Genomic DNA, 144,179 nt, shown 5'->3' on the forward strand with positions numbered 1-144,179 from the left:
TTGCTGCAATATTGCTAAAAGCGGCGTAAAACCAAAACTCACTCACTCACTGTCTATGCTAGCCCTCCTTTCCAAAAACCTGTATCTCTTACAATAGAAACATATCTTTACGTAGCTTTTCTGTTTTAATAATATGGTAGTTCTAATCTTTTCTGTGTTTATGTCTGATAGTAAAGGTGTATAAAACAAACATAAAGAAAGTACCTTGTTTGTGAAAAACTGTGTCTCAGTGATTGTTCCGTTGGTGTATCTGATGGTTATCCGCGCAACACACGTCGTTGCTTCTAGTGTAGGTTCAAGTTGTGCCACTGTGCATTTCTTAAAGGCAAGAAAACGTGGACTTGTAGCATCTTGTTGACAACAAGAATGTATGTATGCCAGTGGATGGTTGGTTGGTTGATTGTTGTTTAACGCCGCACTCAGCATTATTCCAGCTATAATATGACGGCTGTCTGTTAATAAATCGAGTCTAGACCAGACAACCCAGTGATTGACATCATGAGCATCGATCGGCGCAATTGGGATCGATGACATGCATCAACCAAGTCATCGTGCCTGACAACCCGATCCCGTTAGTCACGTCTTGCGACAAGCATAGTCACCTTTTACAGCAAGCGTGGGTTGCTGAAGGCCTATTCTACCCTGGAATCTTCACGGGTCTGGTGATGTATTCAAAAGGGATTACAAATGAGTATTGAAGCGTCTATAAATACTTATATCCAGAGGTATGTAGCTTTGAGAATGGTTGGGGAAGCAAACTGACATATTAACGTAAAACATTCTAAATGTATTTAAATCATTTGGTTTTCGCTTGCAACAGAAATAATTAAATAACACGATTGGGATACGGATAATGTTTCGCGATTTCTTTGCATTCATCTAGCAAGTGGTGTTTGTAGGGGCGGTCGGGTAGCCCAGTGGTTAAAGCTTTCGCTCGTCACGCCGAAGAACCGGATTTGATTCCCGGCATGGGTACAATGTGTGAAGCCCATTTCTGGTGATATTGCTGCAATATTGCTAAAAGCGGCGTAAAACCAAAACTCACTCACTCACTGTCTATGCTAGCCCTCCTTTCCAAAAACCTGTATCTCTTACAATAGAAACATATCTTTACGTAGCTTTTCTGTTTTAATAATATGGTAGTTCTAATCTTTTCTGTGTTTATGTCTGATAGTAAAGGTGTATAAAACAAACATAAAGAAAGTACCTTGTTTGTGAAAAAACTGTGTCTCAGTGATTGTTCCGTTGGTGTATCTGATGGTTATCCGCGCACCACACGTCGTTGCTTCTAGTGTAGGTTCAAGTTGTGCCACTGTGCATTTCTTAAAGGCAAGAAAACGTGGACTTGTAGCATCTTGTTGACAACAAGAATGTATGTATGCCAGTGGATGGTTGGTTGGTTGATTGTTGTTTAACGCCGCACTCAGCATTATTCCAGCTATAATATGACGGCTGTCTGTTAATAAATCGAGTCTAGACCAGACAACCCAGTGATTGACATCATGAGCATCGATCGGCGCAATTGGGATCGATGACATGCATCAACCAAGTCATCGTGCCTGACAACCCGATCCCGTTAGTCACGTCTTGCGACAAGCATAGTCACCTTTTACAGCAAGCGTGGGTTGCTGAAGGCCTATTCTACCCTGGAATCTTCACGGGTCTGGTGATGTATTCAAAAGGGATTACAAATGAGTATTGAAGCGTCTATAAATACTTATATCCAGAGGTATGTAGCTTTGAGAATGGTTGGGGAAGCAAACTGACATATTAACGTAAAACATTCTAAATGTTTTTAAATCATTTGGTTTTCGCTTGCAACAGAAATAATTAAATAACACGATTGGGATACGGATAATGTTTCGCGATTTCTTTGCATTCATCTAGCAAGTGGTGTTTGTAGGGGCGGTCGGGAAGCCCAGTGGTTAAAGCGTTCGCTTGTCACGCCGAAGAACCGGATTTGATTCCCGGCATGGGTACAATGTGTGAAGCCCATTTCTGGTGATATTGCTGCAATATTGCTAAAAGCGGCGTAAAACGAAAACTCGCTCACTCACTGTCTATGCTAGCCCTCCTTTCCAAAAACCTGTATCTCTTACAATAGAAACATATCTTTACGTAGCTTTTCTGTTTTAATAATATGGTAGTTCTAATCTTTTCTGTGTTTATGTCTGATAGTAAAGGTGTATAAAACAAACATAAAGAAAGTACCTTGTTTGTGAAAAAACTGTGTCTCAGTGATTGTTCCGTTGGTGTATCTGATGGTTATCCGCGCACCACACGTCGTTGCTTCTAGTGTAGGTTCAAGTTGTGCCACTGTGCATTTCTTAAAGGCAAGAAAGCGTGGACTTGTAGCATCTTGTTGACAACAAGAATGTATGTATGCCAGTGGATGGTTGGTTGGTTGATTGTTGTTTAACGCCGCACTCAGCATTATTCCAGCTATAATATGACGGCTGTCTGTTAATAATCGAGTCTGGACCAGACAAACCAGTGATTGACACCATGAGCATGCGTGTATGTTATCTCTTTGTCACACTGTGTGGCAGATGTGCGGGCCCACGTCCTTGCATTTAGACATAACATCCGTCATATCAGGCTGTCCAAGCTTTGAAACAAAGAGGAACACTATCACTGTGACTGGCTTCTACCGATAATAAATGTACAGTTGGTGGATTTGTTTGTTATTTAACGCTGTACTTAGCAATATTCCAGCTATATGATGGCGGTCTGTAAATAATCGACCACCCGCTCCGGTAAGTCGCCTCTTACGACAAGCATAATAGTCTTTTACGGCAAGCATGAGTTGCTGAAGACCTATTCTTCCCCGCATCTTCACGGGACAGATCCCATTGGGGTGTTATGTGTTATTGCGAGTGATGTACCACTTGCTATGTTGTCCTGAATTAGAAGCAGCAAACAAAGGGGGCTGTCTGTTTGGACTTGTGAGAAGAAATAATCAAACAGCTTTATATAACACAAATTGGGTGATTTCGAATGTTACCATTTCATCTATTAAACTTTCCTCTCTCATCTTTTGAATCATATATTGACATCAACCTGCATTGTTTTGTGTTGCAGTTTAGCTCCTGTAAAATTTAACCATTAACGAATTGTTTCCTGTTTCAAAGTTGAAAATCCAAGGTTAACCCGAACACTGGCAAGTCCAGGAATACATGTAAATTGTATTTAAGTAAATAACAAAAGAGCGGAAGATCCGGTTGGATCCCCGGGCGCGTCATACCAAAAAGACGTTAAATGATGGTATTTGTTAAAGCGGTTAAAACAAGGACTGGTCGGCTCGGAGACAGTATACGGTGTATGAGTGGGGTATTCATGTTAAACTGCGGCATGGTATCTCAGTGAGCTAGCACTATAAATTGGCATCAGTCCGGACTTGTACAAACAGCCATGCACGTCGCTACATAAGTTTATGACGCGACGTTATATAAGCCCCATTTCACCTCACCTCATTTAGTGAAATACAGATGATAGGGTTAAAAAAGGTAATTCAATGGGTCAAAATATGTGACAGCAACAATGTGTAATTGGCCCTATTACTTTAGACAGTGCACGCACGTGTCCAAAATTTGTCACAGTTGAATATCACGAGTCGGGAAACAGTGTTGGAAGTAGGCAGACAAATCGATTGTTTAACTTTGTATCGCGTCCGCAGTGGACAAGAAGACAAAAGGACAGCATTCCAAGGCTCAGCATGCAGATACAAAGTGATAATGAGCGGCCCTGCACAGGGCGCCGTAGGTCAACAACCAATTTCAAGGGTCGATTAATTAAAAACCAGGCCCTAAGATACCGAGCACAAACAGCCAAACAAACCGTTGTTCACTCGCGCCACGCCATCGGTGTTCACGTTACTGATCAGACCAAATTAGAATCGTCTGCATGCTGGGCGAGCGATTGCTGTACGATACTTTCTGGCCAGACGCCAACGGTGTTTAGGGGGTAGATAAAACTGGGGTATAAGCCGATGGTCTCATGAAAAGTTTTCGGATGAGACCAGATTCATTTTGGACTTCCTGGATAGGAGTGGAGGTGTCTGGAGGCGTCATAATGAATGCCATGCGAACATCAACTTAAAGGGACGAGGGCATCGACTGTTTGTTAATAGTAGCCGATTACCTCCGAGCGTACTCGTCTCCGCTTTTCTTATTCCGTTTCTGATCCAGTATAGGCTTAACACATGACCGGACTTTTCTAAACAAACAAACGCACTTATTCTGAAATAAGCATAAAAGGCCTAATATAATGCAAACCTTAAGTGCAGTATACATATTGCTTGCATAATTATATAGCTATATTACAGTGAGTGAGTTAGGTTTAACGCCGCTTTTAACAGTATTCAAGTTATATCACGGTGTGTTTGATTAATGTTGGAGGAAAGCCCGAAGTGATGCAGGTCTCAGACGTTTACCACCTCGGTGAAACCCTGGAGCAAGGGTATGGTGCTGACAAACCTCGAAACATAATCAGGGCGAACCGGGATTCGAACCCATAATCATAGCTTTCTGGCGTGTCCAAAGGACGCAACTCTACACAGCGAATCGCGGCGCCTTAGACGACTGGGCCACCCGTGCCCCTAGATATGTATATGTATGTATGTGTATATATGTAATGAACCTACGTTCACGTCTGGTGACATGAACATAATAAAAAAAGTAAATACGTAATCTTTTTTGTGACGGCAATAGGAGTATGGTACAGATGGGATCTTGTATTTCTTCTACATGCCTCCATATTTAATGAACAATTGTTGAATTACAAGAATTGCACAATGTTTCATGAAATTGTTTTGACTGTTTCAATTCACTTGGCAGGAAGTTCTCGCCATACTTCAATACGTAATTACATATGTGTTATATTCACTGACAGACACGAGCACATGTTGCAGTGATTGTATCCATATCCTGGTACACACATGCTAATGATTTTCACACCTGTATGCTTTATAACCCTCTCTGCACGAAGGTATACCTAACACTTGCAGAGATGAACCTATGCAGTATCTTCCTTGGGTTGGTGGTCCTTGCGGGTAAGTGGAAAATAACTTACGTACAATTATATGCAACGGTGCTGATTGAACATCGAGAGGGTCCCCCTAAACAGCAGGTTAGATACTTATATTCCATGAGGGGTATCCTTTGTTGATATGGAGATTGTATTTGTTAAAAAAATCAGTAGGTACCCCCTTCTTCTTAATACCTGTTGACACAAAGCGAAATGTTAATCAAATAAAACGGCTACATGCAAAATCAGTATGTATTCATTGGTCCTGCATTCAAAGATGACTAACAAATCACGAGTCTTCATACGGTTGGTGGTACTTTTGGGCAAGTTAAAATCGGTTAAATCTGCCAACAGCAGTGATCTTAGGAATTGTAACATTATGTAACCTGTACTCAATCACACATCCAGGTATATGTATAACCAATAAACGTGTTTCCCATAGGAACATATATTTCCGTAATGCTTACATAACCAAGAACCACTAACTGTAGGTGACTCAGAATTCTGTTCCCTTATTGGCCGTGGTATTTGACAACGAACACCTAAGCATTTGTTCGCTGATTCGATCCATGATGTCTTCAAATACACATCAACCCTGCACGTTTCAGTAGTTTTTCCACAATGGTAAAACGTACGATCAGCACCCATGAGAAAGCATTTGCTATTAACATTTACAGACGAGAGACTATTGTTTTCAGTTCCCGCAAGTACTTGTCAGTTAACACTATTTTCATTCACACGTCTCCATAATGTTACGTATGTACACGGCCCGTGAAGATCCGGGGTAGAATACGTCTTCAGCAACCCAAGCTTGCTGTAATAGGCGACTATGCTTGGCAACTATCGGGATCGGGTGGTCAGGCTCACTGACTTGATTGATGCATGTCATTGATCCCAATTGCGTGGATCGATGCTCATGATATCAATCACTGGATTGTCTGGTCCAGACTCGATTATTTAAAGACCGCCGTCATATTATAGCTGGAATATTGCTGAGTGCGGCGTTAAACAACAAACCAACCAACCAACGTATGTACACACGTATTCTACAATCTGCTGTGGCACAATGCTTACTCCAACACTTGATAACATCCGTAATAAGGAATGCAGTTGACTGGATCGTCACAGATTGTCACACATGTAAGATCATTTGGACGGGCAAGGGTGGGATGATGCAAGTCATGTTACGAAATTTTCATTTATTTTTTTAATTTCACTTAAAAGTTCATTTTAAGACAACATATGCTGACATGTGTTCACTAACAAAACAATGAACAACAGAGCAACGTTAAATCACATTTGTGTGAATTTGAAATGATTTACAAAATAGTTTGAGACAGTCCGATTGTCTGTGACATGAAATGGCTGGTGTCAGTCATATTTGAACCATGTAAGTTAGACATTCATTTAGATTTCGTTTTACATCTTTATCTACAAACTATTGAGTATTATTAAAGGTGTTGAGGTGAAATGGGGTTTATCGTCGCATCCAAGATTACTGCACTTATACAGCGACGTGCAGTTTGTGTGTGTGTGTGGCTGTTTGTACTAGTCCGGATTTATAGTGCTAGCACACTGAGATACCATGCCGCAGTTTAACATGAATACCCCACTCAGACACAGTATACTGACTCCGGGCCGACCAGTCCATGTTTCATCCCCTTAAAGCCGAGCGTCAGTGTAACAAGTACCATCGAACCACGAACCTTCCGTTCTCCGGGCGGACGTTGTATTATTAAAGTGAAATATGAATATGAAAATCGAGGGAAAGTCATCTCTATCGACGCACAGTATTGATTCTTCCTGTGACGCAAGCTACTGTGCTGAGGCGCGTGTAATATTTGCTGAACAAGATACCTATAGATTGATAGATGGCATAAAGATTCAAATAATGTAAGTGACCTACCATAACCAGAACAATATATATTCTTGTTGATATACAAATCTGTGTATGGATTCTCCAGATACCCGTGAAGATCCGGGGTAGAAAAGGCCATCAGTAACCCATGCTTGCCGTAAAAAGCGACAATGCTTGTCGTGAGAGGCTATTAACGGGATCGGGTGGTCAGGCTCGCTGACTTGGTTGATAGAGATAATTCACTTACATGGGAGAAATTATGAGCAATTCCCAATAAAACGTTTGTTATCTTCAATGAAAATATATTTTGTTTCAGCTGCGATCGGTAAACCAGTGTACCAGATTGCCTTTCAACTGGTCTGTCGCATCGTGTAACGCTTACCCGTGGACAAGTCCTTCGGAACAACAACATCTTCCTGAACGTTGGCAAGGCGTACAACAGGCATACGGGGAAGTTCAAATGTCCTCAGAGCGGGATCTACAGCTTTCAAATCCACGCTCTATCTCAACATAAAAAATGGCTATGGCTGGATCTCATGCACAACAACAATGTTGATGTGACTGTTCGTGCTTATTCCAATCATGACTATGGCCGTGCTGGCAACTGAAGAAGGGGGACCAGGTATCGGTACAATCCCATGGAGGAAATACATATTTGTTTGGAAGATCTAACGAGGTTTATGGGTCATTTTCTGGCTACCTTATCGCGCCATCGTTTGGGGATCAACAATGAATGTTGTCAGATAAGATAACAAGACGTGAAGGTGTAATAAAATACATGTAGTATAACACCATCCTTTGCATTTACTTGTTGTTTATGGAAAGGATAGAACCATCATACGCTCTAGCTGCCAGCATCTGTCTTTCATCTATTACTGGATGAGGTATGTAGGTAGGCCTTGGTCAGATCATAGTTATAATCAGAACTAGAGATTATAATGTATTGCAAACATCAACACATTAACGGTGGCGAGCAATACAATTCAAATCAAATAAATCAGGTTCAACATACATTTTGGCAAGATTTGACATATCGCTAGTCATGATGCTCGCGTTACTTAATTTCACTTAGACAAAAGGTACAGTCGTTGAAAAGCGACCAATACACTCAGATAATGAATCATGGCACTCACTCGTAAAACACCTTGGCAACACACTGTACTATGATCACGTACAGTTACAGGACCGCCTCCGTGGTCTAGTTGTAGAGTGCCCGCCCGGAGAGCGGAAGATCCGGGGTTCAATTCTCGGCCGCATCATAGCAAAAGACGTTAACAGGTGGTACTTGTTGGTACCCTGTCTGGCGCTCGGCATAAGGGGGCTAAAACAAGGATTGGTCGGCTCGGAGTCAGTATGCTGTGTCTTAATGGGGTATTCATGTTAAACTGCGGCATGGTATCTCAATGAGCTAGCACTATAAATCGGCATCAGTCCGGACTAGTACAAGCAGCCACACGCACACACACACGTGCATGCACGTCGCTATATAAGTGCAATGATCTTGGACGCGACGTTAAACCCAATTTCACCTCACCTCACACAGTTACAGTGACTCATGCCAACACGTGAACATTTAATTGATCATTAGATTGGACTATTTATACAAACTTAATCAAAGGTATTGTTTTGAAAATCTCTGGAATCGGATAGGTAAGTGAATATAGGTCTGGTCACAATATTTTAAATTTGGCAGAGGTTAGTATTACTCGGCAATCAGTTTGGAGCAATGTCATTTATAACTTCGTGATTGATTTAGATAGTATGATATTAATAGTATTGTCTCTTCCTCAAGTCTTTATGACGTTATTGACATCTGATTTAGGACTACTATATATTGAACAATGCGTCACATTTTTTGCACCTTTTGTCGCAAAACAAATTTTCAAAAACGTTTAGAAAGAAGAACCACAGGCAGACAAAGCAACCATGCTTCGTTCCCATGTTATTCCGTATACGGTAGTGTGTATTGGGTATTTCAGTTAGAAGCACTCTCATTGGATTGCCTGGACAGACCACCGCCATAGTGCTGAATTCGGCTTAAAAGAACAAACGAATAAAGCAATAAAGACATGTGCACAGCATGTGTGGTGATATCATGGGTTTGTCATATACACACTGACTATAGGTGTGCCTTACACATGTGCAGTGAAACGTGACTGATGCTATATCCAATTCTATGGACCTGTGAAGCCAATTACACATCATGCTATGTTATCAATTGCTCTGTAACATATGCTACAAACGTTCAAGTCAGCTCACGTTTAAAACTCGCCTGCTTCGACCAACGATCAGGTTTTACTCAGAGTGTAAGTCATGCATGATAACGTCGATGGGGGGATTATACACTTTCTCCCTGAAATTGTCAAGTATCAAATGATAGGTGCCATATGATTAAGAATGTCTTTATTCACGTTTTTAGTCCAAAGTTAATTGAACAAACGAACAAACACTCTCACCTCACACCAGTTACAAAGTTGGTTGTTGTTTTTTCAAACAGTTTTTATTCCATTTCAATAGTATACAGAGACCATATTAAGGAATCTATGACACAGCAGCATGTGATATTAACAAAAGTGTACATGGTGCGAGTCATTATTCTTAAACAGGGAATATATGGGTATAAACAAGTGTATAATGTATTCAGAATTGTAATTACAATATTTTATGCTGTGCTTCAATCGATCAATAGTGTCAGGAACTTGACTTGAAGACATGAAAACAGAATCAAATTAGATATAATTGTTTGCTATACCAAACAATTTTATTGTCCAAAGACAATACCAGTATGTCATGTGAAAGTAATATCAAGTTTCAGGCTTCTTTTTTATAAATGACTGAACTTGCATACAAATACCAAGAACACATAGACAATCACAAAATACATGTAAAAGATCTTAGCTATAATTGCAGTTGCAGAAGAGACACACATCATTATCAATCAATTTCATTTGAGTAATTCTTTTTTGTGTAAATAACTTTGTATATGAATTTATCCGGGAACTCTAACAATTTCACATATCTAATTTCTAAATTGGGTAAATACTTTATTCCATTACATTTTTTTATAGATTATATATTTTCAAATTTCTCACAACTGATGAATTTATCATAAAAAATCCGAGATCCTACATTCGCAATTCCAGGTAAAGTAAAGTGTTAAAGAACGACAGAAATACTCATGTCCATGAACAATATTTTATTCAATTACAAACAGGTTTTCAAAACTGGACACAAACAGTCAATATCAAAATCCCTTTTAATTAATATGGACACAACAAATATTTTATATTATGTTTTGCTCATCAAAAATGAGAATATCAACTTAAAACATGATATTTTATTAACTTAAAACGTTCATAAAATCGCCAGTTTAGATGTTTAAAGCCAAATTATTAATGTAGAATCGACGATTCATCATTGTTAAAAATCAGGTTTCAGTTTTCTCCAATACATATTTACACAGGTACAATCAGTATATTCATGAATGTCCATAGAGATATACATAAGTATAAGTGTGTAATCCACGTACCTGTGCTGGGGTCTTCAGTTGCCTCCTCCAAGGCATAGATGGTCCGACCCTGGCACTCAGGAACAAGAGCTTGGATGGCGGCAGCTGCATCAGCATCAACTTCCTCAGCAACCTCAGTCAAAGTAGTCTCATAATTTGATGTAATTTAATTTATATGTCTTTCTTATTAAATAATCGATGAAATGACTGGTTATATAATTGGAAACAAGATATCATTGAGCATATAACTTACCCCGTCTGGCATCGGGGTCAGGCCTTGTATGTAGCAGGACGTGGTGGCGGCTCCTATCTGGCCCTATCTAAGAGTATTAAATGTCACATGAAATTGGATAGAAAACAGGTGATGTATTGGTTGTTATTGGTTTGTTGTTTAACGCCGCACTCAGCAATAATCCAGCTACATGTATATGACGGCGGTCTGTAAATAAACGAGTCTGGACCAGACAATACAGTGAATAATATCATGATCATCGATCCACGCAATTGGGATCGATGACATGCATCAACCAAGTCAGCGAGCCTGACCACCCGATCCCGTTAGTCACGTCTTACGACAAGCAGAGCCACTTTTTACGGCAAGCATGAGGTTGCTGAAGACCTATTCTACCCCGGAATTTTCCCGGGTCTGGTGATGTATTCAAAAGGGGTTACAAATGAGTATTGAAGCGTTTATAAATACTTATATCCAGAGTTATGTAATTTTGAGAATTGTTGGGGAAGTAAACTGACATATTAACGTACAAAAACCTACATGTAAATGGATCTAAATCATTTGTTTTTCGCTTGCAACAGGAAGGTGTATAAAACAAATATAAAAGAGGTATCTTGTTTGTGAAAAACTGTGTCTCAATGAGTGTTCCGTTTGTGTATCTGATGGTTATCCGCGCACCACACGTCGTTGCTTCTGTTGTAGGTTGAAGTTGTGCCACTGTGCATTTCTAAAAGGCACGAAAACATGGACTTGTAGCATCTTGTTGACAACAAGAATGTGAGTATGCCAGAGGATGGTTGGTTGGTTGATTGTTGTTTAACGCCGCACTCAGTATTATTCCAGCTATAATATGACGGCTGTCTGTTAATAATCGAATCTGGACTAGACAATCCAGTGACTGACATCATGAGCATCGATCCACGCATTTGGGATCGATGACATGCATCAACGAAGCCAGCGTGTTTGACCACCCGATCCCGTTAGTCGCCTCTTACGACAAGCATAGTCGCCTTTTACGGCAGGAATGGGTTGCTGAAGACCTATTCTACCCCGGATCTTCACGGGTTAGCAGGATGTGTTGTAACATGACAGAATGTAAATAAATATCCGCCCCTTGTATTGTGCGTGTGTCTGCATGTCTGTCTGTTATCTCTTTGTCACGCTGTGTGGCAGGTGTACGGCCCCGCGTCATTGCATTTAGACATAACATCCGTCATATCAGGTTGTCTCGGCTTTGAAACAAAGAGGAACGCTGTGATGGGCTTCTGTCGATAACAAATGAACAGTTGGTTTGGTTGGTTTGTTGTTTAACGCCGCACTCAGTAATATTCCAACTATATGACGGCGGTCTGTAAATAATCGAGTCTGGACATCCATGGATTGACATCATGACCATCGATCCACGCAATTGGAATACGATGATATGCAACTATGCCCAATACACCTGACATGCGATACCTGGTCAATGTGTTTACCAACTAGACTGGTCACTAAACCAAACTTGTCTCAACCGCAGTTGTGGTCATACTCACCTTGACACTATTGACTTCGCAGTCGACGATGCAGGTTCATCAAAATGATATTAAGAACTGGTCGTCTAGCAAGAATACCTTCAGCGCGTAAACGGTTCCGCGCTGTCTGCGCTGATATCCTACACAATCCTGGTATTGCCGTAGTTGCAATTGTAAAGGCGTGGTGGTTCTTTCACGTAACTGACGTTGGTTGGTTGGTTTGCCGAACTCAGCACTATTCCAGCTGTATGACGGCGGTCTACAAAAATTGAATCTGGACCAGACAATCCAGTGATTGATATCATGAGCATCGATCCACGCAATTGTTTGTTTGTTTGTTGTTTTACGCCGCACTCAGCAATATTCCAGCTTTATGACGGCGGTCTGTAAATAATCGAGTCTGGACCAGATAATCCAGTGATTGACATCATGTGCATCGATCCACGCAATTGGGACCAATGACATGCATCAACCAAGTCAGCGAGCCTGACCACCTGATCCCGTTAGTCGCCTTTTACGACAAGCATAGTCACCTTTTAGGGCAAGCATGGGTTGCTGAAGACCTATTCTACCCCGGAATCTTCACGGGTCACGTAAGTGACGTAGCCGTATGAATTTGTACTATGCTCTTGAAGTGATACTTGGTCGACCGGATCTGGAAAGGTCATATGTTGTCCTGTGTGTCTGATAACGGTTCCACAATGGTCTTGTAATGCCGTTTGGTGCTGTGTGGAAAAACCTGACAACGGCCAAGCATCATTCTCCTGTTTGCAGTCGTTGATGCGTTTGGCTTCTGTCATTCGTGGCATGTTTTCGCCGTTCACTTGCTGTCATATTGTAAAGGCATGCAAATGAAAACCCAACGTTTTTATAGCCCAACAAGTGATATTGCACGTGCTTTTCATGTTGGTGTGTTTCGGCTTTCACGTGGTCGTGTTTTTGCGATTCTGCCATCTTCCCACCTAATTTCTGCTATAACCCATTAATTCCACTTAAATCAATGCCAAGTCATGCAAAAATGACCCAAACATTTTTGGTATTTATTTTGTGTGTATGTCAGCAACACTATGTCAGATATTTACGATTTTACTACTTTTGCGGGTGTTTTTGCAGAGTATATTTGCAGTAACATTTACACCATCAGATAGGAAATTTAATATTCCATATTTCAGTATAAAGTTATAGCCGGAGGTACATGTAAACAACATAATTCAGATCTTTTTAAAAATGTGGCGAGATTATTAGGAATTTCCGAAACTTATTTGTTCATTTCCATGGATTTGAAATTGAGATATTATTTTGATATTTGAAATTAATATATTGAATATTACATATTAATTGCCGTTTCCACCGATAGACGGAGGTAATAAGGATTAAATCAACACGATAGATGGACATAAGGTTTCAATGTCATAAATTACAGTTGCTGCAACACACAGTGTTCCTGTGTTTTAACTGCATTCAATACGTCAGCTGTGCGCGCCGTCGATATCATAAATCATAATTGTATGGTTGGGAAAAACAGTGGTTTGACAACAATTCACATGCCCAGATTAACTATAATTCTGTTCTTGATTATTTACTAGGTGTAACTTGTGTGAAATTATCTTAATGGTCTTTCACGGGAGAAGGAATTAAAATGTCTCATAATTGATCTCTTTGTTCAATTTAGAGCACATGATAGAAGAAGCAGCTTGCATATCAACTATTTTAATACCATATATTGCCGACTATGAAGAGTACAAATCCGAAAAACAACCCTTCTGTTTCAATTGTAAGATACCGTGTTATTTGAGATTCAGACACAAACATGTACCTACGATTTGTTTATTACTATTAAACTTTCTCTCTCACCTTTCCCTTTTGCAGCCAGACCTGTGAAGATCCGGGGTAGAATAGGTCTTCAGCAGCCCATAACAACGACTGACCACCATATTTCATGACACGTGATGCTAAACATTTCTCAAAAACTCGAATTCACAAACGGAAAACATCATTGATTTCAGTGTGCATATTTTGAGACACCGTAATACAATGTTGAATATACAGAGCATTAATAGAAACACCCACCCCACCCACCCCTCCCCCGATCAGCATGTGCGTGTTGCATGTCCTTCTGTTGTGCGATATCCACGTATACATTCTTTAAGAACATATTCAGAAAAAAAAAGTAAAATAGGTAAAAGATTGCAAAAAAGTCCCATTGTTTGAATCACTATCAAATAGTGATGACACCAGCTGTTGGAAGCTGTCCCCCCTGCCCTCGTCACAAACACATTCAAAGGCAAGTTAACTGTTAACCTGAACAAACACGGTAACAGTTGTGGTATGTCCACGTCTACAATGAAACATTTTGAAAGCTTTATCAGGGACTTGAAATGTGTAACCCTGCCAAAACAACGTTTGAGCGTGACGCTGCTTGAAACCTTCAAAGAAAGAGCATACTCAAACGTTTGATTGCTCGACGTAAAAGTTGTTTTTGGAAAGTTGACCTCGTCCCGCTTGTCGGTTTGATTTTTCGACCGCCTCCGTGGTATAGAGGTAGAGCGTTCGCCCGCAGAGCGGGAGTTCGATCCCCGGCCGCGTCATACCTAAGGACGTTAAAAGATGGTATTTGTTGTTACCCTGTCTGACGCTCGGCATTAAGGGGCTAAAACAAGGACTGGTCGGCTCGGAGTCAGTATACTGTGTCTTAATGGGGTATTCATGTTAAACTGCGGCATGGTTTCTCAGTGAGCTAGCACTATAATCGGCATCAGTCCGGTCTAGTACAAGCAGCCACACACACGTGCATGCACGTCGCTATATAAGTGCAATAATTTTGGACGCGACCTTAAACCCCATTTCACCTCACCTCACCTGTTTGATTTTTCACATATCTAAATATGAAACAGGTTAGGCGGTTGCATGGGTCTCTTTCTATTTCTAATGGTATATTTGACCATTGTTGAACGATATCAGATCAACAGTGTAGCTTAAATTAGATTTATAATAACATATAATAACGGGGGGATATAGCCATCAGTATGTCCGTCTGTCCGTCCGTCCGTCTCTCTGTCTGTCCGTCTGTAATCATTGTTTTTCCGGAACATATTTCCTAAATCGTACTACCTAGCTTCACAAAACTTGGTACATTTACCAATCAGGCTCAGTAGTCGTGCCTTTTGCTATTTAGAGATTTTTAGAATTTTTTATTTTTGTCGTTTCCATGGAAATGTTATACACTTAGGAAATTTGAGGGTACTGCACTTGTCCAGAGCATATTTTCTAAACCGTACAACCTAGCTTCGCAAAACTTGGTTCACATAACAATCAGGCTCAGTAGAAGTGCCTTTTGCTATTTAGAGATTTTTAGAATTTTATATTTTTGTCGTTTCCATGGAAATATGATGAACTCAGGAATTTTGAGGGTAGTGCTCTTGTCCGGAACATATCTCCCGAACCATACAACTTAGCTTCTCAAAAGTTCTTACACCTATCAAGCAGGTTATGTAGTGGTGCCTTTGCTATTAACATGGTTTAGAAGATATGCTCCAGATGAGGACATTATTCTAGGTTCATTAATTTTCAATTTAAATTGAAAAAAGAAAACCTTTTACATTCTCTTAATGCCTTTGTGTCATGAGAGCTATTCATATGCGAATCTGCGAAGTTATTGTTATTAAATTTCATGAGATCATCAGAAAGTGAGCTACATGAACCAATATTTAATAACCTTCATTATATTTCTGGTTTTGGCATCAAGGAAAAATATTTTCTTGCCAATCTAAATACATTTTAAGGTACACACAGTTTACCGACATGCCACGTCGGGGGGGGGGGGGGGGGGATATGTCATCTTCGGATGACTCTTGTTTTTATTTTGCCAATCCGAGCAGAAAGTCTCACTCTTAAGCCACTAGAAGAAGGGAAACATAATTAATGTCCATGGGGATGTCTACCTCTATCTGGCCTAAATGTCCAATGCCCAAATTTCAAAAATGTGTAATCTTTGAAGAAGTCAAGCATTTCAAATATCGTTTTCTCAGATGATATTTAATTTCATTTCTCACAAGTTTGCGGAGATACCTTAACTTGGATGGGATCAAACTAAATAAAAGCCAATATCACTTTCTGGTTGTGTTTGTAAGACCTTGGACAGAATGGTCATTAACAGATTAATATGGTAATTTAAAACAAATGATCTGATTACAAATTATGATTCAATGTGGTTTTAGAAATGATATCCGGGGTAGAATAGGTCTTCAGCAACCCATGCTTGCTGTAAAAGGCGACTAACGGGATCGGGTGGTCAGGCTCGCTGACTTGGTTGATGCATGTCATTGGTCCTAATTGTGTGGATCGATGCACATGATGTCAATCACTGGATTGTCTGGTCCAGACTCGATTATTTACAGACCGCCGCCACATAGCTGGAATATTGCTGAGTGCAATTCAACATTCAACGGGTTGTTCTTCTCTTTTGGGACCCGTGAAGATCCGGGGTAGAGTAGGTCTTCAGCAACCCATGCTTGCCGTAAAAGGCGACTATATGCTTGTCGTAGGAAGCGACTAACGGGATCGGGTGCTCAGGCTCGCTGACTTGGTTGATGCATGTCATCGATCCCAATTGCGTGGATCGATGCTCATGATATCAATCACTGGATTGTCTAGTCCAGACTCGATTATTTACAGACCGCCGTCATATAGCTGGAATATTGCTGAATGCGTCGTGAAACAACCAACCAACCAACCAATCTTCTCTTTTGGTCCATTTGTTGGTATATGCTTCGACAGCATCCATAATGATTTTATATTTGTGATCCCAATTGTTAGAAGGCTGCTCACGATATTTTGGTGAGAAATAAATCAGTATACATGCGCAGGTGATAAGCAGGCTGTTTCTGAAAAGGTGTTTACGTAAGCTTGTTTGAGGTGGTCCAATCAGGTTTGTTGCTTGGAAAAATATCATAAATTTAGTTAACCACTAAGCATATGATTGGTGATTTCAGAAAAGGGTGTGTAGGTATGTTTTGATCGTTGAGTATATAAACGACATCAGAGCTCAGGTGGACATAAACGCGGGTTAGCAAGCTGATTCAACGACAACAGGCTAAGAAGAGATCCTCCAGAGTCTAACGCCATAATGACCAAGGTAGGCTTCATGAAATCATTTTCACGTTCAGGCATGTTCTCAAAACATGTAGATTAAACCGAAATATTTTTACTATGTATGTATGTATGTATGTGTGTGTGTGTGTGTGTGTGTGTGTGTGTGTGTGTGTGTGTGTGTGTGTGTGTGTGTGTGTGTGTGTGTGTGTGTGTGTGTGTATGTATGTATGTATGTATGTATGAACAAACACCAGCCCCAGAGAAGTTCCTCCATGATTGGGGGGCACGGGTGGCCCTGGCGTGTAAGGCGCCGCGATTCGCATTGCAGAGTTGCGTCCCTAGGGCACGCCAGCAACCTATGATTGTGGGTTTGAATCCCGATTCGATTATGTTTCTAGGTTTGTCAGCACCATACCCGTGTTCGTGGGTTTCACCGAAGTGATCAACGTCTGAGACCTGCATCACTCCAGGCTTTCGTCCCACATTAAGCTGACACGCCGTGATATAACTGTAATACTGTTAAAGCGGCGTTAAACCCAACTCACTCACTCCTCCAAAATTGCGTTGAGGATGGTTAACGTTTGGGACAGGGATTTTGTGGTACATTGCTGGAGCCAGCAATTTTTCTGTTTGTACAGATTTTTATGGAGCTTTGAATTCTAGTACAAAAGAAATATGGACATGTCAAATTAAAAGTACCGATGCGTGGTTTTGAACATATTCTTTAAACGTTTGCCTTTCTTATAAGTTGCAAAACCTCTGTACTTTTGCGTATCAGACTCAATGCAAAGTAAGCATTGTTTTCAGTTCCAGCCACATAAGTAAATGCGCTAGCGGGTTTAACGCCGCTTTTAACAGTATTCCAGTTATATCGCGGCGTGTCAGCTTAATGTGGGAGGAAAGCCCGAAGTGATGCAGGTCTCAGACATTTACCACTTCGCTGAAACCCACGAACACGGGTATGGTGCTGACAAACCTAGACACATAATCGGGGCCAACCGGGATTCGAACCCCCAATCATAGGTTTCTGGCGCGCCAAAGGGACGCAACTCTGCATAGCGAATCGCGGCGCCTTAGACGACTGGGCCACCCGTGGCTCCCGTTGTAGTCAAGAGAGTAGCAGGACAGAGACATGGATCGCGGATTATGCCTTCGTCAGCAGTCCTGTAATACAAGAGACCAATGATGTTACCATTTTTCAATTTTTTTCTCGTTTCCCTTTTTTTTGCAGATTCTGATGCTGTCTGTTTTTGTTGCAATTTTCTTCCGTGCATGTATGTGTGACCCCGGTGGGCAAAACGTAAGTATAATTTATTATGTTTTGTTGTGAGATTCATATTTCGACGACTTATGCTCTCGTTCATATCTGTAGACTGCATTGATATTTTTATCGTGTTGACAAAAAAATTATTCTTTAAATATTTCGCAACTAGATTTAAACCGGATTTGTGATAGTCTAGTAATTATACTGTCCATCATTGACATGCTTGTCAACGTGATGCTTCAGGTGAATGTTTTCTGCCTTTTAGGAGTGCACTGTGGTACAACTTGAAGAGACAATAGAAGCGACGACATGCGGTGGAACCACAACCATCAGATACACCAACGGAACACTCATTGAGACACAGTTTTTCACAAACAAGGTATATTCTGTACAGCTTGTCAAATAACAGAGACAAGTGTAGCAGTAACTTACAGAAACAGACAAAAATCTTCATCAATTCTGTTTATCTTTATAATATTATGTTTCTGTTGCAATTGACACAAGTTTTTGGAAATTAGGGGGTACGCTTCCCATACTACATGTCAGATGAATGCAAAACAATGAATGCAGTTTTAACATTTTTATCCATGTCCGGGGCCGACTATTGATAATCTGTGGTGGGCGACGGGAGGGTGATTTAGGCCTGGAATTTTAACGGAAAAAATAAATTGTTCCAGAAGATGCTTGAAAAAATAATTCTATTCTAAAAGAAATTGCATCGTTTCATTGTGAATTTACCCAAATCATATTTAGGCTCATAGCTTTGATTAAAATAATAATTATAATTAATAATAATAACCATAAAAAATCCGCTTTGTTACCAGCTGGTCGGTAAGGCCCATACTTGGCGCAAACACACACAGACACACAGACACAAACACACAAACATACCACTGGATTTACATCGTATCCCAATTGCGTAGATCGATGGTCATGATGTCAATCACTTGATTGCCTGGACCAGACTCGATTATTTACAGACCGCCGTCATATTAGTGGAATATTACTTTGTGCGGCCAAACAAACAAACGAACAAACCAACATTTACTGATTTTGCAAAACTCATATCCTTTCCCTGCTGAATAAGGCACCGGTTTCCTTATCTAATATAACCTTTAATACTCTTAGACGATGACTGTGACCCAGGTAGGAGAAGACACCACCTCCTGCTACGTGCAACCCCTGACCCCGATGCCGAAAGAGGTAAGTTAAATACTCAATGACATCCTGTTTCCATTAATATAACCAGTCACTTGTCGTAAGAGTCGACTAACGGGATCGGGTGGTCAGGCTCGCTGGCTTGGTTGATGCATGTAATCGATCTCAATTGCGTGGATCGAAACTCATGATGTCAATCACTGGATTGTCTGGTCCAGACTCGATTATATACAGACCGCCGTCATAAAGCTGGAATATTGCTGAGTGCGGCGTTAAACAACAAACAAACCATCCAACCTCTTACGACAAGCCTAGTCGCCTTTTACGGCAAACATTTAATAAGAAATATATAATATTAAATGATGTTAAATTATCTTTTTAATATTAGATTGATTATGCTGAGATATCTTTGACTGAGTTTGCTGAGGAAGTTGATGCTGATGAAGCTGCCGCCATCCAAGCTCTAGTTCCTGAGTGCCAGGGTCGGACCATCTATGCCTTGGAGGAGGCAACTGAAGACCCCAGCACAGGTACGTGGATTACACACTTATACTTATGTATATCTCTATGGACATTCATGAATATACTGATTGTACCTGTGTAAATATGTATTGGAGAAAACTGAAACCTGATTTTTAACAATGATGAATCGTCGATTCTACATTAATAATTTGGCTTTAAACATCTAAACTGGCGATTTTATGAACGTTTTAAGTTAATAAAATATCATGTTTTAAGGTACGTGGATTACACACTTATAATTACTTATGTACATCTAATGCGGGTCCCCAGGAAGGGGTCGCCGTGTGTGTTTGTGTGTGTGTGTGTGTGTGTGTGTGTGTGTGTGTGTGTGTGTGTGTGTGTGTGTGTTGGGGGGGGGGGGGGGGGGGGGGGGGGAAGGGCAGGGCACATGGAAATAGCAGTCAGGAGCTCCACATTGTTTTCTTATTTCTTGAATATTAAATGTAAGCCTTGCATACACTTTGGCACTTAAAGGCACAGTATTCTTGAACAATTGAAACCCACTTTGATATACTTCTGCTACAAGGTTGGTTGGTTGGTTGTTTTACGCCGCACTCAGCAATTTTCCAACTATATGACAGCGGTCTGTAAATATTCGTCATGAGTATCGATCCACGCAATTGGGATCGATGACATGCATCAACCAAGTCAGCGAGCCTGACCACCCGATCCCGTTAGTCGCCTTTTACGATAAGCATAGTTGCCTTTTACGGCAAGCATGGGTTGCTGAAGACGTATTCTAACCCGAATCCTCAAGGGTCTGCTACAAGAACCTGTTCAGGGAAACATTATTGGCAAACACAACTAGTAAAATATGCGTGCTAAAACAGATGGAAATGGTTAATCTCAAAATAAGATTTCAATACCTCCGATTTCAGTGTTATTCATTCATGAATTTCGTTTGCAGGAAGAAGGAAGAGAGCTTGCACTCGGCGTCTCAAATGTACCGTGACGTATAGTCAGTCAAATGGGTGGTACCTTAAATGCACATGGGTAACCTCGTGTGACAAGTAATGTTGGTGATGACAAAGTCACATCACACACATCGACATCACGTCGAAGGTGGAATATCTTAAATATGATGAGCATGATATTATGCTCTAGGTGTGGTCCATTCAATAACAAAAATATAAAAATAGAACGAGACTGAAACACACTATTTCACACCTGCAAGTGATTATTATACAGTAAACTACGGTTATAACGAACACGCCTCTAACGAACTTACGGATATAACGAACTTACTTTTTGGTCCTGACTAGTTGCTGTAGTTATGCTGTATCTATGCTTATAACGAACTACGGTTATAACGAACTAAAATTAGTAGTCCCTTTGAGTTCGTTACAACCGTACTTTACTGTATATTTAAATTTGCATGTAGTTTGTATCCTTGTAAAATAACGAGCATATATATTGGACGTTTTAGGATTAGTTCAGTATTATGAAATTCAAAACATAATTATTTTGTTTAAAGTTTATGATATTGGCTTATATAACAATGTGAAATTAGAAGACTGCCTGTACTGGTATTGCAAATCTGATTATAACTGAATAAAATATTCACCATCGACTTTAAGTATTTCTGTCGTTCCTTCAAACCTTACATAAATGGTATTGCGATTGTTAAATCTACAAGTGTTCCATCTCAAGTGCATACTCACACAAGGGGCTGCTTTTTAAAACAAAAAACAAAGCCAAACACAAAAGGTGTTATGGGAGAGCCTGTGGTCTGGAACTTGCTTTGTAGAGTTGCGGCCCTTAGTTGTTCAAGGATTGTGAGTTATGAGTTGGAATCCCAAATTATGAGCCTTGTTAGATGTTGTGAACATCTCTTTCCTCCAATCTTAAGCTGACACGTTTTGATATGACACATCAAATGTGTCCAGGCTCACTCATCGGTTCGAATCAAGGAATTGTCCCTTTGTCCACACAACTCATGTCCAAGAGAAACAATACAGATACGACTGAACAAAAACAATAATACGTTGCATATGCAAGAGATATGTGTTCAAGAGAGTGTTGCCTTAACTTAAACACTCCTTCACAGCACAGACGTTTAAATGAACAGTGACACATGTACAAGGGCAACTGGGCAACATGGGAGCAGTTAAAATGCCACTATCCAATGGTGAACATCCGGGTTAGGCTTTGGCCCTCGTCACAAACACATTTAAAGGCAAGTTAATTGTCTTCAGCAACCAATTCTTGCCGTAAAAGATGACTATGCTTGTTAAAGGCGACTAACGGGATCGGGTGGTCAGGCTCGCTGACTTGGATGATGCATCTCATCGATCCCAATTGATTGATTTCGATTTTCGATCCCGATTTCGTAAAGCGTATTTGATTGGACTATGTATAGACTCGTTAGTCCTGCCAAAATATACCAGCCTAGTTCGGCAAGGATGGAAACTGGACTTTTCAGTCAGTTAACTCCCTTGCCCCGGGAAGGTGTACTCAGAAGGCGACCATGCTTGTCGTAAGAGACGACTAACAGGATCGGGTGGTCAGACTCGCTGACTTGGTTGATACATGTAAATCTTCAATCTTTATTTCACGTACTGAAGAGGCCACAGGCATCTAGTACAATTTGAAGAATATACAATTTTATACAATTTATGTACATATCTCACCAAATCACCTCACGTCATTCCACATTGCATCTCAACACAGTCACATATTTTCACACATACAGTACAATACCATACCCTGTAATTTCATAATTTCTATTTTACCATATCACAACTTAATATATTATACAACATATTCTATAACATCACATCATATTGTATCATTATTATAGTATTATTTCATATACCATTATCATAACATACCATACATACCATCGTACCATATATCACACCTATATTATTTCATATTTCAACATGTCATATCACACAACACATTAGCAATGTCATAGCTTGTCCCATCATATCTGATCATATCATACCATATAATGTCATGTCATTCCATGCCAATTTATATCATATCAATCAATATTTATTCAACACTGGAAGACCGCAAACCATATAATATGTACACTAAAAAAACACAGTATTTACACAATTTCTATAGTACACATAACATATTGCATCATATCTCCTCATGTATCATATCACACCACAACACTTATCATATCATATCACATCACATCATGTCATGTCACATCATATCATTTCATATACATATAACTATACTAAACCATTTGTAATACCACAATATCACATGACAGCCTAATAGTTTAATACCATTTCTAACTCTTTTGTTTGTAGTTTATTCAGATGGCAAATATCTATAAATATGTACTTAATGTATATACACAATAGTTTCCTAATACCAAGCAGCTAAGATTATTCTTTCATCAGGTTCTGTCGGTATAAAGAGGCATAATATATGTACATGGAAACATTTTGTAAGATACTTCTTTTTGTGTTTGACAGCAGTGTAACAAATTTAATAATATTTAATTTTATTATTACTTAATAAAAAGAGGTTATCACGCGAGTGTGTTTGGGGATGGTAAATATCCTGCATTAGGAATAAACATTGTATTTAGCGAGCCTTGGCGAGCTAAATACATAGTGTTTATTCCTAATACAGGATATTTACCATCCCCTAACACACAAGCGTGATAACCTCTTTATCATATAATGTCATTCTTTAATTCTGTGCTTCAAAATCGCTTTCCCTCTCTCACATACATAACCGAAACATTGCGAGTTTTTCTGGAATGCGCGCATTAATATTTATTACGTCACAGGGTAAGTGATGTGTCAGTCGGACAGTGACACTAGCCAATATAGTTCCAACTAAAATCTGTTTCTTATACAGTGGCGAAGCAACATATACGCAAAACAACAATTGTTTTTAATTGCCTTTCGCGGCAATCCATCTGTCTGTCCGCTAGAGTAACTGCCCTTTGTCAAAGGGAAGCTACTCTTACCCTAGTCTGTGAGACGTCACGGCCACGGTCAGTCGTTGTTGACAGTCGGTCTGTCCTGTCATAACGTTAAGAAGTGTAGTCAGATGTACACACAGCGACAAAACGAAACAAGGTAACAATTCAAACACATTTCGGACAAATCCAACTATTGTAATTTGTGGAGAAGGTTTCAAGCCGCAGAGGTCTACAAGCACAGATATGGCTACTGATCCCGCTTGGCTAGGCCTCGGGCCCTCGCAAAATTGTTTCGAAATTTATATCTCTAAAGTTGCCCAAACTCATAAAATGCCTTAGCTACGTCACAGTTAGAGACTGATTTTCAGTATATTAGACTGTTCTTTTGATAATGATAGCAATTATCCCTGTAGTTTATCCAGATTCCCGATGGTTAATTCTGACTCGATCGCCGAATGATGAGGGCGACGCCATGTTTGTTTATAAACAGTGAAAGTAGTCCTACTTGACCTTTGATATTTGCATCTCTATCCGCATATGACCCCAACGGATATCGTTTTTATCCGTTGGCTTTATCCTGCCGAGAAACCTACCCATTATATGATAAAATGCATTATTTTGGTAATCTTACATTATTCCAATTCAAGGGGTGTTCTCCCCATGCATTTGTGTTCCACGGTCAAAAGGAAGCTACTATTCCTGGTTTAATATTGCAAGGGAAGCAACTCTTCCTGGTTTAATAGTGCAAGGCACCTTATCAGTGTATTATTCAGGAATTGTTCTTCACATGCTCTAAACAAAGGGAAGTAACCCTTGTTGCAGCTGAATTTAGTTGCTACATCCTCTTTTCATCCACACAACCACACCGGTAACACGTTTTTCCCTCCCATCCTGCCCATTACTTCTCATTTCATACGTATATATCTGTATAACATTTCCTCAGTTGATAGTTAATCTAATTGCAAGTATTTGTATGTATCAGGAACATGTACTGCTGCTTGTTTTCCTTTACATTGTAGTTGTGGCAAGTTTTGGACAATTCAGTATATGTGAGGCAAGAGGTGTCCTGGCATAAACATGCGTCGAACAAGTCACAGGGGTTTGTATGTGCACAACAGGTAAAGATCCTGGACTAGCACATTCTACACATTACATCGCACGACAATTGGTTTGTATCATCTCGTAACACTTCTGGGCTGAGAGAAGTGATTTTGGTGTTTTGGGGGTCTTTGAGGCATACCCTCTAGGCTCTATTGTATAATAGTGGTTGTAGAGTCTTCAGCAGACCCCCTATGCGCTTTTCCCTGGGGGGTCCCATCATTTGGCTCCGTATGGTTTGTACCCTCGGAGCCGTGTTTGCTGTTCTGTCCGGGCACCTTCGGGTTGACTGTCAGACGTGTTTAGCGTTTCCCAGCCCAGGAGTGTTCTCCAGTCCTTGTACTTTTCTGTATATAAACCTGTGGCCTTACATCCAACTCAAGTCTTTGTGTTTTTTCTTGCAATGGTGCAGCATCTAATTCTGCTAAAGCATTATCCTAAAACAATAGGGTACCTGTAATAATAAGCTTGCAGGGCCCGGTTGTTCAGAACCCGGTTAACTCTTGACCAGCCGTTAAGTCAGTATTAACTCTCCGTTAAATTTAACCAAATGGTTATGTTGTTTCCCAAAGCATGGTTATCTTTAACGACTGGTTAAACACCTGTTAAAGTTAACACACCTCCCGACCTCCGTTAAATACTTAACACCTTGGTTATCTTTGAAACAAAATGGCGTTCATGGGTAGGCCTAGCGCCGCTTTCATGGTTCCAGAGGTTAATGTGAGACAACAGAAGCGATTCCGAGCTGTTAATTTTGCATTAATGAACTACACAGACAGTGAACTTCGTGATAGGTACAGATTTGGGAGGGAATCTATCAACTACATCGCCAATATACTGAGGGAAGATTTGGAGCGCCCTACACAACGTAGCCATGCTCTAAACGTCGATCAACAACTGATGATAGCTTTCCGTTTTTACGCAAGTGGTAGTTTCCTTCAAGTGATACGATGGGGGTGGACAAAAGTACAGTTTCACGTGTCATAGTAGATGTGACTGATGCCTTGGTTAAAAGAAAGAACGAATTCATAAAATGGCCAACACAAGAATGCTACATACGTCAGGTTCAAGATGGATTTTTCGCCCTTGGTGGTTTTCCGAGTATCCTAGGTTGCATTGATGGTACGCACATACGTATTCAGGCACCGACCAGAGATGAACCAGCTTACGTTAATCGGAAAGGATACCACAGTATCAACGTACAGGCAGTGTGTGACCACGAAGGTACGTCTTGTGAGATTAGAGTACTGTCCCTTTTTGCAATTAGAGTAGCTTCCCTTCCAAGGTCTATAAAATTCCACATTAAAAAGATTCGGAATTAGATAAATAATGAAAGGTTTGCGTAAATGCTCTCATTACTCTTAATAAATACAAATGGGATATTCTAGTCAGCTAACAAGGGATGTTTTTAAAGTTCTTTTCAGCTCTAAGCTGTATCAAGAGACTGCAATTTTAAGAAAATATAGCTGTAAGAAGTTTGTAATATATAATATAAACGCCTATAATAGAAAATCCATTAATCCATCACGAACATTGCTTATTTTTTTAAATTATTGTCTAATTTGTAGGTAAATTTACGAATGTGTGCGCTAATCGGCCGGGATCAACTCATGATAGCCACATATTTAGAACCTCTACTTTGTGTGAATACTTAGAGAGGTCGCACACTTCAATATCAGATGGCTTTCTTTTGGGAGACAGTGGATATCCTTGCAGGCCTTTTCTCCAAACCCCATGATACAATGACAGCTTGTGTGCTACAAGAGTTACAATAGAAAGAACATTTGGTCGATGGAAAAGACGGTTTAGTGTACTTCATTCTGAGGTAAATATGCATAGTATATTTGTGTACTTAATTTGATCAATGTTTTACTTTTCTACATCTAATCTTGATTTTTTTCATCACTTTAAGGTTTGGAGTCATGGTGTTGTGTGTTCCAATGCTTCACGTTTTACACCGACCACATAGCAGAAACAAATAATTTTCCAAGAATCCTAACTAACATAGCCAATTACAAGTAATTATATTACTAATTCAAAGAAGCAAACAAGTTGCTTCTAAAATGTAGATTTTAATGTGACATTCTGTATTCATGTATTTGACACAAACATTTCTTGTTTATTCAACAGATAAGGATGAGTCCACGCCGTGGGTGTCAGATTGTCCTTGCCTGTGCTGTCCTCCACAATGTATCCTTATTACTGAATGATCCATTACAAGATGACAACGACAACCCAGATGAACAGCCAACAGTGGACACATGGAGGAAGGCATGATGGACGAGGCATTAGAGATCATATTGCCAATTCCTTCTTCTCCAGCTAATAAACTACAAACAGAGGACACAAGAATTAAATATAGTGACAATGAAACTGCAGGTTTATTACATCATAGAAAGTAACAGTTGAGATGGACTGAAATTGTCAATATCATCACGTTGCAGTATTTGCTCAAGGAGTTGAATTTGTAGCTTAAGTTGTTTTTTTTCCATTTCCTGTTTTTCTAGCTCTCCTGATAGAACTCTTTCCTGTAATTGATAGACTCTTTCTGAAGAACTGAGTTTTGTACGTTCTTTTCTGTACTTGAGTTGCCTGGCTGGACGTCCGTCATCAAGTATTGGTGCTGCTTCACTGTGCTCTGTTTCTTGAGATTCTCTGACTTCAGGACTTTGTGATGTTCCGGTTGAGGTAGTAGCTGCTGGAGAAGGATCTGTTGTACCAGTTGGCAACCCAGGATCAGCCACTGATGAAAGTTCAGCACAACCTGGAGGAAAAAACAATTATCAATATAAATATATATGGTTTTGTCTGTGTTTCTATTAGGGATTACGGCTTAAGAATACTTATATACTCTTGTTTTAATCATTTATGATTCAGAGAAAGACAATATACTATAAATGTTATTGGCTATTAATGTGTTGACTAACATCAACAGAATATTCACTTCATTGCAAATTCAGGAGACCGAAATTATCTTGACTGTGTCTTTATGGCTCTGACTATTCGTTTCGTCTTAATGTGTGTAACTGAATTATTCATTTTGTTATATTTTCATTAAATTCATTTTACTACCGCTTCACAATAGTTTACCTTACTGACCTTGACCTCTACATATGGAGGAGCGGAAGCGTGCTCATAAATAATCTTTGCTCCCAGATAAATTTGTGATATATAAATGTGACCAAGTCAGGTTTGGCATAAGTTTTTGGAATAGCATTACTTTACGTATCCACTGTTACAGCAGATATCCCGCTCTTGCTAAAACAACAGGCTTTGGACTTACTGTTGATACTACAGAAGAGAAATTGCGTCACATTCCGTCGCCTGATGTTGTGTTCAACAATCTTATATTTGTTTCTACGGTTTACAGCATCGTGGACTGGGTTGATATAATAATAATACTCGTGAATCTCACGTGAATAGTAAAAGTTCATACAATGTTGGCTGCATTGTTCAGATATTGTAGAGATTGGAGGCAAACACATTCTTTCGAAAAAGTTCAAGGTCATGTCTAAATATAGAAAAGGGATATTCCGTGTCAACATAAAACAGACGACTTTCGAACGTATGAAAATGAGTAGGCGGCTTAGTAAAATTCCATAGATATACACTTATTTCAGCGCAGATAGACAGCTTTTATACAATATGTTAATATAATTTGTTGTTGAATTAGTAAATTCGCATTTTACTGTTCTGAATGATGAATTTCTACAATACAATTATTATTGCTGCTTCAAATTGTGTTGGTCATATTTTATCCTAGAAATATCGCTGGTAACGTTTATATATACATTTGGGGCGGGCCATGTGGACAGTTTATGAAAAAATATAATTAAGGCATCAAAAACTTCTGACCCCAGTATTTTCACTCCTACGTAAAAACATTCACATGAGTAAATTTCATGTGAAGTCCGTTCCTTTTACACATGTGTCTGTCCTTGGAGATTGAGGGGAAGACTATGTCAGCAGTGCGTCGTGTTTGTTGTCAGATCCGATAAAAGTGCTGTAAGGGGCTTAAACAAGGACTGGTCGGCTCGGGGTCAGTATACAGTGTCTGAGTGTGATATTCATGTTAAACTGCAGCATGGTGTCTCAGTGGGCTAGCACTATAAAAATCCAAAGTCCAGACTAGTAAAAGCAGCCACACACACACAAGCGCGCTCCAAAACCCACTCTCACACACATACACACACACGCACGCCCTCTCGCACACACACAATCAAGCACGCACGCACACTCACGACGCCGAACCTTGTTTCACGACATAATTAGGGCCGTAGGAGTTACCTCCCTTAGACCAGCATTTGCGAACGTACATCGTATTATGACAAGACGTGGTAGGGTGAAATACTTGTTTCTGTTACAATCCCTCTGAAAGTTGCTTTGCATGTGACGGTGAACATGTTAAGTTTTACGCCAAGTTTCGCAAAATGCCAGACATATCATGTAGATAGACTACAGAAATCGGCCTCAAACATTGTACTTATGTGGGGAAATCGAACCCAGTATGTCTAGCGTGAGCAGCGCAAGACTTAACCGCTAGACTACCCCGCAGTCTCAGTAAATTGTAAATGGGTTGCCTGAAGTGACCATCGCAGTGTTATAAACGTTTAACTGATAAAGTTGCGTTGCATGTGACGGTGAACATGTTAAGTTTTTACGCCAAGTTTCTCATTGTGCCGGACTTATCATGTAGAGAGACTACAGAAATCGGCCTCAAACATTGTACTTATGTGGGGAAATCGAGCCCAATTTTTCTAGCGTGAGCAGCGAAAGACTTAACCGCTAGACTACCCCGCAGACTCAGTAAATTGTAAATGGATTGCCTGAAGTGACCGCCGTAGTGGCATAAACTTTTAACTGATAATAATAAGTGTAGAAGCCTCACAAAGTCTAGCTCAGATCAGGTCATCTTGACAACGAACACCACGTGATTTTCAATTGACTGGTTTCCGGATCATGATATGCGTGGTATTTGCATTATCTACATCCAATATGACATTGCCTGGAGCCCAGTCTGAAACCCGCGGCCAAATGCTTTAGAGTACATCACAGGTAGGACACGGATGTGTGTTGTACGCAGGACGTCACGTGATAAGGTGGTTCGTGAAACTGCATCCGATCAGACTGTTAATGGACTGAGAAGACAGCTGAAGGTAACAGCGATCGTTATTCGTCTCTGAGTCGAGATGTCAGGTTCACTCCCTTTCTACAACGGCGGATGTATGCCCAGCATAGGCCTAGGCACGTGGAAGGTACAGACGTGTGCGTGCGTGCGTGCGTGCGTGCGTGCGTGCGTGCGTGTATGTGTGTGTGTGTGTGTGAAAGAGAGAGACTTGTATTGTGTGTCTTCTCGAACATTGGGGTGGATTAAGTTTTGGGGCGCGTGCGCGCGTGTGTGGAGGGGCGTGCGTGCGTGTGCGCGTCGATTTCCTCGAACAAGTGAATGTTATTAAAAAAATTGTTTCACAACTAAATGAAACGCGACAACAACTAATGCAATTAATTCCCGAATCTAAAACTCCATCATCAACTCGTACAAAGGGGGCAGTCCTAAGTTTTGTTGGTTCCTTATCAAAAACATTGTTTGGAACAGCCACAACAAATGATGTCAATATTCTGGCCCAACACAAAAATGTTTTCACCAAACAGGATATGACTGTTGCACATACTCTACAACAGCACTCAGAACATTTGTCCTCCTTTATGACGCTAGTTGATACCAGATTCAAACATGCTATCAAAGATGTGAAAGCAAATCATGATGCCATCCGTTTTACGGCCTGTGCTATGGAGCAAAATGTTAAATCCATTCAATCCACATTTGTTACATCAACTTCTCTCTTGATAGATCAGATACAGAAAGCATATGTTGTTGAACACCAGGAGGACTTTAAATTTGGTATTCTTGATCTCGCCCAGAATAAATTATCCCCCCTTCTTATACCTCCACAAATCTTGCAACAAACAATTCATCATCTTAGTACCCTTCTCTCTCAAAAGGGGGCACGGGTGGCCCAGTCCTCTACGGCGCTGCGATTAGCTGTGCAGAATTGCGTCCCTTGGGCAGGCCAAAAACCTTTGATTGTGGGTTCGAATCACGGTTCACCCCGATTATGTTTCTAGGTTTGCCAGCACCATACCCATGTTCGTGGGTTTCACAAAGTGGTAAACGTCTGAGACCTGCATCACTCCGGGCTTTCCTCACACATTAAGCTGACATGCCATGATATAACTGGAAAACTTTTAAAAGCGGCGTTAAACCCAACTCACTCAGTCTCTCTAAAAATATCATAGCTTTAGACTTTTGCAAACAACATCTGCCTTCTGCTACTCCAATGCCAAATTCATATTTGCTCGTGCAAAATCCCCCGTTTATATTTCTTAAAGTTTCCAATTTCCTCTTTCATTCACTACCTCCAGTTGTATAAAATTATCTCCCCGCCTCTTCCCATCAACATTACATCTCCTCATACAACTCAACTTTTGGATATGCCTGATTATCTTGCACTTTCTCCTGAAACTCAACATTATGTTAACTTGGATATTAACACTTTAGCATCATGCAATGGGGATGAAAATATTCTGCACTGTCCTTTTCATATAGCTCTTTAATCGTTTCCTGTCCTCTGGAAAATGACAAAATCGCAGTTAAAACGCTCTGTGATTTCCGTTACATAACTTCACCCATCTGTATCCGGTCAACATTGCTCTGCTTCAGCATTAAGTTGATTCATCTGTCCTTTACCATTCCAGGAGATACTAATTTGAAGACAAATGTCAACTTAATCATTCCAACTTTTAGCATATATTCACACGAATATTCAACTATTTTGGCTAACAACAAGAAAGCTCATCTTAGTTTGAAGCTCAATGCAGAAAGTGCAAAGTAAGATGAAACTATTTTCAAAACAATTGCAGAACATCTCATAGATGGCCAAATTCCCATTCAAACTTCCTGGCTTGACACTTGTGCTGTTATTGCTGTCACAGCTGCTGCTGTCTCAGGTGTCGCCATTAAACTGGTTAGTTGGATGTTCTTCAAAATCCGCAAAATCTCAGCAGCGCTTACGCTTGTAATCTGCGTTGGCCCTGTTAAAGCTGTGTTACCTCCTGCCCTTAATTATAATGATGACACTCCACCCAGTTCAGGTACAGCTAGCTGTGTCCTTACTGATCTTGCTGACTACCTTGTTTCTATTCTCCAAGGACTTATAATATTTGCTATTGCTTCCATCCTTCTTCTTCTTCTCTATCAACAGCGTTCAGGTCTCAGGAATGGTCTAGTTCTTGAACTCACATCAGGTTCTGAATGTGTGGCAATCCCAGTCTTATCTCTGACACTCTGTCCTTCTTACTGGGATATTCAATCACCCTCAACTGTGGAAAACCTCCACAGTGCTAGTTACTTCCTCCTCACCCTCTCTGTTGACTGGCCAGGCTTCACTGTAACTAACCAGCTTACTAAAACCTCCATCACTATTCCCAATACCATTAGGATTTCGTACTTCAATGCTCGTCAACTCCAAAAGATCTTCAAGCAACCTTTCAGCGCCTACCTCCTACTTGACCATAATAATTTGTATACGATTCTTGAACCACCTACCTCAGTGCAATCATTTTAGTTTGTGAGCAGCAATATTTGAGCAATGCATCATGTATCCTTTGTTTCAGCTAGTGTATTCATATTTCATGATTGATATTGTGTTGTTTTTTTTATTGATTGTCATATTTTGTACGTTCTCAAAGCTCCACAACGCCCAGGGGTATTGTCATAGTTGTAAAATTTGTCATTTTTTCCTCAATATTTATATAAAAGTTGACTGTGGTAATATTTTTTATTAGGTTTAATTTAGGTAAACGTAAAGCGCTGCATTTAGTCATTCTCCCATGTGAAGAGCGCAGCTATCTAGAAAATTGTATGACATCCTTTGAGCATGGTCAGTATTATCTATCTGCACGTGTCTCAGCCTCTATCGCAATGACCGCTTGCCACACGTTTGCTGATACGTCCAACTCATATCAATATTTTCGGACTACTCATCAATTATTATTCAACTTATGTGGATATCACTTGGTCAAACTTCTTAGGAAAGCCTTAATCCCTATTCTTGGCGCACAAACTCAATTTTTTTTATCAAGTTGAACATGCAGTAAATTCGTGACCATTCAAGGTATCTAGAGTATATATACTGACTAGCCCCGGGGTACCTCACTGTCGAGAAATCCCAAATAAAGGAGCTGGCCATAGACACTTTGTTTGTTTTCTATGACGGTAAGTCATGTTCACTTAACTATTTCTCGAAATATGTAATTGTTTTATAATTTTTACCGTATATGGAGCAATATTATCAGCTGTAAAAGTATTTAATCTTATGTTATTGACCATGTATAAGGGCAAATATATTAAGTGGGTTTTATCTCTTTAACGGACTTATCTGTCAAATGTACGTGCGTTGGGTTTAGACCAAACTATCTTTAAGTATTAACTCCACGGTATAGCATATATTGAATATCAAACATGTTCCGGGTCGGAAATAGAGGTGTTAACACTCGGGTGTCGTGGAAACGTCGTGTAAATGCAGACGAACTACCTCACTTTGTTAAGACTTTTTATATCACACGAGGTATGTACATTATCTTTTAATGTAAGGATTCTATGATGAACCATACATTGCATGTATTACTTGTTAAACAGAATCCAGACTGCTTTAAATAATTGCTTATAAGAGTTATTTGATGGAACTAACCTGGCAGAAAACGTTAATTTCTAAAGCTGATATATGATTATTTATATCCCACATATGTATGCTAATAGCACAACTACGCCAGAACTAAAGTCAGTAATAATATTCATGTAATCATTTAGTTCATCTGTTAGCGATGTACAAATAAAATAGGTAACTCTCTTGTACTTACATAGGTCTGAGCATAATGCATTTGTAACACAGCTTCAGCAAACATGTCTGCATAAAGAGCAATGCATAAAATGTACATATATCCATATATTATACCATTCAGTAATGAGAATGGACATTGGTAAATGGGCCCGTTAACTCGGTGTATGTGGATGCTATCAGATGTAGTTTGTTTGCTGCGGTAGTTTAGATAAACTATAGATATTGCCTTCAAGTATAACATATACCTGCATAAATAAATGAATGATATATGCTCAGATGTTACAGCCAACGCATGTTGTTATTTATATTTAAATCTGCGTACATTTGATACCGATATTGGGTTTAACCAGGTTTGTACGTAAATAAGATATACCTTATGGCAGTGCCATTTCGCAAGGCGTAATCATAATTAGGAGTGGCTGAAAATAAATGTCACATAAGATTATGTAAGCTTTGTTCATAGGTATCTTTGTAGACTGACTTTAATATTGTTATTTGTAACTGGTTGTTTTATCACTAAGCTCACGGCACGTTTGTTTATTATGAAACTTACACTCTTATGTATAATCCTTGTTTAATATCACACAATATTGCGATAACTGCTTCTTTTGTGAAAACTGTAAATGTTCTACATGACTTTGTACTTTATGTGTAACAATATTTCTTGTTATAAATATAAAGAGATTGTCGAGAAAAAAACCCAAAAGGAGCTGGCCAGAGACACTTTGTTTGGTTTCTTTGAAGGTGGTGCCCGATCCCGTGCTAATTCCCCAAGGCTAATTCTAGATATTGTGACGGTGTGAATACGAAAGTGTCAAACCATCATATACGTAAGACCACATGTAAACAGACATGGTACATATTTTTGCTCACGTGAGTGTTTTCACTCCTATGCAAAAAGCACTCACATGAGTTTACGCATATTTCTTCCCTTGGAGAATGAGGGGCAGATTATGTCATCAGATTGCAGATTGCATGCTTGTTGTCAGATCCGACTAAAGTGCCTGAGCTCGGCTTTAAGGGGCTAAAATAAGGACTAGTCGGATCGGAGTCAGTATACTGTGTCTGAGTGGGGTTTTCATGTTAAACTGCGGCATGGTACCTCAGTGTGCTAGCACTAAATATAAAACTGGCATAAGGCCAGACTAGTACAAGCAGCCACACACACACCCGCGCGCTCCCAAACCCACTCTCACACACATACACACACACACACACGCACGCCCTCACGCACACACGCAATCACGCACGCACGCACATACACTGCAACGCTGAACCTTGTTTCGCGACATAATTAGGGCCGTAGGAGTTACCTCCCTTAGACCAGCATTTGCGAACGTACACCGTATTATGACTAGGCGTGGTGGGGTGAAACACTTGTTTCTGTTACAATCCCTCTGAAAGTTGCGTTGCATGTGACGGTGAACATGTTAAGTTTTATGCCAAGTTTCTCATTGTGCCGGACTTATCATGTAGAGAGACTACAGAAATCGGCCTCAAACATTGTACTTATGTGGGGAAATCGAGCCCAATTTTTCTAGCGTGAGCAGCGAAAGACTTAACCGCTAGACTACCCCGCAGACTCAGTAAATTGTAAATGGATTGCCTGAAGTGACCGCCGTAGTGGCATAAACTTTTAACTGATAATAATAAGTGTAGAAGCCTCACAAAGTCTAGCTCAGATCAGGTCACCTTCACAACGAACACCACGTGGTTTACAATTGACTGGTTTCCGGATCGTGCTACGTGTAGTATTTGCATTATCTACATCCAATATGACATTGCCTGGATCCCAGTCTGAAACCGGCGGCTACATGCTTCAGAGTACATCACAGGTAGAACACGGATAAGGTGATTCGTGAAACTGCATCCGATCAGACTGTTAATGGACTGAGAAGACAGTTGTAGGTAACAGCGATCGTTATTCGTCTCTGAGTCGAGATGTCAGGTTCACTCCCCTTCGTCTCTTTCTACAACGGCGGATGTATGCCCAGCATAGGCCTTGGCACGTGGAAGGTACAGCTATATGTGTGTGTGTGCGTGTGTGTGTGAACATGTATGTGTAGTGTCTGTGTGTGTATTTGTGTGTTTGTGTAAGACTAGCGTGTCTTCTCGAAAGTTGGGGCGGATTTAGACTTGGGGCGCGTGTGCGTGTGCGTGTGCGTGTGCATGTGCGTGTGCGTGTGCGTGTGTGTATGTGGGCGCGCGTGCGTGTGTGTACGTGGCGGTCTCCTCGAACAAGTGTTGTGTTACTATATTGTAATCATTACGAGAGGAATAAGAAGGGGGAAAAATATACGTTCACAAAGAAATTTTCAAATATTGTAGTCGTTATTTTGGCTGAAGAAACCGTACCGTAATACCGTACTTATACTGTTAACAGTAATACTCCCAATGTAACCAATATAACCCGATAACCGTAACACTTCCAATGAGGTATGCTTAAAAAAGGGATAGGTGCGCATCCTGAAAACGATCAGCGCTGCTGTCAGTCGTGTATATTTTATGTTCAGACTGGGATGTACTGGTGTGGTAAATAGAACGGCGTAATAATGTTCTAGATACTGACCCCAACATTCTCATTCAGTGTCACGCTGGGTCACGTCCTTTATATATAAGTAAAACGGGATATTAATTTCATAATCCTCATGTGCGGCATTTGTCGGTCTTGATTAGTACTGTTAATCCTGCACCATGACTGGAATATTTTAATTTATGAAAACAAAAACAATCTAGATGTATATAAAAGCATGTCTAACCAGTCCAAGCCTGCTCCATATGACATCAGCATCAGGAAAATTATATCTTAAATTTTTTTTCAATGTATTGTGTAATAAAAGATGTCAAAGACAACATGCTAGTCTATAGTCCTGTGTGCTCCCATCTTCCCTTTAACGGGTAAAAAGGGCACTCTGCTCAACTGTCTGTCGCCTATGGGTCCAGTCTTCTAATAAGTGACGTGTGTGTAACATTATAACTGTGTGAGAATCGAGATGACAGCTGGTGGTTAAAGCATTCGCTCGTCAAGCCGTAAGCCCGGGTTCGATTCGTTACATGCGTACAATGTGTGAAAACCATTTCTGGTGTACCCCGCCGTGATGGTCCAAGAACAAAACTCACTCACTGTATGGTTAGGATACCTAAAGCATTTGAGGTTTAATTCCGGGTAAGAGGTGAATTTACTGTAAACGTTAAACAACTTATTCAGTCATTGTCTCGTTTATTGATATTAACGTTTTAAGTTTGTATTGTTAAAGACAGTGCATGTACTAGTATTCTTTAAAAGAGCGATGCCTACTGTGTATCTGGAGCTTTGTTTAATGCTGCCAATATGGCGACGCCCTAGCAATGGGCACGTGTTCTATATCGGTGGATTATCGGCTGTTCTGTAATTATGGATTAGTTTTCAGTTATGGATAAATCAGACTTGGAAGATGAGTTACAACATTTTCAATGAGTTTCTAAGTTGACAACATTAAACGGTACAATTCTTCTGTTTACCCTTTTGTTACTTGTGTTCATTTGTCTAGAAAATTCTCGACTGTCAACATTTTATCTGGTCTGGTAATTTCCCCCACATTTTCGGGAATTTTATACACTGCTTTAATCACAACTTTCTTGGACTCGAAGCCAAGCAACTTCCATTTGGTTGCCTGGTATATCCGCGTACTTGACGATAGGATGTCAGGCAAATATCACCAGGGAAAATGGAAGCTTGCCTTTTGAGGAAGACATGCCACTAAATTATTATTGAAACACGGTCATGACCACCTTTCATTAAATATAACTGTGGTTCAATCATATCAATAAATTAATCCTCTCGACGCTTACGTTTTTCAGTCCGAGAAAGGCAAGGTGACTGAAGCCGTCAAGGTTGCTATTGAAAGTGGGTACCGCCATATTGATTGTGCGTGGTGCTATGGCAACGAGGCGGAAGTAGGTCTTGGGATCAAGGCGAAGGTCGACGACGGTACAGTTACAAGAGAAGACCTATTTATTACCACCAAAGTAAGAAAGTAAATGATTTTGAAACTAAAATGTTTGATCACTGACATGAGTGAGTGAGTGAGTTGGGTTTAACGCTGCTTTTAACATGATTCCAGTTATATCACGGCGTGTCAGCTTAAAGTCGGGGGAAAGCCCGAAGTGATGCAGGTCTCAGACATTTACTGCTTCGGTGAAACCCACGAGCACGGGTATGGTGCTGACAAACCTAGAAACATAATCTGGGCGAAACGGGTTTCGAACCCACAATCATAGGTTTCTGGCGTGCCCAAGGGACGCAACTCTTTTCAGCGAATCGCGGCGCCTTAGACGACTGGGCCACCCGTGCCCCCCACAATACATTAAAAATGTAAACTAGTTCAGTTTCAGAAGACCATGGAAATAATTCCTGGGGCTAAATTTTGAACTGTATTAAATAAGCACCTTCATATTCTACGTTGTTACGACGCCAAATGACGTTATCAAACTCAAGATTTTAGATTAAACCTGAACATACGTGGGGATTCCAGTTGGAATTGCTCTCAAGCGACTGATGCTTGTCATAAGAGGCGACTTAATGGATCGGGTGATCAGGCTCGGTGACATGAGTGTTAAGGTAGCCCGTCGTTGCCAATAATGGCAATAATAATGACTCGACAATCAACAGGCTTCAGTCACATATTCCGAATGCGGCTTCAAACGGCAAAAAAAAATAAAAATAAACAAACAAACACAAAAACAAACGCACTAACAAACGAACAAACAAACAAACAAAAAACATCTAATTTATTTTGCATTCAACCTATTCGTTTCCCCTTCTAGCTATGGTGTACTCACCACGAGCCTGGACGTGTAGAGGCAGCCGTGCGTGATTCCCTGGACAAGCTGGACGTGTCCTACGTCGACCTGTACCTGATGCATGCTCCGTTTGCCTTCAAGGTACGTGTCCAATAGCCGAGCATACACTCGGCCAACCCGGACATTCAGTTCTGAACGATTACTTTAAAATTCCTCGGGAATACGAACTTCAGTGAATTTGTCCTTCTTACACATCGAGTGAGGAATGAGATGTCCCCCCCCCCCCCCCATCAGTCAATGAAACCTATTATTTCACGATACAAATGGAATGTTTTATTTATCATACTTTTTGTATAGTTGTCTACCGGAAGGTTATATTATTTCATTACAGATGTAAAACCTTGAAACGTAAATTCTCACTAACTCACATGCAGGGACGGTTCACCACCCCTTGTAACTGCGACTTAATAAGTAGTTCCGTGTTTTCAATATCTTAAAAAAAATAAAAAAGAGAAACAAATCTATTTTAGGGTCACGGAAATTCTCCGTCATGGCGCTTTGCGAAACAAACAGTCTCGATTGATGAGTTAAATGAAAAGTTTACAGTTTATAACGAAGCATTTTCAAGAGAATTACAAACGGCAAAAAGCGACAAATAACTCAATAATTGGCCATCTGTCATCATTTTGCCCTGTCAATGGGGAAGTAACGTAAAAAGGAAGTCCACAGTTGTGTTCGGGCTAGACATTTACGATAAGGGGAGACAATTTGTGGGGAGGTAATTCATGTATGACAATAGTTATCAAGTGTTAAGTTCACTGCTGTGAATTATAAAGTGCTATGTTCACTGCAATGAGATATCAAGTGTTATGTTCACTGAAATGAAAATATCACTTCTCTCAACTTTGAAAAAATCTTACACTCTGAAGTATACAGCAAAATTTTCACTTTGTTTAAACAGGAGTCCTATGAAATCTGTCCAAGAGACGCAGCCGGCAACCTGCTCATGTCTGACGTGGACTACGTGGACACGTGGAAGGTCGGGCATCTCCACTGCTCATTTTCTTGTCATTAATTAACATTTATGAATTTGTCATCAATCGACTGCATGTACATATGGTTGAACAGTCTTATTACGAACACGTTTAAATGTACTAAGAACATAAACGCGTCTTTTCAAATTCCCAATTGTTTTACTAAACATTATCAACAGAATTCACATGGGAAACGAATTCTGAAACACGAATTAAGAGCTTTAGCTCAAACTCTTTAGCAGTTGCATTCTAGCGCTACAATAGCTCTTTCTCAGAGTGACAAAGTTCTTCTGTAACAATAATACCAGGTTGTTCAAAAGAAATCGTTTTGCCACATATATACGTATCCATAAATATAGTTTACGAGTAGTTGGAGAATCCAAAATGGCGGATGACGATTTACGAGTCAGGGACTACAGATATCACGAACATATTGTATGGTTTACTGTATAAGGTTTGATTTTTCTTTAAAAGAAAACTTTCAAAGTCAAATGCGTATATAAAAACAAGACAAGTAGAATCTATGTGCATAATTATTTTGAAGCTAAGATCTTGAGTTCTCCTATATATGAAATTATCTTTTAATAAAACACAGTTGTTTGTCTGGCAACAGGCAATGGAGTCCTTGGTTGACAAAGGACTGGTTAAATACATCGGCGTGTCTAACTTTAACTTGGAACAAATGGAACGATTACTGAAAACGGACGGGCTTAAGCTGAAACCCGTAACAAATCAGGTAAATATGTTTATGTTTTAGATAACATGCCTTTGTCAACTTCTCTGAAACCTGCCAGATCAATGAGCTGAAATTTTGCATGCATGTTGTATGTTGCCGCCGATGGTGACACCTCAATTTCTTCACATATCATTACAACCATTATATAAGAAGGTAAATATTGGCATGTATGTTTTGTCCGATGCTGACACAAATTTAGTTCAAATGTCTTTAATAACCATGGTCAGTTTCGTTGGTTATAAAGGGGCACTTTGGGCCAAGTCGTCTAAGGCGCCGCGATTCGCTGTGCAGAGTTGCGTCCCTTGGGCACGCCAGAAACCTATGATTGTGGGTTCGAATCCCGGTTCGCCCCTATTATGTTTCTAGGTTTGTCAGCACCATACCCGTGCTTGTTGGTTTCACCGAAGTGGTAAACGTCTGAGACCTGCATCCCTTCGGGCTTTCCTCCCACATTAAGCTGACACGCCGTGATATAACTGGAATACTGTTAAAAGCGGCGTTAAACCCACCTCATTCACACTTACTCACGTTAGTTATAATGACATGCGGAAGGCAGGGTAACAACAAGAACCAATTTTCAACGTATTTTGTCATAACGTGGCGGGGATCAAACCATTGACCTTCCGCTCTGTCCAGTACACAAGGAAGGTGACCTTCTACAGCTGGATCGCTATATGGCTGAAATAATGCCGACGCAACGTTAAATTTTAACTCACTCACTCACTCACTCTCCAGTTAGAACAAGGCCGTGTTTTGATCGTTGGTTAAAACAGAGACTTTACCGAAATTCTGTTGTATGTGTTAACGAGTGATGGAGGAGTGAGTGAGTGAGTGAGTATGGTTTTACGCCGCTTTTAGCAATATTCCAGAAATATCACGGCGGGGGACACTAGAAATGGGCTTCTCAAATTGTACCCATGTCGGGAATCAAACCCGGGTCTTCGGCGTGACGAGCGAACGCTTTAACCACTAGGCTACCCGACCGCCCCGAGTGATGGAGGAACACAGGTGTTTTGACGATATGATTTATCCTACAAATGTTGTTGTTTTATCTATCTCATTAAAATCAGATCTTAGTTCTCGCTACCGCTAAACAAAGATCTGAGGACATCCCATTAAGGGTCACGTCAGAACGATCTTTCATCCGACCAATCAGAGCGTCGCTAACCAGATTATGAAAGTGACAGTTGGAATGTGATTTCTAATCATGCAACCTCGAAAACCTTGGTACGTGGTATTCCGAACGAATGTTCTTTTGTTCGGGTTTCGAATTTTTAATCGAAATTTGTCAAAATATGTTTCGAAGCTTCGTCGCCAGTTTGAACTAAGTGCCGTAAAGCACGAGAAAGCCGCCTTCTGATTGGCTAATGTCGACTTCTTGTCAGTCATTCAATTGGTCGGTCAAAAATCGCGGAATGTCGGTCTGACGTGAACCATAATGGGGAGTTCTCAGATCTCTGTTTAGCGGTAGCGAAAACTAAGATATGATTTTAATGAGATTGTTGTTTAATAAATTCCCAGATTGAGGTATCTCCGTATCTAACCAATGACAAACTAGTATCGTTCTGCAAGGAGAACGGAGTTACAGTCACCGCATACGCACCTCTTGGGTCCGCTGACAACCCTGCTTTACAGTAAGTCAGCACGTTCGTTAAGAATATATAATAATTTCCACATGTCAGCGTTCCAAAAGTGGGACCCTCCTTAACGTGACCGACATTCAACTGAAAGCGGATGCTTTCTAAAAAAATACTTTGTTCCACAAAAACAGTTTGGTCTTATATTAGGTAAAACGAAAAAAAATGTTTGTCATTCCATAACGAATTGACAATTATTAGGAAAGGTAGTCATTGATAAGTATCACTATTTAGATTCGACTCAATTTCTTCATTCAACGTACTGAGAAGGCCACAGGCCTATAGTACAATCATGATTACAGGAGCAATTGGTACAATCATATAATTTCCAAACTTGATTTTCTTTGTATAAAAGCATGATATATGTACATAGAAAGATTTCTTATGGTTTCAATGTTGCTAGTGGTCAGTAATAGTTTAAACTTAAATGTACAATGGTTTATATGAAAATATTTTGGTAAATATACTTTTCTTAGTTCATCATAATGCGGACATACTAGTAAAAAGTGATACTCGTTACTATTTACTTCAGGTCAATGAAAGATCGACCACTTATCGCCACGGAACCAACACTACAAGAACTAGGCAGAAAGTACGGTAAAACGGCAGCACAGGTAAATGTTTAAAAGGATTCAACATTTCGCATACTTATAATGTTTCAGAATTCACGGAAAATGAAGATTCCTAATACCACGTGATATTTATTCCATTTTATGCATCATCATTCGAGATGGAATTAAAACCAGAATCAGTGTGACGTGGTAATGATAGTCGGCAAAGAAACGTTCGGCATAAAAAAACTCCTCTTTTTAGCGGCTTCTTTCATTGCCTTGCTTATTTGGGCGGAAAAGTTGAAATGGATGTGTTGAAGGTCATGTTATGAAAGCTTATTTTTGGAAGAGGAGCAGTGAAGAATTACATCTTGTTACATGCCACGTTCATAATTTCACATTGCAGTTTGCCAAACACAAAATGCCCTCAAGGTCTCTTGAACTTACCACGAAACGTTACCAAACTGAAATTGGGACACGTTGGCTCCAAGCCCCAAAGCGTTCGCTCGTCACGCAGAAGACCCGGGTTCGATTTCCGACATGGGTACAATGTGTGGAGCCTATTTCTGGTGTCCCCCGCCGTGATATTGCTGGAATATTTCGAAAAGCGGCGTAAAACATACTCATTCACTCACTCATTCACTCCAAGCCCAATAGTGTTACAACTTAGTTGAAAATCAATCGCCAAAACACAACCAAAACAAAATGGTGAGTATTGCACGTGCTACAGAACCCAGGTCAGTGGAACTTAAGTTTGAAGTAAAACCTTGGCTGTACTTACAACATGTTAACCAACAAACATTTGGTATACAAGAAACGCTGTACTGATATTAATTATAAATTGTTATAGGCATTCTGTCTATCATGTTCATGTCTCGATGTGCCCAGAAATCTGATATTCCACCCCTTACGCGTTCCCCTTCTGTATGAGTTTAAGAACTTACCAGTCCACCCCGTTTTTGCAAAAGTAAATCCTCATTTCGTCAGGGTTACTGTTGGCCAAGTCGTCTAAGGCACCGCGATTCGCCGTGCAGAGTTACGTCCCCTGGGCTCACCAGAAACCTATGATTATTGGTTCGAATCCCGGTTCGCCCCGATTGTGGTTCCATTTTGTCAGCACCATACCCGTATTCGTGGGTTTCACCGAAGTGGTAAACGTCTGAGACCTGCATCAATTTGGGCTTTCTTCCCTCATAAAGCTGACACGCAGTGATATAAGTGGAATACTGATAAAAGCAGCGTTAAACCCAACTCACTCACTCACTCATTTCGTCAAAGTATGCTGAAACGAAGAAGGCTGTTGAACCGTGGCCTTGTCTGTTTGGCACATGTTACTTCTCAGTCGCCAAAACTTGCCTTTGTTCATTGGTGACAACCCAACATAATTATCACCGAATCACATGAAACGTAATAAAATTCGCATAAGTGTTACGAAGTGTAATATGTAAAATAATCGAACAAATCATAAAAAAACAACATTTATGAACTCCATTTATCCACACTACAGTTCACGTTTCTTCACCTTTATGGGTTGATATAGTCAAACCCGTTGTGTCGAAGTTGAAGGGTCCTACATGACTACTTCGAATTATCCGATGTTCGACACAACCGATAAGGATGATTAAAGCAGGATTACGCAGCAACCATGCCTTAACATTGAGACAACCGTAGGTTCGACACATCAAAGTTTGACATATCAATATTCGACACAACGGTGTTTGACCGTATCTACTTCCTCGACACAGGTGGCATTGCGCTGGGGGGTACAAAGGAACCTTTCCGTCATTCCCAAGAGCGTCACTCCATCTAGGATCAAGGAGAATATACAGGTATTCAAGAATAACGCTATGTTTCTTTTACCAAACAATGCGAACCACGAAGATCCGGGTTACAATAGGTCTTCAGCAACCCATGCTTGCCGTAAGAGACGACTATGCTTGTCGTAAGAGGCGACTAACGGGATCGGGTGGTCAGGCTCGCTGACTTGGTTGATGCATGTCATTGATCCCAATTGCGTGGATCGATTCTCATGATTTCAATCACTGGATTGTCTGTTCCAGACTCGATTTTTCACAGACGGCCGTCATATAGCTGGAAAATTGCTGAGTGCGGCGTTAAACAACCAACCAACCTTCATTGCCTTCATATACAGTAAACTACGTTTAAAACGAACTGGCAGATGTAACGAACTGTTCTTTTGGTCACGGCCATTTGCTGTATAAATGCTGTATATATGCTTATAACGAACTATGGTTATAACGAACAAACATTTGTGGTCCCTTTGAGGTCATTATAACCATAGTTTACTGTAGTTCAAGATTACTGAGTCATTGGTATAGTGGTGATGCGTTTAAACTGTTCGATTACATGCACGTCGCTATATGAGCAAATAATCTCGAACGCCGTTTAACCCCACTTCACCCCGCCTCACGTGCTAGATTACTAGATGAATGCGAATACAGTAAACTACAGTTATAACGAACACGCTTATAACGAACTGACCGATATAACGAACTTACTTTTTTGGTCCTGACTATTTGCTGTAGTTATGCTGTATATATGCTTATAACGAACTACGGTTATAACGAACTAAAATTAGCAGTCCCTTTAAGTTCGTAATAACCGTAGTTTACTGTAAAGCCAGTTCACAGGTACAAAATATAAGACACAGTTGCATCCTCGTTCACTCTACGGTTTTGGGTGACAACAATCCTGCAAACGTTGGGAACGGTTCCACTCATGTTTATCCATTGACATGACCACTCACCACCTCTCTGTTTACCAGCGGTGCCCTGTTCTTGTTAAAGAGGGCACGGGTGGCCCAGTCGTCTAAGGCGCCGCAATTCGCTGTGCAGAGTTGCGTCCCTTGGGCACGCCGGAAACGCATGATTGTGGGTTCGAATCCCGGTTCGCCCTGATAATGTTTCTAGGTTTGTAAGCACAATACCCGTGCTCGTTGGTTTCACCGAAGTGGTAGACGTCTAAGACCTGCATCGTTTCTGGATTTCCTCCCACATTAAGTTGACACGCGGTGATTAAGCTGGAATACTGTTAAAAGCGGCGTTATGCGCGACTCGCTCACTCACCGTTCTTGTCAAATATGCGTGCTGAGAAAGAATAGATCGTGTAAGGACACTTTCTGGTGAACTGTTAAAAAATACACAGCTTTCCATAGATGCAGCTTTTCTATCTATTCACAGATTCTTGACTTTGAACTGACTGAAGAGGATATGAAAGTTGTATCTGATCTCAACCGGGACTTTAGGGCGTGTTCCTTTCTCTTGTGAGTACATTCACAGTCTTTGTTCGAAAATGTTGTCCACAGATGTAATATTTTTATGTGCGATGAAAACAACATACACGCGCTTTTAAAATATAGATTCATTTGATAAACCTGGAACTGAGCTTTGATATCGTGTATGGAATAATGAGAGGTGGTGTTTTATTTTCCAGCGTACCCAAACACAAGTATCATCCTTTCAACAGTGCATGACAGAAAAGGAAACTCAGCATTTAACAAAGTGTAATATGTGCGACGCATTGATAGTTTACAGATAAAATATACTCTGTCAGTAGTTTGTTGTTTTAACACCGCATTCAGCAGGACTCTGTGTACAGTATGACTATATCAACGCGGGCTCTAAACTACCATCGTGGGCTCTATACTACCATCGGGGGATCTATACTACAATCACGGGCTCAAAACTACCATCGCGGGCTCTATACTACCATCGTGGGCTCTATATTACCATCACGGGCTCAAAACTACCATAACGGGCTCTATACTACCATCGCGGGCTCTATACTACCATCGCAGGCTCTATATTACCATTGCAGGCTCTTTATTACCATCGCGGACTCTATATTTCCATCGCGGGCTCTATACTACCATCGTGGGCTATATATTACCATCGCGGGCTCTATATTACCATCATGGAGTCTCTATTACCATCGCGGGCTCTATACTACCATCGCGGTCTCTATATTACCGTCGCGGGTTCTATATTACATGTACCATCGCAGGCTCTATACTACCATCACGGGCTCTATACTACCATCACGGGCTCTATATTACCATCATAGGCTCTGTACTACCATTGCGGGCTCTATACTACCATCGCTGTCTCTATATTACCATCGCTGGTTCTATATTACCATCACGGGCTCTATACTACCATCACAGGCTCTATACTACCACCGTGGGCTCTATATTACCATCACGGGCTCTATATTACCATCACGGGCTCTATATTCCCATCGCAGTCTCTATACTACCAACACGGGCTCTATATGACTATTACAGGCTCTATACTACCATCACTGGCTCTATACTACCATCACGGACTCTATACTACCATCACGGGCTCTATACTACCATTGCAGGCTCTAAACTACCATCACGGACTCTGAACTACAATCGCGGGCTCAAAACTACCATAACAGGCTATATACTAACAGTGCAGGCTCTAAACTACCATCACGTACTCTGAACTACAATCGCGGGCTCAAATCTACCATCACGGGCTCTATACTACCATCGTGGGCTCTATACTACCATCGCGGGCTCTAAACTACCATCGTGGGCTCTATACTACCACGCGGGATCTATACTACAATCACGGGCTCAAAACTACCATCGCGGGCTCTATACTACCATCGTGGGCTCTATATTACCATCACGGGCTCTATATTACCATCACAGGAAATATACTACCATCACACACTCTGAACTACAATCGCGGGCTCAAAACTACCATCGCGGGCTCTATACTAGCATCGGGGGCTCTAAACTACCACCGCGGGCTCTATACTACCATTGCAGGCTCTATATTACCATCACAGGCTCTATAAAACCATCACGGGCTCTAAACTACCATCGTTAGCTCAAAACTACCATCATGGGCTCTATACTACCATCATGAGCTCTTTACTACCATCGCAGGCTCTACACTACCATTGCAGGCTCTAAACTACCATTGTAGGCTCTAAACTACCATCGCGGGCTCTAAACTACCATCGTGGGCTCTATACTATCACCGCGGGCTCAGAACTGCCATCACAGGCTCTATACTACCATCGCGGGCTCTATATTACCATCACGGGCTCTATACTACCATCATGGGCTCTATACTACCATCACAGGCTCTTAACTACCATCGCCTTTTTCTGATTATACATTACTTTAAAAACAACACATCTGTGGTATTCTATTTTTTTATTCTCCTTTGATGATATATTTTCAAGTCAAAATATAATAATTATTAATGTATAACTTGTATTCCCGATGTGGCTGACATATTGCCGATTTGGCCTTTTAACTTAAAACTCACTCACTTTTAACTCACTCACTTATTATATACAACTAGGCAATTCCTGAATGTCCGCTGTAAATAATCGAGTCTGGACCAGACATTCCAGTGATTGACATAAGCATCGGGATACAATGACATGCATCAACCATGTCATCAAGTCTTGGTTGGTTGGTTGGTTGGTTTGTTGTTTAACGCCGCACTCAGCAATATTCAAGCTATATGACGGCGGTCTGTAAATAATCGAGTCTGGACCAGACAATCCAGTAATTAATTTCATGAGCATCGATCAACGCAATTGGGATCAATGACATGCATCAACCAAGTCAGCGAGCCTGACCACCCGATCCCGTTAGATTAATACAGACCGCCGTCATAAAGCTGGAATATTGCTGAGTGCGGCGTTAAACAAAAAACCCCAAAACAACAAACTTTTGACAGAAGAAACCGCTGGTCTGTAGCTCACACGACTATACGGGACCTTGGTGTTCTTGTTCTACAGTCCCAGCACCACAACAACAGAGAGAGAAACATTATTGAGAATTTAAGAGAGTCGATCAGTACTTCAGCAACACCTCAACGTGTCAGCACCATTGTGGGAAGAAAACACAAAGTGAAGCTTGCTGTGGACATTTTTTACAATTTCGGTGAAATTCACGTAAAACAAAAATCACAAAAATAACGATTCATGACTTCAAACCCATGATCAGGGGAACCTGACCACAGCTCTGACGTTTGGTCAGTCATTGAACACGTGTAAGTATAATACTTGAGCAAAATATGTCTACAATGTACCACATACAAGGAACGTTCATCTGGGATTCGAACCCATAACTCATGATCCTTGGGTCGCAAGAAAGTAAGTTGTGGCGTTTCAGACCACAGGGTCGCCCATGACATTTTTTATTTTTGCTTTTATTGTTTTACACTGCATCGCAGTTTGTGTAAGTATTTACTCTTAGATTAAACATTCGCGATGTCAGTAGTGTAAAGTATGAAGGAAAAACAAAAGGTGAGGTTGAAGAATTTGATTCATGTAGCGATTTGGTGTCAAATTTCCCTGAACCACAACCAAGCCAGATCTCCTGGTGTAGGATATGACCCCCACATCATGACACTACCGCCAACGAAATTGTCGAATTCACATACACAATGTGGGGCAAAACGCCCATTTCGATAACGATAAACACGATGCCTTCCATCTCGCCGGTGAAGAAGAAATCGCGATTCCTCGCTATGCAACACTCGCCTCCAGTTTCTCAAATTCCAATGCTGTAAGGTATGGCACCAACGCAAGCGTCGCTGTCGACGGAACTGATGCAAAACAGGGACGATAACTGGTCTTCTGGGTGGGATTCCAGCCTCGCGAGGATGGATCCTGATAGTCTGGTCCGCTATCCTCCTCTAGGGATGCGACCTGCAGTTTCCGTAGCTAAAAGCGGCTTAAAATCAAACTCACTCACTCATTTAATATTAGACATAATCGAACTTTCTCTTCAAATATATTTTCAATATATCACCAACAAAGTGCACATTCCAAAATGTGGGATTAATAAACCTTGTGATGTCGCATTATCAAATTATCCCAGGTAATAAGCTTTGAATTTGTGTTTTCGCATTGATAAATGTAACATTTGCAGAAAACAAAAGAAATTAGTTTTGTTAAACATTATTTTATTAAATGATAAGCAAAACAGTGAAAACAAAATGTTCCATCACTATTTCATGGATTTAAAATGTTAAATATGAGATCTCACCTTATTGTCTCACCTTAGTGTCTCACCTCTGTGTAGTTCCTTAGCGTGAACCATGGGTATTCGGATGACTTACAGTAAACTACGGTTATAAAGGACTCATAGGGAACACTAACTTTAGTTTGTTATAACCGTAGTTCGTTATAAGCATGTATACAGCATAACTATAGCAAATAGTCGGGATAAAAAAATAAGTTCGTTATATCCGTCAGTTCGTTATAAGCGTGTCGTCATAAACGTAGTTAAATGTATACTCAACACAAAAGTTCCTGTGACACCAATATTTTAGTGTATTTTTCAAACAAGTTAAGTATGGTTTTCAAGTCACAAAAACGCAACTGCTACAGAAAAGCATGCATTCCATGCAAAAGTTGACTTTTATGCAAACCCCGTGTATGTCACTACCCAAGAATGGGTATAAAAACATGTGCGTTAACGGGATTCCATATACATTGTTTAGCATCGTGCTCACAACAACAACTCAGAAAAACAACAAAATTACGCAATTATTCAACATTACGAAATGCCACGCCTCTCTGAAAATGAGCGTCTGCAAGCCATTGGTATGCTTGAAGCAGGATCTAGTCAACGTGATGTTGCAAGACAATTTAACGTCCACAGAAACACTATTTGGTGTTTATGGCAACGTTGGCAAGTGGAAGGCCGCGCGTAACCAATATTCGACAAGACAACTGGATTCGATCAAAACACCTACGAAATCGATTCCAGCCAGCAACACTGACTGCAAGAACCACCCCTGGCCTTCGACGAATATCTTCACAAACCGTACGTAGCCGCCTAAGATGTGCAGGGATTGTCGCCAGAAGACCCGCCAGACGTCCCATTTGGACAGGAAACCACCGTCAAGCACGTCTACAGTGGTGCAGACAGCGTGTACGCTGGACGGCCATGCAGTGGGGACAAGTTCTATTCACTGACGTGTCTTGTTTTCATCTCAGCCACAGCGATGGACGGATTCGAGTGTATCGATGTCGAGGTGAACGTTACGTCCATCATTGTGTCATGGAAGTAGATCGGTTCGGGGGCGGCAGCGTTATGGTATCGGGTGGGTTTACAGCAAGACAGAGGACCCGTTTGATAGTGGTAGAAGGAAATCTCAATGGACAGCTCTACCGCGACGAGATCATCGGCCCTGTTCTTCTACCGTTTTTGCGTCGTCATGTCCCAGGCATTACCTTTCAACATGACAACGCCCGGCCATTATTGCTCGACTTGGTCAGGATTCTCTTCAACAAAACAACGTGAATGTCATCGAAACCGAAATTGTTTCAGATTTGTTAAAAAACATTACTTTGCATAAAATCTTATTCAATGTCACAGGAACTTTTGTTGTTCAGTAAATATCGAATGTGTTACAAAATATTAGATGGATACTGATCATTGCTTGTATTGAAGGATCATGCACGAAGCGTAGGATGCTTTATCAGTACCAATATATAATAACGTGTACTGATCGACCATCTAATTGCTGAATTGCAGATACATCAAGAAAAAAATTAAATTCGGTCCAAAAATACAAACAGTACAAAAATACAACAGATGTTCACATTGTTGTATACAGAAATCGATCCGAAACAGATATTTCTCTCTAAAAAAGTACATAATACATGATGGCTAACATGACAATAAGAAAGGAAGAAGAACACAGCCTTGCCGAACCTCCAACTAGTGTTGTGTAGCAAGAGTCGAACGAAATCTCGTTCATGTTGATGAAACCACAGTTATATTCAGCTCGACACTTCTCGTCACAGGCATTCACTGTAGTGTCTCCATTAGCAAGGACGGTGTTGTATCTGATATACTTATCCAGAAGGGACTTGTCAGTCTTGAATGCCTTTATAATATTATCAACGGAGACTGCCGAGAGATCAGTCTGTCCATACTCCTCGCTGGCTTTGTATTCAATTTTCCAGTCTGATGCATTGTTTCTGTTGCTGTCCGTCAGGTTCATGTAATACTGGTGGATGTCAAGTGGGACTCCGGTTTGCTGGTTGTACTTGACAAGTCTAATGGCTGGGTTGTGAGGATCCCCGGATTTTTCTGGAATTTTGTAACGCCAGGGGGTGATTGATGGAGCCATGAACATAGGCACACCTGGACTCCCTGAAATATACCAAGAAAATCCACCTAGAGCGAACCATTATGCTATCTGCTTTATATAATCAATGGATGATATTGCCAATAGCTTGAAATATAATTCTTCTTTCATGGTTGCACGCGGATATGGAGCACCTGATAACATCGACCAGGATCAAATACCACCTTTTCTAAAACACCATTGAGCAGATCTCATACTTCACATTCTACGCTTTCGGTTTCAAATTCAAGAGTGTATGCCAAGAGGGATGACTTCAACTTTCCAATAGTCAACTTTCCCTTAATCACAAGGCTCAGCAATATTCAAGCAGTTCCAGCCTTTGGTGTCTACATTTCACAACTTTTTTAGATACAATACCAAGATTGCAAAGAGCATCATACGACTCTTGGTCAGAAGTTGTTTGATCACGGTTACATTCAAAAGTTTTATGGTATATATGTGGAGGTCATTTCCAAATTTGACGCATCAGTGACAAAATATATGTCCAATGCAATTCCCTATTTTATACCATATGTTCCTGTTTTTTTTTCTGGTGAACAGTTGACTTGTCTTTGATGTGTTTGTGACGGGTGCCATCACGAAGGATACGCTCACTTTTTCGCGAACACCTAGTATCATCACTATTTGATAGGGATTCATGAACACATGCTCATGATATAATCGGAATTGTACAATGGACTCTGCTTTTCGCAGAGGTTTCTATTGAATATGGAAAGGGTTTTGTCGCTTTTATATACATTTCAAAATATTAAGATTTTAGAGCACAGTTCACAACATTTTATGACTCCAAACGCGTAGAATTTGTGGATGTTGAGGACATATATAGTAGATGCCTGGAACCTGTCTCTTGTGCATCCCTCGGTTCGAAGCACCATGACCATAATATCCCTCCGTATTTATATCCCTCGATATTATAGAAGTATAATTCATTATCTTCGAAGATAGCAGTTAATAACCAATGACATTGGCAGCTTGCTACCCACCACCATTCTTCTGCAAGAGTTTGAATCCGTCGTAGTGGTCGTGACCGAAGAACATGCCCACGATGATGTCGGAGAATGTACGGCTGATATCGAGAAAGCGGGTATTGTAATGGGTGTAAAAACGCTTGACCTTCCCAGGAACATGGATGCCTGGAGGGACGTGGGCGGTCATCAACACCTTCAGCAAGGAAAGCAGTAAAGGAAGTGAGTGTGGTTTCTTCAACTACATTAATGTTCATTATTTGTGTTTAAATACCAAAATAACAAAACAGTGTTGGCACTATGAAGCTTAGTTTCAGAAGTCCGTTAGATTAAATAAGATGCGTCCATTTTAAACACGTTCACTGACAGTATTTAGATCAAATTAGATGATCACCTAGGATTTCTAAAATTCGAAAAATTACATATTATGTTAACAAACAGATTTATTTCACAAAAGGCTTTCAAACAAAGGCCCTAACTTCAACTTAATATTAATTTGAAATATACTGATTTGTTGTGTAACTACCTTGTCTCCAGCTGTCTTGGCGTTCCTGAGGACCTCCTCAAGCCAGGCGAACTGACCAGTAGGGTCGGTCATATCAGCGGTCAGTTTGTCCGAGGTGTAGTACAGGTTTGTGTTCAGTCCTATGATCCTCAGTCCTTGGGTTGTCTTCACAGTATAGTAGGCGCCTGACATGAGATGAATTATTCTGAAAATTATGAATTCTAACGTGGCTTATCGGTTTAATGTGAACGCCAAAAGTAACGTAGATTGAAGAGCAAGCCCCGACTGTGGTGCTGACAAACCAAGGACCATAATCATAATGATCGCTTGGTCACCGAATCATGACACAGCTAAGGGACGCAATTCTTCACAGAAGCAAACACGTGCAACCTGTGAAGTCATCAGATCCAAAGAGACAACAACTCCTTAGAGCACCAATACCCCACGAATTCTGTTGGGAGAACCATATTTAAACAGGGAAGCATATCACACAGATTCAAGATGGTACACAACAGCTGTAAACCCTGATGCATTTGATCACTATGTCTCTAACGTAATGTAGTGACTGTCTACCTTTACGGAAATTTTCAACTTGATTTTGGTCACCAATCCAGTCTTCCCAGAGGTCGGCAGTGGCGTTGTACAGGAAGTGTGATGTGTCAGGGAGCTGGTCGGAAGGGAACCAGTCGTTGTTCCCCATCGTGGCGTACACCTTGACCCCCGGGAACGCCGTCTTCAAGGCATTAGTGATATTTCTGAGGATGTCCATGACGTACGTCTCACTGGAGTATTCGTCCTCTATGTGGCCCACGTTATCTCTGTAACACAAGGTGGGGGTGAAGCGAAATTGGGTTTAAAGTCGCGTCCAAGATTATTGCACTCATACAGCGACGTGCATGTGTGTGTGTGTGTGTGTGTGTGTGTGTGTGTGTGTGTGTGTGTGTCTGCTTGTACTAGTCCGGACTAAAGCCGATTTTGTAGTGCTTGCCAAATGACATACATGCTGCAGTTTAACATGAATACCCCACGCAGACACAGTATGCTGATTCCGAACCGACCAGTCTTTGTTTTTTAACCCTTTAATGCCGAGCGCAAGGCAGCGTATCATCAACAACAAGTATCATTTTTTAACGTCTTTTGGTAGACAACGGAGACGGTCACACATAGTGGAATACAGGTAGATGGTACATGTCTGTTTTAACACATTTGTCAAATAAGAGAATCGCGTTTTCTTCAGGTGAAGGAACATGGTCCGGTGGTACCTTAGAGGAGCCATTTAAAGTGATAATTTTTGGTTTTGGGAAAGGACGAAGTCATTTCAAAGGGCCGAATTATTTATCCTGTTCAGACGCATTTATAACCAAGCTTGGATGCAAAAAACAGCCGTCCAATGAAATGAGTGAGAGAGATTATTTAGTATTTTAGAGATATGGGCAACAGAAGAGGTCTCGTCACTTCCAAAACATATGGTGCGGCAGCGAATTCATGTAGCTGCAGGGTATTTATCATTATGGAATTGGGAAACAAATTTAAGTGGTTTGTGTTAGAAGGCTTTTATAAAAAAAAATATTATTGGGACGAATTATCCGCTTGCATTATCATGATGGATGGATCAGTTGTCTAATGTGTTAACTCGTTTCTAACATAGATCTACCACGATCCGTTGTCGTGAGAAAGAACTCCATTTTCATATCATTGTGTTTCTTCTTTTGAAATCACTTTAGAGAGGTGGCCATAAGCTTCGAAAACGTCATGTTGTGTTGAGACTCCTATCTGTGCCAGAGGCGGTCGGGTAGCCTTGTGGTTAAAGCCTTCACTTGTAACGCCATTGACCGCTAATCGATAGTTCTATTTCTACATTCCTACATGTTGTCAAGCTTGGTTTGTCCGCACCAATAGGGTAAAAGTTTATAACCTACGTCATTAACGGCCAATTAATTTACCAATACGTATGGAATCGAACCTGATCTTCAACATGACAAGCAAAAGCCTTAACCACAAGGCTACTCAACCATCATCATGCTGACGAGGGGCGGTGGGGTAGCCTAGTGGTTAAAACGTTCGCTCCTCACGCCGAAGACCCGGGTTCGATTCTCGACATGGGTACAATGTGTGAAGCCCATTTTTGGTGTCCCCCGCCATGATATTGCTGGAATATTGCTAAAAGCAGTGTAAAACCATACTCACTCACTCACTCACTCACTCTTATCCGTACCTGACTCTCTTGTCGCGTTAGAATCAGAAACTCTCCGATGTTGTAAGCTTTCCACATTTCCCATGCACACCATGACATCCATGTACTATTAGAACGGCAAACATATTTTTGATTGAAGCCCTTTGAATGCATTATGTGTTTACCCAGTCCACAGGATGAAGTCGACGTTTCGATTGATGTTGACCATGGCGTTGATGCTGTCGTTTACGAGCCGCCAGGGGGCGTCACACCAGTAGTCGCCATAGATGCCCCGCACAGGAACTTGGTCACTGCAGGATCGCATTTCAGACCAGTACGTTGTGTCGTAATGGAGGTCTGTGATGTGCCAGAAGTAACCTTTTAGAAATAGAGATGCCATGTAACAACAACAACAACAACAACAATAATAATAATATTAATAATAAAAAGTCCAAATCTAATACGGCGCCAGGACCTGATGGTATTCGAAACCTGTTTTGGAAACTGTTTCCTTGTGTCCAAACACCATAACTTCACTGTTTTAAATCTCTTGTGGATACAGGGGATGTTCCGTCTTGGTTGTGCAAGGGTCGAACAATACTTCTCCCAAAGAAAGGTGATTTGACTGATCCCCCAAAACGTCCGCCCTATTACTTGTCTGAATACGGAATACAAAATATTTACAGGATGTCTTACAGATATTGTGTCATCATACTGTGCATCCAATGACATTATTTACATGGAGCAGAAAGGAGTTCAGAAAGGGATCCTTGAAGAGGCTAAATCTTACCACCGTAACCTCTCAATGTGTTGGATAGACTACAGAAAAGCTTATGATTCTGTACCTCACGGATGGATTTTGAAGTCACTGGAATGTATTGACCTCCCCGAGCGACTATAGCTACTTGTTTTACTCAAGTTTTTTTTATGAATTGCTGGTCAACTCAACTTGAGATGTATTCGCAGGGGCAGGTGGTGACTTCGGAACCCATTTCTATAAGAAGAGGAATCTTTCAGGGCGATTCTTTCAGTCCTTTGCTTTTTCTGTTTGTCATTAAATCCTTTTAGCTTTTTGCTTAGCAAAGAGGAAGGTTAGCATCCTGGACCTCCTCAGCACAGATCCCCAACACCCCTTTACTCACCTCCTTCACATGGATGACCTTGAACTTATTGCAAATAACTCACTCACAAAACAGATTCTGCTTGTCAAGTCAATTTCTAATGATATCGGCATGCCCTTTGGACTCCACAAATTCAACATTCTTCATTTGAACCGTGGCAAGGTAGAAGAGGGAGGATCAGTCAGTTTACTTGGAGGGGGAGTTATTGACCATCTCGTGGAAGGTCAGGCCTAAACGTAGTTAGGGGTGCAGATAAGAAACTCCAGAATGCCCATATCAAGGAAAAACTTCAGGCAGAGTACAAATGTAGACATAAGAAAATCTGGAAACCACAAATACTTATGCTTTGCCCATCCTTTCGTATTCTTTTGGTGTTGTTGATTGGACGAAACAAGAAATTAAGGGTATTGACACCCTCACACAAAGAATCATGTCAGACAATAGATCCCACCACCCTCGCTCTTCCCTCAATCGCTCATATTTACCAATCATTATGGGAGGTCGTGGTTTGATTAACGGTTGGGCTCTTCATGAGGTGAAGAGAAAGGTATTTGTTATCATGTCAAATAAATTTGTCTTCTCATAATTTTTTTTATTTTTATCAAGTTTGACCATATAAGAGCATCAAAAGTAATTTCAGGGATTATGTTTAAAAAACTTGATGTCAAGTCAAGGAATATGTATAATACCTGAAAATGTTAGGGATTATGTATATTCCCTGAGTGAATGAGACATTAACTATATATAAAATTTCAGGGACTATACATATTCCCTGATAATACATATTCCCTGTAACATATATATACAATAAATGTACTTGTAGCATAATGATCACGCCCCATAGGGAAGATTCGGTGTTAGAATATCTCTGCATCAACCTAGGCATGTTTAATTAGTGGTCAGGCTCCCTGAGTTGGTTAAAACTTCATCGTTCTCTGGCGGTGTGGTTCATTTACGAAATGAACGTCAGTTTGGATGGGTTCATTGAAGTGTGAACAATTTAAAAGTGCTGGTTAAACTATGTGAACCTCCAAGCTTGCGACTGGTGGGGATTGAACCGAGTGCTCTGAAACTTGTGTGTTTTGTGTTATTTTTCAACGTCAGGGTGTGTTATATTTTGAGTTTTGGATTTGTTGTGTGTGCTGTAATACTTTGCTTAGCTGGTGTTTCTTGTCACCTGAGATGGACCTACTGTATGACCTGATGCAAGCTTCATTTCTGTGCCCCGTCATTCCTCATGTGCCGCCGCTTCTTGGCCTAGAATGCACGGAGTAGGTCGGCCAACTCAGAAACCGTAATAGTAATTCCGTCTACGGATATTTTCTCGTCTCCGATGACCAATAGGTAAAACAGGTAGGCAATTTCTAGGAGTTTTATTAAATATAAGTTTCTTTCCTTACCTATTGATTGAAACACCAATCGAGAATTCGGGGAAACCCCGGAAATTAGTTCCGGCAAAAGTTTCACAAAACATTGTTCACATCGTGTGAACTTTTCAGTCCGTTCACAGGAGTGTAAACTCCAAATATCAGATCACGTGACTACCCATTCAGCCAACCAGCATGAAAGAAACAGTGGAAACTTTAAAGTAGGAAATTATTTTATCAATCACGGATGTGTCTGCCTCAGGCTCTATCAATGACAGACCACCGGGTACCATCATATAGTTGGAATAATTTCTCAGAGATGAGTTTAACATTTTCTGATAATATTTTAAGTTTTTAATGGCTGCCCATGTGGAATAAGAAAAGGTCCCAAGCTTTCTCCATGCTATTAGGAGGTCTTCGTATATGAATACTTGAATTGAACAATTGCTGCTGAACGCATTGTACGGAAAAACTATAAATAGTAGTGACGTAAGGTATTTGCCGAATGACCAGTTATTGTCAACACCCCTTACTCACCTCCTTTACATGGATGACTTTGAACTTATTGCCAATGAAGGATCCACACTAAAAACAGATTCTGTTTGTCCAGTCCTTTTCTAATGATATTGGCATGTCCTTTGGGCTCGACAAATGCAACATTCTTCATTTGAAACGTGGCACGGTAGTAGAGGGGGGATCAGTCAGTTTACTTGGGGGAAGAGTTATTGAGAATAAGAATAAGAAAAGGTCCCCAGCTTTCTCCATGCTATCAGGAGGGCTTAGTGTATGAACACTTTAATTGAACACTTCCTGCTGAACGCGTTGTACGGAAAAAAAACTATAAATAGTAGTGTCGAAAGGTATTCAAATAGATGACCAGGTATTGAATGTCAAATCGACCTTCACGTCGTCTCCAGTGATGTATAACGAAGAACCGTTACTTATATGTTTTTGAGGACGATTCACGAGCGTATCTTGTGATTATGGTGGACCAATAAGGTTTGAAGAGTAGTCTCCCTTTGACCCTTAACGGTTGTAACTTTGACATGACATGTGCGATAAAGATAACAGTAAAAAGGATTTCGGCATAAAAATTCGCTATGGTGTCTATATTTGCCGTATTCGGTGTCATATTCGGTAAGCAGAATATAATATTGGGCTCGATTTACGCATCACCAAATATTTCTTTTCTGCAAACCTAATATGACATCGTAAACGGCAAATAAAGACGCCATAACTAATAATATGCCGCAAATCTGAAGATTGAGATCGGTCATTGTATGATACGAGCAAGGATGTACGATATCAGGTCAGGATGACACACAGTATCTGGGGTGAAATTTGGAAAGGTAAGATTTGTTTGGTTGTTTGTTTGTTCTTTAAAGTCGCACACAGCAATATTCCAGCTATATGACGGCGGTCTGTAAATAATCGAGTATGGACCGGATAATCCAGTGGTTGACATCATGTGCATCGATCCATGGGATACCATGACATGCATCAACTAAGTCAGCAAGCCTGACGACCCGATCCCGTTAATCGCCTCTTACGACAAGCATAGTTGCCGTTTACAGCAAGCATGGGTTGCTGAAGACTTATTCTACCTAGGATCTTCACGGGTCGTGAAGGTAAGGTATATCACACATTACACTGTATGTCAACGTAGCTTGTCAATATTAACCGACAAAGATGGCTTAAGTCGTTTTGACATTGAACCTGTGAACCTGAAGTAAATACCAAAAGATAAATATTGACCAAAATGATTTAGGTAAACATGAAGACTCTCTAAATCTTACAAACATTACAGAAAAGATGTCGCTATATGCTTGAGCAAACACGGACGTGGGCGCGAAGAGTGGGGTCGACAACAACACGCCTTGAGAGACATTCCCACATAGGATCACCAACAGTTCGTGCCTTCCAGTGAAGATCCCGTAGAGAATGCTCTATCGTCTACGTGAGTGAGTTATAAAGTAGCGTCGCATCGGTAATATAATATGTCAGTCATAACGTGACGAGAACAGGTTATGCACGAATTTCATTAACTGTGCACAGTGAATCGGCGTCTATGCTAGATTTACTGTAACATCAGGGCTTACTACAATCATACAAATTGTGAATGGACGCAAATAATTGACATTTCGATATCTGTGGGACGCAAACATGTTTGGCTGTTAGAATATGTTTATCAGTAATATTTATCAACATTGAATATAGCATAGAATTTACAATGCTATGTTGTCAATGGTTGAACTATTTGAGGTCCCCATATATAATAATACCTGTTGTACAGCGTCCGCCCGGAGAGCGGAAGGTCCGGGGTTCGATCCCCGGCCGCGTCATACCAAAAGACGTTAAAAGATGGTACTTGTTGATACCCTGTCTGGCGCTCGGCATTAAGGGGGTTAAACAAGGACTGGTCGGCTCGGAGTCAGTATACTGTGTCTGAGTGGGGTATTCATGTTAAACTGCGGCATGGTATCTCAGTGAGCTAGCACTATAAATCGGCATCAGTCCGGACTAGTACAAGCAGCCACACAAACACATATTCGTACTTGCACGTCGCTATATAAGTGCACTAATCTTGGACGCGACGTTAAACCCAATTTCACCTCACCTCACCCATATATAATATACCTGAAGTTTCTGAGCCTGTGCACGATATGACATAATTAAATTTTCTTGTGAATCAAGTCAAGCTGCCTGCACAGGGGTTAGGACGCCGCACTCAGCAATATTCCAGCTATATGACTGCGGTCTGTAAATAATCGAGTCTGGACCAGACAAACCATCCAGTGATGGACATCATGAGCATCGATCAACGCAGTTGGGATACGATGACATGCATTAACCAACTCAGCGAGTCAGATCACCCGATCCCGTTAGTCGCCTCTTACGACAAGCATGGGTTGCTGAAGACCTATTCTACCCCGGCTCTTTTCGGGTCACACGGCTATGAACATTACGATTACACCATCTTTTGTGATAAAGTTTCCAGTTTTCTCGAAGCCGTAGCCGTAATGTACATGCCCTTGCACAAATACATGCATTATAACTCCAACACAGGCCAAGGGTTCTTAACCATCGTATGTCATGTTATCCTATGTAATGCCACCTTTGCCTGTGGTATTGTAGATATCTAACCACTTGGGAGGTTTTACTTTTTGCAAATCAGACCTGTATGCAACCTCACATATCGTATTAAGTTTTGTAATAACCACTGTTTTCCCACTGAGTCACCGGGGCAGGTGGTGAAAGAATGTTCAATTTTAGATGTCATTACTTAGTTTTGTCTCTGCTGCACGTGTTTCATCTCTCGCACGCTTTGATCGAATTCCTTTTATACCGCGACACACTGTATTGTTTCACTATAAGATATATCGATTGTTACTTCTATTTTGACATTTTTAATATTTGGTATATTAATTTTTTATTCAAAGAAATTCATTCAGTTCAGCTTGGTATTTTAAATATTTAACTTATGTTCTTTTTACTCCATTTTTGGTATTTTTGTTTTTTTCCTGGTTAAAAATCCGTGTCAGAATGCTCAGGGTGTCGTCCTGATTTTAAAGTTATTTCCTGTCATTCTTTTCGCATGTTCTCTCAAGACTGACATGTAAGTGTTCAAAAGGAAATCAAAGAAGATCTATAAGGAATCGCAAAGAATTTATTATGGGTTGGAAAATCCACAGTATTTGTAAGTTTTTATTTTGTCATTTATTTATTTCAAAATTTATTATTTTATCATAAAATATCAGTATTTATAAATGTAAACAAAGTATGTTTGTTTATTTTACAGGTACAAGGTATAATATTTGGGTATAAATTTAAGTTTAGAGGTGCATTCTCACTATTACTTTGATAATTTAAAGGTATATTTATTGTTTGTTAATTTGATTTATTTTTAATTATTTTGTTTTTTTGTTTTCATTTTTACTGAGTGTTATTGTTTATTTATTTTAGCTTGTACCGGTTTAACTGTGTACAGAAATAATTTATTTACCACCCACATCGATGTTTTCTTATTTGTTTATCATTTCTTGCATTTAGACGGTTTATAATTGAGTTAAAGCACTCATCCGCGACGCTTACTTATTACGTCCTCGACAACCACCTCGGAGTCGTGCTTTATCCCTGACATGTAAAGGACATGAATAGGACTAGCTTCAGATTCAGGTTTCACGACGATACAGGATGTGCATGTTTTTACAAGTTTGGAACAACATAAGGGGCCATTACTGTCACCACTGACAGATTGTGAAACTCTCAAATGCATCGAAATAAAAGTGACATGATTACAAAACAATGCAATAGTTTGCATCAATTATTATTTGACTTCAATGTTCCATCCATACAGTATGTTCACTCTCTTTTTTCTACACAATGATTTAGAGTACATATCCTTTTCCGATTGGTTTTGTTGTTGTTGTCGTTTAACGCGGCACTCCGCAACATACCAGCGTGATGACGAAGGCCTATAAATAACTATTATTAGGGACGACCCACGCCGTCGGGGTACGATGACCCGCTTTTAACCAAGTCACAGAGCCTGACCATCGAATCTGTTTTGTCGCCTCTTACCTACAGCATAGGTTGATGAGGTCCACAGAGCTCCTTTTCAGAATTTAAATAATGGTATGTACAAGATTCAAGACATGTTTGACGTGTCATCACTTTGCATACATTTTGACAGATTCATTATCTCACCTTCTTGTGCATATGCACATGTTAGATGCAGCAGAAATAGAGTGAACACTTTTACCCAGGTCACATACTGCATTTTCTTCGCGTTACCTGCTCAAACAACTGTGTTATTTCGTCTTCAGTTTGTCGTCTGCTCGGTCACGTGAAAGTCCGTCGCGTGCCGTGTGCAAAGTACATTCTGCTCGCGGCATGAGATACTCACAAAAAAACAAAGTTGTCTTCTCTTATTGCCTACAGTGCACTTTGTCTGCAGTGTTATCAAAACAACTTCATGGTTCAGGGCACACAACAGCAAAAGCTACATCCCTAAACCGTAATGAACTTATCCATGCAACAAGAAAGGAATAACTTTAGACTTGAAGTAGAATCGTGGTTTATTTCATATATATGAACATAATAAAGAGGGGATGAGAAATATTTGACACTTCTCACAATTTAAAATCCAACATTTGATCCCCAAATAATCTTATTACACTCATACACACATATATTACAATTGACATAAAAAACCTTACAATGAAAATATGAAATCCATGCCAACCCTTATAATACTTGTAATACTACTAATACCAGTCCAGTTTTAGCAGTCGCTCAGCAGCATCAGGGAACTGGAGCGGACTCACTAAACGGATCTGTAGAGGTTCCTTGAGCCTGACGATATGTTGCTCCAGTTCACGGTCATCTTCTTTCGTGGTGGGGGTCGGGCACCATTGAGGTACCACGCCAGCTTGATTCGTTCTGTTTTCTCCAGTCGTTGCAGGGTCCTGACCAAGGCAAAGATGTTGGGATGCGCACTTTGAACAGTTCTGTTAAGGTGAGCATGCCATCCTTCCAGGTGGTTGTTAGTGTGCGGTTCGACGTTGTCATGGTGATTCCATATGCCAGGGAGGAATTGTGCTGCATCATTAACCCAATTGGTCACTATAAAATCATTGAAGAGGATAGCTGGGGGAACATGTAGCATTTCATCCATGGCATCGACCCAGGTGTCGTGTACCGAACAGCGGCAGCAAGGGTAAAGTGGTGGCACGTCTCACCAAACGGTTCGGGTCTGGATCCTCCTAGTAGGCATGTGTCATGCCCAGTCGTTGTGTCATCTTGGAACCCACAAAGGGGATAAGAGTAAAATGTTCGATCCTTGTATATGAGGTCAAGCTGCTGAAGAAGTTGAAGTTGGTCATCTGAGGCAAAGCAGAGAATACGGTCATCACTTCCATCGTTGACACAGAGAAAGCTCTTGTTGTCTGCAGTAAAGTTTTTTGTCCAATGGATGGGAAGGTCAACTGCTGCAGGGGAATGCGGCAGGACTCGGATATTCTTCTGTCATCTCCTATACAAGCCAGGGCGCAAGGTCTGATGTGACTGGAGAACAGCAGCTTCTTCACGGGCCAATCTTGATACATCTTCATCACATATGCGAGGAACAGGCAGGGACTCAGTGTCCACACGCTGACGCAGGGTACTCAGAAATCTTGTTTGTTTGTCATTTTCTGGCGGATGAATGTGCGGAGACTCGTTCCTGACATATGCATGAACAGTGGTGCATTTACCAGGACAGCCAGAAGTAACACACTTATGCATATGCATTTAAGTCGTCAGTTGTTCAGTCTATACCTGAGTAAGACCTCTCTCCCAACTCGCTTTGATTCAACGAGCACGACACGCTGTGGGTTAGCCATCGTCAAACTACAGAACCATTCTTGTTGTTGTTGCCTTAATTAAGTGTTTAAGAGGTCGGCTTCTGCCTTAGCAATTTCGGCTGAACCTCTCCCTCTTTGGGACTCTTGTATGAGTAGGTTACACATATCTATTGCGAGTTTTGTTATTCATAGAATTTCTGTTTTTGTATTGATATTATTTCTATTTTCGAAAATTGATATAATTTTATTATTAGAGTCAGTTTGCTCCTCGCTAGTGCATCTCTTGGCTTTAGGAGATCTACGACATATAGCGGATCTAACTGCAATTCTTGTTTCAACCGAGCCCGGGCTGGGGCATGGTCTTGACATTCCAGCAACAAGCGAGCAATGATTTAAGTATGACTGCAAGATGGACAAACCTTGTCATGGCGCTTATTGTGAATGAGTCTGAGGCGTGAGATGGCTATTTCAACTTTCCTTTCATTTGAGTATGAGTATGGCTTTTGGTGGTTCTTGGGTTTAAATGTGTACAGCCATCTGCAGATCTTACTTGCGTCCCTCTGGGCTTGCCATCTCTGGGATATGGAAACTTTGATTTTGCTTTTTATCATTAGTTTTCATAAGGGAACAGGCTGTATTTCCGCTTTATGTTGCGCTAGCTTTGCCAGTGTGTCTGCTCTTTTCATATCCATTAATATATGTGTGAGAGGTGATCCAACACAGCTCCACCTGTTGTATATTCGTATAGAATATTATTGACTGTTTGGCCTGGAGTTTGAGTTTCTGTCGCTGATGGCTTAAAGTGCACGTAGCAAAGCTGATAGGGTGGCTGCCTTTGCTTTCGGTAGTTCCGGTATGACATTGAGTGCATGATGAGTTGCCTCCAATACAGCAGTGAATACTGGCTGACCATCGGGCAAGGCGAATATTCTTGGTGTTTGGAGCTGTGGATATTGATCCTGTAACCAGCACTGTTGTTGCTGGTATTCTAGTATCCATCCCAGATAGTTCAATTTTAGTGATAGCTACAGATCGTTGTAGGTTTTTTTTTTAGTGAATTCTGATGTTACAACATTGTCAGCTGTGGGAGTTTTTAAAGTCCACGAAGGTTGTAACCCTTTGTAATATCTTTCTGGTGGCTGAGTGTCATCATAATTGTGACTTTGGATGTGTTCACTTACTAATATCACAGGTGGCTTTAGTGATGGAGTTTTCCGTGCTAAGGCTTTAACTCGGGTGTTTTTGTCTCGCTATATTTTTTTCACCAAAGCTTTTGATGTTCGTCCGCAGAACGAAAATATTGCCTGCTCTTTTCTTAGTTTCAATTGGATTTCTCCTGTTTCTACTTGCAGTGCTTCTAGTTAAAAACCCGTTGCTGCACCTGTGGGCAGCATTAGGACTTTGTATTGTATTTTGTCTAGCGGCTCAAGACAGTATTTGATGCTGAGTGAAATGCCTCAAAACCATCAACCATTTTTGATCTGATAAGTGATTTGAAGAGGTCCAGCTGAGTGTCCCTGGTTGTGCCCCAAGATGTACCTGAAATTGCCCGTAATACATTCAGGTCTTTAATATATCCACTTTCCACATATTCTATATGTTTTGTCCAAGTGAGGTGTTGATCTAGGGTAACCCCTATAGATATTGCGGATTTTTCTGATTTGATTAGTTTGCCTTTTTTGTATAGACGGGATATCACAGGATCTTTTAACCTGCGTTTGAATAGAACTCTCATAGTATTTACACTTGAAAGGGTGAACCCCAATTTATTGCATCATTGATCTACTCCGCCCAGGGCTGACTGGAGTTTTTTCGGATTTGTGAAATATCTGTGGTTTGCCCATATTGCTACTTCAATGGCGAATTTTGTGGTAGGAGAGTTAATGTTTGTTTGGTTGGTTTGTTTGTTGTTAAACGCCACACTCAGCAATATTCTAGCTATATGACGGCGGTCTGTAAATAATTAAGTCTGAAACAGACAATCCAGTGATTGACATCATCAACATCAATCCACGCAATTGGGATCGATGACATGCATCAATCAAGTCAGCGAGCCTGTTGATGATGTCAATCACTGGTGTCTGTTTCAGACTTAATTATTTACAGGCGCCTCTTTTACAACAAGCATAGTCGCCTTTTACGGCAAGAATGGGTTCCTGAAGCCCTTTTCTATCCTGGATCTGCACGGGTTAGCAGGATGTGATGGATGAAATCGTCCAAGATAATTGCAGTTATTTAGCGACCTGCATGTACGTGTGTGTGGCTGCTTGTACTAGTCCGGACTGATGCCGATTTATAGTGCTAGCTCACTGAGATACCATGCCGCAGTTTAACATGAATACCCCACTCAGACACAGTATACTGACTCCAAGCTTAACAGTCCTTGTTTTAGCCCCTTAATGCCGAGCGCCAGACAGGGTAACAACAAGTACCATCTTTTAACGTCTTTTGGTATGACGCGCCCGGGGATCCAACCCCGGACCTTCCGCTCTCCAGGCGGACGGTCTTCCACTAGACCACTGAGGCGGTCGGTTAGCAGGATGCGTTGTAACACGATGACACGATCACGTTAACAGAATGTAAATAAATATCCACCCCTTCAACATTGTGCAGCGTGCCTGCATGCGTGTCTGTTATCTCTTTGTCACACTGTGTGGCAGGTGTACCGCCCCGCGTCCTTGCATTTAGACATTACATCCGTCATTTCAGGTTGTCCCGGCTTTGATGGGCTTCTACCGATAATATAAATATATACAGTTGGTTCGTTAGTTTGTTGTTTAACGCCGCAATATTCCAGCTATATTCAAGCTATATAACGGCGGTCTGTAAATAATCGAGTCTGGACCAGACAATCCAGTGAATAATATCATGAGCATCGATCCACACAATTGGGATCGATGACATGCATCAACCAAGTCAGCGAACCTGACCACCCTTTCCCGTTAGTCGCCTTTTACGACAAGCATAGTCACCTTTTACGGCAAGCATGGGTTGCTGAAGACCTATTCTACCCCTGAATCTTCACGGGTCCACGCAAATGGGATACGATGACATGCATCAACCAAGTCAGAGAGTCTGACCACCCGATCCGGTTAGTCGCCTCTTACGACAAGCATAGTTGCCTTTTACGCCAAGCATGGGTTGCTAAAGACCTGTATTCTACCCCGGATCTTCATGGGTCAGATCCCATTGGGGTGTTATTGCGAGTGATATCCCACTGGCTCTGTTGCCCTGAATTAGAAGCACCAAACAAACGGGCTGTCTGCTTGGACTTGTTAGAAGAAATAATCAAACAGCTTTATGTAACATAGATTGGGTGATTTCGAATGTTACCAATTCATCTATTAAACTTTCCTTTCTCATTGTTTTGTGTTGTAGTTCAGTTTACCTCCTGTAAATTTTAGTCATTTTAACGTAGTGTTACCTGTTTGCAAGTTGAAACGCCACGGTTAACCCGAAAACTGTCAAGTCCAGGAATACATGTTAATTGTAATTGAGTAAATATCAAATGAACATTGAGTAATTAAGACCGCCTCCGTGTTCTTGTGGTAGTGCGTCCCCCCGGAGAGCAGATGGTCCGGGGTTCGATCCCCGGAAGCGTCATCCTAAAAGACATTAAAAGATGGTACTTGTTGTTACCCTGTCTGACGCTCGGCATTAAGGGGCTAAAACAAGGACTGGTCGGCTCGGAGTCAGTATGCCGTGTCTGAGTGGGGTATATATGTCAAACTGCGGCACTATAAATCGGCATCAGTCCGGACTAGTACAAGCAGCCACACTCTCACGTGCATGCACGTCGCTAATATAAGTGCAATAATCCTGGACGCGACGTTAAACCCGATTTCACCTCACCTCGTTGAGTAATTAACAACACATATTGATATACACAGGATTGGGTAAAAAGGTAATTCAATCGGTCAAAATATGTGACAGCAACAATTGATAATAGGCCCTATTACTCTAGACAGTGCACTCACTATTGTCCAGAATTTTTCTCAGTTGAATATCACGAGTCAGGAAACAGTGTTGGAAGTAGGCAGACAAATTGACAGATTTGGTATGTGTCCGCAGTGGACATGAAGACAAAAGGAAAGCATTCCCAGGCTCAGCATGCAGATACAAAGTGTTAATGATTGGCCCTGCACAAAAAAAGCCAGGGTCGACTAATCAGAAACCAGGCCCTATCAAATCGTTGTGCACCCGTGCCAGGCCATCGGTGTTCACGTTGCTGACCAGACCAAATTAGAAATCGTATGCATGCTGGGCGAGCGCTTGTTGTACGACACTTTCTGGCCAGACGCTGAAGGTGTTTAGGGGGTAATAATCGGGGCGAACCGGGATTCGAACCCATAATCATAGGTTTCTGGCGTGCACGAGGGACACTACTCCACACAGCAAATCGCGGCGCCTTAGACGACTTGGTCATGATCACCCGTGCCCGTAAATATGTATATGTACATGTATGTACATGTATATATGTAATGAACCTACGTTCACGTCTGGTGACATGAACATAATAAAATAAGTAAATACGTAATTTTTGTGTGTGGCGGCAATAGGGGTATGGATACAGACGGGATCTTGTATTACTTCTACATGCCTCCATATTTCATGAACACATTGATTTACAAGAATTGCACAATGTTTCATGAATTTGTTTTGACTGTTTCAATTCACGTGGCAGTAAGTTCTCGCCATACTCCCATACGTAATTACATACGTATTCTATTCACTGACAGACACGAGCACATGTTGCAGTGATTGTATCTATATCCTGGTATACCCATGCTAATGACTTTCACACCTGTATGCTTTATAACCATCTCTGCACGAAGGTATACCTAACACTTTCAGAGATGAACCTATGCAGTATCTTCCTTGTGTTGGTGGTCCTTGCGGGTAAGTGGAAAATAACTTACCTACAATTATATGCAACGGTGCTGATTGAACATCGAGAGGGTCCCCCTAAACAGTAAGTAAGATACTTATATTCCATAAGGGGTATCCTTTGTTGATATGCGGATTGTATATGATAAAAAAATTAGTAGGTACTTTGACTTATAGTGTTACACTGTGCCCACCGCCTTCTTCTTAATACCTGTTAACACAAAGGAAAATGTTAATTAAATAAAACGGCTACATGCATAATCAGTATGTATTCATTGGTCCTGCATTCAAAGATGACTAACAAATCACGAGTCTTCATATGGTTTGTGATACTTTTGGGCAAGTTAAAATCGGTTAAATCTGCCAACAGCGGTGACCTTACTCATATGAATTGTAACATTATGTAAGCTGTACTCAAACACACACCAAGGTATATGTTTTCGTGTTTAACATAGGAAATTATATTTCCGTGATGCTTACATAATGAGGAACCACTTACTGTATGCCTACACGCAAAAATCAACCTGCGTATTTAACGACCCTTCTGTAGAATTGTATATCTGAAGGGTAGACTCAAAATTCTGTTCCCTTTGTAGCCGGGCGTGGTGTGATGTGTCCAGCCACTGGGCTGCTAGTCAAAACATGAGGCAGTTCTTGAAGATGATGATGATTTTATTCTTTTGTAGTAGATGGTGGGAGGGAAGCTGTAAACAAGAGTCCTCCCTCCATAAAGAGTTCATGCAGAATATGTTATAATTTAATTTAAGCCAAAAGGAAACAGATTAATTTATAAGGATATGTTGGGTAGCACATGGTTGAAGCACATGGTTGAAGACCATGTGCTCAATTAATGTAACACAAAATGTGTGAGCTGGCAAATATTTAGATATGACAAATTAAATAATAATGCAATTAAATATATTTTACTTTAATGAAAAGCTGTGATACCCTTTCTATGAATATAATTGTTTCTAAAGCAGGATGGAAAGAGATAAGAATATTGAAATGTTTCTCACCTGTAAACAAGAGTCCTCCCTCCATAAAGAGTTCATGCAGAATGCATGAGGAGGGCAGGTGAGAAAGGAAGTTTAAAGAAGTGGACCAAAGGGCCAATCAGAAGAAAGGTAGCATCTGACAGGTATTAAAAGGAAGTCAAGATGCTTCAGTCACACGTGTGCGAAATACGCATCAGTCGGAAAGCGCACGTTAAATCTCCAAAGTAAGTAAGTAAGTAAGCTTCAGTCACATAAAGTGGTGGACATGTCTAAAAATAGATAGGGGGAAGTCCAGGTGAAGCTGGAGAAATTACAGAGGCTGCAGAAGGGTATCAGGTTGGTGTTAGTTGGCTGACATTCAACTGCAGACAAGGACAACATATAATGAACATATAATGAACATATAATGAACACAGAATGAAGTGATGGTGATAATAGATGAACATGTATGTATATATGTATAGAATGAATCTAAGGGGGGTTATAAGTGGGTGGTACTTATGTGGCTATAACTCATTCAGAGTTAGCACCACCACCCGGCTACATACACCCCCACTTTGGGAAATGGCGACCTCGCCATTAAATAGCGGCAATGTATAATTACCTCCTCACACCCAGACACTTTGTTTTACAACAAACTGCCCATCTGTCATCCACTTTGGCTTTGTTCGGGTTCGTCCAACTCGCCGAGGTGGTAGCGGTGGAGTTGACGGTCCTGAGCCAGGGATAGAACTGGTTGGTGCAGTTGGTGCTGGTGTGGATGGTGAAACTACTGGTGACACACTTGCAAATGGCGGGCTGATTGGTGGCATTGCTGACACTGGGGATGATACCGACACTGGAGAAGGAGAACTCTCAATATCCATGTTGGTTGTTGAGATCTCCAGTGTTGTGTCAGTACTTGTGTCCTTAAGCTCGCCAGAAGATGGTGTTGAAGTAGTAGCAGTCGTCATCGTCGTCGTCGATGTCGATGGTGTGCGCCGTGGCCTGGGTATGGGCTGACCATTCGTACCAATGGGAAGGAGTAGATTACGGTGGAGTACACGACATTCTCTGGTTCCTTCCTTATGAACTTTAAACACAGGAATGTCGGCATGAGGTTGAGAATCAACCACGTAATACTCCTCTTCCCACCGGTTAGCCAGTTTTTGCTTCCCACGTATGTTGACGTTACGCACCAATACGACGTCACCAACCTTGATTGTGGCTCCGCGTGCCTTAAGATTATAGGCTTTGCGTTGTTTAGCCCGAGCCCTTTCAAGGTTTGCAGCTGCAAGCTCATATGCAGTGTGTAATTTGCGCTCTAGATCAGCAGCAAACTGTGTATAAGCTGGTGATGAAATATTGGCCAGTGATGTACCAAAAGCAGCGTCAACAGGCAGCCTAGGTTGTCTGCCAAACATGAGGAAGTAGGGAGTGAACCCCGTTGACTCATGGAGGGAACAGTTATAGGCATGAACTAAGTGAGAAAGGTGATCTTTCCACTTTGCCTTTTGCTGCTCCTCCAGAGTGCCGAGCATCCCTAAGAGCGTCCGATTAAACCGCTCACATAGACCATTACCCATTGGATGATACGGTGTGGTCCGCGTTTTGAGAATACCCAATATGCTGCACAGCTGTTTGATGATATCACTCTCAAAGTTCCGGCCTTGATCAGAGTGCAACTTCTCTGGAATGCCATAGTGAACAATGAAGTGATCAAACAGTACTTTGGCTGTAGTACGTGCCGTTTGGTTGCGAGTGGGAATGGCAACAGCATATTTGGTGAAATGGTCCGTAATGACCAGGATATTCTCATAACCACCAGAGGAGGGCTCCAAGCTGAGATAGTCCATGCACACCAACTCCATAGGTTGAGTGGTTTGGATGCTAACTAATGGTGCACGCTCAGTTTGGTTAGGAGCTTTACGAAGTATACACCTCTGGCAGCAGCGAATCCTTTTCTCCACATCCGTGATCATTCCCGGCCAGTAAAACCGTGTCCGGAGAAGAGCCACTGTCCTGTCCCTACCAAGATGTCCCATGCCGTCATGTAGATGGGTAATGACCTCATCTCTTTTAGACTGAGGAACAATCAATTGATAGTAGGGTACTACACCATCTGAAAGTTGTTGCCTGTGGAGAAGGCCATCTTTGACAGTGAGTGAGTCCCACTGCCTGAGAATGGATGCAGTGTCCCGGTCCATGGATTTGAGAGCCTCCTTGGTTGGACGCGTACCATTACGGATGAGTTCCAAAATCGAACAGATTGAGGAATCAGCTTGCTGATATGTTCTCATCCGTTGGCTAGCGACAACGTCAGAAGGTTCCATACCATCGACCGCCAACATACAATTCATCACCTCCTGATTGAGGGAGAGTGTCTCCACGGCACATGATGAGATGAGTTGCCCATTACAGAGAGCAGACACACTTTGAATGTCCATGGACTCACGCGGCAACCTGGACAAAGCATCTGCATCAACATTCCTTGCACCCGGAACATACTCAAGGGAGAAGTCATAAGTAGCAAGTTCTGCGAGCCAGCGATGCCCAGTTGCATCCAACTTAGCAGAAGTTAGGACATACGTGAGGGGATTATTGTCAGTCTTTACAGTGAATGAGTTGCCATACAAGTAATCATGAAACTTCTTGGTGACAGCCCATTTTAGAGCCAAAAACTCTAACTTATGAGCAGGGTAATTGCGCTCGGCTTTGCTGAGACTGCGACTTGCATAGGCAATCACTCGCCTTTGATTGTCTTGGGATTGGTACAGTACTGCACCCAAGCCATCCCCACTTGCATCGATGTGCAATTCAAAGGGCAGAGTGAAATCAGCAAAAGCCAAAACGGGAGCACAAGAAAGCCTGCTAATAAGCTCCCTGAAAGCTGACTGTTGAGCATCCCCCCATACAAATGGTTGGTTTGACTTGATCTTGCGCTTGGATCTCCCGCCATGACCAGCAAGCAAACTGGTTAGTGGCTTGGCAACTTTAGCGTAGTCTGGAACAAAACGTCTAAAGTAGCCGGAGAATCCAAGAAAACGACGAACATCTTCGACATTACGTGGAATTGGCCAGGTCTTCAATACTTCAATCTTCTCAGGGTCTGTTTTGATACCCTCCTCGGAGATTACGTGACCTAGGTACTTAACGGAGGTCTGCAAGAATTGGCATTTTGACGGCTTTAGCTTGAGCCCGTTCTTGCGCAATCTTTGAAAGATTGCTCGTAATCTCTCAAGATGCTCATCAAAGGTCTTAGAAAACACAATGATATCATCGAGATAAATGAGGCATTGGAGAAGATGAATGTCGCCCATACACCTCTCCATCAGGCGTTGGAAAGTAGCTGGAGCATTTGTCAGTCCAAAGGGCATAGAGTTACACTCGTAAAACCCAAGTGGGCCAACAGTAAAGGCAGTACGGGCCTTGTGCTCCTCATCCACTTCGACTTGCCAATATCCACTCTTAAGGTCAAGACAAGAGAAGTATTTTGCCCCGTGTAAAGCATCAAGAGTTTCCTCTATCCTTGGTAAAGCATATGAATCTCGAATTGTGCGACTGTTCAATTTTCTATAGTCAATACAGAAGCGCAGACTCGAGTCATGTTTGCGAACCAGGACAACAGGCGAGGCATATGGACTAGCAGATGGACGGATAACTTTAGCATCTAACATCTGCTTTATATGGTCCTTGACCTCTTGATACATAGAGGGCGGAATACGTCTATGTCTTTCCTTAAATGGAGTCTCATCTGTGAGTTCTATTCGATGGGTGACCAAGTCAGTATGTCCCATGTCCATATCAGACTTGCTAAACACATCGTCAAACTCATTCAGTAGAGAGCGCAATTGAGTTATTTCATCTGGAGTGTGATTATCACCAAGAGAGTCCAGTTCAAATAACTCTTTTGGTAGTTTGGTAGGTACAGAGCCAGTATTACTGACGCCATCCTCAGGGGATAAGCCGTCCAACACAGCAACTTGTTCCAAATGACAAAGTACTGTTTTGGCTGGAATTGTAACAGCCTTGGTGGACGGGTTAGCGACCTCAACCTTGACCCATGTTGTTGAGTGGGTAGACTGAAACCCAACAACACCAGTAACGAGGGTAAGTGAACCAGGAAGAACGGACTGTGTGGCACAAAACTCCATACCAATCTGTGGAGCACTACCCCTGCAAATACCTGTTATAATCTGGTTGCAAGACGGGGGTATGGTTATAGATTTAGTTGTCCGCACATTCTCAGTTCGGTTCAGGTCATTCCAACGCCTACTGAGCCACTGAATAGCCATGGTCCAAGGAGAAGAACTCCTAGATACCCTGTCACCAGGGTTGCTTTCACAAGCAGCACGCAGGACATTGGTCCCCAGGATAAGAGGTACCTGAGAGGTGAAGTCGGTAGTGGGCACCACAAGAATGAGTGCGGGTACCTCCACTACTTGACCCATGAAGTCAGGAGGTATAGCAATCCTAGCCTCAACGTACCCCAAATAGGGTAGCTTGGCTCCCCCAGCTCCATGCACCTCTAGTAATGAGCTGATTTGGTGGAGTGGCAAGTGAGGGAGGTAAGCTCTGTAGAAGTTTTCAGAGATAGTGGTGACCATTGAACCAGTATCTATCAAAACATCACAGGCATGCTCCTCTACCTTCACATGCGCAATGTTTGGGTGCCCAACTAAATTGGAAGGCACCTTTCGTTGAGCGCTTTGGTTAGAGTCCTCAGACCGCTCCATAACTGGGACTCTTAGAAGTTTAAAGCAGGGCAATGCTGGTGACCCCTTTTGAGCCCTGGCCTTCCACAATCAAAACAGAAAACTGATGATTGTTGTGGAGGGGGTTTATCACCGACCTGCTTTACTAAAGGTTTATTTGTCTGGGCACCTCTGAAGGGAGCTTGGCCTTGACTCCTGGTGGGTGGTTTGTAAGAGGAGGCTTGAGCAGACCTGAGCTCAAGAGAGTGAACTTTGTCCCCGATAGACTTTAGACTCTTATCAAGGTCTTTAAGCCTAGAGAGCACATCCTCCATCTCCCGACCACATGGTACAGGAGTGGTAACGGGACACTGATGTGCCTCCTTAGGGGTAAGCAGTTCCTCCTCCACCCGACGTACAGCAAGCAGCAGTTGGCTGTACTCGAGACCAGAGTCAAAGTGATGACGAGTTGCCTGCTTCAAAGCATCCTGGGACAACCCCATCCAGAAACGGCTTCGAAGCAAGGTCATGGCAGCATTTGGTGGGAGCATTCCTGAGACTTCGATCTTTGAGATCAAGTCACGAAGTCTACAACTCCAAGCTGCAGCAGACTCGTTTATTTCCTGGCGAGCTGTGTAAAAGCGCTCCATGAGCATCTCGCCCGGCATCACATTGCCAAAGACAATGTCCAACTGCTCTAAGGCAGAATCAAGGGTTGCCTCAGCAGGGAAACCACTGAGAAGATCTGCAGCAGAACCCTTGGCTGCTCTCCGCATGGCATTGAATATGGCGGTGTCAGAGTGAGCATTTTCACGTCGACACCCCAATATTTCAAGGCGCCACTGACTATATTTCACATCACACTTTGCCCTATCCCCTGAAAATGTTGACAACCGGGGACTTGGTGCATTGATAATTGGCATGTACGAGGTGTGTGATATGGGCATAGTGGAATGCGGAGTTGCCAGGAACTGACTAGGCTGAGCAGTTGGAGTGTACCCAGGGTATAGAATGGGCATGGGTACATGTCTGTTGGGCCAAGCCTCATTTGGTGCCCCAGTCGGACGTGTAATGACACGCGACTGCTGTGAGTAAGGGGTTGATGAACCCTGGGGTTGATTATAGCTAAAGAGTGACCCGTAGGGCCTAGGCAAAGATTTCGGCAATTCTATCCTAGGGCTATGGTCTTGTGGGGGTATTGTCCGCTGGGAAGGCTCCATGGGTGACCATATATCAGGCAACAAAGGAGACCCCAGAGGTGAATGTGTTAGCAGTGACGGTAGCCCAGGTGTATATGGTTGGGGAACAACCCTTTGGCTATCCACAGGAGGTGGAGGCACATGCGGCCGAAACAACGTATCTCCAGACCCAACATCAGCTACATAAGTGGTCTGAGGTGGATGTGGATTAGCGTCATCTGCTAGACGGTAGAGTAAACTAGTACGGACTAAGGGATCAAGCTGATGGATGAAATCCACAACCTGATCAACCTGTGATCTAACATCACTGTCCGACTGAGCCATGATGTGTATGATAATACAAGTATGACAAACCTCCAAAAAGGCAACAAGGATCCTGTACGTTGGGACCCAACAACAATATTATGAACCGAGGCGATCGCAAAGTGCAAAAACTCCTAAGTATTAGGAAACCAAGTGCAGGGCTCCTACAAAAGCAAGGATACAAGATGGACTATGGTGTGATATGGGTAGACTTACAACTGCGGGGAACTAACCACTACCCCAGGTAAGCAACAAAGTTCAATAGCAATGCAAGTAGCCGAACAACAATCAGGATGTAGTCACCTGAAGGACAACTTATGCATGTACTGAGGTCAGGTAAAATGAAACACTAGCCAGATGATCCCAATGAAAATGAAATAATCCAGCAAGCAAAGGCTACGGGGTGAGACTAACCTGGCAACAACTACAAAGTCATCCCAGATACAAGCAGTAACTGCAAGTACTACAGACCAGACAACCACTGGAAATAAGTCAAGATGCAGCAATAACTGAGTTGTACATACAGAAAGTAAATGTAACAGTAGATACTGACTGAACTCCACTGTCACATATGTAACTTACATATGAGGGGAAACTATACAAATATCTCACATCACAGATATACTGTTCCTTGAGATAATAGAGATGCAATTGAGGGAAATACTGAGGACCTAATCACTGATGGTGTTCAAATATTTCAAACAAAAGATCTAATATGACGGATGATAGTGATGAAGCCTATAATGGGATATGGTATATGATGAAATGAAGAAACAACACAAGACAAGACAAAATACTTATGGTAAACATGTTAGTGGTTTGCTGAAGAGATATGTCCACACGGAAGGAAAGACAGCAGGAACAGCATGGAAAAAGAAGTACTGAGGATAGAGTCTGACACAGGTAAAGTAAGAAGGGTATCAATGCAAATATCAAAAGTATTGACAGAAAATATATCAAGTAAAAAAAACAAACTTTGGATTTTGAAATTGAACTGTTTAAGTTAAATGTTAAATAATTTCAAATATAAATTTGGAATCAAAGTCAAATAATTACCAGCTACACGTAATATTAACCTGAAATTTTGATCAGTGGTGAAATTTTGAATAGATATGAACTCCAATTAATTTTTCAGAATAAACTTGTCAGTGAGATGAAAATGAATCTATACTATATATATATATAATTTAAATAAACACTGTAGACATAGAAATGTGGTAGAAATAGAATTTGTACTATAATATAATCAATACTCTGTAAAAGTCAATAGGATTATAAATTTCAAACAAATATAAACATGATAAACATATAATATATATCACAGGATAAATACAAAATATATAGGGTGGATCACAAATGTCTCGAAAGTCAGGCTCAAAAGTCAATGTCCTGAATTTGTGAAACACAAAAAATCAAAAGTCACAAGGTCCATACACTTCATAAAACATTGATGAATGAATTATTCATTCACATAAGTGTATATGATGTCCTTGGAAACTGCATGAACTCTTCTATGTTGAATTCCATCTAATGAATGATGAACTGCCTCTTCTCACTGTACAAGTGATGATGCTGATGAAACTAGCAGCCCCACGTTGGGCGCCATTTTGTAGCCGGGCGTGGTGTGATGTGTCCAGCCACTGGGCTGCTAGTCAAAACATGAGGCAGTTCTTGAAGATGATGATGATTTTATTCTTTTGTAGTAGATGGTGGGAGGGAAGCTGTAAACAAGAGTCCTCCCTCCATAAAGAGTTCATGCAGAATATGTTATAATTTAATTTAAGCCAAAAGGAAACAGATTAATTTATAAGGATATGTTGGGTAGCACATGGTTGAAGCACATGGTTGAAGACCATGTGCTCAATTAATGTAACACAAAATGTGTGAGCTGGCAAATATTTAGATATGACAAATTAAATAATAATGCAATTAAATATATTTTACTTTAATGAAAAGCTGTGATACCCTTTCTATGAATATAATTGTTTCTAAAGCAGGATGGAAAGAGATAAGAATATTGAAATGTTTCTCACCTGTAAACAAGAGTCCTCCCTCCATAAAGAGTTCATGCAGAATGCATGAGGAGGGCAGGTGAGAAAGGAAGTTTAAAGAAGTGGACCAAAGGGCCAATCAGAAGAAAGGTAGCATCTGACAGGTATTAAAAGGAAGTCAAGATGCTTCAGTCACACGTGTGCGAAATACGCATCAGTCGGAAAGCGCACGTTAAATCTCCAAAGTAAGTAAGTAAGTAAGCTTCAGTCACATAAAGTGGTGGACATGTCTAAAAATAGATAGGGGGAAGTCCAGGTGAAGCTGGAGAAATTACAGAGGCTGCAGAAGGGTATCAGGTTGGTGTTAGTTGGCTGACATTCAACTGCAGACAAGGACAACATATAATGAACATATAATGAACATATAATGAACACAGAATGAAGTGATGGTGATAATAGATGAACATGTATGTATATATGTATAGAATGAATCTAAGGGGGGTTATAAGTGGGTGGTACTTATGTGGCTATAACTCATTCAGAGTTAGCACCACCACCCGGCTACACCTTCTTGGCCGTGATTTTTTTTAACGAAAACATAAGCATGTGCTTGTTGATTGGATCCATAATTTCCTCAAATACACATCAACCCTGCACGTTTGAGTAGTTTTTCCACAATGCTAAAACGTACTATAACATCCGTATATAAGGAATGCAGTTGACTTGGTCGTCACCGGTTGTCACACATGTAAGATCATTTCGATGGGCAAGGGTAGGTTGATGCACGTGTCACTAGCAAAACAATGAAAAACAGAGCATCGCTAAATCACATTTGTATGAATTTGAAATAATTTACAAAATAGTTTGAGACAGTCCCATTGTCTGTGACAAGAAATGGCGGGTGTCGCTCATATTTGATCCATGTAAGTTATTAGCTCAAAATTCGATTAGATTTCGTTTTACATCGTTAGTTAGAAACTATTGAAGATTATTAAAGGTGGTGAGCTGAAATGGGGTACAACAAGTACCATCGAACCTAGAACCTTCCGTTCTCCGGGCGGACGTTGTATCATTAAAGTGAAATATGAATATGAAAATCGTGGGAAAGTCATCTCCACCGACGCATTATCGACCCTATTGATTTTTCCTGTGACGCCAGCTACTGTGCCGAGGCGCAGGTAATGTTTGTTGAACAAGATGGACAGTACTAAAGAGAAGGGCTGTTTCATCCAAAATGTTAAAATATGCTCAGTCCAATAATGTGTTAATTATTTTTGTTAGACCTGTTTGAATGTAGCAGTGGTGTTCGTCAAGTTTGTGTTCTCAGCCACTATATATTTTAAAGGGGATGTGCATTCTCCAAATATTAAAAGGGTTATTACTATATTAAGCATATTTTGCTACCATGTTTCAATTCTAAAATCTTGTTTAAGATTTTGGGCTGATGATGTATATAAAAAACTTGTGGCATTGCATACAGATTTCCGCAGTGGATACTCAAACAATAATAATATATTTAATCTGTTATTCAGCGGTTTTAATGAAAAAAGCGATTCATTGATTTTTCTAAAGCATTTGGTTTCATTACTTGAACAATATAGTGGACAGTACTAAAGAGAAGTGCTGTTTCATCCAAAATGGTAAAATGTGCTCAGTCTATTTATTCTGAAGTCCAATGATGTGTAAATTATCTTTGTTAGACGTGTGTGAATGTAGCACTGGTGTTCGTCAAGTTTGTGTACTCAGCCACTATTTATTTTCGATGTTCATTAGTGAGACAGCACAGGAAATCGAATCATCTTGTAGTTTTTGCATTCACTCATATCAAGACATAGTGCATTTGTTCTCTTTATTGTTCACTTGTGGTGGTGTTCTTATTTATGATAGAAAATATGGTGTCTTAGGAAAATATTTGCTATTTACTTGTAAAAGACAATAGGTGTATTTTTTAAGAAAGGGGGTATCCTGGCATAAGTGAAAAGTGGTATTACCGGAAGCTGTTGGAATGTACTTGGGAGTTACTTTTAATGAAAGTTTGTTTCGGGGCCATATATATGCAAGCACATTGGCTTAGAAGATATTGTTCTATGTTTTAAGATAACTATTAAAGCCAATAAATTTGAAGCCAATCCTGATGACCTGTTTTTGCTGATAATCGATACTAAAGTTGCACAAGTTCTACTTTGTGGTCGGGAAGCCTAGTAGCTAAAGCTTTCGCTCGTCACGAAGACCAAGGTTCGATTTCCGATATGTGAAGCCCATTTTCTGGTGTCCCCCGCCGTGATATTGCTGGAATATTGGTAAAAGCGGCGTAAAACCAAACTCACTCACTCACTCTACTTTGTGAATCTGATATACGAGTGATATACAAGTTTTAAATATTAAAATCTGTACAGATAAAGGCATGTAAGAGGCTTTGGATGTAAAGAAATCTAATGTACTAGGCGAACGTGGTCCCTTCTCCCTTTACATGTTATATATTGGTTTAAGTTATTAGCACTGCGAGATGCAAATAATTATAATCGAGTCAGAGAAACCAGTGGCTGATACCACGAGCAACGCCCCACACCTTTAGCGTATGATGGATACATGAACCAAGTGGCAGAGCTAGAGCCATTTCATTGTCGTTTCATATGACCCTAAAACTTGATTTTATCTTCTGTAATATAAAACTCTTAACTGGCATCCTGAAACGCTCATTCAACAATAAGAATTCATCCCATTAAGTGGAAATCAACATATTATGATATAAACATTCGATATGCTTAAAGTTCTAGTATCTGCACAAATATCATACATTGATCATTTACAAAGCTGATTCATCAGATATGGCGCGATTTTAGTGAAGTTTATTAATTTTTTAATTATTTTTCCAAAAGCTATGAAATCGATACTAATTATTGTCAGGATAAAAGAAGATCGACAAGGTTTTTGTAAATGTTATACTTTTTCTTCAATTTTGGTTTGAAATTCTCGAAAATCGGAATATAAATATTATCTATCCAAGTTGAATGCGCACCTAAACGCAGGGGATATAGATAATTCATTTACCCGGGACAAATTATGAGTAATTCCCAATAAATCGTTGGTTATTTTCAATAAAAATATATTTTGTTTCAGCTGCGATGGGTAAACCAGTGTACAAGATTGCCTTTTCAACTGGTCTGTCGCATGATGTATTGATTACCCGTGGACAAGTCCTTCGGAACAACAACATATTCCTGAACGTCGGCAAGGCGTACGACAGACATACGGGGAGGTTCAAATGTCCCCAGAGCGGGATCTACAGCTTCCAAGTCCACGCTTTAACTCAAAAGAAAAAATCCCTGTGGCTGGAGCTCATGCACAACAACAATCTTGTTGTGAGTGTTCATGCTCATTCCAGTGATGAAAATGACGGTGCAAGCAACTCCGCTATACTACAACTGAAGAAGGGGGACCAGGTATGGGTACAATCCCAAGGAGCAAATTCATATTTGTTTGGAAGATCTAACGAGGTTTTTACGTCATTTTCTGGCTACCTTATTGCGCCATCGTTCGGAGATCAACAATGAATGTTGTCAGATAAGATTACAAGGCGTGAAGGTGTAATAAAATGCATGTAGTATAACACCATCCTTTGCATTTACTTGTTGTTTATGGAAAGGATAGAACCACCATACGCTCTAGCTGCCAGCATTTGTCTTTCATCTATTACTCGATGAGGTAGGCCTTGGTCAGGTCATAGGTATAATCAGAACTAGAGATTATAATGTTGGGAGTATTGCAAAAAATCAACATGTTGTCGGTGGTGAGCAATACGAAATTCAAATCAGGTTCAAAATACATTTTGGCCAGATTGGACAGATCGCTAGTTATGATTCTCATTCAGACAAAAGATGCACTCGTTGAAAAGCAACCAATACGCTCCGATAATCAATCAAGACACTAACTCGTAAAACACCTTGTCCATGCTAATTATACTAAGTAAAACTCAAGTTATCCTGTTATTCACTATAAAAATTCAGACATTGTCATTCCACAGAAAGGTTGTGACCTTGCACCAAGTAGCCAACGTACAGGACCGCCTCGGTGGTCTTGTGGCACAGTGTCCTATATATTAAACAATGCGTCACCTTTCCTCGCAATGTAAAATTCCAAAATCGTTTAGCAAGAAGAACCACAAGCAGACAAAGCCAACATGCTTCGTTGCCATGTTATTTCGTATACGGTAGTGTGTATTGCGAATTTCAGTTAGAAGCACTCTCATTGGATTGCCTGGTCGAGGCCTAGAGATCACCGTCATACAGCTGACTTCGGCTAAAAAGAACAACCAATCAAAGCAATAAAGACATGCGTGAGTGAGTATGGTTTTACCCCGCTTTTAGCAATATTCCAGCAATATCACGTTGGGGGACACCAGAAAAGGGCTTCACACATTGTACCCATGTCGGGAATCGAACCCGGGTCTTCAGCGTGACAAGCGAATGCTTTAACCACCAGGCCACCCGACAGCCCCTTATAATATGCAGCATGTGTGGTGATATCATGGGTGTGCCATATACACACTGACTATAGGCGTGCCTTACACATGTGCAGTGTGGAACGTGACTGAAGCTATCTCCTATTCTATGGACCTGTGAAGCCAATTACACGTCATGCTATGTTATCAATTTTCTGTAACATATGCCACAAAACTCAGCTCAAGTTTAAAACTCGCGTGCTTCGACCAACGATCAGTTTTTACTCAGAGTGTAAGTCATGCATGATAACGTCGATGCGGGGATTATACACTTTCTACCTGAAATTGTCAAGTATCAAATGATGGGTGCCATATGATTAAGAATGTCGTTACTCACGTTTTTAGTTCAAAGTTAATTGAACAAACGAACAAACACTCTCGCCTCACAACAGTTACAAAGATGGTTGTTGTTTTTTCAAACAGTTTTTATTCCATTTCAATAGTATACAGAGACCATATTAAGGAATCTATGACACAACAGCATGTGATATTAACAAAATTGTACATGGTAGGAGTCATTATTCTAAAACAGGGAACATATGGGTATAAACAAGTGTATAATGTATTCGGAATTGTAATTACAATTTTTTATGTTATGCTTCAATCGATCAATGGTACCCCTGAACGTGACTTGAAGACATGAAAACAAAATCAAATTAGATAAAATTGATTGCTATGGTTTCAAACGTAGCTGTTAAAAATAAAATAATAAACGATGAGTAGAATTTAAATCTAAAAAACAAATATGATGTGATTCTTGATCAAACAGAGTATGTTTACTAAATACATCCATTTTTGAGAAATAAATATTGAGTATTATTGTTACAAGCAATATATTTTCTGTTTTACAAATGTCCTTGACAACCGTGGCAAAAAGGTCTCAAATGTTAACTTTTTCTGTTTAATGCCTGGGACATAAGTAAATCTTTTACCTGCTAGGAGAATATGGTTCACAACAGTGTTACCAGTATTAAGTCCAGAGACAATACTAGTGTGTCTCGTGATATCAAGTTTAAGGCTTCCTTTTTTCTAAATGACTGAACTTGCATACAAAAAAACATGAACAGATTCACAGTCACAAAATACATATAAAAGATCTTAGCTATAAGTACAGTTGCAAAAGGAACACACATCATTATTTTAGGATAATGCTTTAGCAGAAGTAGATGCTGCACCATTGCAAGAAAAAACAAAGACTTGAGTTGGATGTAAGGACGCAGGTTTATATACAGAAAAGTACAAGGACTGGAGAACACTCCTGGGCTGGGAAACGCTAAACACGTCTGACTGTCAACGCGAAGGTGCCCGGACAGAACAGCAAACGCGGCTCCGCGGGTACAAACCATACGGAGCCAAATGATGGGACCCCCCAGGGAAAAGCGCATAGGGGGTCTGCTGTAGGCTCTAGAACCACCATTATACAATAGGGCCAAGCGGGTATGCCTCAAAGACCCCCAAAACACCAAAATCACTACTCCCAGCCCAAAAGTGTTACGCGAGGATACAAACCAATTATCCTGCGATGTAATGTGTAGAATGTGCTAGTCCAGGATCTTCACCTGTTGTGCACATAAATGACTGAACTTGCATACAAAACCATGAACAGATTCACAGTTACAAAATACATATAATTACAGTTGCAAAAGGAACACAGATCATTATCCATCAATTTTATATAAGTTATATTTTGTGTGTGTAAATAACGTTGTATATGAATTTATCCGAAAACTCTAACAATTTCACATATCTAATTTCTAAATTGGGTAAATACTTTATTCCATTGGATTTTTTTTATAGATATATATTTTCCCATTTATCAAGATTTTTATCAAATGTGTTTGAACTGATGAATTTATTATAAAAAATCCGAGATCCTTTTGTACGACAGAATAGATTTAAATAAACAATGTTGAAACATGTACATTTGTTGAATAAAATATAATCTTTATCATTAATTATTTCTCCCCATTGTCACGTTATGTTATTTAAAAGATGTTGATAATCTAGTATTGTTCCGTTTACGTTAAATCTTCTTTTTAGTTCTTCAAACGAAAGAAAACATTTTGTAACCTACAGAATATACCACTGCATCGCATAACCTACAGATTATACCACTGCATCGCGTAACCTACAGAATATACGACTGCATCGCGTAACCTACAGAATATACAACTGCATCTTGTAACCTACAGAATATACCACTGCATCGCGTAACCTACAGATTATGCCACTGCATCGCATAACCTACAGAATATACCACTGCATCGTGTAACCTGCAGAATATACCACAGCATCGTGTAACCTACAGCATGGTTAGTATGCTTACTGGATCTGAAGATGTGGATAGAATACTATATATACCCAATATCCTGCATTTACTTTCAGCTTACAAAAAGAAACGCAATACGGATATTTTTGGCCATCAAAGCAAAATTAGAGGACCAAGAGGCACAAAATGAAAAGGTTAAATGTGTTATAGTGTCAGTGACAAATTTCCCGGACCAAAATGATCACAACAAGGACTTGCAAACCATTAGTGAGGTGAGGTGAGGTGAAATTGGGTTTAACGTCGCGTCCAAGATTATTGCACTTATATAGCGACGTGCATGCACGTGTATGTGTGTGTGTGGCTGCTTGTACTAGTCCGGACTGATGCCGATTTATAGTGCTAGCACACTGAGATACCATGCCGCAGTTTAACATGAATACCCCACTCAGACACAGTATACTGACTCCGAGCCGACCAGTCCTTGTTTTAGCCCCTTAATACCGAGCGCCAGACAGGGTAACAACAAGTACAATCTTTTAACGTCTTTTTGTATGACGCGGCCCGGGATCCAACCCTGGACCTTCCGCTCTCCGGGCGGACGCTCAACCACGCAAACCATTAGTCGGGAAACACGTATGATTCGGAAAAAACGCACCCGGTGCATTGACAAAAGGGCCATGGAGCTGCACGTACTGCACGTGAAGCAGCACCATGAACGGTTTTAAAGTGCAGAGTTTTTGATTGCCCCGCATCTGCGTCATTCGAACAGTGACAGTTCAACAACATGCCAAGACTAACAGAAATGCAAAGAAACAACGTCATAGGCCGCTTGCAGACAGGGGAATCCCGATCAGCTGTAGCCACCATCATCACAAGGCAATGGGATCGGTTTCACCAGTATGTGTCAACATTAAATTTGATCGGCCAAGATCGGGAAGACCAAGAGTAACCATCCCCGCCCAAGATCGTTACATCCGACTGCGCCACCTTCATGAAAGGACGACCACAGCCATCTCAACCACAGCCCAAATACCCAGACTGCGCAGAATCTCTGACCAGACCGTACGAAGCCGTTTAAGACCGGCAGGTCTACGAGGAAGAAGTTCTGTTAGACGCGTCATATTCAGTCGACAATATTGAGTCATCAACAACGACTGCATTGGTATTGTCGACACAGGATATGGCCTCAACTGCGATGGAGAGATGTCTTGTTCAGCGACGAATCAATTTTTCCCCCCTCCGTCGAGGGGATGGAAGAGCACGGATCTTCAGACGTCGGGGAGAACATTACGCCGGAAACTGCGTACAGAAAGTGGACAGGCTTGGTGGGGGTAGCCTTATGATGTGGGCGGCTATCTCACATCATGGCAAGACCGGTTTGGTCCATATCCAGGGCAACGAAACATCAACGACTTACGAGATAGGGAGGTCAGGCTGGCGAACTTGGTTCATACATGTCATTGTATTCCCTTTACGCGGATCGATGGTCATGTTGTCAATTACTGGATTGTCTGGTTCAGACACGATTGTTTACAGACTTCCGTCATATAGCTGGAATATTGCTGAGTGCGGCGTTAAACAAACAAACAAACAAACAAACAAACAAACAAACAAATATATCAACAGGAAATGAAAAATGTTGGTGTCATTTGTTGGAATTCCACAAGGAATTACTTGAGGCTTTGACGTCGGGCGCTCCGATAACGCTGGCTTCACTTCCAGGTTCAGGGGCCGCCTCAGAACACTTTTCGTCTTGAAGATCTGTTGTGAGTTATAATGACCAAAATAGGTGGGCCTTTGAAAGTCGTAATTATCATAGACAAAATAGGTGTTTCAATAGGTGTCTTTTTTTCTCTGTTAGACACTGATCTTCGGTACCTGAGACTATCATTTTGATGATGGTGATGTTATAACGGAGAAACTACTTCCAAGAAGGTTTGAAAAAGGACTATAAAGGTTTGTTGTGTTTGACAGTTTTACACGTGAGCAGTCAAACGAGTCATCATTTCGGCGGGAAACAGCCACTTCTGTCAAGCGTTTTCTGGCTACTCTCAGTTATTGCCAGACGCCGGTAGTTGCGAGGTGGTGAGTGTTTCTGTTCAAGGACAATATTCACAGTGATGTCTTCCCCCATGACAAGACCCACTAACAAAGTGTTGTCGAGGCAAAGGTGCGATCAGTGGCGCAGGATAGGATTTAGGGAACTGAAACTGGATCTAAGATTGAAAATTGTGCAAATTGTCTGAGAGTTACTTCCCTTGATACATATTTTTCTACATTTTGTGCATACTTATTTACGACCAGTGTTATTTTACTTAGTGCATGGTGTCTGCAAAAGGGACAAGTTTTCTCAGAAACAACTTAAGTAAAATGTTTTATGTCAGCAAACCTGACCACCATCCCTTTAGTCGCATTTTACAACAAGGATAGTCGGCTTTTACGGCAAGCATGGGTTCCTGAAGACCTATTCTACCCCGGAATCTACGAGGTTCTAAAGAACGACAGAAATACTCATGTCCATGAACAATATTTTATTCAATTACAAACAGGTTTTCAAAACTCGATACAAAAAGTCGATATCAACGTCCATTCCAATTAATATGGACACAACAAATAGTGTGTAGGTTAAAAAACTGAACTTATATCTAAAATACCAGTAAATATGAATAGATGTTTTGTTTCACGGAAAAACAAACTGCTACACAAATGCAATGTTTCTCAAAATAATTACTGAAAAGTGTCAAATGGTGTAATCTGGACTAATTTGTACCATAGGGCTCTTAAATGTAGATCAGCCTAAAGAATCATACAATATCTATCATGAATTTGATAACTACAAGAGGGTCGATGTGTGATGTTGCTTTTTGTCATCACATTCAGATGACGCAGTTTAACTCAAGTGCACAGTAGGTGTTCCACCCTAGTCCCTCGACATATCGCAGTCTAACATAGGTTTTCCAACCGCACTCTTCTTTCTTCCTGCAAAGAAAAGTCATAAATGCATAAAACTTAAATCGGAGGTATTCGGACATATATTAACCATGTCTTTGTTTGTTTGTTTGTTTGTTTGTTGTTTAGCGCCACACTCAGGAGCAGTTCAGCTCTTTGATGGCTGTCTGTAAAAAATCGAGTCTGGACCAAACAATCCAGTGACTGATATGAGCGTCGATCTATGCAATGGGGATGCGATGGCATGCATCAACTTCGTCAGCGAGCCTGACCACCCGATCTCGTTAGTCGCCTCTTACAACAAGCATTGAGTCTTTTTACGGGGACCCGATGAATAAAATTTGTACCCGTTACCCAGCATTGTTTGTCGTAAGAGGCGAGTAAATTGGATCGAGTTGTTCGTCTTGTATGATAGCATGGTGTCATACCCTAACGGCATGGGAGTGTGCCAACTGATTTGTGTTATTTGTTTGTTTGTCTATTTCTCAACTTCGCGCTCAGCAATATTCCAGCTAAATGACGGCGGTCTGCCAATAATCTGGACCTGACGATCCAGTGATTGATATCATGAGCATCGATCCATGCAATTGGAATGCGATGGCATGCATCAACCAAGTCAGCGAGCCTGATTACACGATCTCGTCAGTTGCCTGTTCAGGCTCTCCAGCCTGAATTGTTGAAAATTGAATCTAACCAGGATCTTCACGGGTATTAATTTGATGATCAAAACAGTAATTCATAAATGAGTCTATCTTATATTGTTTACACGATGATAAAACGTTCACCGTAGTACTAAACAACATACTATAGACCCATTTGTAATTCCTGTTTTGCTCATCAAAAATGAGTATATCAACTTAAAACATGATATTTTAATAATTTAAAACGTTCATAAAATCGCCAGTTAAGATGTTAAAAGAAATATTGTTAATGTAGAATCGGCGATTCATCATTGTTAAAAATCAGGTTTCAGGTTTCTCCAATACACATTTACACAGGTACAATCAGTATATTCATGAATGTCCATAGAGATGCACGTAAGTATAAGTGTGTAATCCACGTACCTGTGCTGGGGTCTTCAGTTGCCTCCTCCAAGGCATAGATGGTCCGACCCTGGCACTCAGGAACAAGAGTTTGGATGGCGGCAGCCGTATCAGCATCAGCTTCCTCAGCAACCTCAGTCAAAGTGGTCTCAGCATAATCAATCTAATATTAAAAAAAGATAATTTGATTAATTTAATATATCTATCTGTCTTATTAAATGATCGATGAAATGACTGGTTATATAATTGGAAACAAGATATCCTTGAGCATATTGGATAGAAAAACAGGTGATGTATTTGTTGTTGTTGGTTTGTTGTTTAACGCCGCACTCAGCAATATTCCAGCTATATGACGGCGGTTTGTAAATAATCGAGTGTGAACCAGACAACCCAGTGAAAAATATCATGATCATCGATCCACGCAATTGGGATCGATGACATGCATCAACCAAGTCAGCGAGCCTGACCACCTGATCACGTTAGTCACGTGTTGCGACAAGCATAGTCACCTATAGCATGGGTTGCTGAAGACCTATTCTACCCCTGAATCTTCACGGGTCTGGTGATGTGTTCAAAAGGGATTACGAATGAGTATTGAAGCGTCTATAAATACTTATATCCAGAGGTATGTAGCTTTGAGAATGGTTGGGAAAGCAAACTGACATATTAACGTACAACATACTAAATGTATCTAAATCATTTGGTTTTCGCTTGCAAATATAAATAAAGTACCTTGTTTGTGAAAAACCTGTGTCTCAGTGAGTGTTCCGTTGGTGTATCTGATGGTTATCCGCGCACCACACGTCGTTGCTTCTATTGTAGGTTCAAGTTGAGCCACTGTGCTTTGAGAATGGTGTGGGAAGTAAACTGACATATAATGTAAAAATACTAAATGTATCTTAATCATTTGGTTTTCGCTTGCAACAGAAATAATTAAATAACACGATTGGGAAACGCATTTTCGCGATTTCTTTGCATTCATCTAGCAAGTTCGGTTTTTAGGGGCGGTCGGGTAGCCCAGCGGTTAAAGCTTTCGCTATTCACGCCGAAGAACCGGATTTGATTCCCGGCATGGGTACAGTGTGTAAAGCCCATTTCTGGTGATATTGCTGCAATATTGCTAAAAGCGGCGTAAAACCAAAACTCACTCACTCACTGTCTATGCTAACCCTCCTTTCCAAAAACCTGTATCTCTTACAATAGAAACATATCTTTACGTAGCTTTTCTGTTTTAATAATATGGTAGTTCTAATCTTTTCTGTGTTTATGTCTGATAGTAAAGGTGTATAAAACAAACATAAAGAAAGTACCTTGTTTGTGAAAAACTGTGTCTCAGTGAGTGTTCCGTTGGTGTATCTGATGGTTATCCGCGCACCACACGTCGTTTCTTCTAGTGTAGGTTCAAGTTGTGTCACTGTGCATTTCTAAAAGGCAAGAAAACGTGGACTTGTAGCATCTTGTTGACAACAAGAATGAATGTATGCCAGTGGATTTTTGGTTGGTTGATTGTTGTTTAACGCCGCACTCAACATTATTCCAGCTATAATATGACGGCTGTCTGTTAATAAATCGAGTCTGGACCAGACAACCCAGTAATTGACATCATGAGCATCGATCGGCGCAATTGGGATCGATGACATGCATCAACCAAGTCATCGTGCTTGACAACCCGATCCCGTTAGTCACGTCTTGCGACAAGCATAGTCACCTTTTACAGCAAGCGTGGGTTGCTGAAGACCTATTCTACCCCGGAATCTTCACAGGTCTGGTGATGTATTCAAAAGGGATTACGAATGAGTATTGAAGCGTCTATAAATACGTATATCCAGAGGTATGTAGCTTTGAGAATGGTTGGGGAAACAAACTGACATATTAACATACAAAAAACTAAATGTATCTAAATCATTTGGTTTTCGCTTGCAAATATAAATAAAGTACATTGTTTGTGAAAAACTGTGTCTCAGTGAGTGTTCCGTTGGTGTATCTGATAGTTATCTGCGCACCACACGTCGTTGCTTCTAGTGTAGGTTCAAGTTGTGCCACTGTGCATTTCTAATAGGCAAGAAAGCGTGGGCTTGTAGCATCTTGTTGACAACAAGAATGTATGTATGCCAGAGGATGGTTGGTTGGTTGATTGTTGTTTAACGCCGCACTCAGCATTATTCCAGCTATAATATGACGGCTGTCTGTGAATAATCGAGTCTGGACCAGACAAACCAGTAATTGACATCATAAGCATGCGTGTATGTTATCTCTTTGTCACACTGTGTGGCAGATGCACGGTCCCACGTCCTTGCATTTAGACATAACATCCGTCATATCAGCTTTGAAACAAAGAGGAACACTATCACTGTGATGGGCTACTACCGATAATAAATGTACGGTTGGTTGGTTGGTTTGTTGTTTAACGCCGCACTCAGCAAAATTCCAGCTATATGACGGCGGTCTGTAAATAATCGGGTCTGGACCAGATAATCCAGTGATTGACATCATGAGCATCGATCCACGCAATTGGGATCGATGAGAAGCATCAACAAGGTCATCGTGCTTGACCACCCGATCCCGTTGGTCGCCTCCTACGTCAAGCATAGTCGCCTTTTACGGCAAGAATGGGTTGCTGAAGACCGGATCTTCACGGGTTAGCAGGATGTGTTGTAACATGATGACAGAATGTAAATAAATATCCGCCCCTTCAACATTGTGCGGTGTGCCTGCATGCGTGTCTGTAACCTCTTTGTCACACTGTGTGGCAGGTGTGCGGGCCCCCGTCCTTGCATTTAGACATAACATCCGTCATATCGGACTGTCCCAGCTTTGAAACAAAGAGGAACACTATCACTGTGATGGGCTTCCACCGATAATAAATGTACAGTTGGTGGATTTGTTTGTTATTTAACGCCGTACTTAGCAATATTCCAGCTATATGACGGCGGTCTGTAAATAATCGGGTCTTGACCAGATAATCCAGTGATTAATATCATGAGCATCGATCCACGCAATTGGGACCGATGACATGCATGAACCAAGTCAGCGAGCCTGACCACCCGATCCCGTTAGTCGCCTCTTACTACAAGCATAATCGCCTTTTACGGCGGGCATGGGTTGCTGAAGACCTATTCTACCAGGGATCTGATCCCATTGGGGTATTATGTGTTATTGCGAGTGATGTCCGGAATTAGAAGCACCAAACAAAGGGGGCTGTCTGTGTGGACTTGTGAGAAGAAATGATGAAACAGCTTTATCTAACACAATTTCGGTGATTTCGAATGTTACCATTTCATCTATTAAACTTTCTTCTCTCAACTTTTGAAACATATATTGACATCGACCTGCATTGTTTTGTATTGCAGTTTAGCTCCTGTAAAATTTAACCATTAACGTATTGTTTCCTGTTTCCAAGTTGAAAAGCCAAGGTTAACCCGAACAGTGGCAAGTCCAGGAATACATGTAAATTGTAATTAAGTAAATAACAAAAGAGCGGAAGATCCGGTTGGATCCCCGGCCGCGTCATACCAAAAAGACGTTTAAAGATGGTATTTGTTGTTACCCTGTCTGGCGCTCGGCATAAAGGGGCTAAAACAAGGACTGGTCGGCTCGGAGGCAGTATACTGTGTATGTGTGTGGTATTCATGTTAAACTGCGGCATGGTATCTCAGTGAGCTGGCACTATAAATTGGCATCAGTCCGGACTTGTACAAGCAGCCATGAACGTCGCTACATAAGTTTATAACGCGACGTTAAACCCTATTTCACCTCACCTCATTGAGTAATTAACATAATATATTATATTAATATAACACATATTGAAATACACAGGATTGGGTTACAAAAAAGTTAATTCAATGGGTCAAAATATGTGACAGCAATTTTTAAAAGTCCCAATTACTTTAGACAGAGCACTCACGATTGTCCAGAATTTGCCACAGTCGAATGACACCAGTCAGGAAACAGTGTCGGAAGTAGGCAGACAAATCGATGTTTGAACTTTGTATGCGTCCGCACTGGACATGTACAAGATGACAAAATGATAGCATTCCCAGGCTCAGCATGCAGATTCAAAGTGTTAATGATCAGCCCTGCACAGGGCACCGGAGGTCAACAACAAATTTCCAGGGTCGATTAATCAGAAACCAGGCCCTAAGATATCGAGCACAAACAGCCAATCAAATCGTTGTCCACTCCATTCCAGTTATATCACGGCGTGTTTGATTAATGTTGGAGGAAAGCCCGAAGTGATGCAGGTCTCAGACGTTTACCACTTCGGTGAAACCCTCGAGCACGGCTATGGTGCTGACAAACATCGAAACAAAATCGGGGCGAACCGGGATTCGAACCCCCAATCATAGCTTTCTTTCGGCTCCTTAGACGACTGGGCCACCCGTGTCCCCTAGATATATATAATTTATGTATGTATATGTATATATGTAATGAACCTACGTTCACGTCTGGTGACATGAACATAATAAAAAAAGTAAATACGTAATCTTTTGTGTGTGACGGCAATAGGATTATGGCTACAGACGGGATCTTGTACTACTTCTGCATGCCTCCATATTTAATGAACAATTATTGAATTACAAGAATTGCACAATGTTTCATGAATTTGTTTTGACTGTTTCAATTCACGTTGCAGTAAGTTCTCGCCACACTTCAATACGTAATTACATGTGTTATATTCACTGACAGACACGAGCACATGTTGCAGTGATTGTATCTATATCCTGGTACACCCATGCTAATGGCTTTCACACCTGTATGCTTTATAACCCTCTCTGTACGAAGGTATACCTAACACTTTCAGAGATGAACCTATGCAGTATCTTCCTAGGGTTGGTGGTCCTTGCGGGTAAGTGGAAAATAACTTATGTACAATTATATGCAACGGTGCTGATTGAACATCGAGAGGGTCCCCCTAAACAGTAAATTAGATACTTATATTCCATAAGGGATATCCTTTGTTGATATGCGGATTGTATATGTTAAAAAAATTAGCAGGTACTTTGTCTTACAGAGTTACACTGTGTCCACCGCCTTCTTCTTAATACCTGTTAACACAAAGGGAAATGTTAATTAAATAAAACGGCTACATGTCTAATCAGTATGTATTCATTGGTCCTGCATTCAAAGATGTCTAACAAATCACGAGTCTTCATATGGTTTGTGATACTTTTGGGCAAGTTAAAATCGGTTAAATCTGCCAACAGCAGTGACCTTAGGAATTGTAACATTATGTAAGCTGTACTCAATCAAACATCCAGATATATGTATAGCCCATAAACGTGTTTCCCATAGGAAAATATATTTCCGTAATGCTAACTAAATCATGAACCACTTACTGTATGCCTACACGCAAAAAACCGACCTGCGTATTAAACGACCCTACAGTAGAATTTTATATCTTACGGGTAGAATCAAAATTATGTTCCCTTATTGTCCGTGGTATTTTTCAACGGTAACATAAGCATGTGTTTGTTGATTGGATCCATTATGTTCTCAAATACACATCAACCCTGCACGTTTCAGTAGTTTATCCAGGATGGTAAAACATACGATAAGCACCCAGAAAATAGCATTTGCTATTAAAATTTACAGACGAGAGACCGTAGGTTTCAGTTTCCCGCAAGTACTTGTAAATTAACTCTATTTTCAATCACACGTCTCCATAATGTTACGTATGTACACGGCCCGTGAAGATCAGGGATAGAATAGGTCTTCAGCAACCCAAGCTTGCTGTAAAAGGCGACTATGCTTGTCGTAAAAGGCGACTAACGGCATCGGGTGGTCAGGCTCGCTGACTTTGTTGATGCATGTCATCGATCTCAATTGCGTGGATCGATGATCATGATGTCAATTACTGGATTGTCTGGTCCAGACTCAATTATTTACAGACCGCGGTCATATAGCTGGAATATTGCTGAGTGCGGCGTTATACAACAAACCAACCAACCAACGTATATACACACTTATTCTGCAATCTCCTGTAGCACAATGCTTACTCCAACACTTGATAACAGCTGTAATAAGGAATGCAGTTGACTGGGTCATCACCGGATGTCACACATGTAAGATCATTTGGACGGGCAAGGATGGGATGATGCAAGTCATGAAACTTTCATTTAATTTTTTAATTTGACTTAAAAAATCATTTTAAGACAACATATGCTGACATGTTTTCACTTACAAAATAATGAACAACAGAGAAACGCTAAATCACATTTTTGTGAATTTGAAATAATTTACAAAATAGTTTGAGACAGTCCCATTGTCTGTGACATGAAATGGCGGGTGTCCCTCATATTTGATCCATGTAAGTTATCAGCTCAAAATTCGATTAGATTTCGTTGTACATCTTTAGATACAAACTATTGTGTATTATCAAAGATGGTGAGCTGAAATGGGGTACAACAAGTACCATCAAACCACGAACCTTCCGCTCTCCGGGCGGACGCTGTATCATTAAAGTGAAATATGAATATGAAAATCGAGGGAAAGTCATCCCTACCGACGCACTATCGACACTATTGATTTTTCCTGTTACACCAGCTACTGTGCCGAGGCGCGGGTAATGTTTGTAGAACGAGATGGACAGTACTAGAGTGAAGGGCTGTTTCATCCAAAATGTTAAAATGTGCTCAGTCTATTTATTTTGAAGTCCAATGGCTCAGAAGATATTGTTCTATGTTTTGAGATAACTATTAAAGCCAATAAATTTGAAGCCAATCCCTGATTACCTGTTTTTGCTGATAACTGATACTAAAGTTGCACAAGTTCTACTTTGTTGTCGGGTAGCCTAGAATTTAAGTCGTTCGCTCGTAACGCCGAAGACCTGGGCTCGATTACCGACATGGGTACAATATGTGAAGCCCATTTCCTGATGTCCCCCACCGTGATATTGCTGGAATATTGCTAAAAGCGGCGTAAAACCAAACTCACTCACTCACTCCTTCTTTGTGAATCTGATAAAGAGTGATATACAAGTTTTAAATATTAAACTATGTACAGATAAAGGTATGTAAGAGGCTTTTGAGGGTAAAGAAATCTAATGTACTAGGCGAACGTGGTCCCTTCTCCCTTTACATGTTATATATTGGTTTAAGTTATTAGCAATGCAAGATGCAAATAATTATAATCGAGTCAGACAAACCAGTGGCTGATGCCATGAGCAACGCCCCACGCCTTTAGCGTATGATGAATACATGAACCAAGTGGCAGAGCAAGACCCATTTCATTGTCGTTTCATATGACCCTAAAACTTGATTTTATCTTCTGTAATATAAAACTCTTAACTGGCATCCTGAAACGCTCATTCAACAATAAGAATTCATCCCATTAAGTGGAAATCAACATATTATGATATCGACATTCGATATGCGTAAAGTTCTAGTATCTGCACAAATATCAAACATTGACAATTTACAAAGCTGATTCATCAGATATGGTGTGATTTTAGTGAAGTTTATTAATTTTGTTTTTATTTCTTCAAAAGCTATGAAATCGATACTAATTATTTACAGGATAAAAGAAGATCGAAATGCTTTTTGTAAATGTTATACTTTTTCTTCAATTTTGATTTGAAAGACTCGAAAATCGGAATATAAATATTATCTCTCTGTGTTGAATGCGCACCTAAACGCAGGGGATATAGATAATTCATTTACCCGGGACAAATTTTCAGTAATTCCCAATAAATCGTTGGTTACTTTCAAAGAAAATATATTTTGTTTCAGCTGCGATGGGTAAACCAGTGTACCAGATTGCCTTTTCAACTGGTCTGTCGCATCATGTATCGCTTACCCGTGGACAAGTCCTTCGGAACAACAACATCTTCCTGAACGTTGGCAAGGCGTACGACAGACACACAGGGAAATTCAAATGTCCCCAGAGCGGGATCTACAGCTTCCAAGTCCACGCTCTGTCTCAAGATAATAAACCGCTACGGCTGGAGCTCATGCACAACAACAATGTTGTTGTGAATGTTTATGCTTATTCCAGTCATGACTATGGCGGTGCTAGCAACTCCGCTATACTACAACTGAAGAAGGGGGACCAGGTATGGGTACGATCCAGAGCACACACGTATGTGTTTGGAAAATCTAACCAGGTTTATACGTCATTTTCTGGCTACCTTCTCGCGCCATCATTCGGAGATCAATAATGAATGTTGTCAGATCAGATTACCAGACGTGAAGGTGGAATAAAATACATGTTGTATTGCGCCATCCTTTGCATTTACTTCTTGTTTATGGAAAGGATAGAACCATCAAACGCTCTAGCTGCTAGCATCTGTCTTTCATCTATTACTGGATGAGGTATGTACATATAGGTAGGTCTTGGTCAGATCATAGTTATAATCAGAACTAGAGATTATAATGTATTGCAAACATCAACATGTTAACGGTGGTGAGCAATACAATTCAAATCAAATCAGGTTCAAAATACATTTTTGGAAGATTGGACACATCTCTAGTCATGATGCTCGCGTTACTTAATTTCACTTAGACAAAGGTGCACTTGTTGAAAAGCGACCAATACACTCAGATAATCAATCAAGGCATTCACTCGTAAAACACCTTGGCAACACACTGTACTATGATCACGTACAGTTACAGGACCGCCTCCTTGGTCTAGTGAAAGAGTGTTCGTCCGGAGAGCGGAAGATCCGGGGTTGGATTCCCGTCTGCGTCATATCAAAAGACGTTTAAACGTGGTACTTGTTGGTACCCTGTCTGGCGCTCGGCAAGGACAAGGACTGGTCGGCTCGAAGTCAGTATACTGTGTCTTAATGGGGTATTCATGTTAAACTGCGGTATGGTATCTCAGTGAGCTAGCACTATAAATCGGCATTAGTCCGGACTAGTACCAGCAGACAAACACACATGCACACACACAAACACACACGTGCATGCACGTCGCTATATAAGTGCAATAATCATGGACGCGATGTTAATTCCAGTTTCACCTCACCTATCACAGTCACAGTGACCCATGCCAACACGTGAACATTTAATTGATCATTAGATTTGACTATTTATACAAACTTAATCAAAGGTATAGTTTTGAAAATCTCTGGAATCGGAATCGGAGTCAGTGAATATAGGTCTGGTCACAATATTGTAAATTTTGCAGAGGTTAGTATTACTCGGCAATCGGTTTGAAGCAATGTCATTTAAAACTTCATGATTGATTTCGATACTATAATATTTATAGTTTTGTCTCTTCCTCAAGTATACAACGTCTTTATGACGTTATTGACATTTGATTTAGGACTATTTTATATTAAACAATGTGTCACATTTTTTGCACCTTTTTTCGCAAAACAAATTTCCAAAATCGTTTAGCAAGAAGAACCACAGGCAGACAAAGCAATCATGCTTCGTTGCCATGTTATTTCGTATACGGTAGTGTGTATTGCGTATTTCAGTTAGAAGCACTCTCATTGGATTGCCTGGACAGACCACCGCCATACTGCTGAATTCGACTTAAAAGAACAAACGAATAAAGCAAAAAAGACATGTGGACAGCATGTGTGGTGATATCATGGGTTTGTCATATACACACTGACTATAGGTGTGCCTTACACATGTGCAGTGAAACGTGACTGATGCTATCTCCCATTCTATGGACCTGTGAAGCCAATTACACATCATGCTATGTTATCAATTGCTCTGTAACATATGCTACAAACGTTCAAGTCAGCTCACGTTTAAAACTCGCGTGCCTCGACCAACGATCAGGTTTTACTCAGAGTGTAAGTCATGCATGATAACGTCGATGCGGGGATTATACATTTTCTACCTGAAATTGTCAAGTATCAAATGATGGGTGGAATATAATTAAGAATGTCGTTACTCACGTTTTTAGTTCAAAGTTAATTGAGCAAACGAACAAACACTCTCACCTCACACCAGTTACAAAGGCGGTTGTTGATTTTTCAAACAGTTTTTATTCCATTTCAATAGTATACAGAGACCATATTAAGGAATCTATGACACAACAGCATGTGATATTAACAAAATTTACGCATCGGGAGTCATTATTCTTAAACAGGGAATATATGGGTATAAACAAGTGTATAATGTATTCAGAATTGTAATTACGATATTTTATGCTGTGCTTCAATCGATCAATGGTGTCAGGACCTTGACTTGAAGACATGAAATCAGAATCAAATTAGATAAAATTGTTTGCTATATCAAACAATTTTATTGTCCAAAGACAATACCAGTATGTCCCGTGAAAGTAATATCAAGTTTAAGGCCTCTTTTTTATAAATGACGGAACTTGCATACATACACCAAGGACTCATTCACAATCACAAAATACATGTAAAAGATCTTAGCTATAATTACAGTTGCAAAAGGGACACACATCATTATCAATCAATTTCATCTGAGTAATTCTTTTTTGTGTAAATAACTTTGTATATGAATTTATCCCGGAACTCTAACAATTTCACATATCTAATTTCTAAATTGGGTAAATACTTTATTCCATTATATTTTTTATAGACTATATATTTTCCAATTTCTAATTGTTTTTATCAAATTTCTTTGAACTGATGAATTTATCATAAAAAATCCGAGATCCTACTTTCGCAAATCCAGGTAAAGTAAAGTGTTAAAGAACGACAGAAATACTCATGTCCATGAACAATATTTTATTCAATAACAAACAGGTTTTCAAAACTGGTTACGAACAGTCAATATTAACGTCCATTTAAATTGATATGGAAACAACAAATATTCTGTAGGTTAAAAAACTGAACATATATCTAAAATACCAGTATATATGAATATGTGTTTTATTGCACGGGAAAACAAACTGCTACACAAATGCAAAGTTTTCCGAAATAATTACCGAAAAGTGTCAAATGGTGTAATCTGGACTAGTCTGTGCCACAGGGCTATTAAATGTAGATCAGCCTAAAGAATCATAAAATATCTATCATGAATTTGAACTACAAGAGGGTCGATGTGTGATGTTGCTTTTTGTCATCACATTCGATCAGATGACGCAGGTTAACCCAAGTGCACAGTGCGTGTACCATCCTAGTCCCTCAACATATCGCAGTCTACAATAGGTTTCCAACCGCACTCTCTCTGCATGAAACTATAATCGGAGGCATTAAAAAGAATATTTGGACCGCTATTAACCATGTCTTTGTTTGTTGTTAAGCGCCACACTCAGCAATATTCCAGCTATATGACGGCGGTCTGTAAATAATCGAGTCTGGACCAGACAATCCAAAGATTGATATCAGTATCCATCCATGCAAGGGGGATCCGATGGCATGCATCAACCTCGTCAGCGAGCCTGACCACCCGATCTCGTTAGTCGCCTCTTACGACAAGCATTGACGCTTTTTACGGGGACCAGATGATTAAAATTGGTACCCGTTACCCAGCATTGTTTGTCGTAAGAGGCGAGTAAATTGGATCGTGTTGTCAGTCTTGTATGATAGCATGGTGTCATACCCTAACGGCATGGGAGTGTGCCAACTAGTTTGTGTGATTTGTTTGTTTGTCTGTTTCTCAACTTTGCGCTCAGCCATATTCCAGCTAAATGACGGCGGTCTGCAAATAATCGGGACCTGACGTTCCAGTGATTGATCATGAGCATCGATCCATGCAATGGGAATGCGATGGCATGCATCAACCTCGTCAGCGAGCCTGACCACCCGATCTCGTTAGTCGCCTCTTACGACAAGCATTGACGCTTTTTACGGGGACCAGATGATTAAAATTGGTACCCGTTACCCAGCATTGTTTGTCGTAAGAGGCGAGTAAATTGGATCGTGTTGTCAGTCTTGTATGATAGCATGGTGTCATACCCTAACGGCATGGGAGTGTGCCAACTAGTTTGTGTGATTTGTTTGTTTGTCTGTTTCTCAACTTTGCGCTCAGCCATATTCCAGCTAAATGACGGCGGTCTGCAAATAATCGGGACCTGACGTTCCAGTGATTGATCATGAGCATCGATCCATGCAATGGGAATGCGATGGCATGCATCAACCAAGTCAGCGACCCTGATCACACGATCTCGTCAGTTGCCTGTTCAGACTCTCCAGCCTTGATTGTTGAAAATTGATTCTAACCCGGATCTTCACGGGTCCTAATTTGATGATCAAAACAGTAATTCATAAATGAGTCTAACTTATATTGTTTACGCGATTAAAAGTTCACCGTAGTACTAAATAACATACTATAGACCCATTTGTATTTCCTGTTTTGCTCATCAAAAATGAGTACATCAACCTACAACATGATATTTTATTAACTTAAAACGTTCATAAAATCACCAGTTGAGGTGCAATACATGTATTATTAATGTAGAATCGACGATCCATCATTGTTAAAAATCAGGTTTCGGTTTTCACCAATACACATTTACACAGGTACAATCAGTATATTCATGAATGTCCATAGAGATATACATAAGTATAAGTGTGTAATCCACGTACCTATGCTGGGGTCTTCAGTTGCCGCCTCCAAGGCATAGATGGTCCGACCCTGGCACTCAGGAGCAAGAGCTTGGATGGCGGCAGCCGTATCAGCATCAGCTTCCTCAGCAAACCCGACCCATGAAGATCCGGGGTAGAATAGGTCTTCAGCAACCCATGCTTGCCGTAAAAGGCGACTATGCTTGTCGTAAAAGGCGACTAATGGGATCGGGTGGTCAGGCTCGCTGACTTAGTTGATGCATATCAAGATTGATATCACGCGATTTGGGTCCATGACATGCATCAACCATGTCAGCGAGCCTGACCACCCAATCCCGTTAGTCATGCCTTACGACAAGCATAGTCGCCTTTTACGGCAAGCATGGGATGCAGAAGACCCCGGAATCTTCGCGGGTCTGGTGATGTATTCAAAAGGGATTACAAATAAGTATTGAAGCGTCTATAAATACTTAAGGTTGGCCCATTTCTGGTGATTTTGCTGGAATATTGCTAAAAGCGGTGTAAAACCAAAACTCACTCACTCACTGTCTATGCTAGCCCTCCTTTCCAAAAACCTTACAATAGAATCATATCTTTACTACGTATCTTTTCTGTGTTAATAATATGGTACTTCTAATCGTTTATGTGTTTATGTCTGATAGTAAAGGTGTATTTCACAAATATAAATAAGGTATCTTGTTTGTGAAAAACTGTCTCAGTGAGTGGCCCGTTGGTGTTTTCTGATGGTTATCCGCGCACCACACGTCGTTTCTTCTATTGTAGGTTCAAGTTGTGCCACTGTGCATTTCTAAAAGGCAAGAAAACATGGACTTGTAGCATCTTGTTGACAACAAGAATGTTTGTATGCCAGAGGATGGTTGGTTGGTTAATTGTTGCTTAACCCCGCACTCAGCAATATTTCAGCTATAATATGACAGCTGTCTGTAAATAATAAAGTCTGGACCACGCAATCCAGTGATTGACATCATGAGCATCGATCGGCGCAATTGGGATCGATGACATGCGTCATCCAAGTCAGCGTGCTTGACCACCCGATCCCGTTAGTCGCCTCTTTCGACAAGCATAGTCGCCTTTTACGGCAGGAATGGGTTGCTGAAAACCTATACTACCCGGATCTTCATGGGTTAGCAGGATGTGTTGTAACATGATGACAGAATGTAAATAAATATCCGCCCCTTCAACATTGTGTGCATGCCTGCATGTCTGTCTGTTATCTCTTTGTCACACTGTGTGGCAGGTGCACGGTCCCGCGTCCTTGCATTTAGACATAACATCCGTCATATCAGGCTGTCCCAGCTTTGAAACAACGAGGAACACTATCACTGTGATGGGCTTCTACCGATAATAAATGTACAGTTAGTGGATTGGTTGGTTGGTTAACGCCGCACTCAGTAATATTCCAGCTACATGTATATGACGGCGGTCTGTAAATAATCGGGTCTGGACAAGATAATCCAGTGATTCACATCATGAGCATCGATCCACGCAATTGGGATCGATAACATGCATCAACCAAGTCCACATGCTTGACCACCCGATCCCGTTTGTCGCCTCTTACGACAAGCATAGTCGCCTTTTACGGCAAGCATGGGTTTGCTGAAGACCTATTCCACCCCGGATCTTCACGGGTAAGATCCCATTGGCGTCAACCATTTGTTACCTCTTAAGGTAAGTCTCAAGGGAACGATACATATTGTTTTGCATAATTATATAGATATATTACTTGAGTGAGTTGGGTTTAACGCCCCTTTTAACAGTATTCCAGTTATATCACGGCGTGTCAGCATGTTGGAGGAAAGCCCGAAGTGATGCAGGTCTCAGACGTTTACCACTTCGGTGAAACCCTCGAGCACGGGTATGGTGCTGACAAGCCTCGAAACATAAGCGGGGCGAAGCGGGATTCGAACCCACAGTCATAGGTTTCAGGCGTGCCCAAGGGACAACTCTGCACAGCGAATCGCGGTGCCTTAGACGACTGGGCCACCCGTGCCCCCTAGATATGTATATGTATATATGTAATGAACCTACGTCTACGGTCTGGTGAAATGAACATAATAAAAAAAGTAAATACGTAATCTTTGTTAGTGGCGGCAATAGGAGTATGGATAAAATGGGATCTTGGATTACTTCTACATGCCTCCATATTTAATGAACAATTATTGAATTACAAGAATTGCACAATGTTTCATGAAATTGTTTTGACCGTTTCAATTCACGTGGCAGTAAGTTCACGCCATACTTCAGTACGTAAATACATATGTGTTATATTCACTGACAGACACGAGCACATGTTGCAGTGATTGTATCTATATCCTGGTACACCAGTGCTAATGACTTTCACACCTGTATGCTTTATAACCATCTCTGCACGAAGGTATACCTAACACTTTCAGAGATGAACCTATGCAGTATCTTCCTAGGGTTGGTGGTCCTTGCGGGTAAGTGGAAAATAACTTACGTACAATTATATGCAACGGTGATGATTGAACATCGAGAGGGTCCCCCTAAACAGCAGGTTAGATGCTTATATTCCATAAGGGGTATCCTTTGTTGATATGCGGATTGTATATGTTAAAAAAATTAGTAAGTACTTTGTCTTATAGTGTTACACTGTGCCCACCGCCTTCTTCTTAATACCTGTTAAAACAAAGCGAAATGTTAATTAAATAAAACGGCTACATGCATAATCAGTATGTATTCATTGGTCCTGCGTTCAATGACGACTAACAAATAACGAGTCTTCATATGGTTGGTGGTACTTTTGGACAAGTTAAAATCGGTTAAATCTGCAAAGGCAGTGACCTTAGGAGTTGTAACATTATGTAAGCTGTACTCAATCACACATCCAGGTATATGTATAACTCATAAACGTGTCTTCCATAGGAACATATATTTCCGTAATGCTTACATAATCAAGAACCACTAACTGTAGGTGACTCAGAACTCTGTTCCCTTATTGGTCGTGGTATTTTTCAACGAAAACCTAAGCATGTGTTTGCTGATTCGATCCATAATTTCTTCAAATACACATCAACCCTGCACGTTTTAGTAGGTTTTCTACAATGGTAAAACGTACGATAAATACCCATGCAATAGCATTTGCTATTAACATTTACAGACGAGAAACTGTACATGTGGTTTTCAGTTTCCCGCAAGTACTTGTCAGTTAACTCTATATCAGTCTCCATAATGTTACGTATGTACACGGCCTGTGAAGATCCGGGGTAGAATAGGTCTTCAGCAACCCAAGCTTGCTGTAAAAGGCGACTGTGCTTGTCGTAAGAGGCGACTAACGGGATCGGGTGGTCAGGCTTGCTAAATTGGTTGATCGATGATCATGATGTCAATCACTCTGATTGTCTGGTCCAGACTGGATTATGTTCAGAACGCCGTCATATAGCTCGAATATTGCTGAGTGCGGCGTTAAACAAGAAACCAAACCAAACCAAAAAACGTATGTACACTCTTATTCTGCAATCTCCTGTAGCACAATGCTTACTCCATCACTTGATAACATCCGTAATAAGGAATGCAGTTGACTGGGTCGTCACCGGTGGTCACACGTGTGACGGGCAAGGGTGGGTTGAAGCAAGTCATTTTACGAAACTTTCATTTATTTATTTTAATTTGACTTAAAAGTTCCTTTTAAGACAGCATATGCTGGCATGTGTTCATTAACAAAACAATGAAAAACGGTGCAACGCTAAATCTCATTTATGTGAATTTGAAATAATTTACAAAATAGTTGGAGACAGTCCCATTGTCTGTGACATGAAATGGCTGGTGTCAGTCATATTTGATCCATGTAAGTTATCAGCTCAACATTCGATAAGATTTCGTTTTACATCTTTATCTACAAACTATTGAGTATTATTAAAGGTTGTGAGGTGAAATGGGGTTTATCGTCGCGTCCAAGATTATTGCACTTACATAGCGAGGTGCAGTGTGTGTTTGTGGCTGCTTGTACTAGTCCCGACTGATGCCGATTTATAGTGCTATCACACTGAGATACCATGCCACAGTTTAACATGAATACCCCACTCAGACACAGTATACTGACTCCGAGCCGACCAGTCCTTGTTTTAGCCCCTTAAAGCCGAGTGCAAGACAGGGTAACAACAAGTACCATCGAACAACGAACCTTCCGCTCTCTGGGCGGACGCTGTATCATAAAAGTGAAATATGAATATGAAAATCGAGGGAAAGTCATCTCTACCGACGCATTATCGACAGTATTGATTTTTCCTGTGGCACCAGCTACTGTGCCGAGGCGCGGGTAATGTTTGTTGAACAAGATAGCTATAGTTTGATTGATGACATGAAGATTAAAATAATGTAATTGACCTAATGTTATGTATCAAGACCAGAACAATGTATTATCTTGTTGATATACAAAACTGTGGATGGATTCTCCAGATATCTGCAAACAAGCCTGTGATATGTTTACAGCACTCAAACGGATTTATTGAGTAATATTGGTCTGAATTTAAGCGACTTTCCATGAGGTCTTCTTCCCTAAAATCTACCATATGTGTTGAACAATTCATGCGTATGTAAATGCCAGCACATGGGCTGAGAAGATATTGTTCTATGTTTTGAGAATACTATTAAAGCTAAAAAAATTGAAGCCAATCCCTGATTACCTGTTTTTGCTGATAATCGATACTAAAGTTGCATAAGTTCTACTTTGTGGTCTGGTAGCCTAGTAGTTAAAGCGTTCGCTCGTCACGCCGAAGACCCGGGTTCGATTTCCGACATGGGTACAATATGTGAAGCCCATTTTCTGTTTTTCCCCCGCCGTGATATTGCTGGAATATCGCTAAAAGCGGCGTAAAACCAAACTCACTCACTCACTCTGCTTTGTGAATCTGATATACGAGTGATATACAACTTTTAAGTATTAAAATCTGTACAGGTACAGGCATGTAAGAGGCTTTTGAGGGTAAAAAAATCTACTGTACAAGGCGAACGTGGTCCCTTCTCCCTTTAAAAGTTATATATTGGTTAAAGTTAGGAGCATTGCCAGATGCAATTAATTATAATCGAGTGAGACAAACCAGTGGCTGATGCCATGGGCAACGCCCCACGCCTTCAGCATGTGATGAATACATGCAACAAGTGGTAGAACCAGAGCCATTTCATAGTCGTTTCATATGACCCTAAAACTTGATTTTTTCCTCTATAATATAAAACTCTTAACTGGCATCCTGAAACGCTCATTCAGCAATAAAAAAATATCCTATTAAGTGGAAATCAACATATCATGATATCGACATTCGATATGTGTAAAGTTCTAGCAAAGATCTGCAGAAATGTCATATATTGACCATTTACAAAGCTGATTCATCAGATATGGCGTGATATTAGTGACATTTGTTAATATTTTTATTATTTCTTCAAAAAGCTATGAAATCGATACTAATTAATTAATTACAGGACAAAAGAAGATCGTTATACCATTATCTTCAATTTTAATTTAAAAGTTTCGAAAATCGGAATATGTATATTATCTATCCGTCTTGAATGCGTACCTAAAAGCAGGGGATATAGATAATTCATTTCCCCGGGACAAATTAAGAGTAATTCCCAATAAATCGTTGGTTACTTTCAATGAAAATATATTTTCTTTCAGCTGCGATGGGAAAACCAGTCTACCAGATTGCCTTTTCAACTGGTCTGTCGCATGATGTAGTGCTTACCCGTGGACAAGTCCTTCGGAACAACAACATCTTCCTGAACGTTGGCAAGGCGTACGACAGAAACACGGGGAAGTTCAAATGTCCCCAGAGCGGGATCTACAGCTTCCAAGTCCACGCTTTAACTCAAACGAAAAAATCGCTATGGCTGGAGCTCATGCACAACAACAATGTTGTTGTGAGTGTTTATGCTTATTCCAGTCATGAATATGACGGTGCTAGCAACTCCGCTATACTACAACTGAGGAAGGGGGATCAGGTATGGGTACAATCCCATAGAGAAAATAAATATTTGTTTGGAAGATCTGACCAGGTTTATACGTCATTTTCTGGCTCCCTTATCGCGCAATCGTTCGGAGATCAACAATGAATGTTGTCAGATAAGATTACAAGACGTGAAGGTGTAATAAAATACATGTAGTAGAACACCGTCCTTTGCATTTACTTGTTGTTTATGGAAAGGATAGAACCATCATACGCTCTAGCTGCCAGCACCTGCCTTTCATCTATTACTGGATGAGGTATGTAGGTAGGCCTTGGTCAGATCATAGTTATAATCAGCACTAGAGATTATAATGTATTGCAAACATCAACATGTTAACGTAGGTGAGCAATACAATTCAAATCAAGTCAGGTTCAAAATACATTTTGGCAAGACTGGACACATCGCTAGTCATGATGCTCGTTTTACTTAATTTCACTTACACAAAAAGTGCACTTGTTGAAAAGCAACCAATACACTCAGATAATCAATCAAGGCCCTCACTCGTAAAACACCTTGGCAACACACTGTACTATGATCACGTACAGTAACAGGACCGCCTCCGTGGTCTAGTGGTAGAGTGACCGCCCGGAGAGCAGAAGATCAGGGGTTCGATTCCCGGCCGCGTCATACCAAAAGACGTTAAAAGGTGGTACTTGTTGGTACCCCGTCTGGCGCGCGGCATATAAGGGGCTAAAACAAGGACTGGTCGGCTCGGAGTCAGTAAACTGTGTCTCGGAGGGGAATTCATGTTAAACTGCGGCATGGTATCTCAGTGAGCTAGCTCTATAAATCGGCATTAGTCGGGACACATACACGTGCATGCACGTCGCTTATATAAGTGCAATGATCTTGGACGCAGCGTTAAACCCAATTTCACCTCACCCCACACAGTTACGGTGACTCATGCCAACACGTGAATATTTAATTGGTCGTTAGATTTGACTATTTATACAAACTTAATCAAAAGTATTGTTATGAAAATGTCTGGAATCGGATAGGTAAGTGAATACAGGTCTGGTCACAAGATTGTAAATTTGGCAGAGGTTAGTATTTCTCGGCAATCATTTTGGAATAATGTCATTTATAACTTCGTGATTGATTTCGATACTACGATATTGATAGTTTTGTCTCTTCCTCATGTAAACAACGTCTTTATGATGTTATTGACATCTGATTTAGGACTACTATATATTTAACAATACGTCAAATATTTTCATTAGTTCTGTTGATTTTAGTGAACAGCCACTTTACCTTTATACCAAATATCAATTTCTAAAATCGTTTAGCAAGCAGAACGAAAAGCAGACAAAGCAACCATGCTTCGTTGCCACGTTATTTCGTATACGGTAGTGTGAATTGCGTATTGCAGTGCTCTCATTGGATTGCCTGGTCGGGGCTTATAATTACAGACCACTGTCATACAGCTGTATTCGGTTTAAAAGAACAAACAAACAAAGCAATAAAGACATGCAGCATGTGTTTGATATCATGGGTGTGTCATGTATACACTGACAACAGGTGTGGCTTACACATGTGCAGTGTGAAACGTGACTGATGCTATCTCCTATTCCATGGACCTGTGAAGCCAATTACACATCATGCTATGTCATAAATTGCTCTGTAACATATGCTACAAAAGTCGGCTTCGACCCACGATAACATCAGGTTTTACTCAGATTGTTTGTTTGCTTGTTGTTTGACGCCGCACTAAGCAATATTCCAGCTATATGACGGAGGTCTGTGAATAATGGAGTTTGGACAAGACAATCCAGTGATTGATATCATGAGCATCGATCCACGTAATAGGGATCGATGACATGCATCAACCAAGTCAGCGAGCATGGCCCGATCCCATTAGTCGCCTCTTACGACAAACAGAGTCGCCTTTTTCGGCAAGCATGGGTTGCTGAAGACCTATTCTACCCCGAATCTTCACGGGTCGAGTTTGCTGAGTAAGCTGATGCTGATACGGCTGCCGCCATCCAAGCTCTTGTTCCTGAGTGCCAGAGTCGGACCATCTAGTCGCCTTTTACGGCAAGCATGGGTTACTGAAGAGTGTAAGTCATGCATGATAACGTCAATGCGGGGATTACTCGTTTTCTACCTGAAATTGTCAAGTATTTTCATATTATTAAGAATGTCGTAACTCACTTTTTGAGTTCAAAGTTCATGAAGCAACCGAACAAACACTATCACATCATACCAGTTGCAAATGATTGTAGATAATCTGTAAGCTTTACAGGACATATGTTCTTTCGTTTCACTGCTTGAGATAATATATTATACTGTCGTTTCAAACAAAATAAATAAGAAAGTGTATTGCTTCACAAAGTCACTGGCAGTCTTAGTTGCTGGGTAGGGGGTACGAGAGGCCTAGTCGTCTAAGGCGCCGCGATTCGCTGTACAGTGTTGCGTCCATTGGGCCAGAAATCAATGATTGTAGGGTCGAATCCCGGTTATGTTTCTGTCAGCACGATACCCGTGCTCTTTGGTTTCACCGAAGTGGTAAACGTCTGAGACCTGAACCACTTCGGGCTTTCCTCCCACATTAAGCTGACACGCAGTGATATAACTTGAATACTGTTAAAAGCAGCGTTAAACCCAACTCACTCACTCACTACTTCACTTGGTACGTTGCCTTCACTCATTGGGCCAGTATCAGCAAATCATATGTTCTTTGTCCTGCAAGCACAATACCCGAATCTTACCAAAGTCATAAACGTTTACGAGCAGCTTCACATTGAACATTGCTTCCACATTAAGCAGACACGCCGTAATACAGCTGAAGCTCCCTCACTCATTCTAGTTTAAGAGTTAGTTGTCAGTAATACCACTGCATCGTGTAACCTACAGAATATACCACTGCATCGTGTAACCTACAGAAATACCACTGCATCGTGTAACCTACAGAATATACCACTGCATCGTGTAACCTACAGGATATACAACTGCATCGTGTAACCTACAGAATATACCACTGCATCGTGTAACCTACAGAATATACCACTGCATCGTGTAACCTACAGAACATACCACGGCATCGTGTAGCCTACAGAATATACCACTGCATCGAGTAACCTACAGAATATACCACTGCATCGTGTAACCTACAGAATATACCACTGCATTGTGTAGCCTACAGAATATACCACTGCATCATGTAACCTACAGAATATACCACTGCATGTAACCTACAGAATATACAACTGCATCGTGTAACCTACAGAACATACCACGGCATCGTGTAGCCTACAGAATATACCACTGCATCACGTAACCTACAGAATATACCACTGCATCGTGTAACCTACAGAATATACCACTGCATCGTGTGACCTACAGAATATACCACGGCATCGTGTAACCTACAGAATATACAACTGCATCGTGTAACCTATATAATATACCACTGCATTGTGTAACCTACAGAATATACCACGGCTTCGTGTAACCTACAGAATATACCACTGCATCGTGTAACCTACAGAATATACCACTGCATCGTGTAACCTACAGAATATACCACTGCATCGTGTAACCTACAGAATATACCACTGCATCGTGTAACCTAGAGAATATACCACTGCATCGTGTAGCCTACAGAATATAATACTGCATTGTGTAACCTACAGAATATACCACTGCATTGTGTAACCTACAGAATATACCACGGCTTCGTGTAGCCTACAGAATATACCACTGCATCGTGTAACCTACAGAATATACCACTGCATCGTGTAACCTACAGAATATACCACTGCATCGTGTAACCTACAGAATATACCACTGCATCGTGTAACCTAGAGAATATACCACTGCATCGTGTAGCCTACAGAATATACTACTGCATTGTGTAACCTACAGAATATACCACTGCATCGTGTAACCTACAGAATATACCACGGCATCGTGTAGCCTACAGAATATACCACTGTATCGTGTAACCTACAGAATATACCACGGCATTGTGTAACCTACAGAATGTACCGCTGTATCGTGTAGCCTGCAGAATATACCACTGCATCGTGTAGCCTACAGAATATACCACTGCATTGTGTAACCTACAGAATATACCACTGCATCGTGTAACTTTCAGAATATACCACTTCATTGTGAACTTACAGAATATACATACATATATATATATATATATATATATATATATTCCAGCTATATGACGGCGGTCTGTATAATAATCGAGTCTGGACCAGACAATCCAGTGATTGATATCATGAGCATCGATACACGCAATTGGGATCGATGGCATGCATCAACCAAGTCTGCGAGCCTGACCACCCGATCGCGTTAGTCACCTTTTACGCATGCATAGTCACCTTTTATGGCAAGCATGGGTTGCTGAAGACCTATTCTACCCCGGAATCTTCACGGGTCTGAAGAACGACAGAAATACTCATGTCCATGAACAATATTTTATTCAATTACAAACAGGTTTTCAAAACTGGATACAAACAGTCAATATCAACGTCCATTCAAATTAACATGTAAATTAAAATTAATTGTAATTACGATATTTTATGCTGTGCTTCAATCGATCAATGGTGTCAGAAACTTGACTTGAAGACATGAAATCAGAATCAAATTAGATATAATTGTTTGCTATAGCAAACAATTTTATTGTCAAAAGACAATACCAGTATGTCATATGAAAGTAATATCAAGTTTCAGGCCTCTTTTTTATAAATGATTGAACTTGAATACAAATACCAAGGACACATTCACAATCACAAAATACATGTAAAAGATCTTAGCTATAATTACAGTTGGGAAAGGGAGACACATCATTATCAATCAATTTCATCTGAGTAATTCTTTTTTGTGTAAATAACTTTGTATATGAATTTATCCTGGAACTCTAACAATTTCACATATCTAATTTCTAAATTGGGTAAATACTTTATTCCATTATATTTTTTATAGACTATATATTTTCCCATTTCTCAATTTTTTTATCAAATTTCTTTGAACTGATGAATTTATCAGAAAAAAGCTGAGATCCTACATTCGCAATTCCAGGTAAAGTAAAGTGTTAAAGAACGACAGAAATACTCATGTCCATGAACAATATTTTATTCAATTACAAACATGTTTTCAAAACTGGATACAAACAGTCAATATCAACATCCCTTTTAATTAATATGGACACAACAAATAATTTGTAGGTTAAAAAACTGAACTTATATCTAAAATACCAGTAAATATGAGTATGTGTTTTATTTCACGGAAAAACAAACTGTTACACAAATGCAATGTTTTCCGAAATAATTACCGAAAATTGTCATATGCTGTAATCTGGACTAGTTTGTGCCATAGGGCTATTAAATGTAGATCAGCCTAAAGAATCTACAAGATGGTCGATGTGTTATGTTGCTTTTTGTCATCACATTCAGATGACGCAGGTTAACCCAAGTGCACAGTGGTGTACCATCCTAGTCCCTCAACATATCGCAGTCTACAATAGGTTTTCCATCCGCACTCTCTCTTCTTTCTTCCTGCAAAGAAAAATCATAAATGCATGAAACTGAAATCGGAGGTATTTGGACAGATATTAACCATGTCTTTGTTTGTTTGTTTATTTGTTGTTTAGCGCCACACTCAGGGACAGTCCAGCTATATGACGGCTGTCTGTAAATAATCTCGTTAGTCACCTCTTACACAAGTATTGACGCTTTTTATGGGGACTAGATGAATAAAATTGGTACCCGTTACCCAGCACTGTTTGTCGTAAGAGGCGAGTAAATTAGATCGAGTTGTCAATCTTGTATGATAGCATGGTGTCATACCCTAACGGCATGGGAGTATGCCAACTGATTTGTGTGATTTGTTTGTTCGTCTGTTTCTCAACTTCGCGCTCAGCAATATTCCAGCTAAATGACGTCGGTCTGCAAATAATCGGGACCAGACAATCCAGTGATTGATATCATGAGCATCGATCCATGCAGTGGGGATGCGATGGCATGCATTAACCAAGTCAGCGACCCTGATCACACGATCTCGTCAGTTGCCTGTTCAGACTCTCCAGCCTGGACTGCTGAAAATTGATTTTAACCCGGATCTTCACGGGTCCTAACTTGATGATCAAAACAGTAATTCATAAATAAGTCCATCTTATATTGTTTACGCGATTAAAAGTTCACTGTAGTACTTAACAACATACTATAGACCCATTTGTATTTCCTGTTTTGCTCATCAAAAATGAGTACATCAACCTACAACATGATATTTTATTAACTTAAAACGTTCATAAAATCACCAGTTGAGGTGCAATACATGTATTATTAATGTAGAATCGACGATCCATCATTGTTAAAAATCAGGTTTCGGTTTTCACCAATACACATTTACACAGGTACAATCAGTATATTAATTAATGTCCATAGGGATATACATAAGTATAAGTGTGTAATCCACGTACCTGTGCTGGGGTCTTCAGTTGCCGCCTCCAAGGCATAGATGGTCCGACCCTGGCACTCAGGAACAAGAGCTTGGATGGCGGCAGCCGTATCAGCATCAGCTTCCTCAGCAAACCCGACCCGAGAAGATCCGGGATAGAATAGGTCTTCAGCAACCCATGCTTGCCGTAAAAGGCGACTATGCTTGCCGTCAAAGGCGACTAATGGGATCGGGTGGTCAGGCTCGCTGACTTGGTTGATGCATATCAAGATTGATATCACGCGATTTGGATCGATGACATGGATCAACCAAGTCAGCGAGCCTGACCACCCAAACCCGTTAGTCATGCCTTACGACAAGCATAGTCGCCTTTTACGGCAAGCATGGGATGCAGAAGACCCCGGAATCTTCGCGGGTCTGGTGATGTATTCAAAAGGGATTACAAATAAGTATTGAAGCGTCTATAAATACTTATGGTTGGCCCATTTCTGCTGATATTGCTGGAATATTGCTAAAAGCGGAGTAAAACCAAAACTCACTCACTCACTGTCTATGCTAGCCCTCCTTTCCAAAAACCTTACAATAGAATCATATCTTTACTACGTATCTTTTCTGTGTAAATAATATGGTACTTCTAATCTTTTATGTGTTTATGTCTGATAGTAAAGGTGTATTTCACAAACATAAATAAGGTACCTTGTTTGTGAAAAACTGTCTCAGTGAGTGGTCCGTTGGTGTATCTGATGGTTATCCGCGCACCACACGTCGTTCTATTGTAGGTTCAAGTTGTGCCACTGTGCATTTCTAAAAGGCAAGAAAACATGGACTTGTAGCATCTGGTTGACAACAAGAATGTATGTATGCCAGAGGATGGTTGGTTGGTTAATTGTTGCTTAACCCCGCACTCAGCAATATTCCAGCTATAATATGACAGCTGTCTGTAAATAATAAAGTCTGGACCACTCAATCCAGTGATTGACATCATGAGCATCGATCGGCGCAATTGGGATCGATGACATGCATCAACCAAGTCAGCGTGCTTGACCACCCGATCCCGTTAGTCGCCTCTTTCGACATGCATAGTCGCCTTTTTACGGCAGGAATGGATTTGCTCAAAACCTATTCTACCCGGATCTTCATGGGTTAGCAGGATGTGTTGTAACATGATGACAGAATGTAAATAAATATCCGCCCCTTCAACATTGTGTGCGTGCCTGCATGTCTGTCTGTTATCTGTTTGTCACACTGTGTGGCAGGTGCACGGTCCAGCGTCCTTGCATTTAGACATAACATCCGTCATATCAGGCTGTCCCAGCTTTGAAACAACGAGGAACACTTTCACTGTGATGGGCTTCTACCGATAATAAATGTACAGTTAGTGGAATGGTTGGTTGGTTAGCGCCGCACTCAGTAATATTCCAGCTATATGACGGCGGTCTGTAAATAATCGGGTCTGGACAAGATAATCCAGTGATTGACATCATGAGCATCGATCCACGCAATTGGGATCGATAACATGCATCAACCAAGTCAACATGCTTGACCACCCGATCCCGTTTGTCGCCTCTTACGACAAGCATAGTCGCCTTTTACGGCAAGCATGGGTTGCTGAAGACCTATTCTACCCCGGATCTTCACGGGTAAGATCCCATTGGGGTGTTATGTGTTATTGCGACTGATGTCCCACTGCCCCTGTTGTCCTGAATTAGAAGCACCAAACAAAGGGGGCTGTCTGTTTGGACTTGTGAGAAGAAATAATCAAACAGCTTTATGTAACACAAATTGGGTGATTTCGAATGTTACCATTTCATCTATTAAACTTTCCTCTCTCAACTTTTGAAACATATATTGACATCAACCAGCATTGTTTTGTGTTGCAGTTTAGCTCCTGTAAAATTAAACCATTAACGTATTGTTACCTGTTTCCAAGTTGAAAAGCCAAGGTTAAACCGAACAGTGGCAAGTCCAGGAATAGATGTAATTTGTAATTAAGTAAATAACAAAAGAGCGGAAGATCCGGTTGGAGCCCCGGCCGCGTCATACCAAAAGACGTTAAAAGATGGTATTTGTTGTTACCCTGTCTGGCGCTCGGCATTAAGGGGCTAAAACAAGGACTGGCTCGGAGGCAGTATACTGTCTCTGAGTGGGGTATTCATGTTAAACTGCGGCATGGTATCTCAGTGAGCTGGCACTATAAATCGGCATCAGTCCGGACTTGTACAAGCAACCATGAACGTCGCTACATAAGTTTATAACGCGACGTTAAACCCTATTACAATTTACCTCATTGAGTAATTAACAACACATATTGAAATACACAGGATTGGGTTAAAAAAAATTTAATTCAATGGGTCAAAATATGTGACAGCAATTTTTAAAAGGCCCACTTACTTTAGACAGAGCAGTCACGATTGTCTAGAATTTGCCACAGTCGAATATCACCAGTCAGGAAACAGTGTTGGAAGTAGGCAGACAAATCGATGTTTTAACTTTGTATGCGTCCGCACTGGACAAGAAGACATAAGGATAGCATTCCCAGGCTCAGCATGCAGATTCAAAGTGTTAATGATCAGCTCTGCACAGGGCACCGGAGGTCAACAACAAATTTCCAGGGTCGATTAATCAGAAACCAGGCCCTAAGATATCGAGCACAAACAGCCAATCAAATCGTTGTCCACTCGTGCCAGGCCATAGGTGTTCACGTTACTGACCAGACCAAATTAGAAATCGTCTGCATGCTGGGCGACTGTTTGCTGTACATGTACGACACTTTCTGGCCAGACGCGAAAGGTTTAGGGGGTAGATAAAACTGGGATATTAGCCGATGGTCTCATGAAAAGTTTTCGGATGACACCAGATTCACTTTGGACTTCCTGGATAGGAGTGGAATTGTCTGGAGGCGTCCTAATGAACGCCATGCGAACATCAACTTAAAGGAACGGGGCGTCGACGGTTTGTAAACAGTAGCGTATTCGCCTCCGAGCGTACTTAGCTCCGCTTTTCTTATTCCGTTTCTGATCCAGTATAGGCTTAACAAATGACCGAACTTTTCTAAACAAACGCACTTATTCTGAATTAAGAATAAAAGGCCTAATATAATGCAAGCCTTAAGGGAACTATACATATTATTGTTTTGCATAATTATATAGCTATACTACAGTGAGTGAGTTTGGTTTAACGCCGCTTTTAACAGTATTCAAGTTATATCACGGCGTGTTTGATTAATGTTGGAGGAAAGCCCGAAGTGATGCAGGTCTCAGACGTTTACCACTTCGGTGAAACCCTCGAGCACGGGTATGGTGCTGACAAGCCTCGAAACAAAATCGGGATTCGAACCCCCAATCATAGCTTTCTGGCGTGCCCAAAGGACGCAACTCTGCGAAGCGAAACGCGGCGCCTTAGACGACTGGGCCACCCGTGCCCCCTAAATATATATAATTTATGTATGTATATGTATATATGTAATGAACCTACGTTCACGTCTGTTGACATGAACATAATAAAAAAAGTAAATACGTAATCTTTGTTAGTGGCGGCAATAGGAGTAAGGATACAGATGGGATCTTGGATTACTTCTACATGCCTCCATATTTAATGAACAATTATTGAATTACAAGAATTGCACAATGTTTCATGAATTTGTTTTGACTGTTTCAATTCACGTGGCAGTAAGTTCTCGCCACACTTCAATACGTAAATACATATGTGTTATATTCACTGACAGACACGAGCACATGTTGCAGTGATTGTATCTATATCCTGGTACACCCATGCTAATGACTTTCACACCTGTATGCTTTATAACCATCTCTGCACGAAGGTATACCTAACACTTGCAGAGATGAACCTATGCAGTATCTTCCTTGGGTTGGTGGTCCTTGCGGGTAAGTGGAAAATAACTTATGTACAATTATATGCAACGGTGATGATTGAACATCGAGAGGGTCCCCCTAGACAGTGAGTTAGATACTTATTTTCCATAAGGGACATCCTTTGTTGATATGCGGATTGTATATGTTAAAAAAATTAGTAGTTACTTTGTCTCACAGTGTTACACTGTGTCCACCGCCTTTTTCCTAATACCTGTTAACACAAAGGGAAATGTTAATTAAAAAAAACGGCTACATGCATAATCAGTATGTATTCATTGGTCCTGCTTTCAAAGATGACTAACAAATACGGTCTTCATACGGTTGGTGGTACTTTTGGACAAGTTAAAATCGGTTAAATCTGCCAACAGCAGTGACCTTACTCATATGAATTGTAACATAATGTAAGCTACACACAAACACACATCCAGGTATATGTATAACCCATAAACGTGTTTCCCATAGGAAAATATATTTCCGTAATGCTTACTAAATCAAGAACCACTTACTGTATGCCTACACGCAAAAAACCGACCTGCGTATTAAACGACACTACAGTAGAATTTTATATCTTAAGGGTAGAATCAAAATTCTGTTCCCTTATTGGCCGTGGTATTTTTCAACGGAAACATAAGCATGTGTTTGTTGATTGGATCCATTATGTTCTCAAATACACATCAACCCTGCACGTATCATAGTTTTTCCACAATGGTAAAACGTACGATAAGCACCCAGGAAATAGCATTTGCTATTAAAATTTACAGACGAGAGACCGTAGGTTTCTTCTTGCAAGTACTTGTCAATTAACTCTATTTTCATTCACCCGTCTCCATAATGTTATGTATGTAACGGCACGTGAAGATCCGGGGTAGAATAGGTCTTCAGCAACCCAAGCTTGCTGCAAAAGGCGACTATGCTTGTCGTAAGAGGCGACTAACGGGATCGGGTGTTCAGGCTCGCTGACTTGTTTGACGCTGTCACCGATCCCAACGATTTTGATGTTGTCAATCACTCTGATTGTCTGGTCCAGACTCGATTATTTACAGACCGCCGTCATATAGCTGGAATATTGGAGAGTGTGGCGTTAAAGAACAAACCAAACCAACCAACCAACGTCAGTACACACGTATTCTAGAAATCTGCTGTGGCACAATGCCTACTCCAATACTTGATAACAGCTGTAATAAGGAATGCAGTTGACTGGGTCGTCACCGGATGTCACACATTTAAGATCATTTGGACGGGCAAGGGTGGGTTGATGCAAGGCATTTTACGAAACTTTCATTTATTTTTTTAAATTTGACTTGAAAGTTCATTTTAAGACAACATATGCTGACATGTGTTCACTAACAAAACAATGAACAACAGTGCATCGCTAAATCACAGTTGTGTGAATTTGAAATAATTTACAAAATAGTTTGAGACAGTCCCATTGTCTGTGACATGAAATTGCGGATGTCGCTCATATTTGATCCATGTAAGTTATCAGCTCAACATTCGATTAGATTTCGTTGTACATCTTTAGATACAATCTATTGTGTATTATCAAAGATGGTGAGCTGAAATGGGGTACAACAAGTACCATCGAATCACGAACCTTCCGCTCTCCGGGCGGACGCTGTATCATTAAAGTGAAATATGAATATGAAAATCGAGGGAAAGTCATCTCTTCCGACGCATTATCGACACTATTGATTTTTCCTGTGACGCCAGCTACTGTGCCGAGGCGCGGGTAATGTTTGTTGAACAAGATGGACAGTACTAAATAGAAGGCTGTTTCATCCAAAATATTAAAATGTGCTCAGTCTATTTATCCTGAAGTCCAATTATGTGTAAAGTTTCTTTGTTAGATTTGTTTGAATGTAGCACTGGTGTTCGTCAAGTTTGTGTTCTCAGCCACTATTTATGTCCATTAGTGAGATAGCACAGGAAATCGAATCATCTTGTATTTTTGGCATTCAGTCATATCAAGACATAGTGCATTTGTTCTTCTTACTGTTCATTTGTGGTGGTGTTCTTATTTATGATAGAAAATATGGTGTCAAATGAAAATATTTGCTATTTATTAGTAAAAGACAAAAGGTGTATTTTTTAAGAATGGGGTATCCTGGCAAAAAGTGAAAAGTGGTATTACCGGAAGCTGTTAGAATGTATTTCATGTTATAAAATACCTGGGAGTTACTTTTTATTAAAATTTGTTTTGGGGCCATGTAAATGCCAGCACATGGGCTGAGAAGATATTGTTCTATGTTTTATTATAACTTTTAAAGCCAATAAATTTTAAGCCAATCCCTGATTACCTGTTTTTGCTGATAATCGTTACTAAAGTTGCACAAGTTCTACTTGTGGTCGGGTAGCCTAGTAGTTAAAGCGTTCGCTCGTCAATCCGGGTTCGATTTCCGACATTGGTACAACATGTGAAGCCCATTTTCTGGTGTCCCCCGCCGTGATATTGCTGGAATATTGCTTAAAGGGCCGTAAAACCAAACTCACTCACTCACTCACTCTACTTAGTGAATCTGATATACGAGTGTTTTAAATATTAAACTATGTACAGATAAAGGTATGTAAGAGGCTTTTGAGGGTAAAGAAATCTACTGTACTAGGCAAACGTGGTCCCTTCCCCCTTTACATGTTATATATTGGTTTAAGTTATTAGCAATGCGAGATGCAAATAAATAAAATCGAGTCAGACAAACCAGTGGCTGATGCCATGAGCAAAGCCCCACACCTTTAGCGTATGATGAATACATGAACCAAGTGGCAGAGCAAGAGCCATTTCATTGTCATTTCATATGACCCTAAAACTTGATTTTATCATCTGTAATATAAAACTCTTAACTGGCATCCTGAAACTCTCATTTAACAATAAGAATTCATCCTATGAAGTGGAAATCAACATATCATGATATCGACATTCGATATGCGTAAAGTTCTAGTATCTGCACAAATATCATACATTGACCATTTACAAAGCTGATTCATCAGATATGGCGTGATTTTGGTGAAGTTTATTAAAAAATATATTATTTCTTCAAAAGCTATGAAATTGATACTAATTATTTACAGGATAAAAGAAGATCGACAAGCTTTTTGTAAATGTTATACTTTTTCTTCAATTTTGGTTTGAAAGTCACGAAAGTCGGAATATAAATATTATCTCTCTGTGTTGAATGCGCACCTAAACGCAGGGGATATAGATAATTCATTTACCCGGGAGAAATAATGAGTAATTCCCAATAAATCGTTGGTTACTTTCAATGAAAATATATTTTGTTTCAGCTGCAATGGGTAAACCAGTGTACCAGATTGCCTTTTCAACTGGTCTGTCGCATGATGTATTGATTACCCGTGGACAAGTCCTTCGGAACAACAACATCTTCCTGAACGTTGGCAAGGCTTACGACAGACATACAGGGAAGTTCAAATGTCCTCAGAGTGGGATCTACAGCTTCCAAGTCCACGCTATAACTCCACACAAGAAATGGCTATGGCTGGATCTTGTGCACAACAACAATCTTGTTGTGGGTGTTTATGCTCATTCCAGTCATGAATATGACGGTGCTAGCAACTCCGCTATACTGCAACTGAAGAAGGGGGATAAGGTATGGGTACGATCCGGAGGAGCACACGCGTATGTGTTTGGAAGATCTAACCAGGTTTATACGTCATTTTCTGGCTACCTTATCGCGCCATCGTTCGGAGATGTTGTCAGATAAGATTACAAGACGTGAAGGTGTAATAAAATACATGTAGTATAACACCATCCTTTGCATTTACTTGTTGTTTATGGAAAGGATAGAACCATCGATCATACGCTCTTGCTGCCAGCATTTGTCTTTCATCTATAAATGGATGAGCTATGTAGGTAGGCCTTGGTCAGATCATAGTTATAATCAGAACTAGAGATTATAATGTATTGCAAACATCAACATGTTAACGGTGGTGAGCAATACAAATCAAATCAAATCAGGTTCAAAATACATTTTGGTAAGATTTGACACATCACTAGTCATGATGCTCGCGTTACTTAATTTCACTTAGACAAAAGGTGCAGTCGTTGAAAAGCGACCAATACACTCAGATAATCAATCAAGGCACTCACTCATAAAACACCTTGGCAGCACACTGTACTATGATCACGTACAGTTACAGGACCGCCTTTGTGGTCTTGTGGTAGAGTGTCCGCCCGGAGAGCGGAAGATCCGCTGTTCGATTCTCGGTCGCGTCATACCAAAAGACGTTAAAAGGGGGTACTTGTTGATAAACCTTTCTGTCGCTCAGCATAAAAGGGCTCAAACAAGGACTAGTCGGCACAGAGTCAGTTTACTGTGTCTGAACGGGGTACTCATGTTAAACTGCGGCATGGTATCTCAGTGAGCTAGCACTATAAATCGGCATTATTCCGGACTAGTACAAGCAGTCACGCACACACGCACACACACACACACGTGCATGCACGTCGCTATATAAGTGCAATGATCTTGGACGCGACGTTAAACCCAATTTCACCTCACCTCACACAGTAACAGTGACTCATGCCAACACGTGAACATTTAATTTTCATTAGATTTGATTATTTATGCAAAATTAATCAAAGGTATTGTTTTGAAAATCTCTGGAATCGGATAGGTAAGTGAATATAGTTCTGGTCACAATATTTTAAATTTGGCAGAGTTTAGTATTACTCGGCAATCGGTTTGGAGCAATGTCATTTATAACTTCATGATTGATTTCGATACTATGATATTGATAGTTTTGTCTCTTCCTCAAGTATACAACGTCTTTATGACGTTATTGACATCTGATTTAGGACAACAATATATCAAATGTGTCACATCTTTTGCACCTTTTTTCGCAAAACAAATTTCCAAAATCGTTTAGCAAGAAGAACCACAAGCAGACAAAGCAACCATACTTCGTTGCCATGTTATTTCGTATACGGTAGTGTGTATTGCGTATTTCAGTTAGAAACACTCTCATTGGATTGCCTGGACAGACCACCGCCATACTGCTGAATCCGGCTTAAAAGAGCAAATGAATAAAGCAATAAAGACATGTGCACAGCATGTGTGGTGATATCATGGGTGTGTCATATACACACTGACCTTACGCATGTGCAGTGAAACGTGACTGATGCTATCTCCAATTCTATGGACCTGTGAAGCCAATTACACATCATGCTATGTTATTAATTGCTCTGTAACATATGCTACAAACGTTCAAGTCAGCTCACGTTTAAAACTCGCGTGCTTCGACCAACGATCAGGTTTTACTCAGAGTGTTAGTCATGCATGATAACGTCGATGCGGGATTATACACTTTCTACCTTAAATTGTCAAGTATCAAATGATGGGTGGAATATAAGTAAGGATGTTGTTACTCACTTTTTTAGTTCAAAGTTAATTGAGCAAACGAACAAACACTCTCACCTCACACCAGTTACAAAGGTGGTTGTTGTTTTTTCAAACAGTTTTTTTTCCATTTCAATAGTATACAGAGACCATATTAAGGAATCTATGACACAACAGCATGTGATATTAACAAAATTGTACATGGTGGGAGTCATTATTCTTAAACAGGGAATATATGGGTATAAACAAGTGTATAATGTATTCAGAATTGTAATTACGATATTTTACGCTGTGCTTCAATCGATCAATGGTGTAAGAAACTTGACTTGAAGACATGAAAACAGAATCAAATTAGATAAAATTGTTTGCTATAGCAAACAATTTTATTGTCCAAAGACAATACCAGCATGTCATGTGAAAGTAATATCAAGTTTCAGGCCTCTTTTTTATAAATGACTGAACTTGCATACAAATTCCAAGGACACATTCACAATCACAAAATACATGTAAAAGATCTTAGCTATAATTACCGTTGGAAAAGGGAGACACATCATTATCAATCAATTTCATCTGAGTAATTCTTTTTTGTGTAAGTAACTTTGTATATGAATTTATCCTGAAACTCTAACAATTTCACATATCTAATTTCTAAATTGGGTAAATACTTTATTCCATTATATTTTTTATAGATTATATATTTTCCCATTACTCAATTTTTTTATCAAATTTCTTTGAACTGATGAAATTATCATAAAAAAGCCGAGATCCTACATTCGCAATTCCAGGTAATTCCAGGCTGTCTGTAACTAACAGAGTCTAGACCAGACAATCCAGTGATTGATATCATGAGCATCGATCCATGCAATGGGGATGCGATATAGGCATGCATCAACCTCATCAGCGAGCCTGGCCAACCGATCTCGTTAGTCACCTCTTATGACAAGCAATGACGCTTTTTACGGGGACCAGATGAATAAAATTGGTACCCGTTACCCAGCACTGTTTGTCGTAAGAGGCGAGTAAATTGGATCGAGTTGTCAGTCTTGTATGATAGCATTGGTTCATACCCTAACGGCATGGAAGTGTGCCAACTGATTTGTGTGATTTGTTTGTTTGTCTGTTTCTTAACTTCGCGCTCAGCAATATTCCAGCTAAATGATTCCAGACATCACTTTGATTGATATCATGAGCATCGATCAATGCAATGGGGATGCGATGGCATGCATCAACCAAGTCAGCGAGACTGATCACACGATCTCGTCAGTTGCCTGTTCAGACTCCCCAGCCTGGATTGCTGAAAATTGATTCTAACCCGGATCTTCACGGGTCCTAATTTGATGATCAAAACAGTAATTCATAAATGGGTCTATCTTATATTGTTTACGCGATTAAAAAGTTCACCGTAGTACTAAACAACATACTATAGACCCATTTGTAATTCCTGTTTTGCTCATCAAAAATGAGTACATCAACTTAAAACGTGATATTTAATGAACTTAAAACGTTCATAAAATCGCCAGTTTAGGTGTTTAAAGCAATACATGTATTATTAATGTAGAATCGACGATTCATCATTGTTAAAAATCAGGTTTCAGTTTTCTCCAATACACATTTACACAGGTATAATCAGTATATTCATCGATGACATGCATCAACCTCGTCAGCGAGCCTGACCACCCGATCTCGTTAGTCGCCTCTTACGACAAGCATTGACGCTTTTTACAGGGACCAGATGATTAAAATTGGTACCAGTTACCCAGCACTGTTTGTCGTAAGAGGCGAGTTAATTGGATCGAGTTGTCAGTCTTGTATGATAGCATGGTGTCATACCCTAACGGCATGGGAGTGTGCCAACTTATTTGTGTGATTTGTTTGTTTGTCTGTTTCTCAACTTCGCGCTCAGCCATATTCCAGCTAAATGACGGCGGTCTGCAAATAATCTGGACCTGACGATCCAGTGATTGATATCATGAGCATCGATCAATGCAATGGGAATGCGATGGCATGCATCAACCAAGTCAGCAAGCCTGATCACACGATCTCGTCAGTTTCCTGTTCAGACTCTCCAGACTGGATTGCTGAAAATTGATTCTAACCGGGATGTTCACGGGTCCTAATTTGATGATCAAAACAGTAATTGATAAATAGGTCTATCGTATATTGTTTACGCGATTAAAAGTTCACCGTAGTACTAAACAACATACTATAGACCCATTCGTAATTCCTGTTTTGCTCATCAAAAATGAGTACATCAACTTAAAACATGATATTTAATGAACTTAAAACGTTCATAAAATCGCCAGTTTAGGTGTTTAAAGCAATACATGTATTATTAATGTAGAATCGACGATTCAACATTGTTAAAATCAGGTTTCAGTTTTCTCCAATACACATTTACACAGGTACAATCAGTATATTTCATTAATGTTCATAGAGATATACATAAGTATAAGTGTGTAATCCACGTACCTGTGCTGGGGTCTTCAGTTGCCGCCTCCAAGGCATAGATGGTCCGACCCTGGCACTCAGGAACAAGAGCTTGGATGGCGGCAGCCGTATCAGGATCAGCTTCCTCAGCCATCTCGACCCGTGAAGATCCGGGGTAGAATAGGTCTTCAGCAACCCATGCTTGCCGTAAAAGGCGACTATGCTAGTCGTAAAAGGCGACTAATGGGATCGGGTGGTCATGCTCGCTGACTTGGTTGATGCATGTCATCGATCCCAATTGCGTAGATCTTTGCTCATGAATTTATCACTGGATTGTCTGGTCCAGACTCGATTATTTACAGACCGCCGTCATATAGCTGGAATATTGCTGAGTGCGGCGTAAAACAACAAACCAACCTCAGCAAACTCAGTCAAAGTAGTCATAGCATAGTCAATCTAATATTAAAAAAAGATAATTTGATGTAATTTAATATATCTATCTTTCTTATTAAATGATCGATGAAATGACTGGTTATATAATTGGAAACAAGATTAAGCATATAAGTTACCCCTTCTGGCATCGGGGTCAGGCGTTGTATGTAGCAGGACGTGGTGGCGGCTCGTATCTGGTCTTATCTGAGAGTATTAAATGTTACATGAAATTGGATAGAAAAACAGGTGATGTATTGGTTGTTCTTGGTTTGTTGTTTAACGCCGCACTCAGCAATTTTCCAGATATATGACGGGGGTCTGTAAATAATCGAGTCTGGACCAAACAATCCAAAGACTGATATCACGCGATTTGGATCGATGACATGCATCAACTTCGTCAGCGAGCATGACCACCCGATACCGTTAGTCGCCTTTTACGACAAGAATAGACACCTTTTACGGCAAGCATTGGTTGCTGAAGACCTATTCTACCCCGGAATCTTCGCGGGTCTGGTGATGTATTCAAAAGGGATTACAAATGAGTATTGAAGCGTCTATAAATACTTATATCCGGATGTATGTAGCTTTGAGAATGGTTGGGGAAGCAAACTGACATATAAACGTACAAAAAACTAAATGTATCCAACTCATTTGGTATACGCTTGCACCCGATTACATAACACGACTGGGAAACGCTTAATGTTTCGCGATTTCTTTGCATTCATCTAGCAAGTAATGTATGTAGAGGCGGTCGGGTAGCCTAGTGGTTAAAGCGTTCGCTCGTCACGCCGAAGACCCGGGTTCGATTCCCGGCATGGGTACAATGTGTGAAGCCCATTTCTTGTGATATTGCTGGAATATTGCTAAAAGCGGCGTAAAACGAAAACTCACTCGCTCACTGTATATGCTAGCCCTCCTTTCCAAAAACCTGTATCTCTTACAAGAGAAACATATCTTTACGTAGCTTTTCGGTTTTAATAATATGGAACTTCTAATCTTGTATGTGTCTATGTCAGATAGTAAAGGTGTATTTAACAAATATAACTAAGGTACCTTGTTTGTGAAAAATTGTGTCTCAGTGAGTGGTCCGTTGGTGTATCTGATGGTTATCCGCGCACCACATGTCGTTGCTTCTGTTGTAGGTTCAAGTTGTGCCACTGTGCATTTCTAAAAGGCAAGAAAACATGGACTTGTAGCATCTTGTTGACAACAAGAATGTATGTATGCCAGAGAATGGTTTGTTGTTTGATTGTTGTTTAACCCCGCACTCAGCAATATTCCAGCTATAATATGACAGCTGTCTGTGAATAATCGAGTTTGGACCAGACAATCCAGTGATTGACTTCATGAGCATCGATCGGCGCAATTGGGATCGATGACATGCATCAACCAAGTCAGCGTGCTTGACCACCCGATCCCGTTAGTCGCCTCTTACGACAAGCATAGTCGCCTTTTACGGCAGGAATGGGTTGCTGAAGACCTTTTCTACGCCGGATCTTCACGGGTTAGCAGGATGTGTAGTAACATGATGACAGAATGTAAATAAATATCCGCCCCTTCAACATTGTGCAGCGTGCCTGCATGTCTGTCTGTTATCTGTTTGTCACACTGTGTGGCAGGTGCACGGTCCCGCGTACTTGCATTTAGACATAACATCCGTCATATCAGGCTGTCCCAGCTTTGAAACAACGAGGGACACTATCACTGTGATGGGCTTCTACCGATAATAAATGTACAGTTAGTGGATTGGTTGGTTGGTTAACGCCGCACTCAGTAATATTCCAGCTATATGACGGCGGTCTGTAAATAATCGGGTCTTGACAAGATAATCCAGTGATTGACATCATGAGCATCGATCCACGCAATGGGGATCGATAACATGCATAAACCAAGTCAACATGCTTGACCACCCGATCCCGTTTGTCGCCTCTTACGACAAGCATAGTCGCCTTTTACGGCAAGCATGGGTTGCTGAAGACCTATTCCACCCCGGATCTTCACGGGTAAGATCCCATTGGGGTGTTATGTGTTATTGCGACTGATGTCCCACTGGCCCTGTTGTCCTGAATTAGAAGCATCAAACAAAGGGGGCTGTCTAGTTGGACTTGTGAGAAGAAATAATCAAACAGCTTTATGTAACATAAATTGGGTGATTTCGAATGTTACCATTTCATCTATTAAACTTTCCTCTCTCAACTTTTGAAACATATATTGACATCAACCAGCATTGTTTTGTGTTGCAGTTTAGCTCCTGTAAAATTTAACCATTAACGTATTGTTTCCTGTTTCCAAGTGCAAAGCCAAGGTTAACCCGAACAGTGGCAAGTCCAGGAATAGATGTAATTTGTAATTAAGTAAATAACAAAAGAGCGGAAGATCCGGTTGGATCCCCGGCCGCGTCATACCAAAAGACGTTAAAAGATGGTATTTGTTGTTACCCTGTCTGGCGCTCGGCATTAAGGGGCTAAAACAAGGACTGGTCGGCTCGGAGGCAGTATACTGTGTATGTGTGGTGTATTCATGTTAAACTGCGGCATGGTATCTCAGTGAGCTAGTGCTATAAATTGGCATGATGGGCGAGCCGTGCTGTACGACACTTTCTGGCCAGGCGCCAAAGGTGTTTCGGGGGTAGATTAAGCTGGGGTATTAGCCGATGGTCTCATGTGAAGTTTTCGGATGAGTCCAGATTCATTTTGGACTTCCTGGATAGTAGTGGAGGTGTCTAGAAGAGTCCTAATGAACGCCATGCGAACATCAACTTTAAGGGACGGGGCGTCGACCATTTGTTACCTCTTAAGGTAAGCCTCAAGGGAACGATACATATTGTTTTGCATAATTATATAGATATATTACAGTGAGTGAGTTGGGTTTAACGCCGCTTTTAACAATATTCCAGTTATATCACGGCGTGTCAGCATGTTGGAGGAAAGCCCGAAGTGATGCAGGTCTCAGACGTTTACCACTTCGGTGAAACCCTCGAGCACGGGTATGGTGCTGACAAGCCTCGAAACATAAGCGGGGCGAAGCGGGAATCGAACCCACAGTCACAGGTTTCAGGCGTGCCCAAGGGACACAACTCTGCACAGCGAATCGCGGTGCCTTAGACGACTGGGCCACCCGTGCCCCCTAGATATATATGTATATATGTAATGAACCTACGTCTACGGTCTGGTGAAATGAACATAATAAAAAAAGTAAATACGTAATTTTTTTGTGACGGCAATAGTAGTTTGGTGCAGATGGGATCTTGTATTACTTCTACATGCCTCCATATTTAATGAACAATTAATGAATTACAAGAATTGCACAAAGTTTCATGAATTTATTTTGACTGTTTCAATTCACGTGGCAGTAATTTCACGCCATACTTCAATACGTAAATACATATGTGTTATATTCACTGACAGACACGAGCACATGTTGCAGTGATTGCATCTATATCCTGGTACACCCGTGCTAAAGACTTTCGCACCTGTATGCTTTATAACCATCTCTGCACGAAGGTATACCTAACACTTGCAGAGATGAACCTATGCAGTATCTTCCTAGGGTTGGTGGTCCTTGCGGGTAAGTGGAAAATAACTTACGTACAATTATATGCAACGGTGATGATTGAACATCGAGAGGGTCCCTCTGAACAGCAGGTTAGATATTCCATAAGGGGTATCCTTTGTTGACAAGGGGATTGTATTTGTTAAACAAATTAGTCGGTACTTTGTCTTATAGTGTTACACTGTGCCCACCGCCTTCTTCTTAATACCTGTTAACACAAAGGGAAATGCTAATTAAATAAAACGGATACATGCATAATCAGTATTTATTCATTGCTCCTGCATTCAAAGATGACTAACAAATCACGAGTCTTCATGTGGTTGGTGGTACCTTTGGGCAAGTTGAAATCGGGTAAATCTGCCAACAGCAGTGACCTTAGGAATTGTAACATTATGTAAGCTGTACTCAATCAAACATCCAGGTATATGTATAACCCATAAACGTATTTCCCATAGGAACATATATGTCCGTAATGCTTACATAATCAAGAACCACTAACTGTAGGTGACTCAGAATTCTGTGCCCTTATTGGCCGTGGTATTTTTCAACGAAAACCTAAGCATGTGTTTGCAGATTCGATCCATAATTTCTTCCCTGCACCCTGCACGTTTCAGTAGGGTTTTTTTCCACAATGGTAAAACGTACGATAATCATTTGCTATTAACATTTACAGACGAGAAACTGTGGTTTTCAGTTTCCAACAAGTACTTGTTACGTATGTACACGGCCCGTGAAGATCCGCGGTAGAATAGGTCTTCAGCAACCCAAGCTTGCTGTAAAAGGCGACTATGCTTGGCGACTATCGGGATCGGGTGGTCAGGCTCACTGACTTGGTTGATGCATGTAATCGATCCCAATTGCGTGGATCGATGCTCATGAGATCAATCACTGGATTGTCTGGTCCAGACTCGATTATTTAAAGACCCCCATCATAAAGCTGGAGTATTGCTGAGTGCGGCGTTAAACAAGAAACCAATCAACCAACCATGTAAGTTATCAGCTAAACATTCGTTTAGATTTCGTTGCACATCTTTATTTACAAACTATTGAGTATTATTATAGGTGGTGAGGAGAAATTGGGTTTATCGTCGCGTTCAAGATTATTGCACTTATACAGTGACGTGCAGTGTGTGTGTGTGGCTGCTTGTACTAGCCCGGACTGATGCCGATTTATAGTGCTAGCCCACTGAGATACCATGCCGCAGTTTAACATGGATACCCCACTCAGACACAGAATACTGACTCCAAGCCGACCAGGCCTTGTTTTAGCCCCTTAAAGCCGAGCGCCAGACAGGGTAACAACAAGTACCATCGAACCTAGAACCTTCCGTTCTCCGGGCGGACGCTGTATTATTAAATTGAAATATGAATATGAAAATCGAGGGAAAGTCATCTCTACCGACGCACTATCGACAGTATTGATTTTTCCTGTGACACCAGCTACTGTGCCGAGGTGCAGGTAATGTTTGCTGAACAAGATACCTATAGATTGATAGATGGCATAAAGATTCAAATAATGTTAATGACCTACCATGACCAGAACAATATATATTCTTGTTGATATACAAATCTGTATATGGATTTTCCAGATACCCGTGAAGATCCGGGGTAGAAAAGGTCATCAGTAACCCATGCTTGCCGTAAAAGGCGACTATGCTAGTCGTGGGAGGCTATTAACGGGATCGGGTGGTCATGCTCAATGACTTGGTTGATAGGGATAATTCACTTACATGGGAGAAATTATGAGTAATTTTAAATAAATCGTTGGTTATTTTCAATGAAAATATATTATGTTTCAGCTGCGATGGGTAAACCAGTCTACCAGATTGCCTTTTCAACTGGTCTGTCGCATGATGTGGTGCTTACCCGTGGACAAGTCCTTCGGAACAACAACATCTTCCTGAACGTTGGCAAGGCATACGACAGACACACGGGGAAGTTCAAATGTCCTCAGAGCGGGATCTACAGCTTTCAAGTCCACGCTCTATCTCAAAAGAAAAAATCGCTATGGCTGGAGCTCATGCACAACAACAATGTTGTTGTGACTGTTCATGCTTATTCCAGTCATGAATATGATGGTGGTAGCAACTCTGCTATACTACAACTGAAGAAGGGGGACCAGGTATGGGTACGATCCCTAGGAGCACACGCGTATGTGTTTGGAAGAGCTTTTCAGGTTTATACGTCTTTTTCTGGTTACCTTATCGCGCCGTCGTTCGGGGATCAACAATGAATGTTGTCAGATAAGATTACAAGACGTGAAGGTGTAATAAAATACATGTAGTAGAACACCATCCTTTGCATTTACTTGTTGTTTATGGAAAGGATAGAACCATCATACGCTCTTGCTGCAAGTATCTGTCTTTCGTCTATAATTGGATGAGCTATGTAGGTAGGCCTTGGTCAGATCATAATTATAATCAGAACTAGATAATTTATTGCAAACATCAACATGTTAACGGTGGTGAGCAATACAATTCAAATCAAATCAGATTCAAAATACATTTTGGTAAGATTGGACACATCGCTAGTCATGATGCTCGAGTTACCTAATTTCACTTAAACAAAAGGTGCACTCGTTGAAAAGCGACCAATACATTCAGATAATCAATCAAGGCAGGCACTCGTACAACACCTTGGCAACACACTGTACTATGATCACGCACTGTTACAGGACCGCCTCGGTGGTCTAGTGGTAGACTGTCCGCCTGGAGAGCGGAAGATCCAGGGTTCGATTCCCGGCCGCGTCATACCAAAAGACGAAAAAAGGTGGTACTTGTTGGTACCCTGTCTGGCGCTCGGCATAAGGGGGCTTAAACAATGACTGGTCGGCTCGGAGTCACTATGCTGTGTCTTAATGGGGTATTCATGTTAAACTGCGGCATGGTATCTCAGTGAGCTAGCACTATAAATCGGTATCAGTCCGGACTAGTACAAGCAGACACACACACACGCACACACACACGTGCATGCACGTCATTATATAAGTGCAATAATATTGGACGCGACGTTAAACCCAATTTCACCTCACCTCACACAGTAACAGTGACTCATGCCAACACGTGAACATTTAATTTTCATTAGATTTGACTATTTATACTAACTTAATCAAAGGTATTGTTTTGAAAATCTGATATCGGATAGGTCAGTGAATATAGTTCTGGTCACAACATTTAAATTTAGCAGAGTTGGGATTACTCGGCAATCGGTTTGGAGCAATGTCATTTAAAACTTCATGATTGATTTAAATACTATGATATTAATAGTTTTGTCTCTTCCTCAAGTTTACAACGTCTTTATGACGTTATTGACATCTGATTTAGGACTACTATATATTAAACAATGCGTCACAGTTTTTGCACCTTTTTTCGCAAAACAAATTTTCCAAATCGTTTAGCTAAAAGAACCACAAGCAGTCAAAGCAACCATGCTTCGTTGCCATGTTATTTCGTATACGGTAGTGTGTATTGCGTATTTCAGTTAGAAACACTCTCATTGGATTGCCTGGATAGACCACCGCCATACAGCTGACTTCGGCTTAAAAGAACAAACAATCAAAGCAATAAAGACATGTGCACAGCATGTGTGATTATATCATGGGTTTGTCATATACACACTGACTGTAGGTGTGCCTTACGCATGTGCAGTGAAACGTGACTGATGCTATCTCCTATTCTATGGACCTGTGAAGCCAATTACACATCATGCTATGTTATCAATTGCTCTGTAACATATGCTACAAACGTTCAAGTAAAAAAACTCGCGTGCTTCGACCAACGATCAGGTTTTACTCAGAGTGTTAGTCATGTATGATAACGTCGATGCGGGGATTATACATTTTCTACCTGAAATTGTCAAGTATCAAATGATGGGTGGAATATAATTAAGAATGTCGTTACTCACGTTTTTAGTTCAAAGTTAATTGAGCAAACGAACAAACACTCTCACCTCACACCAGTTACAAAGGCGGTTGTTGATTTTTCAAACAGTTTTTATTCCATTTCAATGGTATAAAGAGACCATATTAAGGAATCTATGACACAACAGCATGTGATATTAACAAAATTTACGCATCGGGAGTCATTATTCTTAAACAGGGAATATATGGGTATAAACAAGTGTATAATGTATTCAGAATTGTAATTACAATATTTTATGCTGTGCTTCAATCGATCAATGGTGTCAGGACCTTGACTTGAAGACATGAAAACAGAATCAAATTAGATAAAATTGTTTGCTATATCAAACAATTTTATTGTCCAAAGACAATACCAGTATGTCATGTGAAAGTGATATCAAGTTTCAGGCCTCTTTTTTATAAATGACTGAACTTGCATACAAATACCAAGGACTCATTCACAATCACAAAATACATGTAAAAGATCTTAGCTATAATTACAGTTGCAAAAGGGACACACATCATTATCAATCAATTTCATCTGAGTAATTCTTTTTTGTGTAAATAACTTTGTATATGAATTTATCCTGGAACTCTAACAATTTCACATATCTAATTTCTAAATTGGGTAAATACTTTATTCCATTATATTTTTTATAGACTATATATTTTCCAATTTCTAATTGTTTTTATCAAATTTCTTTGAACTGATGAAATTATCATAAAAAATCCGAGATCCTACTTTCGCAAATCCAGGTAAAGTAAGGTGTTAAAGAACGACAGAAATACTCATGTCCATGAACAATATTTTATTCAATAACAAACAGGTTTTCAAAACTGGTTACGAACAGTCAATATTAACGTCCATTTAAATTGATATGGAAACAACAAATATTCTGTAGGTTAAAAAACTGAACTTACGTCTAAAATGCCAGTATATATGAGTATGTGTTTTATTGCACGGGAAAACAAACTGCTACACAAATGCAAAGTTTTCCGAAATAATTACCGAAAAGTGTCAAATGGTGTAATCTGGACTAGTCTGTGCCACAGGGCTATTAAATGTAGATCAGCCTAAAGAATCATAAAATATCTATCATGAATTTGAACTACAAGAGGGTCGATGTGTGATGTTGCTTTTTGTCATCACATTCGATCAGATGACGCAGGTTAACCCAAGTGCACAGTGCGTGTACCATCCTAGTCCCTCAACATATCGCAGTCTACAATAGGTTTCCAACCGCACTCTCTCTGCATGAAACTATAATCGGAGGCATTAAAAAGAATATTTGGACCGCTATTAACCATGTCTTTGTTTGTTGTTAAGCGCCACACTCAGCAATATTCCAGCTATATGACGGCGGTCTGTAAATAATCGAGTCTGGACCAGACAATCCAAAGATTGATATCAGTATCGATACATGCAAGGGGGATCCGATGGCATGCATCAACCTGGTCAGCGAGCCTGACCACCCGATCTCGTTAGTCGCCTCTTACGACAAGCATTGACGCTTTTTACGGGGACCAGATGATTAAAATTGGTACCCGTTACCCAGCATTGTTTGTCGTAAGAGGCGAGTAAATTGGATCGTGTTGTCAGTCTTGTATGATAGCATGGTGTCATACCCTAACGGCATGGGAGTGTGCCAACTAGTTTGTGTGATTTGTTTGTTTGTCTGTTTCTCAACTTTGCGCTCAGCCATATTCCAGCTAAATGACGGCGGTCTGCAAATAATCTGGACCTGACGTTCCAGTGATTGATCATGAGCATCGATCCATGCAATGGGAATGCGATGGCATGCATCAACCAAGTCAGCGAGCCTGATCACACGATCTCGTCAGTTTCCTGTTCAGACTCTCCAGCCTTGATTGTTGAAAATTGATTCTAACCCGGATCTTCACGGGTCCTAATTTGATGATCAAAACAGTAATTCATAAATGAGTCTCACTTATATTGTTTACGCGATTAAAAGTTCACCGTAGTACTAAACAACATACTATAGACCCATTTGTCTTTCCTGTTTTGCTCATCAAAAATGAGTACATCAACCTACAACATGATATTTTATTAACTTAAAACGTTCATAAAATCACCAGTTGAGGTGCAATACATGTATTATTAATGTAGAATCGACGATCCATCATTGTTAAAAATCAGGTTTCGGTTTTCACCAATACACATTTACACAGGTACAATCAGTATATTCATTAATGTCCATAGAGATATACATAAGTATAAGTGTGTAATCCACGTACCTGTGCTGGGGTCTTCAGTTGCCGCCTCCAAGGCATAGATGGTCCGACCCTGGCACTCAGGAACAAGAGCTTGGATGGCGGCAGCCGTATCAGCATCAGCTTCCTCAGCAAACTCGACCCATGAAGATCCGGGGTAGAATAGGTCTTCAGCAACCCATGCTTGCCGTAAAAGGCGACTATGCTTGTCGTAAAAGGCGACTAATGGGATCGGGTGGTCAGGCTCGCTGACTTAGTTGATGCATATCAAGATTGATATCACGCGATTTGGGTCGATGACATGCATCAACCATGTCAGCGAGCCTGACCACCCAATCCCGTTAGTCATGCCTTACGACAAGCATAGTCGCCTTTTACGGCAAGCATGGGATGCAGAAGACCCCGGAATCTTCGCGTGTCTGGTGATGTATTCAAAAGGGATTACAAATAAGTATTGAAGCGTCTATAAATACTTAAGGTTGGCCCATTTCTGGTGATTTTGCTGGAATATTGCTAAAAGCGGTGTAAAACCAAAACTCACTCACTCACTGTCTATGCTAGCCCTCCTTTCCAAAAACCTTACAATAGAATCATATCTTTACTACGTATCTTTTCTGTGTTAATAATATGGTACTTCTAATGGTTTATGTGTTTATGTCTGATAGTAAAGGTGTATTTAACAAATATAAATAAGGTATCTTGTTTGTGAAAAACTGTCTCAGTGAGTGGCCCGTTGGTGTTTTCTGTTGGTTATCCGCGCACCACACGTCGTTTCTTCTATTGTAGGTTCAAGTTGTGCCACTGTGCATTTCTAAAAGGCAAGAAAACATGGACTTGTAGCATCTTGTTGACAACAAGAATGTTTGTATGCCAGAGGATGGTTGGTTGGTTAATTGTTGCTTAACCCCGCACTCAGCAATATTTCAGCTATAATATGACAGCTGTCTGTAAATAATAAAGTCTGGACCACGCAATCCAGTGATTGACATCATGAGCATCGATCGGCGCAATTGGGATCGATGACATGCGTCATCCAAGTCAGCGTGCTTGACCACCCGATCCCGTTAGTCGCCTCTTTCGACAAGCATAGTCGCCTTTTACGGCAGGAATGGGTTGCTGAAAACCTATACTACCCGGATCTTCATGGGTTAGCAGGATGTGTTGTAACATGATGACAGAATGTAAATAAATATCCGCCCCTTCAACATTGTGTGCATGCCTGCTTGTCTGTCTAGATCTGTTATCTCTTTGTCACACTGTGTGGCAGGTGCACGGTCCCGCGTCCTTGCATTTAGACATAACATCCGTCATATCAGGCTGTCCCAGCTTTGAAACAACGAGGAACACTATCACTGTGATGGGCTTCTACCGATAATAAATGTACAGTTAGTGGATTGGTTTGTTGGTTAACGCCGCACTCAGTAATATTCCAGCTACATGTATATGACGGCGGTCTGTAAATAATCGGGTCTGGACAAGATAATCCAGTGATTCACATCATGAGCATCGATCCACGCAATTGGGATCGATAACATGCATCAACCAAGTCCACATGCTTGACCACCCGATCCCGTTTGTCGCCTCTTACGACAAGCATAGTCGCCTTTTACGGCAAGCATGGGTTTGCTGAAGACCTATTCCACCCCGGATCTTCACGGGTAAGATCCCATTGGCGTCAACCATTTGTTACCTCTTAAGGTAAGTCTCAAGGGAACGATACATATTGTTTTGCATAATTATATAGATATATTACTTGAGTGAGTTGGGTTTAACGCCCCTTTTAACAGTATTCCAGTTATATCACGGCGTGTCAGCATGTTGGAGGAAAGCCCGAAGTGATGCAGGTCTCAGACGTTTACCACTTCGGTGAAACCCTCGAGCACGGGTATGGTGCTGACAAGCCTCGAAACATAAGCGGGGCGAAGCGGGATTCGAACCCACAGTCATAGGTTTCAGGCGTGCCCAAGGGACAACTCTGCACAGCGAATCGCGGTGCCTTAGACGACTGGGCCACCCGTGCCCCCTAGATATGTATATGTATATATGTAATGAACCTACGTCTACGGTCTGGTGAAATGAACATAATAAAAAAAGTAAATACGTAATCTTTGTTAGTGGCGGCAATAGGAGTATGGATAAAATGGGATCTTGGATTACTTCTACATGCCTCCATATTTAATGAACAATTACTGAATTACAAGAATTGCACAATGTTTCATGAAATTGTTTTGACCGTTTCAATTCACGTGGCAGTAAGTTCACGCCATACTTCAATACGTAAATACATATGTGTTATATTCACTGACAGACACGAGCACATGTTGCAGTAATTGTATCTATATCCTGGTACACCAGTGCTAATGACTTTCACACCTGTATGCTTTATAACCATCTCTGCACGAAGGTATACCTAACACTTGCAGAGATGAACCTATGCAGTATCTTCCTAGGGTTGGTGGTCCTTGCGGGTAAGTGGAAAATAACTTACGTACAATTATATGCAACGGTGATGATTGAACATCGAGAGGGTCCCCCTAAACAGTAAGTTAGATGTTTATATTCCATAAGGGGTATCCTTTGTTGATATGCGGATTGTATACAAACTATTGAGTATTATTAAAGGTTGTGAGGTGAAATGGGGTTTATCGTCGCGTCCAAGATTATTGCACTTACATAGCGAGGTGCATTGTGTTTTTGTGGCTGCTTGTACTAGTCCCGACTGATGCCGATTTATAGTGCTATCACACTGAGATACCATGCCACAGTTTAACATGAATACCCCACTCAGACACAGTATACTGACTCCGAGCCGACCAGTCCTTGTTTTAGCCCCTTAAAGCCGAGTACAAGACAGGGTAACAACAAGTACCATCGAACAACGAACCTTCCGCTCTCTGGGCGGACGCTGTATCATAAAAGTGAAATATGAATATGAAAATCGAGGGAAAGTCATCTCTACCGACGCATTATCGACACTATTGATTTTTCCTGTGACACCAGCTACTGTGCCGAGGCGCGGGTAATGTTTGTTCAACAAGATAGTTTGATAGATGACATGACGATTAAAATAATGTAAGAGACCTAATGTTATGTATCAAGACCAGAACAATGTATTATCTTGTTGTTATACAAAACTGTGTATGGATTCTCCAGATACCTGCAAACAAGCCTGTGATATGGTTACAGCACTCAAACGGATTTATTGAGTAATATTGGTCTGAATTTAAGCGACTTTCCATGAGGTCTTCTTCCCTAAAATCTACCATATGTGTTGAACAATTCATGCGTATGTAAATGCCAGCACATGGGCTGAGAAGATATTGTTCTATGTTTTGAGAGAACTATTAAAGCCAATAAATTTGAAGCCAATCCCTGATTACCTGTTTTTGCTGATAATCGATACTAAAGTTGCATAAGTTTGTGGTCGGGTAGCCTAGTAGTTAAAGCGTTCGCCCGCCACGCCGAAGACCCGGGTTCGATTTCCGACATGGGTACAATATGTGAAGCCCATTTTCTGGTGATATTGCTGGAATATTGCTAAAAGGGCCGTAAAACAAAACTCACTCACTCACTCTACTTTGTGAATCTGATATACGAGTGATAAACAAGTTTTAAATATTCAAATATGTACAGATAAAGGCATGTAAGAGGCTTTACTCTACTGTACTAGGCGAACGTGGTCCCTTCTCCCTTTAAATGTTATATATTGGTTTAAGTTATTAGCATTGCCAGATGCAATTAATTATAATCGAGTCAGACAAACCAGTGGCTGATGCCGTGGGCAACGCCCCACGCCTTCAGCATGTGATGAATACATGCAACACGTGGGAGAACCAGAGCACTTTCATAGTCGTTTCTTATGACCCTGAAACTTGATTTTATCCTCTATAATATAAAACTCTTAACTGGCATCCTGAAACGCTCATTCAACAATAAGAATTTATCCTATGTAGTGGAAATAAACATATCATGATATCGACATTCGATATGTGTAAAGTTCTAGTATATGCACAAATATCATATATTGACCATTTACGAAGCTGATTCATCAGATATGGTGCGATATTAGTGAAATTTGTTAATATTTTGATTATTTCTTCAAAAACCTATGAAATCGATACTAATTAATTGATTAAAAAGAAGATCGTCATACCTTTTTCTTCAATTTTGATTTAAAAGTCTCGAAAATCGGAATATGAATATTATCTATCCGTCTTGAATGCGCACCTAAACGCAGGGGATATAGATAATTCATTTACCCGGGACAAATTATAAGTAATTTCCAAAAAATCGTTGGTTAATTTCAATGAAGATATATTTTGTTTCAGCTGCGATGGGTAAACCAGTCTACCAGATTGCCTTTTCAACTGGTCTGTCGCATCCTGTATCGCTTACCCGTGGACAAGTCCTTCGGAACAACAACATCTTCCTGAACGTTGGCAAGGCGTACGACAGCCATACGGGGAAGTTTAAATGTCCTCAGAGCGGGATCTACAGCTTCCAAATCCACGCTATAACTCAAGAAAAAACATCACTATGGCTGTAGCTCATGCACAACAACAATATTGTTGTGGGTGTTTATGCTCGTTCCAGTGATGAAAATGACGGTGCTAGCAACTCCGCTATACTACAACTGAAGAAGGGGGACCAGGTATGGGTACAATCCCATAGAGAAAATACATATTTGTTTGGAAGATCTAACGCGGTTTTGACGTCATTTTCTGGCTACCTTATCGCGCCATCGTTCGGAGATCAACAATGAATGCTGTCAGATAAGATTACAAGACGTGAAGGTGTAATAAAATACGTGTAGTATAACACCCTCCTTTGCATTTACTTGTTGTTTATGGAAAGGGTAGTACCATCATACGCTCTAGCTGCCATTTGTCTTCCATCTATTACTGGATGAGGTATGTAGGTAGGCCTTGGTCAGATAATAGTTATAATCAGAACTGGAGATTATAATGTATTGCAAACGTGTTAACGGTGGTGAGCAATACAATTCAAATCAAATCAGGTTCAAAATACATTTTGGTAAGATTGGACACATCGCTAGTCATGATGCTCGCGTTACTTAATTTCACTTTGACAAAGGTGCACTCGTTGAAAAGCGACCAATACACTCAGATAATCAATCAAGGCACTCACTTGTAAAACAACTTGGCAACACACTGTACTATGATCACGTACAGTTACAGGACCGCCTCCGTGGTCTAGTGGTAGAGTGTCCGCCCGGAGAGCGGAAGATCCGGGGTTCGATTCCCGGCTGCGTCATACCAAAAGACGTTAAAACGTGGTACTTGTTGGCAAGGACAAGGACTGGTCGGCTCGTAGTCAGTATACTGTGTCTTAATTTGGTATTCATGTTAAACTGCGGCATGGTATCTCAGTGAGCTAGCACTATAAATCGGCATTAGTCCGGACTAGTACAAGCAGACACACACACACGCACACACACACACGTGCATGCACGTCGCTATATAAGTGCAATGATCTTGGACGCGACGTTAAACCCAATTTCACCTCACCTCACACAGTTACAGTGACTCATGCCAACACGTGAACATTTAATTGATCATTAGATGTGACTATTTATACAAACTTAATCAAAGGTATTGTTTTGAAAATCTCTGGAATCGGATAGGTAAGTGAATATAGGTCTGGTCACAATATTTTAAATTTGGCAGAGTTAAGTATTACTCGGCAATCGGTTTGGAGCAATGTCATTTATAACTTGGTGATTGATTTAAATACTATGCTATTGATAGTTTTGTCTCTTCCTCAAGTATACAACGTCTTTATGACAATATTTACATCTGATTTGGGACTACTATTTATTAAACAATGCGTCACATTTTTTGCACCTTTTTTCGCAAAACAATTTTCGAAATCGTTTAGCAAGAAGAACAACAAGCAGACAAAGCAACCATGCTTCGTTGCCATGTTATTTCGTACACGGTAGTGTGTATTGCATATTTCAGTTAGAAACACTCTCATTGGATTGCCTGGACAGATCAATAAAGACATGTGCACAGCATGTGTGGTGATATCATGGGTTTGTCATATACATACACACACACACCTAGGTGTGCCTTACGCATGTGCAGTGAAACGTGACTGATGCTATCTCCTATTCTATGGACCTGTGAAGGCAATTACACATCATGCTATGTGTTAATTGCTCTGTAACATATGCTACAAACGTTCAAGTCAGCTGACGTTTAAAACTCGCCTGCTTCGACCAACGATCAGGTTTTACTCAGAGTGTTAGTCATGCATGATAACGTCGATGCGGGATTATACACTTTCTACCTGAAATTGTCAAGTATCAAATGATGGGTGCCATATAATTAAGAATGTCGTTACTCACGTTTTTAGTTCAAAGTTATTGAGCAAACAAACAAACACTCTCACCTCACACCAGTTACAAAGGTTGTTGTTGTTTTTTCAAACAGTTTTTATTCCATTTCAATAGTATACAGAGACCATATTAAGGAATCTATGACACAACAGCATGTGATATTAACAAAATTGTACATGCTGGGAGTCATTATTCTTAAACAGGGAATATATGGGTATAAACAAGTTTATAATGTATTCAGAATTGTAATTACGATATTTTATGCTGTGCTTCAATCGATCAATGGTGTCAGAAACTTGACTTGAAGACATGAAATCAGAATCAAATTAGATATAATTGTTTGCTATAGCAAACAATTTTATTGTCCAAAGACAATACCAGTATGTCATGTGAAAGTAATATCAAGTTTCAGGCCTCTTTTTTATAAATGACAGAACTTGCATACAAATACCAAGAACACATTCACAATCACAAAATACATGTAAAAGATCTTAGCAATTACAGTTGCAAAGGGGACACACATCATTATCAATCAATTTCATCTGAGTAATTCTTTTTTATGTAAATAACTTTGTATATGAATTTATCCTGGAACTCTAACAATCTAATTTCTAAATTGGGTAAATATTTTATTCCATTATATATTTTTATAGATTATATGTTTTCCAATTCTCCATTTTTTTCTTCAAATTTCTTTGAACTGATGAATTTATCATAAAAAAGCCGAGATCCTACATTCGCAATTCCAGGTAAAGTAAAGTGTTAAAGAACGACAGAAATACTCATGTCCATGAACAATATTTTATTCAATTACAAAAGGTTTTCAAAACTGGATACAAACAGTCAATATCAACATCCCTTTTAATTAATATGGACACAACAAATATTTTGTAGGTTAGAAAACTGAACTTATATCTAAAATACCAGTATATATGAGTATGTGTTTTATTTCACGGAAAAAAACAAACTGCTACACAAATGCAATGTTTTCCGAAATAATAACCGAAAAGTGTCAAATGGTGTAATCTGGCCTGGTTTGTGCCATAGGGCTATTAAATGTTGATCAGCCTAAAGAATCTACAAGAGGGTCGATGTGTGATGTTGCTTTTTATCATCACATTCAGATGACGCAGGTTAACTCAAGTGCACAGTGGTTTACCATCCTAGTCCCTCAACATATCGCAATCTACAATAGGTTTTCCAACCGCACTCTCTCTTCTTTCTTCCTGCAAAAGAAATTCATAAATGCATGAAACTAAAATCGGAGGTATTAAAAAGAATATTTGGACAGATATTATCTTTGTTTGTTTGTTTGTTGTTTAGGGCAATATTCCAGCAAGATGACGGCTGTCTGTAAATAATCGAGTCTTGACCAGACAATCCAGTGATTGATATCATGAGCATCGATCCATGCAATGGGGATGCGATATAGGCATGCATCAACCTCGTCAGCGAGCCTGGCAAACCGATCTCGTTAGTCGCCTCTTATGACAAGCATTGACGCTTTTTACGGGGACCAGATGAATAAAATTGGTACCCGTTACCCAGCACTGTTTGTCTTAAGAGGCGAGAAAATTGGATCGAGTTGTCAGTCTTGTATGATAGCATGGTGTCATACCCTAACGGCATGGAAGTGTGCCAACTGATTTGTGTGATTTGTTTGTTTGTTTTGTTTTCAATTTCGTGCTCAGCAATATTCCAGCTAAATGATACCAGACATTCCAGTGATTGATATCATGAGCATCGATCCATGCAATGGGGATGCGATGGCGTGCATCAACCAAGTCAGCGAGCCTGATCACATGATCTCGTTAGTTGCCTGTTCAGACTCTCCAGCCTGGATTGCTAAAAATTGATTCTAACCCGGATCTTCACGGGTCCTAATTTGATGATCAACACAGTTATTCATAAATGGGTCTATCTTATATTGTTTACGCGATTAAAAAGTTCACC

General features: G+C 40.6%; 6 protein-coding genes, 1 long non-coding RNA gene and 1 pseudogene across 9 annotated transcripts; 6 read left to right on the forward strand and 2 right to left on the reverse strand.

Moving 5' to 3' along the window:
* The first annotated feature begins 17,193 nt into the window (after positions 1 to 17,193).
* LOC125378366 lies at positions 17,194 to 21,299 on the forward strand. Its single transcript, XM_048393810.1, has 6 exons — positions 17,194 to 17,268; positions 18,457 to 18,525; positions 18,755 to 18,868; positions 19,618 to 19,692; positions 20,036 to 20,177; positions 21,077 to 21,299. Exons 1-6 carry the CDS (start codon positions 17,260 to 17,262, stop codon positions 21,181 to 21,183), a joined length of 516 nt encoding a protein of 171 aa, XP_048249767.1. The 5' UTR covers positions 17,194 to 17,259; the 3' UTR covers positions 21,184 to 21,299.
* A 4,592-nt stretch (positions 21,300 to 25,891) lies between these two features.
* Positions 25,892 to 27,439, forward strand: LOC125378299 (annotated as a pseudogene).
* A 2,781-nt stretch (positions 27,440 to 30,220) lies between these two features.
* LOC125378257 (aldo-keto reductase family 1 member B1-like) lies at positions 30,221 to 46,374 on the forward strand. Of its 3 annotated transcripts, XM_048393641.1 has the most exons (11): positions 30,221 to 30,261; positions 35,914 to 36,078; positions 37,903 to 38,070; positions 38,869 to 38,985; positions 39,806 to 39,883; positions 40,492 to 40,614; positions 42,136 to 42,248; positions 42,784 to 42,865; positions 44,548 to 44,631; positions 46,003 to 46,085; positions 46,256 to 46,374. In XM_048393641.1, exons 2-11 carry the CDS (start codon positions 36,004 to 36,006, stop codon positions 46,293 to 46,295), a joined length of 963 nt encoding a protein of 320 aa, XP_048249598.1. In that variant the 5' UTR covers positions 30,221 to 30,261; positions 35,914 to 36,003; the 3' UTR covers positions 46,296 to 46,374. The 3 variants fall into 3 exon arrangements, with proteins under 3 accessions (XP_048249598.1, XP_048249599.1, XP_048249597.1); XM_048393642.1 differs by lacking the exon at positions 35,914 to 36,078 and having other exon boundaries at positions 30,239 to 30,417; XM_048393640.1 differs by lacking the exon at positions 30,221 to 30,261 and having other exon boundaries at positions 35,537 to 36,078.
* A 4,807-nt stretch (positions 46,375 to 51,181) lies between these two features.
* LOC124150915 (acid sphingomyelinase-like phosphodiesterase 3b) lies at positions 51,182 to 62,989 on the reverse strand. Its single transcript, XM_048393643.1, has 6 exons — positions 62,823 to 62,989; positions 55,813 to 56,005; positions 54,028 to 54,272; positions 53,476 to 53,639; positions 52,968 to 53,145; positions 51,182 to 51,989 (listed from the first exon to the last, which is right to left on the reverse strand). Exons 1-6 carry the CDS (start codon positions 62,893 to 62,895, stop codon positions 51,475 to 51,477), a joined length of 1,368 nt encoding a protein of 455 aa, XP_048249600.1. The 5' UTR covers positions 62,896 to 62,989; the 3' UTR covers positions 51,182 to 51,474.
* Positions 62,990 to 69,306: 6,317 nt separating this feature from the next.
* Positions 69,307 to 97,456, forward strand: LOC125378300 (complement C1q tumor necrosis factor-related protein 4-like). Its single transcript, XM_048393765.1, has 4 exons — positions 69,307 to 69,358; positions 81,628 to 82,059; positions 93,975 to 94,115; positions 96,997 to 97,456. Exons 1-4 carry the CDS (start codon positions 69,316 to 69,318, stop codon positions 97,422 to 97,424), a joined length of 1,044 nt encoding a protein of 347 aa, XP_048249722.1. The 5' UTR covers positions 69,307 to 69,315; the 3' UTR covers positions 97,425 to 97,456.
* LOC125378258 lies at positions 87,956 to 90,124 on the reverse strand. The gene is made up of 3 exons (XR_007220171.1): positions 90,002 to 90,124; positions 89,291 to 89,432; positions 87,956 to 88,256 (listed from the first exon to the last, which is right to left on the reverse strand). It is a non-coding gene; the product is annotated as an uncharacterized LOC125378258 (long non-coding RNA).
* A 20,456-nt stretch (positions 97,457 to 117,912) lies between the features above and the next one.
* Positions 117,913 to 132,016, forward strand: LOC124150897. Its single transcript, XM_048393766.1, has 4 exons — positions 117,913 to 117,985; positions 121,253 to 121,687; positions 129,610 to 129,750; positions 131,535 to 132,016. The coding sequence occupies exons 1-4, from the start codon at positions 117,943 to 117,945 to the stop codon at positions 131,966 to 131,968; spliced, it is 1,053 nt and encodes a 350-aa protein (XP_048249723.1). The 5' UTR covers positions 117,913 to 117,942; the 3' UTR covers positions 131,969 to 132,016.
* A 6,211-nt stretch (positions 132,017 to 138,227) lies between these two features.
* LOC124150959 (complement C1q-like protein 4) lies at positions 138,228 to 140,474 on the forward strand. Its single transcript, XM_048393644.1, has 2 exons — positions 138,228 to 138,333; positions 140,194 to 140,474. The coding sequence occupies exons 1-2, from the start codon at positions 138,243 to 138,245 to the stop codon at positions 140,409 to 140,411; spliced, it is 309 nt and encodes a 102-aa protein (XP_048249601.1). The 5' UTR covers positions 138,228 to 138,242; the 3' UTR covers positions 140,412 to 140,474.
* The last annotated feature ends 3,705 nt before the right edge of the window (positions 140,475 to 144,179 follow it).

This window comes from Haliotis rufescens, unplaced genomic scaffold (assembly GCF_023055435.1).
Source record: "Haliotis rufescens isolate VD_foot unplaced genomic scaffold, xgHalRufe1.0.p SCAF_12, whole genome shotgun sequence".
NCBI classification, from domain to species: Eukaryota; Metazoa; Mollusca; class Gastropoda; order Lepetellida; family Haliotidae; genus Haliotis; species Haliotis rufescens.

Bases quoted from the DNA above. Each gene is read 5' to 3' on its own strand.
- LOC125378300 (XM_048393765.1), top strand. From the start codon at position 69,316: ATGAACCTATGCAGTATCTTCCTTGTGTTGGTGGTCCTTGCGG. The intron at 69,359-81,627 runs GTAAGTGGAAAA...ATTTTGTTTCAG, and splicing joins TGTGTTGGTGGTCCTTGCGG to CTGCGATGGGTAAACCAGTG. The intron at 94,116-96,996 runs GTAAGTGGAAAA...ATTTTGTTTCAG, and splicing joins AGGGTTGGTGGTCCTTGCGG to CTGCGATGGGTAAACCAGTG.
- LOC124150915 (XM_048393643.1), bottom strand. From the start codon at position 62,895: ATGCAGTATGTGACCTGGGTAAAAGTGTTCACTCTATTTCTGCTGCAT. The intron at 56,006-62,822 runs GTGAGATAATGA...TATTTCTAAAAG, and splicing joins ATGTGCATATGCACAAGAAG to GTTACTTCTGGCACATCACA. The intron at 51,990-52,967 runs GTGGGTAGCAAG...GGTATATTTCAG, and splicing joins ACTCTTGCAGAAGAATGGTG to GGAGTCCAGGTGTGCCTATG.
- LOC125378366 (XM_048393810.1), top strand. The intron at 18,869-19,617 runs GTATATTCTGTA...TAATACTCTTAG, and splicing joins CACAGTTTTTCACAAACAAG to ACGATGACTGTGACCCAGGT. The intron at 19,693-20,035 runs GTAAGTTAAATA...TTTTAATATTAG, and splicing joins TGACCCCGATGCCGAAAGAG to ATTGATTATGCTGAGATATC.
- LOC124150897 (XM_048393766.1), top strand. From the start codon at position 117,943: ATGAACCTATGCAGTATCTTCCTTGGGTTGGTGGTCCTTGCGG. The intron at 121,688-129,609 runs AAGATTACAAGA...CACATGTTGCAG, and splicing joins GTTCGGAGATGTTGTCAGAT to TGATTGCATCTATATCCTGG. The intron at 129,751-131,534 runs GTAAGTGGAAAA...ATTATGTTTCAG, and splicing joins AGGGTTGGTGGTCCTTGCGG to CTGCGATGGGTAAACCAGTC.
- LOC125378257 (XM_048393641.1), top strand. From the start codon at position 36,004: ATGTCAGGTTCACTCCCCTTCGTCTCTTTCTACAACGGCGGATGTATG. The intron at 42,249-42,783 runs GTAAGTCAGCAC...TATTTACTTCAG, and splicing joins GCTGACAACCCTGCTTTACA to GTCAATGAAAGATCGACCAC. The intron at 46,086-46,255 runs GTGAGTACATTC...TTTATTTTCCAG, and splicing joins AGGGCGTGTTCCTTTCTCTT to CGTACCCAAACACAAGTATC.
- LOC124150959 (XM_048393644.1), top strand. From the start codon at position 138,243: ATGCTTTATAACCATCTCTGCACGAAGGTATACCTAACACTTGCAGAG. The intron at 138,334-140,193 runs GTAAGTGGAAAA...ATTTTGTTTCAG, and splicing joins AGGGTTGGTGGTCCTTGCGG to CTGCGATGGGTAAACCAGTC.